The 121,896-nt window shown below is 38.9% G+C and overlaps 1 long non-coding RNA gene across 2 annotated transcripts; it reads left to right on the top strand.

The window, feature by feature from the left end:
* Positions 1-2,249: 2,249 nt before the first annotated feature.
* Positions 2,250-77,131, top strand: LOC122699836. Of its 2 annotated transcripts, XR_006342688.1 has the most exons (8): positions 2,250-2,839; positions 3,914-4,025; positions 10,382-10,508; positions 29,853-29,989; positions 58,804-60,975; positions 63,801-63,850; positions 68,275-68,317; positions 76,463-77,131. It is a non-coding gene; the product is annotated as an uncharacterized LOC122699836 (long non-coding RNA). The 2 variants fall into 2 exon arrangements; XR_006342689.1 differs by lacking the exon at positions 29,853-29,989.
* Positions 77,132-121,896: the final 44,765 nt, after the last annotated feature.

Raw genomic sequence — 121,896 nt, 5'->3', positions numbered from 1 at the left:
TATCAGTATTTTTTAATTTCTTCACTTGGACTCAAGTACTCCCCTGTGTCTTTTCATTTAACTTAACTTTTAACTTAACTTGTAGGGCAGATCTGATATTGATGAATTATTTCAGTTTTTGTTTATTTGGGAATATCTTAATTTCTCCTTCATTTTTAAAGGATAATTTTTCTGAATACAGAATTCTTGGTTAAATCTTTTTATTAGCATTGTTACTTATGTCAACCCATTGTCTTGAGGTCTTTCTGATGGAAATCAACTGTTAATCTCAATTGGAATATTCATTTTCTTATAGTTGAATTTTAAATATTCTTTGTATATTTTAAATATATTCCTTTATCAGATATGTATTTCCTTTATCAGATATGTTTTATGTGACTATTTTCTCCTAGTCTTCGGTTTGTATTCTTATTCTCTTGACCATTCTTTATACAGGGATTACAGTGTTTTAAACATACTTATAATGATTAATGATAATAAAAATGAAAGGTTTCATAAAGTAAGTCCAGCATTTGGTCCTCTTCAGATTAGTTTCTGATGACTGCTATTTTTCCTATGTATGGGCCATACTTTTCTGCTTCTCTGCTTGTCTTGCTATTTTTGTTTTTGTTGTTAAAACCTGGATGTTTTAGATAGCATAATGTTATAACTCTGGAAATCACATCTGCATCCCCACCTCCTGCCACCCAAGGGTTTTTCTTGCTGTATTTTTGTTGTTGTTGTTTTTGCTTATATGTTTGTTTTGCGACTTTCTTAAACTAATTCTGTAAAGTATGTATTCCCTGTTTTATGCGACTGCTGAAGTCTTTGCTTGGTTAACTTAGTGGTCAGGTAATGATTGCTTAGAGATTTCCTTAAATGACTTGGAGCAATAAGTCTTCCACTCTTTGTTGAGGAGTTGTGTATGTGTTGGACCACACCGTCAACCCTTATTCAACCATAGCTCTTACCTTAGCCTTCATTTCCTGCTTGGAGAGGGTCTCAAGGTCAGCCAGAGGTAAGAGATAGGTGCATGAATAGGTCTTTTCTGGGCACGTGCATAGCCCTGCACATGACTTTGGTCTTTTAAATCCTCAGAAATATGTCAGAGTTTGTTGTGCCTACCTCCTGCCACCATCAGACATCTCATTCCTAAGATCTTTTTAAAATTTTGGCCGAGTTCTTGTTTGTTCAAAGGGGTATCATGGCCTCAGGAAGTTATAATGGTAAATAATTGTCACTGATTGTTTTTGACAGACACTATAAGGATAGGTCTTTTTCTATGGAATGAGCTACTAATTAGGTCAAATAATAAAAACACACTGCAAATTGGCACTTTTTCAATTTGCTGTGAGGTCAAATAGTGTCAGTACTCTGGGTATGTGGCTTTTTGAGGCTCTTCAAACCTAGCGTGCTTTATTTCTGTAAGGCTATTGTTGATGTTGATTGAAAGATTGTGGGTTTTCAAGGCTCCCATGGAGCTCGGGGGGCTTCCCAGGTGGTGTGCTGGTAAAGAATCTGCCTGCCAGTGCAGGAGACACTAAAGACACGAATTCGATGCTTGGGTTGGGAAGATCCCCTGGAGTAGGAAATGGCAACCCACTCCATTATTCTTGCCTGGAAAATTCCATGGACAGAAGAGTCTGGCAGGCTACAGTCCACAGGGTCACAAACAGACAATACCGAGCATGCATGCTTGGGAAGGAGGTTGGGGTGTAGGTCAAGTTAAAATTCCCAAAGTCCTCTGTTCTTACTGAGATTTTGAATTATTTCTTTAATAGAGGTTTCCAAGATTGTTGAAACCTTTGGTTAAATTTTAGAGTTCTGAATTTATTATTATTTTAAATTATTGAATTAATTCAAGTAAATTTTGCTAGGTTTTCACTGCTATTATGTAGAAGTAGATTTATAGAGGTATTCACTTGATCATTCCCTCCACCTGTTTTTGAGCCTCTGTAGGATCTGGTTCTGTGACTGGGATTTTAAATATTTGATTATGATTATGATAATAATGAAATAAAAATAATAGATTATCTACTTTTAAAAGTAGAACATTCAAGAACTTTAAATGTATGTGTATTCGTTTCTCCAAAGAGTAAACAGTATAATGAATTTTGTTGTATTCCTCTTTTGCTTGCTTTTCATGATCCGTCTATGATAAATATATGTACATATATACATATCCCTTAAGCAACGTATTGTTTAGTTTTGCTTGTTTTTACAAAAACAATATTATAGTGAAGGTATTTGTTTATAAAATGCCTTCCCCTTCCCTAAACCTTATTTCTAAGGGTCATTGACAAGTATAGCCACAGTTCTTTTATTCTCATTGTTCAAATGTTTTTAATAGCAAGAATGCATGACATTCCGTTGGATAAATGTCAGTTACATAAAGTTGGTTAACAGTATTCAAATCATTATATCCTTATTATCTTACTATCTTTCTATCAGTATTGAAAGTGGGATTTTATTCTCTGACTATAATTGATGAAATAAATAGGTACAGAGAATAAAGGCGATGATTCAACATAAGGAAAATAAGAATTCCCAATAAATAAATATAAAAATATAGGGCAAATGTCATACAGAAATGAAGAAAAGTTTTTTCATAAGCTTGAAAAACTTAAGTTTCAATTAAAAGTGTTCACTTTTTTAAAACCAAATTGAATATAAATACAAATTCATCTAGTTTTTTTTTTTTTTCGTGGTGAAAATTTGAACTTACATGATATTGAAAATCTCTTGCAAGCTTCCTAGCAGGAAAAAACTGCTGCTGTATTTCCAGGGACTCAAATAAGGTACGCCTCAGAACTCCCTGAAGCACCAAGTGCTGGAAGATAATAGAGCATCTATCAAAGAGGTTTGTGATAAAAGTCTGTGCTTCAAGTATTCTCTTCCTAGTGAAAATGTTATTCATATGTATAGACAATAGAAAAACGTTCTCAAATATGCTAAGACACAGAAAACATACTACCGACACATCGTTGAAAAATTTACTTGGGCTCCTTGCTGATCAAAGGCAGTGTATCAGTATCACCTGGGAGCTTGTTAGTAATGCAGAATCACAAGCCCCTCCCCAGACCTCTGGAAATTAGAACCTGCATTCTAACAAGATCCCTAGGTGATTGATATGCATATTAAAGTTTGGAAAACGTGGCTCTTACTGATCAAAAGTCAAAAATAAGAAGTAAAGGAAGAGGAAGTCATTATAGAAAGACTATATTATCCATTAATACACTTTAAACATATAGAGATGTCTAGATAATCCTTGAGCAAATTAAAAATCATCTTTGAAAGATATGATCTGTAATGTAAAAGTGTAATAAAACAATTTATGTTTAAAACCTTAGGTTATATTGGCCAAGATCAGTGTAATGTGGGAAATAAGATTGTACTAAATTCTTCACCTTTAAAGGTAAAGATGATGTCATTTCATCTTTTCACCATCTTTTTCACCATCATGAGTATGATGTCGTTTCACAAAGGAAGCAGTGTGAAGTGCCTAAAACAAGTTGACACATGAATTTATTAACTATGGAAGTTACAGTTGAATAAATTAGATCATTGTTTTAAAAAAACCTTTAAGATAGGGTTAAGAACTTTCCTGCGAGGAAAAAGTTGGGGGAATAATGATTTAATATTATTACTATGTATTTCTAGTCTATGGTGGCTCAGTGGTAAGGAATCTTCCTGCCAATGCAGGAGACATGGGTTCGATCCCTGGGTTGGGAAGACCCCCTACAGAAGGAAATGGCAACCCACTCCAGTATTCTTGCCTGGAGATTCCTATGGACAGAGGAAACTGGTGGGCTACCGTCTGTGGGGTCGCAAAGAGTCGGATATGACTTAGCGACTAAACAACAGCAACAAAAGTTAGTGATATATTCCCTCTGGACAAAACCACACTTTGATTCTTTTTTTTTTTAATTACCAGGTGGAAACTAAGATATCAAAAGATGGAAAATGATCAGTGAATTTTATTAGTTTATTCCCTATTGACTGCAAAACTGAGTATTTTCTGTCCTGCTTCCAGACTCTTCGTGAAGGTGGGCTTCTCCATGGTTTCAAACAATCCTAGGTGGTGGGGGCAATAGCAAAAGGATTTTGTATGTAATTGGCAGCCAGCAGTTAACCACTGCAGTGACATCCAGGTGAATGTGTCACCTTGGGAGTGGGGGTGGGGGGAAGTGGAAAGTGGCAAGAGTGTGGCTCCATTCTTTAAATTCTTTTTTTAGAGACAATAATGTGAGGCCACCATCTCAAATTCTTTTTGTCTTATATTAGGTATAAAGGAACAAATTTCATCTAATTTTATTTTTTTCTCTGCTTTAAAAATCAATAATGCTTTTATAAAATACTTTACATTTGTAGATAATTATAGAGTTTAGTATGAACACTTAGATATCTGTGATCATGTTTATTAAATTATAAGATTTTTGCCATCTTTACTGGAGATTCTAAAAAAAATTACAGTTAAGAGTTAAGAATACTCCCTAGCTCTATTCTCTTGCCCCATTCCAGAAATACCTACTATCATGAATTTAATGTCTTTCATGTTGATAGTTTGTAAAATATTTTTGTACAGATCTAAACCTCCGTGTGTGTGTGTGTGTGCGTGTGTGTTCAGTTGCTCAGTTGTGTCCGACTCTTTGCGACCTCATGGACTGTAGCCCATCAGGCTCCTCTGTCAATAGGATCCTCTAGGCAAGAATACTGGAGTGGATTGCCATTTCTTACTCCAAAACCTCCATGACTGTTTAACAAATACTTGTGGATTTTAAAACTGTGTTATACTGTGGGTTTCCTTCTGCAACTTTTTTTTTCAACACTGTTTCTGAGAACTCTCCATGTTAATTATATGTAGACCCCATGTATTCATTTTAACAGCTGCAGTTTTCCATTGTTGCATATGCTACAATCTATCTAGTCCCCTGTAACAGAGCACTGAATTGTTTCTGAGCCTTTGCTTTTGCACACAGTAATATGAGGGTCATTCTCATACAGGTCTCCTTGTGCACACATGTTATCTAAGTTTCCTAGATATTACCAAGTCGCTCTATAATGCATGAATACCAAGCTCCTCTCTCCTAAGCAATGAATGAGAAGTTCTAGTGCTACACTGCTTCATCAACCCCTGATATTGTCTGACTTTTAAATATTAATATTTGCTACTTTAATGGGCATAAAATTGTATCTCAGTATTTTAATTTACATTTTCCTTGTAACTTTGGGGGCTGACCACCTTTTCATTAATTGGCTATCCGGGTTTTCTCTTCTATGAATTGCTGCTCATATTCTTTACCGATTTTTAAAACTAGATTTTTCAGTCTTTGTTTTCCATCAATTTGTTGGAATGCCCTGTGAATCCTGGATACAAATTGTTTCTTGATTGTATGCCTTCTCCCAAACTGTGGCTCCATTTTTATTGTTGTTTGCCAAAGCTTTTACTTATTATATAATCAAATATAATAATGTGGATTTTACTCTATGTCCTTTTTATGAAATTATTTTCTAAGTTCCTACAGATGTTCTTCTGTCTTTTATTCTAAAAAATTTCTACCTACCTATTACTGATTTTTATGTCCAGTGTGAGGTAGAGATCTAATTTTATTTTATTGCAAATGGACAAACAGTGACCCCAATGCTACTAACAGGTGTATCCTTTTTTCTCTTTGTAATATCACTTTTATCCTAAACCTGGTATCATTCTGTAAGAATGTAAGATTTTTCTTTTCCTTTGGTCATGTCGTGTGTCATGCAGGATCTTAGTTCTTTGGCCAGGGATGGAACCCATGCCCCCTGCATTGGGAGTGCAAAGTCTTAACCACTGGACCACCAGGGAAGTCCCTAGAATGTATGATCTATGATGCCAAAGACCTTGCCTTTTTTGTTCACGGATGTATGCTAAACATCTAGGACAGTGCCTGGCACATAGTAGCTATTTAAATTTATAGGTAAATGAATGAATATTCAAAAGGCGTTTCTGGTGTAGAACATAAGCAAGCATGATTTCTCAATAAAGAGACTTTAATTGGGGGTTTTAAAGCTGCTTTAGTGTTTTCCTCTCTTCTTTCTGAGAGGTAACCCATGTCTCTGAAGAGTCAGAGAGACCTTATAATACCTCATTTGAGAACAATAACTACATGAATGGAATCTTTTCTAGTTAAAAGAAAAAATTGTTTCACTTCAGTAATAGATACCAGAGGAACCATTACATAAACTTTTAAATATAGATATTATGTGATAACATTTAAGTGTGAATGGGAGAGGAGAAAGAAAAGATAAAACTTGATTGATTGGGTATCAAGTGACTTTTACTCCTACTTCCTGTTTCTTTTTTTTGAGGATGTAACCATAATGCTGTCGGGGTTGTCTTGGAAGGGAGTGATTGGCACGTGGGGAGGGGAGTTTAGGGTGGCGGGTGTGCTCTATGGCGGTCACAATCCTGTAGAAAACTGTCATGGACATTGTCCTTCAGGATTTCATTCAGGTCTGGAATGGAAGGGTTTTTTGAGTTTATACTCTGCTTCTCATGATTTGATAATGGCTCTTTGATGTAAAATCATGGGGAGAAACAAAAAGCACTGAGGGGTTCAGATAATACCATTTATCAAGGAGAGTTAAAAAGAGAGTTTGGGCACAAATACCTTGAACAATAACTTCAGTTGGAAAGAGTTGCTTTCATTGAATTTCTCGACCCTGTAAGATTATTGCCATGATGTTTGAGAAATGAGCATCTCACGAGGAGTCTAATGCCTGCAGCATCACAGTCTGGGTGGCCATTGGTGTTGGCCAATGGAATCCCTCTATTTCCCTGAGTGCACATAGATGTCCACCCTCCATGTCCATCGTGGCATAAGTGTGCTGTAACCGCGCATGGTGACGATGCCCCTGTTTGACGGGCCACGTAGTCTGGAGGGGGCTTCTCCAGTGGCTCGGTGGTAAAGAATCTACCTGCAGCACAGGAGCCGCAGGAGACTTGGGTTCGATCCCTAGGTGGACAAGATCCTTTGGGGAAGGACCTGGCAATCCACTCCTGTATTCTTGCCTGGAGAATCCCATGGACAGAGGAGCCTGGTGGGCTACAGTCCACAGGGTTGCAGAGTTGGACATGACTGAAACAACTTAGCAAGCACACACACTCTAGTATAGAGGATGGATTGGGATGGATTATCCTGTTCACAGGGTTGGACACAACTGAGCACCTACACACACACACACACACACACACACACACACACACACACACACACACACATCCTGTTCTCAGGAAATCTGACCATGTTATAGGTTTTTAAAAATGTTCACAAATTTTAAATCAATCAGTAATTTATTTATCTGTTGAAACAAATGACATCATTTGATCCCCTTATCAATTTTCTGGGGCCAGAACCTTCACTTATCACATGACATGAGATGTGTGAATTCCTCTGTGCTTGAGATGTCTTTAAATCTTTACACCAGTCCAAGGTCGTCTGGAGGGAGAATCAGGTTTCCTGTCTCTCTCCATCCCCTACTACTCATATACTCCTCACTTAGTACCCTTATTATGAGTTATGTAAAGGTTTGTGTTTTATCTCTGTTTAATTGAAAGTTAGTAAACAGAGAGGTCTTTGAGAGCAAGGAGTTGGTGTTATTCACTCTTGTAGCTGTGGGCCTAGCACAGTGTCTGGAGCTTCAAGGAAGCAGAGTGTGTGAGGTGAAATGAGAGAGAAGCTTGCCTAAATTAGCTGGGCTACACTAGCTTTCTCATGACCCAGGCTAGTGTTCTATGATTAATCAACGTCCTCTCACTTCAGTTTGTATGTGTAAGTTTTTTATGTTTCATTTTTTATTGAAGTTTAGTTGATTTACAATGTTGTATTAGTTTCATGTGAAAAACAAAATGATTCACAAATACAGATATATATATATTTTCATATTCTTTTCCATTATAGGTTATTACAAGATATTGAATATAGTTTCCTGTGCTATATAGTCCTTGTTGTTCATCTATTTTATATATAGTAGTGTGTATCTATTAATCTCAAACTTCTAATTTATCTCCCACTCCCCTTTTCCGCTTACATAACCATAAGCTTATTTTCTATGTTTATTAGTCTTCTGTTTTGTAAATAATTTCATTTATATTCTTTTTTAGATTCCATGTATAAATGATAACATATGATGTTTGTTTTTGTCTGTCTGATTTACTTTGCTTGGTGTGTGTAATCTTTGATTTTTGTTTATTTGCTTCAGAATTTTAAATTTTTATAGAAATTGGTAGAGTTAGGTGTATATATCTGTTTCAAAGAGTGACAGTTTGTTTAAGGCTCCTTCTAGCTCTGGCCTCGTCTGAATCATTGGCTAAAAGTTTCAGGACAATTTATAGCATTAAAACAAGTGTTAAATTACAAGTGGTAATATCAAGTGATAATATCATGGTGAAAATTGTAAATTTACCAATATATCAGAACTTTTAACCAGAGCTAAAAACCCATCTGAACAACTTGAATTTTTATATCCATCTCTCTTAGTTCATGTGTGTGTTTTTTTTAAATCAGTTTTCTAAAATCAGAATGTCCAGGGATGAACTCTATTGTGAAGCTGGTCATGAGAACTGGTAGGGTTTGAGACCTCAACTGAGCAATATTTTACTGAGGTGTTCACTGGGTCAGGCAAGAATAGTCTGGCTGAGTAATCAGTTTTTTTTAGACAGGCTGCTGGCTATTAGACATATATCTGTGTATGGGATGCTGAAAAGGAAACAGTAAATAAGAAGACATCTAATTCTCCTATTTTTTTTTTTTTTTTTTGCTGATGTCATATATTTGTTGATGGATTATATTTCTGGGAGAAAGGAGGTTTCTAGATAAGTAGTACCATTCTTTCAAATTGAAAAATATGAAATGTGTTAAGAGTTCCTGGGGACTAGACTGAATAATCAGTTCTAGGAGCTTTGCCCGTCTATAAGACCCAAATTTGCTTCCCTGCAAGAGTGTATTAGTCCTTGGGGCCCACGGGAGGCAAATGTTGACAGCAGCAGTTAAATCAGCATGCTGTTCTTTACTGCAGGCGTTTTCCCCTTGTAGAGACATCATAGTCATGCTGTTGTACACTTTTCCCCTCATTGTAGATTACATTTTCCAGGTGAATAGAACTTGAAGCCCTCAGATGATATAGCATCCCTGGGAGAAATTATGTAGCTAGTATAGAGACCTATTCCCAAACAATTACCAAATAAAGCAGCCTTCAGAGCCTGCCATTATACCAGTGTTAGACCCAGTCAGGTCCTGCCATCCATATCATTTCCTGGGCAGGAAGCACATCGTTTTAAGTGGCATACTGTAACCCTCTGTGTCAGATAGGCTTTGGATGTTGGGCCCCAAAAGGTCTTATTTGCTCTTTTAGCAGAGACTCATCTTTCCTCTGCCAAACTGTTTTTAATGAGAGGGCTGTAGTTATTACACGCGTTCCCCCCTTTCTTTTAGTATTTATAAAGCCAAGAACCCTGTAAAAGTTTGCTTTTGTGTGCATACATAGGATACATACTTTGGTTAAGTGCTGACACCTTTTATTTTTTTCTTCCAGAGGAATCAGTTGTTTCCTTTTTGCTTACCTTGCTACACTTTCACTTTTAATACTCCGGTCACTCTTTCAAATGCCTCAGGGAAGTAAGTTAATGGTTCGGTGGGAATGGGAAGAGGAAGAAATTTTCAGAAATGTCTTCTGGGTTCTATTATTTATACATTTGTTGGTGGTATTTATTGTCTTCCTAATATATGAAGAGTTTCAGTATTTTAACTGTCATTCTGGTATTTTGTTCTAAGCAACAAGCTTAAATCAGTCAGAGTTTTTTAAGGAAGGAACATTTGAAAAAAAAAAATCTCTCCAAAATAGAACATTAAGGAAGCTAGCACTGAAACACTGACATGTGTATTTCTGTATACATCATAATAAAGTAAAAATCAGGGAAGCTTAGTTCATTTGATCAAAATGATATGTCTTTAATAGCAGTTTCTTTTCTTTCAACATTTTACCCAATTTACCCAATTAGTTACTTATTTAATAATAGAAGAGATAAATATTAATTTGGACTCAGAAACTTGAGTCCTCACTAAGTGAATGATTTTGGTCATCATTTTGGTAACTCAGAGTTATAATTCATTAATGTAGTAATATGAGATGCTTCTTTGTACCTGTGAAGATTTCCCAGTATGGTAGAGACTGCTGATGCCCTTGTTATGAATAAAGTATGCTCCACTGTGTAAAGACACAATCATACAAAATGAAAACAATAGGAAGAAGTAAGCCTTCTGAGCAACCTCATGTACAGGGTCAACGTATTATGTGCTTTGCTGTACAGACATCTCATTTGATCCTCAAATGTTGTAAGTAAAGTGTTACTGTCCCTATTTTACAGATGAGGAAACTGAGGCTCAACAAAAGTGACTAACTGGCTGAAAAATAGGAAGATGAAAAGAAAAGAAATATGTTTTTCTGAAGCCAAAGCCCTTACTTATTCTCATCATGCTTCCAGAATGATTTTGGTAAGTGGAGGGGGAGAACTGCTGTTCAAGAAACATACGACTTTGCATTTAGAATTCACTTCTGATGTTATGATGGAGCCATTCGTTACTCTTTTGGATTTAAGTTAAGGGTTCTGTAGGAAGGGAGGGAGGAAGAAGTTTTCTCACCTGTATCATTATTTATGTGTCTGTTTACTGGCCTTATTATCTTCCCAGTGGGTGGAAACCTTCAACATCTTGGTTGTTATTTTAAATTTTCTAGGGGAACAGATACTTGAAACAGTCCTCAGTCTTAAACTAGGACCTCTAGCCTTGAGTAACTGACTATTCTCCTGTAAAACAGATTCATCCAAAATGTGTCCTTTGTGTTTGATGATATGAATGTCTCCAGTTTGTTAATTAATATTGTGCTTATTTTTGGTATGATTCGTGTGTCTTTCCAGTCTGATTGTGCCCTGAATCTTATTAAAATGAATCAGTATTTCTCTGAGCGGACATTAGGTCTAAAATGTCCCAAGCAGAATTGGGTGTTGGTTATTTAAATAGTATGTTAAATGTTGTTTGGTTTCTTTGTGCTTTTTATGTGTGTATTGACTTATCATATGCACTTTCAGCTCCCTTCAGGGAAAAAATATAAAATACACAAATAAATTTTGGTGATCTGAGAAATCGTAACTCAGGTTACTCAGTCACTTGCCTGGTGGCTCAGTCAGTAAAGAATCTGGCTGCAATGCGGGAGACCTGGGCTCGATCCCTGGTTTGGAAAGATCCCCTGGAGGAGGGCATGGCAACCTTCTCCAGCATCCTTGCCTGGAGAATCCCCATGGACAGAGGAGCTTTATGGGCTACATCCATGGGGTTGTAAAGAGTGACATGCAAATGAGCGACTAAGCACAGCACAGCACAACTGAAGTACTGACAGATGGGTAATGAACAAATGGTAAGTGCCAAGTGATGATTTTTATTTTTAAAAAGAATAGTTTGAAGCATACTTATTTCACTGTAAACCAGAAAACTCTGACTGTTTCTTGTCTCCTGTGTGCATGCGTGCTAAGTCACTCATTCGTGTCTGACTCTGCGACCCTATGGACTGTAGCCGATCAGGCTCCTCTGTCCACAATCTTCTCCAGGCAAGGATACTGGAGTGGGTTGCTATACCCTCCTCCAGGGGATCTTTCTGACCCAGGGCTCGAACCTGTGTCTTTTACGTCTCCTGCACTGGCAGGTGGGTTCTTTACCACTAGTGCTACTTGGGAAGCTCCTTTTTGTCTTCTGGGTATTGGTTAATCTTAACATGTTTGCAGTTACATCACATTTATTTTTAATAGGAGCATTAAATGAAGATGACTAGTTTTAGCTGGAAGTTAAGAAGAGCTTTTAAAATTTATCCGTTTCAGATGTCAGATTCCCAAACCTCCCCCATATCCACTTACTTTTTCTAAATGCACTTGTCCTCCCCATCCTACTATCCAAATTTTAGAATCCAAATAGTTTTGCAATCTAGATAAGAAAACTAGATTCTATATCTGAATGCGAGCATGAGAACAGTGAAATTTTAAGTGCAGTTGATCACTAAATTCAGTGCTGTGTCAGCAGGTAATACTACAGTAAGACTGACATATTGAATCTTTCTACATTCGGAGATTTAAACTCATGTCAGCACATACTCTATTTATTTCAGGGTGTGCACGAGCATAAGTCAACTTTGAATATGTTGTAATGTAATCCAGTGTAGATAGAAGCTGCAGGAAATTTATAAAGAGAAACATAATGGTAAACCTCCACGGACCCGGTTCTTTGAAGGTTATTTGAGGACTTTGTCTCCTCCAGATCTTCAGTCATGCCTATTGGCATCACTTATCCACTCCCCATGGGAATTTCAGGATCCCAAGGAACATGTTGAATGTTCTCTAGAGTCAGGAATTAGATGAAGAAAGATTAAATCCTTGTACCAGACACCTCACTTTGAAATCTGTTGTTAGTTATTGTTGTCTCTTTAATCTGACTCAATACTTTAGGGAACATTTTACAGGTAATAGAAATTGCTTGACAACATGTTAGATTGAATGTTGTGTCAGAGGCATTCCTCTTAGAGCTTGGCATTAAGTCATATCCTTTGATATTGTATTACTTTTAGCATAAGTAGTATTGGTACATAGAAACTGCTATGGGAATGTAGCCTGCAGAATGTCTAAGTATGGCTCCTAACTGTTTTTATGATTTTGGTTCACCTGCCTACACACTCTAGTTTCTTGCATGTATATAAAGGGAAATCCCATAGTAATTGATGTGTGTGCCATATACAAATACAGTGAACAAGACCCACATGGCCTCACATTTTTGAGGTAGTCAGATACAACTCTGGATAGAATACTGTTGAGATAATTTATTGGAAAGACATCAGAAACAGAAGTATAAGCTTCATCCTCAAAGGAGTTTTCAATCTGGTGGATGAGATAGAATATACATAGATGTGAGTTACTTGAACTTTACAATTCACCCTGAAAATAAGTGGGGGCCCAGTGCAGCAGGCCAAGGAGGCTCACAGTTAGGTGGTATTCAACAGTATTCCCTCAAGGTGGGCTTCAGGAGGTGGTAAATTTTTTGAATTTTTTTCTAAAAAGCTTAAAAAAATATATATCATTACAAGTTATCTGAAAGTGCAAATAATTCAGAATTACTTACAGTATTGGGTATAAATTTTCCCTCATAACTTTCCCCCAACTTACTATTCCACTCACTTATCCAAAGATAACTTCTGTTAGCATTTACTATGTAATGCACTATTTCTCTATTCAGGCATCTCTTTGTCTATCATCTATGTTTTATGATACACCATATACATTATTCTGAATACGACTTTTAACTTGTCAATATGTATTAGAACTTTTCTCATGTTAGCATATGTATACATGTGTTTTATCCTTTTGAAAAATTTTACATAGCATGAATGTATCATAATTAAAACTTTCATTTACTGGTATATTTTTCTATCACAACTAGCATTGTGATGGAAATCCTTGCAGTTAATTCATTAATTTATTTATCTAATATTTTGGGGGATTATTACATGTCAGATATTGTCTTATGTATGCCAAAAATGAACACAAAACACAAAATAAACAATAATAAAAATATATGGTTCCTGCCAGATTTGGAACCAGGCGAGGTGAGTGAGCCATTTGTCTTAGGCCCCAAATTTAAGCTCAGTAATCAAGACAAGGGACTTTCCAGGTATCTGAGTGGTAAGAATCCATCTGCCAATGCAGGAGATACATGAGAGGTGGGTTCGATTCCTGAGTTGGAAAGATCTCCTGAAAGGGGAGATGGCAACCCACTCCAGTATTCTTGCCTGAAAAATCCCTTAGACAGAGAAGCCTGTTGGGCTACAGTCCATGGAGTCACAAAGAGTTGGACATGACTGAGTGACTGAGCATTCATGCAATCAAGATAAATAATATTTTATACACTTTAAAAAAATAAAATTTAAAAATTCTATGATAAACAAAATATGACATTTTGAACAAAAGCAGATTCTGTGCTTAGCTTGCACCAAGGAGATATTAAATAATCACAAAATTGCTATTTTATTTTTCTTAATATTATTCACAAATTGTGATTAAAAAACACTAGAACAGTAAAAAAGGATTTTGTGCTAAATTATATTTAGGTTTCAGAGACTGTCACAGATTAGGTTCCTTGAAAAGCCATTTCAAAGATTAGCATTTAGGGCATTTATTAAGGCATGTTCTTGGGATGAACTCCTGAGAGGGAAGGAAGAGAAGTGGGATTTGGCAGGATAAGATTTGGCAGCATTTGCAATGCTGTGTTAGTGGACACATCAGGTGATCCTCTAGGGAATTCTGAAGATAGGATGACTTCTCAAAGCCCTACTAAGTTGGGACGGTGGGTCTGGGCTTTCAGTCCTCATGTCAACAAGTCACTTGATGTGGACTGCCCTGGAACTCGGGTGTGTCCCTGGACCAGTTGGCTCTCTTCATTTAAGACAGTTCCTGAAAGGGTTGACAGTGGACCACCGGCTGCACTCCCAATATCTCGGTAATAAGTGTTTCATCCTTGAAGGGTGGGGGGCTGAGAGGCACATCAGAGAGATGACAGGGTCCGTCACAGAGCTTTCCCAGAGGAACTGAGGCCTGCTGGTGAAGTAACAATGTGAAATTCATTCAACAAGTATTTTGGAATCTCCTGTGATACGATGGGCCTGTTTTAAGTTCTGGGAACCACAGCAGAGTACAAAGACAAATTTTTTAATTGAAAGCTTATGTTGTGCCATACAATGTGTTAAACCTTTCACATGAATTATTTGATTCTTTCTTTCTGATGAACTTGTAAAATAGCTCCTATTATTACCTCTATTTAATAGATGAGGAAACTGAGGTTCAGAGATTTTGCATCTTACCCAGAGTCCCAGAGTTAACAGAGTTGGAAGTAGGATTTGAACCTAAAGTTTGCATACTGCAGATCCTTGGGTGTAGTTGACCTCAATAATTCCTCTTATTGTGTGCATGTTAGACTATTTCTATATTTTGATATCTAGAAGTATAATAGTTGGGTCACAGTGCGTACGCATTTTAAAATGTTGGTCAGTTCAGTTAGTTCAGTCGCTCAGTCGTGTCCGACTCTTTGGGACCCCATGAATTGCAGCATCCCAGGCCTGCCTGTCCATCACCATCTCCTGGAGTCCACCCAAACCCATGTCCATCGAGTCGGTGATGCCATCCAGCCATCTCATCCTCTGTCGTCCCCTTCTCCTCCTGCCCCCAATCCCTCCCAGCATCAGGGTCTTTTCCAATGAGTCAGCTCTTCGCATGAGGTGGCCAAAGTATTGGAGCTTCAGCTTCAGCATCAGTCCTTCCAATGAATACCCAGGATTTATCTTCTTCAGGATGGACTGGTTAGATCTCCTTGCAGTCCAAGGGACTCTCAAGAGTCCTCCAACACCACAGTTCAAAAACATCAATTTTTCAGTGCTCAGCTTTCTTCACAGTCCAACTCTCACATCCATACATGACCACTGGAAAAACCATAGCCTTGACTAGACGGACCTTTGTTGGCAAAGTAATGTCTCTGCTTTTTAATATGCTATCTAGGTTGGTCATAACTTTCCTTCCAAGGAGTAAGCGTCTTTTAATTTCATGGCTGCAATCACCATCTGCAGTGATTTTGGAGCCCCAAAAAATAAAGTCTGACACTGTTTCCAGTTTTCCACTGTTTTCAGTTAATTTATTCATTTTTATCTAGGTTGTCAAATTTAGTGACATAAAATTATTTATAATATTCCTTTATTACGTTTTTAATGTTAGTAGGTATGTCCCTTCTTTCTCCCTGCTACAGGTAGCTTTTTTTTTTTTTTTCTGTTTTTCCTGACCAGCCTGGCTAAAGTTTTATTAATTTTATTGATTTTCTCAAAGAAACAGTGCTTTGTTTCATTCATTTTTCTCTATTAGTTTTTCTGTTTTCTAATTCATTGATTTTTGCTTTTATCTTTGTAATTTCCTTCTACTTATATTGAGTTTGATTTATTCTTATTTTCTTAAAGTAGAAACTTAGCTTACTTTATTTCTAATAAAAGTTTATGTCTATAAATTACTTTTTAAGCACTGCTTTAGTTGCAGTATATAAATTTTGATATGTTGTGTTTTCATTCAGTTCAAGATATCAATAGTTTTCAGTTTCCCCTGTGATTTCTTCTTTGACACACGAATTATTTAGCAATGTGGCTATTACATTTCCAAGTATTGGGGGATTTCTTCCTGTCAGTTTCTAATATAATTCCATATGCCAGAAAACATAATTTGTATGACTTGAATTCTTTTAAATGTATTGAGACTCATTTTGTAGTCTAGATTATGATCTATCTTAGGAAGTATTCTGTGTGAAATTGGATACAATGTATATTCTGCTGTTATTAGGAGAATCTTCCTTAAATATCAGTTAGCTTGAGTTTATTGATAGTAGTCTTCAGATATCCTATATTGTTACTGATTTTCTATCTACTTACTCTTTCAATCATTAAGAAAAAGGTGTTGAGATCTCTGTATATAGTTGTGGATTTTTCTATTTCTTTTTCCATTTCTGTGTATGCTTGCTTTATGTATTTTTAATCTCTGCTATTGATGACATAAAAATTTAGGATTGTTATCCTCTCAAATCCTCAACTTTATCTTTTGAAATGATCTTTTTTATTCCTGGTAATATCCTTTGCTTGGAAATTTATTGTGTCTAATATTACTACTCTAGCATTATTTTAAATTAAATTTTCATGTATTTATTTCCATTGTTTCACCTTTAATCATTCCATAACTTTATTTAAAGTCATAGATTTTTTTTTTAATAGATGGTGTATAATTAGTTCTGACTTTTCATCTGTGTTTCAGTTTGGATAATTAGCAACTCTATGTTTTCAAGTTTCCTGATGTTTTTCTTTTTATTTAGCTGATTTGGCTCTGCTATTCAAACAACCCTTTGGAGATCTTTCCTTAGTACGCTGGGCTATCAGTGAGGTCTCTTCATTATGACTTAGCAGAACATATATATCTCTCAGCTCTGTGTGAACTTGGAGATTGCTTAGATTAAAAATTCCCTATATTTCTTTGCTTCCTGGCTTTGTAACATGTGTGCCTGTGCTCAGTCGTGTCCAATTCTTTGCAACCCCATGAACTGTAGCCTGGAGGCTTCTCTGTCCATGGGATTTTCCCAGCAAGGGTATTGGAGTGAGTTGCCATTTCTCTGGGGATCTTCCCCACCCAGGAGTTGAACCCATATGTCCTGCATTGTAGGCAGATTCTTTTTTTTTATTTTATTTATTTATTTTACTTTACAGGATTGTGTTGGTTTTGCCATACATTGACTTGAATCTGTGTAGGCAGATTCTTTGCTGCTGAGCCACTTGGTGTGATTTGCTTGGAGTCCCACTCTATGAACTATGATTTTTTTTTTCTAAAAAGGTCTACAGCCAGAAAGACAGTATGACTGTAAGACTTGCCTCAGTAATTTCCTTCTCTTCAGGGATCACAGTCATGTGCTGCCTGGTGCTTAATGTCTGAAAAGAGATGCTTCTTGTAAATTATCCCATTTTCTATTTACTTATAGTGGGGGCAGCAAGTCTGCTACCATTTACTCCATTGCAGAAGTGGAAATTCTCTTTCTAGTTTTTAATTCTGTTGATGTACTGAATTTCATTACTAATAGTGACATTGATATTTAAAATCCTACTTTATATTATTCATTTAATACATTTTTGGATAATTCCACTAATATTTTAATTAGGAATTTTATATTTGCATGCATAAGTGAGGCTTGCATATAATGTTTTAATCCTTTTTTTCTTTGACTTAATATCAGTTCTGGTAATTTGCAAATTTATTTAGGACATTAAAAATTTTTTTACATGTTATTGAAAAATTTTTTTAATTTTGAATTTATACATTGTGTCTTAAGTCTCCCAAGAAGATATCTGTATCAAATGCTTTTTTTAGGAGGTGGAGGAGGTTTGATATCATGGATTGTCTTAAAAATTTTTTTAACTGAAGTTTAGTTTATATACAATATTGTGTTGGTTTCTGTATAGAACAAATTGACTCCATATATATATATATGTATGTACATATATATCTGTATATTGGACTGATATATTTGGATTTTTTAGCTTTTCTAAGTTTTCATTTTGCTAAATATTTTTCATTTCATCTAGGTTTTAAAATGTACTCATATATTTATATCTGTAATTATTTTGTTATTTGGAAAATTTCCCCATTTATTTATGATCCTTTCTCACTTCTAATGTTTTAAAATTTGTTTAACATTTTGGGGTGTATTTGCCAAATTTGTGCCTATTTTTTCTTTCACATAATACATTTTATTATTTTTAAAGTAGGTGGAAATTTTTAGTGAAGGTTAGGAAAATAAAAGGGCTGAGGAAAGAAGACAGCATTATATGCAGAGAGAGACAACACATGCAAAACATGCTATTGAGAAGGGAAAATTATGCGGGATAACGAGATAGAGAGGGAAGGAGTGAAGAACTTTGACAAACATCCTCAAAATTAGGCAGGAAACTTCTGAGTTGAAACAGTGGATGATGAAAAACATTACAATGTTTATAAGCTTCAGAGGCTTGTAGTGTAACCATATACTAAAGAAAATATCTTCAGCAGCTTTGGGTATGTTGACATGTGCAGATACTGAAGACAGAAATATCTTCTTGGGGTGTTGTTGCAGAAGGTCAGGTGATAACACAGGTTAATTTAGATGAGTTATTTTGAAAATGGAATAACAAACCCAGAATGACTATTGAGGACCATATGACTGAACAGACACAAATGTGAGAATATATGTATGTGGTTTCAGTGGTGGGGAAGAGAAAGAACACTGCAAAGTGGTAAAGATTTTGAGAACTGGAAAGTGGTATAATTAATAATGATAAAGAATTGGGTAGAGATGCCTAGTGGAGGATGTGAGGATCGTCTACATGGAGTCAGCTCCGGATGCGTAGTTAGTGTGAGATATTTAAGTGTAGAAGTTCTACAGACATCCTAGAGACATGGATAAAATATTGGACCATTATCAAGGTCACCAGTGACCTCAGGGGTCTTGCTACCCTACGCCTCTGGAAGTACTTTTATGTGATTGATAGCTGTCTTGGCTCCTTTGAATCCTGAAATTAGAATGAGTCCTGAGTTTTCCAGGAGACTCGTACCATGTGAGTGGGAGAAAGGTCAGGTAAATTAAAAAATTTTTAATGTGCTGGGAGATTAATATGGTTCACTTGGGGGTATTTGAAAATTAAAGATATCTTTATCAGGGAAAACTTAGGGACAAGAGAATAATGACATAGTTTTTTAATTCCTTTTTATTTTTTGATAATCAACAGAAGCACTCAATTCTGAAGGGAGGGCCCTGTGCTCTGATGGTCCTTTCTTGTATTCCCTACCCTTGCTCTCACTGGGAAGGCCAGACCCTGTCACTGTAGCAACTGTAAATATAACATTAAGGTCCAGACCGACAAGGTGCCATTGTAACACTCTGACCTCGCTGTTTTAAGTCTAGTAATAGCTGTTGTTTTAAAACACAGCGTTTAACAGCAGTTGTTTTCCAAATAATGTAGCATGTTTCCCCTTACTCTAATAGCTTATTTAAAGAGCTATTTTCCCAAGTTACCCAGGGATGTTGGAAATAATTTCTGCATTTCCCCTGGCTTTATATTCTAGTTGTCAAAAAGTCAAAACACAAACACTAGCTGAACAGACTCAGTTGCATCTCAACATGGTAATTGTTAAATCACTCAGTAGGAAGAAAACCAAAAAAAAAAAAAAAAGAAGTCACACAAGGAGTTATTATTATGCATATGCATTTTTAATGTCTGATTCTCTGTGTAACCTTAAATTACAATGCAGGTTAAATTTCCCTGGCTGATTTATAAGCATAATGTAAACTCTAGACACAGTTAATGATATTGCCATGTAAAACTGTTCTGTTGCAATCTAAAGACCTTGCTTAGCACTGCAAAGCTCTGGGCTCATTTCAATGTGATCATTGAGGCACTATGCAGAGATTATGCATTTATTGTATTTTTTTCATGAATACATGAATGAATAATAAGTTCAACAAACAAGAGTTTCCTACTGGGAATGTCAAACAAATCATTCTGCAAAGTGCTCTGAATTTCAATCAATCACTCCCCATAACACTTGTCCCGCTGAGGTCTTCAGCTTCAGCAGAGTCAGCACTTAGAAACCCTACAGACAGCCATCCATGGTAGGAGACACAGGGTGTAAGAGTGTAAGAGTGCAGAGGACATATGCCATTGAGCTGTCCTCTTCTCTTTACGGGGCATCCTTGCTAAAGTCCCTATTGGTTGCTTCTGTACTGGTAGACACCTAGTGTACTGGTGAATCATATACCTATAATCTTGCTTCCACCTTACCCCTGCTGTTACCTATAAGCTGAAATCTAGAAGCATTAATGGTTAGCTCAGTAGAGGGAAAGTGTCCACTTCAGGTAAATGGAAAAGACAGAGCAGCATTACTTATATGTGAAATCTAAAATATGATCCAAAGGCTCTTATATACAAAATAGAAACAGACTCACAGACGTAGAAAAAAAATTTATGATTACCAAAGGGGAAAGGGGAGGAGGAGGAGGGATAAATTAGGAACTGCGGATTAGCAAACACAGACTACTACATATAACATTGATAAACAAGAAGGACCTACTGTATAGCACAGGGAACTATTTTCAGTATCTTATGATGGAAAAGAATATGAATATATATATATATTCAGATATATATATATATCTGAATCACTTTGCTATGTACCAGAAACTAATACAATGTTGTAAGTCAACTATACCTCAAAAATTTTTTTTAAAAATGAAAAAAAAAGAGTGGTATTACAACATTGTGATGCTTTTATGACCCAGATGAATGGTGAGATTGGACTATTGAGTATGAAGACACCAGCAAAGACTTGTTCAGAGAGCATGGAATCTTCATCTTAGCAGGTATCACTTGATGATCTGAAATTGAAGTTTGGTGCCTTTATCTTGGGGAATCCTTATTTTCATCTTAGAGGGTTCGCACTGCTCTTCTGGGGTCTTGATTTATACTGACACAGAAGAAGGAGAGGCTTAAAGCAGAGAACAATCCTTTATTTGGTGTTGTTTGTCCAAAGGTAGTTTTAGGACATGCAATTCTTTCTATGAATCTGTTTCCTCTTTCTGACCTTTTGCCTACATTGTGACCTGCAGCAACTTCTCCCAGGAAGGGGATGCCAGTTTGAGGTAGAGTTCCTGGGGCTTGAGGTTGCGTGTTCCATATGAAGAAACTTGCCCATATACCTAGGAAGCTTGCTCTTCATCACCTACCAAATCAACAAATACCAACAAATTGAGTGAATTCCAAAGGCTGTGAGAGTCAGATTTCCACTTCAACATCAGTACAAATGCTTGTTTTATTTATAGCTTCTAAAATAAGAATCATATTCTTACTAGCTCTTATTAGACCCTTCTGACCACAGGACCTGTTCCGTATCTGTGGGATCAGATGTTGTCGGTTTTCATGGTTCATGGCGTGCCAAGCATAGTGATTACTTAATACAAGTTGATTCTGTTCTTCTCTTCCTATTCTTTTACATTCATCACACAAACAAATATCAACAGTTACAAATTTATCAAGTTTTGTTACAAAGATGCCTTCCCCACTATGAATCTGATATGAATAAATAATGTTATTCATTGCATTTTCTATAGAGGAAAGTAACTGGATGAAATGTAACAAGCATTTCAACCTCCAGGGCAGGCCCTGGATTATTCATTTGGTGTTGAAGAGTGTTTCCTATGGAAACAGGCCCTCAGAATTCTATAATGGGCTGATTGCCTGACTGGCTGTGTAGCATAGAACAAATGATATGACCTTTGTGAGACTCAGTTTTCTCATCTATAAAATGCAACAGCTGAACAGATTTTTTCCAAGGACACTTTGGTAATATAGCATAATTTTAAGAGCAAAGATTCTGGATCTAGCTGCTTGAGGTTCAAGTTCTTAGAGCTGTGATTATACTTAACTGCGCTGTGCTTCAGCATTCTCATCTGTGGAAAAGTCAGTCTAAGGATCAAATGAGTTGGTCATTCTAAGGATCTGTCCTTTTCACAGATCTGTAAATGTAAGCTATTTTGGATTCTGACTTCAATGGTTTTAATAATAATTAGCAATATTTAATAATAATATCTGCTGTTGATTGGGTAGCTAAAATGGACTGAATATCATTTATATTATCTTGTGAAAATGTCACAATAAATCGACAGTGAATGTACCGTGATCATCTCCATTTTACAAGTGAGGAAATGAGGCTGAGGGCTGAGCTAGTTCCCCCGGGGTCTGGCAATTAGTAAGGAACTAATGCTGAATGCTAGTTAGGAACTGGCTCTGCATGCCCGCCCTCCTTCCACTGTCCATTCTCACCCCACCCGCTCTGTCTCCAGGGCTCTGTTGAAATCATATCAGCCTGCAGGGTTTGCTGGAAGACAAAGGCAGGCAGAGTGAGGAGGGAGGCTCCTTTGCTTAGCTTCGTGTCAGACTGAAAAATACTCTGCTGAATTGATTTCCACCGGTGTCGTTGCTGACTTTGGTTTCACACTTCATCACTGTTTGTCTCAATGGGTCCCACCTCCTTTCTTCCCCTACACCAAGCTGACCCTGCTTCTGAATCGGGCCCCAGTTCAGGGTGTTAGCCTTGCTGCACTCCTCCTTTGCTCCCGGTTGCTTTCACGGCACTGTTTGTTACCCTTTCAATCTTCTTTTCTTCTCTCTCCCCTCACTGTGTCTGCTCCTTCTCAGTAACAAAAGGTTAAAGCAGCTAACTCTGACTTACATTGTACACTCATCATTTCCTCTGGTTTCCCTCTTTATTGTGTGCGTGTGTGTGAGAGAGAGAGAGAGAGAAAGTGAGTGAGAGAGAAAGACCCTAGGGGAAAGAGGAGGAGAAGGAGAGAGAAAGGGAAAGAGAGATAGAAGCACTGCACTCTTTTCTGTAGCTTACCCATCAGAAATAACACTCAATGCTCTCTGGTGAGTGACAACATATCTGTTTCTTAATTGAGAGCCCAAGCATTCCCCACATGATGGTAAGCAAGAGATAAAACCGTGGCGTGTTTCTCAAAGTCCATTTAAGTCATTTATTTCTGCCAAGTCTTTAAAGTCAGGATTTGTTGTCCTAGGAGAGCGCATTACACTCTCAAAGGAGTGGGGAGTCCAGTGCTGCTTCAAGCAGAGGCAAGCATATCTAGATAGTTGTCTTACAAAGGCAAGCACACTCTCTGTTACTGATGATAGTGCTTATTTTAAATAAAAATGTACAGCTCTAGTCTCTGCCATACTTTTAATTGTCCATCAGAAGATTGTGACTAAGGAGGCAGTGAGCAGCTAGAAAGAACATCAGGTTATCTAAGGTGGGTTTACCTTTGAGTTTCTGAATCGAATAGGTAAAGGATTCTACTATTTGGCTCTCCTATTGTGACTGCACAGTGAGGCAGAGAGGGGAGAGATTCCTGTCTCACTTTGCAGTACTCTCTCATTTCTCCTTAGTTACTGATATGCACTGAAGTGCATATGTGTTTACTATTCATAGGGACAAATGTCAATCAATACAGTGAGAGCTAACACACAGGACACTTGATTGGGGAATGAGAGTTTGGGGCATTCCAAGCATATTTCATCACTAATAAAAAGTTTGAAGGGTGAGACACATTGCAATCATTACCCCTTAAACGTAGAAATTACAAAAACACAGGTCTCTGACAAGCTGATTATAGATATACAAAAACCTTCCATAAACCCCTCTTTTTGTCCATGAAACATATTTTTTTTTTCTTTTGCAGTTTGTGGAGTAGTAACTTACTGCTGTCAAAATGGTCTCTCTACTTCTGACTTTTCTCCTCTGTCTCCTCTGCTTTGAAGATTAAAGTTATTTTAGAATTAAAATAATCCATGCTAACTACACTTCCAAATGTTCTTTCTGAAGTGTTTGTGCACATATACTATCATCAGAAGTCTTTTCTTGGATGTCTATGACCTTCAAAACGTTAGCAAAATCCATTTTGATACTAGAGGTTTACTAGTTTGTCCTTAATCTGTCATCTTGTCCAAAGAATAGATCCTCATTCCTTCCTATCAACCAGGGTCTCCACAAAATATCCTCAGACCTCTAAACCAAACATACTCAGTAAAACTCATCATCTCTTTTCTTTCCTTGTTCCAAACTCACTCCTTCCACTATGATATTGTTCCCAGTTAACAGCTTCATCACTCTTTACAACTGCCCTACTAGACACTTTGTATATTGTACATGAGGCAGGGATCAAGACCATCCCCAAGGAAAAGAAATTCAAAAAGACAAAATGATTGTCTGAGGAGGCCTTAAAAATAGTGGTGGATAGAAGAGAAGCACAAGACAAAGGAGAAAAGGAAAGGTATACCCATTTGAATGCAGAGTTCCAAAGAAGAGCGAGAAGAGATGAGAAAGCCTTCCTCAGTGATCAATGCAAAGAAATAGAGGAAAACAATACAATGGGAAAAACTAGAGCTCTCTTCAAGAAAATTAGGGATACCAACGGAATATTTCATGCAAAGATGGGCACAATAAAAGACAGAAATGGTATGGACCAAACAGAAGCAGAAGATACTAAGAAGCGGTGGCAAGAATATACAGAAAAACTACACCAAAAAGATCTTCATGACCCAGATAATCACAGTGGTGTGATCACTCACCTAGAGCCAGACATCCCAGAATGCAAAGTCAAGTGGGCCTTAGGAAGCATCACTATGAACTAAACTAGTGGAGGTGATGGAATTCCAGTTGAGCTATTTCAGATTCTAAAAGATGATGCTGTGAAAGTGCTACACTCAATATACCAGCAAATGTGGAAAACTCAGCAGTGGCCACAGGACTGGAAAAGGTCAGTTTTCATTCCAATCCCAGAGAAAGCCAATGCCAAAGAATTCTCAGACTACTGCACAATTGCACTCATCTCACAAGCTAGTAAAGTAATGCTGAAAATTCTCCAAGCCAGGCTTCAGCAATACGTGAACTGTGAACTTCCAGATGTTCAAGCTGGTTTTAGAAAAGGCAGAGGAACCAGAGATCAAATTGCCAACATCTGCTGGATCATCGAAAAAGCAAGAGAGTTCCAGGAAAGCATCTACTTCTGCTTTACTGACTATGCCAAAGCCTTTGACTGTGTGGACCACAACAAACCCTGGAAAATTCTGAAAGAGATGGGAATACCAGACCACCTGACCTGCCTCTTGAGAAACCTATATGCAGGTCAGGAAGCAACAGTTAGAACTGGACATGGAACAAAAAAATGGTTCCAAATCAGGAAAGTAGTATATCAGGCCGTATATTGTCACCCTGCTTATTTAACTTCTATGCAGAGTACATCATGAGAAATGCTGGGCTGAATGAAGCACAAGCTGGAATCAAGATTGCTGGGAGAAATATCAATAACCTCAGATATGCAGATGATACCACCCTTATGGCAGAAAGTGAAGAAGAACTAAAGGGCCTCTTGATGAAAGTGAAAGAGGAGAGGGGAAAAGTTGACATAAAGCTCAACATTCAGAAAACTAAGATCATAGCATCCGGTCCCATCACTTCATGGCAAAGAGATGGGGAAACAGTGTCAGACTTTATTTTTCTGGGCTCCAAAATCACTGCAGATGGTGACTGCAGCCATGAAATTAAAAGACTCTTGCTCCTTGAAAGAAAAGTTATGACCAACCTAGATAGCATATTAAAAAGCAGAGACATTACTTTACCAGCAAAGGTCCATCTAGTCAAAGCTATATTTTTTCCAGTACTCATGTATGGATTTGAGAGTTGGACTATAAAGAAAGCTGAGCACCGAAGAACTGATGCTTTTGAACTGTGGTGTTGGAGAAGATTCTTGAGAGTCCCTTGGACTGCAAGGAGATCCAACTAGTCCATCCTAAAGGAAATCCGTCCTGAATATTCATTGGAAAGACTGATGCTGAAGCTGAAACTCCAATACTTTGGCCACCTGATGTGAGGAGCTGACTCACTGGAAAAGACCCTGATGCTGGGAGGGATCGGGGGCAGGAGGAGAAGGGGATGACAGAGGATGAGATGGTTGAATGGCATCACCGACTCAATGGACATGAGTTTGAGTAAACTCTGGGAGTTGGTGATGGACAGGGAGGCCTGGTGTGCTGCAGTCCATGGGGTTGCAAAGAGTCAGACATGACTGAGCAACTGAACTGAACTGAACTAGGCACTTTGGAATTAGTTGAAGCTTTGTCTATTTCTCCCCATTCTGCCTCCCCACCGCTGGGGCATACACTCCTTATCCTTGGTTTAGACATTGTACCTTTTCTGTCTTGCCTTTCCTACCACTTCAGGTTCTTACCATCTCATCATTAGATGACTTCAATGCCCTTTTAACAGAAACCCCTGTGTTCAGCCTTTTTTTTTTCTTAAATCCATTCTTCCAATCGAGGCCAGGGAAGTAGTTCTAAAATCCGGGCTCATGAGTTCCCTTTCCCAACATTTGTGATGGCTGATCTTTGCATGAGACCAAATGCTAAAGAATGCATACTTGTGTCTCGTTCTCTTCCCAGTGTATTCACCGTATATCCTGCCCTATACTGAACAGACTGCTCACTTTCACTGTTCTTTCAAATCACCATGAAATTTTATATATCTACTTTTTTGACTAAAATGCCCTTCCATTTATCCATAGTAAACTGAAGTTAAGAGAACCATGTCTGTTTTGTCCAGTGTTAAATCCCAACCACCCACCACAGTGTGGAGCACAGAATGAATACAGAGATGAAAACTTATTTACCTCAGGAAACAAATACAGGCAAGAAAGAGCTAGAAATTGGATGTGTTGATTCTTACCTTCTAATTTTTTTTTCAAAATATTTGATGATTCAAAGATTTGAGAAAACATGTTTCCCAAGTTGTGTCAAGGAGATTCATTGGCCTTTAGTTGTTTAGCCCTGAGACTTCATACAATATGTATCAAACGCAAGTTGACATTTTCTGTGGGCTATAGGAAAGACATACATGGAATACACTGGGTTGCATTCTCTCTATGGTTCTAACGTCATAAACATAGCTATATTAGTGCTTCTCAAAATTTAATGTCCACGTAACCATCCCCCACAGGGATCTTGTTAAAATATGGATGCTGCTCCAAGAGGCCCAGTGACATCAGAGGTTCTGCGTTTCTAGCATGTTCCCAGTGGCGGCCATCATGCTGATCCCTGAACACACACTTCATGTAGCAAGGAGCTGAATAATTAGATACAGCCCAACCAGGTTCCCTGGAGGAGGGCATGGCAACCCACTCCAGTACTCTTGCCTGGAGAATCCCATGGTCAGAGGAGCCTGGTGGGCTACAGTCCATGGGGTCACAGAGAGTCAGACAAGACCAGAGTGACTTAGCATGCATGCACCCAGGTTAACTAGCGTTTTATTCTCTTTTGCTAAGAAATTTGTTGAATTTTAAAGATTTCTCTTCTCTATATCCCATGATAGTCTATAGAAATAAAAGTTCAGTTATTATAAAAATATGCAGAATGAATTATCTCGAGGCAATATGATGTCAATCAAACGGTAGTACAGACTGATGATAAACATGATGGGTGGGAAACGTTGTTGGTCTACAGCAGTTCTCTTCTCGGGTCTTATTTCAGAGGAGTTTTCTAAACTGCTGATTCTCCATGCCGATGCAGTAATCATAGGTCCATATTTCTTCAAGGAAATCCTTAGTATCATTAATCTGAAGGGGCATCAGAACTAATCTGGAGAATGCACTATGAAGATATTTGTAGCTATACTTTAATGAAAGTATGATTCCCTCCCTTTACCCAGGTGTCTATCTAGACATAGTAACTCCATCAGGGGTGATGTCATCTATCACTGCTTGACCAGCTGTATTCAGAGTGGTGAAAGGCAAACCTTTAATCTCACTGTTACCTGATGGACTTTGAAGAATTCAGAATATGACTAACCATATACAATATCAAAAAGAGATATAACAGCCGTCAGTAGTCAGTGAAACCTCTGGGCCTAGACTGCAATGCCTTTCAGCAGTGCCATTGTTGTTTAAGCTGATCCGTGTCTCATTACTGATGAGTAATGTTAAATTTGGTTTATGTAGCTATTGCACTGTATTAGTAAGGTGGGTACATATTTAAGTTGTATAATCTCTACACCCCCAGCTTTATTGATTATTGATTTTTTTTAAGGAAACTGACAATAAAAGACAACATGGATAGTAAATAGTTTGGTTCATAGAGACATTTCTATGTACTGCATAGACTCTATTTAAACATAAGTCTTCAGTTCAGTTCAGTCGCTCAATCATGTCTGACTCTTTGCGATCCCATGAATCGCAGCACGCCAGGCCTCCCTGTCCATCACAAACTCCCGGAGTTTACTCAAACTCATGCCTATTGAGTCGGTGATGCCATCCAGCCATCTCATCCCCTGTCGTACCCTTCTCCTCCTGCTAGATAAGTCTTACTGAAAGTTAGAATAACACAGAGTAATTCCCACTATAATTTGATCGATATAAGAGTGGGGGTTTACTGAGTCTGGGAAGGAAGTAGAGTGATTAATATGGGTGAAGATTTGTTTTATCTGTCTGGTTAATGGCAGTGCTCAGAACTTTATGAACAATGCTGGATACTGAATTATTAAATTTGATGGTTGTAGAATGATTTTAAAACTTAGTAACAAGTCCTCTTAAGTCTTAGGTGTGTCTGCTAAGTCACTTTAGTCATGTCCATCTCTTTGTGACCCTATGGACTATAGCCCCCCAGGCTCCTCTGTCCATGGGGATTTTCCAGGCAAGAATATTGAAGTGGGTTGCTGTGCCCTCCTTCAGAGGATTTTCCCAGCCCAGGGATCGGACCAATGTCTCTTACATCTCCTGCATTGGCAGGCAGATTCTTTACCACTAGTACTCCCTGGGAATCCCCTTAAATCTTATAAGGGAACTCCTATTTCTGCAACTCACAGAAGATGACATACTTGGTGGTTGACATAAAAATGGTCTGTTTTGGTAATGTTTTGAAAATTAACTTTCCCCCAGACACCGACCCTCCCCCTCCTCACCATTTCTAGACTGTTGGCTTTCTGGCATGATTGTTCAAGTGTGTTCCATTGGATCACACCAAATTCCCATTATAATCCTGGTTTTCAGGGAATGGTGTAGGCTGGAGCTGTTCACCTGGAAGTGGAAAAGATGATGTTCAGGAAGAGATCGTTATTGCACTGTTTTTTGGTTTTTTGCCCTGTTACTAAGAATCTGTCTGGGTATTTGACATTTCAGTGTTAAGACAGTTCCCAAGGTTCTGTTGGGGAAAAAAGTGGATGCTGAGTGACCACGTCTCCTTACAGCTGGTAGTTTATATCCAGGTGTTTATCCTGGAGTTTGCTTGAGTGATTTGACTTAACACTTTTAATGGGTGGTAGGCTCTGGGGGAGGTTCTTCTCTGCTATTCCTAGAGGAGATGGGCTGTAGAGGAAGGTGGGGTGGAAAGTACATATTGCCGAAGTGTGCAGTTGGGAGCCACATATTCTTCTTTAATTTTCAGGCTTTTTCTCTGCTTAACAGCTCTGACTGATGGCAGTGAGGGAGGAGGTTTGGTACACGTTTGGTGTTTCCTAAAGCACTCTGGAGGAAGAACAAAACATCCCCTTGATGGCGTTCTCTGCAGAACCCATTTCAGAATTAAACAGTTTGAGGTTCCGTTATGACTTTCATGGAGCCATGTCTGTTTTCCTATTGAGGTCATCATCTCCTGTTCCCCAGGGAATCCAAGGGACGTGTGAGTCATTGTCAATGAAAAATCACACTGAGAGTATATGATGTTGCCCTGTCAGATCCCAGAGTTGGGTGTTCCTGTATAAGATACACTGGACAACCTGATGAACCTATAAAGGTTTAAAGTAAGTATATGTGTGTTTTGAGTAAATATGAGTGAATTAGGATAGCTTTCATTTTGAGCCTGGCCTGAGAACCAGGAGACCTGGAACTCTGCTATTAATGGGCTTTGTAAATTTGGGTGAGCAGTTTGATGTTTTGATTTTTCCATTTTTCCATTTAAAAATAAGATTACATGATCTCTAAGGTCCCTTTTGGCAAACTGGTCCTATAATTCTCCTTTCATTTACCACAAAGGGTGCTCAGGCAGAGAATTCTTTGAGAACTTGTTTTTAACTTAAGATCAATCTGATGAATATTGCCAATGTAAAAAATAAATCATTATCAGGTGCATATGGTATTTGTAGTGTTGTTTGTTTCTTAAAGGCTAATCTTCAGTAAATTGCTTGATCATTTGGTATGCAACATGCTCTTGTGTATTACATACTGTATTTGTATTTTATATTTGGAAATGCCATTGAACATTGCATATGGTGGTTCTGAATTTGTCAATAATGTTCAATGTGCATTCCATACGTGAACAGCCATGCAGTCCTTATATGGTGATACCCTTTTGCACTTTTAATAGAGTAATAGAGTAATTTTGTGCTTTGAATAGAATAATTAATGTTTTGTACAATCAATGCACACATATTTCCTAGTCTTGTACATTCCCAAGTTATACTTTTAAGATGGAAATGATGATTAGAACAGTTCTGTATAGTAAAAGGGTTAACTTTATTTACTTATGTAGCTAACTGACCCTAAGGAGTAGTATTTTTCAGGGAAAAATTTGTAATAATGTTATTAACTTTTTAGGAATATTTTTGAGTAGCAAACTCATATGTATTTAACTTGTATATTATTAAATCTTAGTTAAATATGACTTTTCAAATCTTATTTCAATTCTTCAAAGCTCATATCTTGATAAGGGTAAATTTCTCTAATTGTGAACACAATTATTTACACAATCTGCATATTAATACTATTTTATTATGAAAGCTTAAGAAGATTAAAGATTAGTGATAATTCATATTCTTTTGACTTCAGTGTGTATATTTTAATTTTTAAAGCATATACTAGGAAAAGCTTTATTTTGTGTGAGAAAGCATCAAATTTTATGGTTATGAATTAGCTATGAAGCCTCATTTTCAAGGAGCCATTCAGGACATATGCTGGCACATTCTGTTACCAGCTAGTGATCCAAATGGAGAAAAAATTTCCATGAGAAAGGCAAACTGTCTAATGAAAAGGACCCTAATAATCCAGAGGAGCCTATTGAAAACATTTCAGATCGTCCAGGTTGATGATATGCATTTTGAAATATTTAAAATCAGAAGTCTTTGTTGTTGATCGCTGTGTTTTGTTAATGACCTCACGATTTCACTCTCTTAAATAAAAGCATGCCCTGTTCTGTACAAGATGTTTATTTAAGACAAAGGGGTCCTTCTCCCTTGCTGCAGCTAAAGCACATACCCTGTCTGCTCTGCTCCACCACTCATTTTTCTGACTCATCTTCAGGTTCAAAAAATTATGTATTTGTTTGGCTGTTTGCAAAAACCTTGCAGTATTGTTTTTCTCATGTCTGAATTTGTTCATATTAAAGCTTTCATAATACCCTTCAGTTTCTGTGTTAAACCGATGTTTAAATTGGAAAGAAAGTGGGAACTTTGGCAGTTGAGATAATTCACTTCATCTGGTGGCCAGCTCTGTTAACAATCACATCATATGCCAGCACTTAGACAAGATGAAAAGAGCCCTCGGGGCACTAAAGCTACACGTTCGGAGTGGAGGGAAAATACAGTTAGAGTTCTTTGTTTCATCATTTTATTCTCTAAAATGGGAAATTATTTTGACCGGAATCTTAAAGTGTTCAAAGAACGATTTAAAGGTTATGTGGTGGCTTCGCTGTGGAAGCTGAATGCAGATTTTTGATCAGTATGCTGGACGGAAAGTGTTGCACCCCATGTCAGCAAATGATGTCTTTTATTCCCTGTGTATTGAGTGCTGTGAGGAAATGGTGATATTGTTAGCATATGAATAGCATCAAAGCCCTCCATTGGAAGATAAACCTCCATCTTCTGAAATAGATGCGGGGCCTGCCCTCCTGCATGAAAGCGCCTCTCTTGCCAACAGTGTGCTCCCTCTAACCCCTGAGCGGTTTCTTCCAGAACAGGCACGTTGATATTCTGCACCGAGTTCGCTGGTGCATGACTGCGCATTCCATCACTTAGGAGAGAACATTTTCACATCAGATTGGCTTTGTACAGGAGGCAAGGGAGGAAGGCTATTAGCTAAAATAAATTTTATATTTTAAAGTTTTGTGGCGGGGTGGAATTGGCATTTTCTTTATGGTTTTTATTATTATTTGTCCTAAAAATGAGAGACTGATCTAAGCCGTTGACAAGAAATAGAGTGGGTAACTGCCTGTTCATGTCTGAATGCAGACATGACTCTCTTTCTCTTGCTGGATTCTTCAATCAATCCTGACGTGCCAGCCAGACATAATATGAAAATAATGCATTGGTCCCCTTTTTCTTTGTGTGCATGTTACTGGAGGTTGGTAAGTCCTCCTCATCAAGCTCCTTCTCTTTCCACCTGTCCTGATGATCAACAAATCCTGCGGCTACTCAAGATGGAATTTTAGTTCCACAGCAGAATTACTGAGGCTTTTAAGAGCACCAGTCACATCAAATAGGTCCTAAGATGATAAACTGACAGCTCATAACAGGGCAAGTAATTCCAGATGCCTTGGATGTTTAGTCTATTAGCTCATTGGGACATGTAAGGAATAGTCAGTTTCCATTAATGTTCAATTTATTATTGGCCAAGATGCTTAGGGTATGATGCTGCTAGTCATTTCCTATAACAACTTTATTTATAGAGGAAGTCTTTTCTGAAAGGTACATGGCTAGAACTTCGTTTCTGAGCTCATATGTTATGCTGACCAAAAATGTCTGTCAAAACTTAAATCAGTGTCATAGGTTATATTTTCATTTTCATTACTCTTGGAGTCCTTTTTTTTTTTTTTTAAATCATGTTGCTAGTGGTTATATTGACATTGAGCAAGGTTTAGGTCAGCTCAGTTCCAGCCTATGGTTTAGACATAAGCAGAGCATAATGTTGACATGATTGATTTCCAGTTACTTTTTCAGTGTGGTTTCTCTTGCATGTTTAAAGACACATCTGTGTACAAAAGCAAAGAAACAACACCTTTGTTTTATAAAGAGCTGAATATACTCTTGATGGAAAACTGTTTTATATCTCATTGTAATAGAGACCTTTTCTTACTTTCTATCTCTCACTCATACACTAAGTAATTGTTCCCATGGTCTCCCTGAGTGATACACATTGACAAAGTGAATCTTGGTGAGTCAAGTTTGTCTGATTGTGAGATTCTGGATTGCTTCCAAATGGGAGATTGGAATAGAAAGAATGAACACAAAGGCTTCTGGGACATGTTAGGAATGTCAAGTACTATCTCCAGATTTTCTAATTAGTGTTCAAGACAAATGTTCAGGAAATTACAAGAGTGTACCTGATTTAACTCAAACTTTAAACATAGTGGATTTTAATAAGAATTAGTATTCTGACTTTTAGGTGATACCATTTTAGGCTTCAGCTTATTTAGTTATATTTTAAGGCTCAAGTTCTTTCTTTCTTATTTTTTTTTTTAACACACATATTGATGAGCAAATGTCATTGTCTGAACTAGATTTTCCTCTCTGATGAAGAGACTGTTCCATATAAATCTAATCAATGAAGGTGAAAAGATTTAATACTTAATTCAAAAATGGGTAAGTCATGGGAATGGTAAGGCATAAGAGCCTGCTTGTTTTTCTAATTATTTGATCATAATAGCCCATGTAAATATAATAATTTATACATTTTAAACAATGCTTTATGCAGAACTTGGAAGGGCAGAGCTTGGAAAGAACCAAGTGATTTTACTGATAAAAAGAATAGTCCTACTTAATGATGTCAGAGTTGGATGAGCTGATGGTTTCATAAGTCAGAGGTTTCAAGGGATCTCAATTACTGTGAAGTTACTGCCAGCTATCCTGATTGTTTGGGATAGCTGTTAAACATCACACACAGTCATTAATCCCCAGGCTGGCAAAAAAGATGATTAAAGTGGCCTGTAAAAATAAGAACTATCATACTAGCAGATTTAAAAAAAAATCACTTGGCCAAGTATTGTTTTGAGACTAAATAGAGTATGGAAAAATGTTCCACCAGTGCATTTCAGAGCATATACCCCACCCTTTTCTGTAAATAATGATTGAATAAGGTCATATTTCTGTCCTAGAATCAGGACTTTAGTGATTTGGTAATTTGCCAGCAAGTCTAGGGACTAATTTTAGAGCCTGATAAAGCTTTGAAAGCATCTCTATATGTTTCATTCTATAATATTACTAATAATCTCAACTCCCCAAACCCACCCTTCTCCTGGTTAGGCAAGAATTCCTTTTTAAGGTCACAGAGAAATTTGAAGTTTCTAATTATGAACCTCAAAAAATTACAGAGAGAACAAAAGTGAGAGAGAGATAAAGAGAGATATTCCCTGTGTGATCATGTGTCTGTGGGGAGGGGCAAGAGATCGCTGAATAATTTCTAAGCCACCTTCAAAGTGTATTTTTATTCAGAAGTTTACTGAGTTATTTCTAGTTCTCTTTTAAACTATTTCCTTTCTATTCTTATAAAGCATCATTATTTAGCAAGGACTTCAGAACACTTTTATTTCAAAATAAGATAGCAGCCTAAATGTGCTGTGCTGTGCTTAGTCGCTCAGTTAAGTCCTACTCTTTGCGACCCCATGGACTGTAGCCCACCAGGCTCCTCTGTCCATGGGGATTCTTCAGGCAAGAATACTGGAGTGAGTTGCCATGCCCTCCTCCAGGGGAATCTTTCCAAGTCAGGGATCAAACCCAGGTCTCACTCACTGCAGGCAGATTCTTTACCATCTGAACCATCAGGGAAGCCCAAGAATACTGGAGTAGGTAGCCTATCCCTTCTCCAGGGGAACTTCCTGACCCAGAAATTGAACCAGGGTCTCCTGCATGGAAGGTGGATTCTTACCCTGCTGAGTTACCAGGGAAGCCCAACAGCCTATATAAACTACCTACAATTCTTCAGGAACAGCTTTTTTATCTAACATTTAAAAAATTAGATCACTATATTCTTTTGCTTTATTCAAATTGTATATTAATTGGTCAAATGAACTATTTGGGGGAGCTAATAATTAGGAAAAGCATGCAGAAACATCTAGGTACTTAATGGGGAAACAATGGAAACAGTGACAGATTTTATTTTGGGGGGCTCCAAAATCACTGCAGATGATGACTGCAGCCATGAAATTAAAAGACTCTTGCTCCTTGGAAGAAAAGTTATGACCAACCTAGACAGAATATTAAAAAGCAGAGACATTACTTTGCTAGCAAAGGTCCATTTAGTCAAAGCTATGGTTTTTCCAATAGTCATGTATGGATGTGAGAGTTGGACTATAAAGAAAGCTGAGTGCCGAAGAACTGATGCTTTTGAACTATGGTGTTGGAGAAGACTCTTGAGAGTCCATTGGACTGCAAGGAGATCCAACCAGTCCATCCTAAAGGAAATCAGTCCTGAATATTCACTGGAAGGACTGATGCTGAAGCTGAAACTCCAATATTTTGGCCATCTGATGCGAAGAACTGACTCACTAGAAAAGACCCTGATGCTGGGAAATTTTGAAGGCCGGAGGAGAAGGGGACAACAGAGGATAAGATGGCTGGATGGCATCACCGCCTCAATGGACATGAGTTTGAGCAAGCTCTGGGAGTTGGTGAGAGACAGGGAGGCCTGGCATGCTGCAGTCCATGGGGTTGCAAAGAGTTGGACATTACTGAGTGACTGAACTGACTGACTGACTTGAGGAAATATTTTAATGTCATGTGTATGGCTCAAAAATATACTAACATGATTTAAAATATGCTACTTTATGAATCAAGTAGAAATTTCACTTTGTAATAGGGAAACATTTTGAGTACCAAATAAATAATTATAAATTATTTTTCTTCATTGAATAACTAGGAATTATTGAATCAGTTCAGTTCTGTTCAGTTCAGTCACTCAGTCGTGTTTAACCCTTTGTGACGCCATGGACTGCAACACAGCATGCCTCCCTGTCCATCACCAACTCCCAGAGCTTACTCAAACTTATGCCCATTGAGTCAGTGATGCCATCCAACCAGCTCATCCTCTGTCATTCCCTTCTCTTCCCACCTTCAATCTTTCCCAGTATCAGGGTCTTTTCAAATGAGTCAGTTCTTCGCATCAGGTGGCCAAAATATTGGAGTTTCAGCTTCAGCATCAGTCCTTCCAATGAACACCCAGGACTGATTTCCTTTAGGATGGACTGGTTGGATCTCCTTGCAGTCCAAGGGACTCTCAAGAGTCTTCTCCAACACCACAGTTCAAAAGCATCAGTTCTTTGGCGCTCAGCTTTCTTTATAGTCCAACTCTCACATCCATACGTGACTACTGGAAAAACCATAACCTTGACTAGGTGGAGCTTTGTTGGCAATGTAATGTCTCTGCTTTTTAATATGTTGTCTAATTTGGTCATAAGTTTCCTTCTAAGGAGCAAGCGTGTTTTTATTTCATGGCTGCAGTCACCATCTGCAGTGATTTTGGAGCCCCCCAAAATAAAGTCTGTCACTGTTTCCCCATCTATTTGCCATGAGATGATGGGACTGGATGCCATGATCTTTGTTTTCTGAATGTTGAGTTTTAAGCCAACTTTTTCCCTTTCCTCTTTCACTTTCATCAAGAGGCTCTTTAGTTTTTCTTTGCTTTCTGCCATAAGGGTTCTGTCATCTGCATATCTGAGGTTATTGATATTTCTCCCAGCAATCTTGATTCCAGCTTGTCCTTCTTCCAGCCCAGCGTTTCTCATGATGTACTGTGCATATAAGTTAAATAAACATGGTGACAGTATACAGGCTTGACGTACTCCTTTTCCTATTTGGAACCAGTCTGTTGTTCCATGTCCAGTTCTAACTGTTGCTTCCTGACCTGCATGCAGGTTTCTCAAGAGGCAGGTTAGGTGGTCTGGTATTCCCATCTCCTTCAGAATTTTCCACAGTTTATTGTGATCCACACAGTCAAAGGCTTTGGCATACTCAATAAAGCAGAAATAGATGTTCTTCTGGAACTCTGTTGCTGTTTTGATGATCCAATGGATGATGGCAATTTGATCTCTGGTTCCTCTGCCTTTTCTAAAACCAGCTTGAACATCTGGAAGTTCATGGTTTGCATATTATTGAAGCCTGGCTTGGAGAATTTTGAGCATTACTTTGCTAGCGTGTGAGATGAGTGCAATTGTGCAATAGTTTGAGCATTTTTTTGGCATTGTCTTTCTTAGGGATTGGAATGAATCCATTCCAATCCTGTGGCCACTGCTGAGTTTTCCAAATTTGCTGGCATATTGAATTGTAGCACTTTCACAACATTGTCTTTTAGGATTTGAAATAGCTCAACTGGAATTCCATCACCTCTACTAGCTTTGTTTGTAGTGATGCCTTCTAAAGCCCACTTGAGTTCACATTCCAGGATGTCTGGCCCTATGTATGGGTTGGCAGTGGTTTGCCACAGGGACAGTAGCTCTGGGTGTGGGTATGGCATAAGTCCTCTTGGAGGAGGTTGCCATTACCTCACCATAGAGCTGTCAGAACTTACATAGGACTGGGAAATAGACTCTTGGAGGACACAACAGAAACTCGTGCACCAGGACCCAGGATAAAGGGACAGTGATGCCACAGGAGACTTGCCTGTGGGTGTCCAGGAGTCTCCAGTGAAGGTGTGGTTCGGTGGTGGCCTGCTGCAGGGTTGGGGGCATGGACTGTGGCAGTACATGCATGGGATCTTTTGAGGGAGGTCACCATTATCTTCATTACCTCCCCCATAGTTTGGCCCAGGTAAATAGCAGGGAGGGAATGCAGCTCCACCCATCAACAGAAAATTGGATTGAAGATTTACTGAGCATGGCCCTGTCCATCAGAACAAGACCCAGTATCCCCCTCAGTCAGTCTATCCCATCAGGAAGTGTTCATAAGCCTCTTATCCTTCTTCAATCAGTCTGTCCAACTCTTTGCGACCCATGGACTGTAGCCTGCCAGGCTCCTCTGTCCATGCCTGCCAGGCTCCTCTGTCCATGGAATTTTCCAGGCAAGAATACTGGAGTGGGTTGCCATTTCCTTCTCCAGGGTATCTTCCCGACCCAGGGACCGAACCCTGGTCTCCTGCACTGCAGGCAGATTCTTTACTGTCTGAGCCACCAGGGAAGTGGGTGGGAGTCCATCAGAGGGCAGACAGACTGAAAACCACAGTCACAGAAAACTAACCAACCTAATCACGTGGATCACAGTCTGTCTAACTCAATGAAACTATGAGTTATTGAATAATTTATAATAAAGAGCATGGAGGATGCCAACTGTATTTCAGTGACTCAAAATCAGGCAGGCATCCATTTATTCATTCACTGTCATAAACATTTATTGAGGGTAGCAGGTATAGAGCAGAAGACAACGTTCAGTTCAGTTCAGTTGCTCAGTCATGTCCAACTCTTTGCGACCCCATGGACTGCAGCACACCAGGCCTCCCTGTCCATCACCAACTCCCAGAGTTTACTCAAACTCATGCCCATTGAGTCGGTGATGCCATCCAACCATCTCATCCTCTGTTGTCCCCTTCTCCTCCTACCTTCAATCTTTCCCACTATCAGGGTCTTTTCCAATGAGTCAGTTCTTCACATCAGGTGGCCAAAGTGTTGGAGTTTCAGCCTCAACATCAGTCCTTCCAATGAACATTCAGGATTGATTTCCTTTAGGATGGACTGGTTGGATCTTCTTGCAATCCAAGGGACTCTCAAGAGTCTTCTCCAACACCACAGTTCAGAAGCATCAATTCTTTGGTGCTCAGCTTTCTTTATATTCCAGTTCTCACATCCATACATGACTAGAGGACAGGGTATGAAATGGAAAAAGCCCATTGATTAGGGTAAGTAATGATAAAAGCTTGGATGATAAGGGCAGGAAAGAGGAGAGGGGAAGTAGGGGGCTTTAAGAGATGTCGAGGAGGAACAGTGGGATGTAAGTGAAACTACAGAAGCACCAGTACTGATCAGCTTGAATGTTAGAACACTTATGGGAGGTTTGTCCTTTATCTATGAGGTCAGAATATTACACTCTATGAGCTCAAGAAGAGGCTCTGTGGGGTTAGCCTGTTCAACATGCTATCACTTTGCCTTCCCTGTGATTGATATCTCTTGGGAAACCACTATTCCACTAAGCACAGAGGTTGTTTGTCAGTCTCTACTGCTATGAATATCTTTCTGGTATGAAAGAGGTGATGCTGTTGGGCAAGGAGATATTATTCCTTACCCAAAGTATGGGCAAGAATATTGTTCTAATTCCCCATGGTTCAAAAGTGTTCATTAAAATACTAAAATGATGCATTTTATGAGACACAGGAAAAACTCCAAGTATACAGTCCCCATTACTTCCTACTCCCACAGCCATACTCCCAGAAGTAGCCACTAAAGCTCAAGAAGATATGTTAAATTCTCAAGACAGTATGTTAACACAAGAGAGTATATTACAATATATTAATATTCTCTGTTTTTTTTTTTTTTGCTATTCTTTGTACATGGACTTTTCTGTGTTTAACCTGAAGCATCACTTTGCCTTAAGGAATAGGGTTAGAATTTTTAGAGTAGCGCTGCAAAGAGTCTTGGAGAAGGCAACGGAAACCTGCTCCAGTACTCTTGCCTGGAAAATCCCATGGACGGAGGAGCGTGGTAGGCTGCAGTCCATGGGGTCGTGAAGAGTTGGACACGACTGAAGCGACTTAGCAGCAGCAGCAGCAGCAGAGTCTATACTCAGCTTTTGATACTTACCAGAGATACTTGAGGTCAAAGCAAAGTGATAGACTTGAAGTCTTGCAATATCTGAGAGAGACAGAAGCTCCCCAAATTCCTTTACCTACCCCTCTAACACATTGAAAGGGGCAGACTTGGTGGATAAGACCATAGAAAATAATATACGTTAAGTAGGGCAAAGGAGGACCAGAGTAGAGAGAGCACACGCTCTAGAAATGCTCCTCCTGTTCGTATGGGGTGGTTGCTGAATACAGGAGACTGAAGGGGGAAATGTGACCAGATCTATATTCCCTGGGCTTTTCACTGTAGTGCAGACATGGTGCTCAATTGACTGAGAGGAATGTTTGTTCCTTGGTTGGGGCGGTAGAGGAAGGTATTCTGCAAGCCTTACGAACCAGTCTGGGGGTTGGCGACACGAAGGTAAATTCAGTGGCCCAACCTAGCTAGGTGGAAGGAGTCAGAGTTTATTTTCTGAGCACTCCTGAGTTCCCAGAAAAGAAACAGAAGCTGGTTAAGCTGATCATCAGTGGTCTCTGGCCTTTTGTGGCAAGGGGTGAGGTGCCCTGGCAGCAGAAGCCACAGTGTTCAGAAGCTATGACGACAGAGATCCAGGTGGGGAGCAGAGAAGATGCTCAGAGTTCCTCATTGCCTTTCAGAACCGGGCTGATGCATACTAGCCAGGTAGCATCAGCGGGGCTGGCTGGTACTCATTAGTTGAGATGAACAAGAGGAGACTGCTGGCAGATCTAAGGACGCTATTTTGCCTTCAGTCTCGTTGCTTTAAAGTACAGATGACACAATTTTCTTTCCCCTAACTACTTGTCATCTGGGAGGAGCAGAGGAAATGCATGGAAATCAAAAGGGTGAAATTTTACTAAAAAAACTTTAAAATTATTGAATTGGGTTGAATTTACTGGTTTGGACTAAAATATAGGTTTCTGCGACTGACCAGGTGGGGAACGCATGGGGTTCATGAAATTGCCTATCTATAAGAAATAAAGTAGCTGCTTTGAGCATCTGAATGCAGTTTGAGTGAACTAACTGGATGTCGGACCTTGTGAATTGATCTTGTGTCTCGTAACTGCTTTTTATCATATACTCTATTTGTGTGCCTTTTTATTCTGCCTCTTGGGAAATTTACTCAAATTTTTCTTCCCAAATTCCTATCAAAATTTTAATTTTGATACTAATATTTTTAATTTTGAGGAAAATTTTCTTGATTTCTGATAGTTCCTATCACAGAAGGTTCTACTTTTACTTGTTATGGATTTAATATTCTGTCACATCCCTGCTGTTATCATGAGAGTTTTTAAACAATTCTCTGTACAATCGTACAATCTGTACAGTTCTTTAAACAATTCTCTTTCAAACAGTTCTCTTTTGTGGATTGTCTTTGTTTCTTCTGAGGTCACCTGTTCTGTTTGTTCTTCCTGGCCCTTCTCTCTTTTAATGTTTACAGATTTATGTAGAAGACATCAAAAAGCCTAGATTGAGTGTCTGAAGCTCCAAATGGGTCTCTGTAATTCATTCCTCACCAGGCATCAGAGCACTCAGTCCAACTGTTTGTTCAGCCCATGGTTATGTTCTTACAGTTTGATGTGAAGATGGTAAATACAGGAGAGGAGGAACTCAATGGTCAAACTCACCTCTCCAATGGTTTTTTATACTCTCATGATTTCCAAAATTATATTTCAGTCTAAATTTCTCTGCTGAAATTCAGATGCAAGTATCCAGTTACACACTGGACATTTTCACGTGGGTGTAGGGCCCTTACATGTATCAGCCCACCTCTCGGAGTCTCCTTTTCTTCCTCCTCCCATATATGTTATCTCAGTGCATGGCCTGACCATCCACTTGGTATTCCAAGCCAAAAACCTGGCGGCCATTATCAACTCTTTTCTCATCTTTCAATCAACCATCCAGTTCTATCAGTTCTGCTTCCAGAATATCTCTTGAATTTTTCCACTTCTTTTATCTCCTTTACCCATAGAACATGTGTACGTCCTGACCACTATAATTACACATTTGAATGATCACAGCATCTCTTTATCTGGTCTTCCTTCTTCCAGTCTCTGTATATACTCAGTTCTTTCTCCAGAATGAACTTCTAAGATGAAAAATCTGACTATAAGATTCCAAATTGATCATCACCCATTTCAATGATTGTCCATTGATCTGAAGGTAAATCTTGAGCATCTTACTCTGGCTTACAAAACCCTTTATGATCTGACCCCTGGTCACTCATCTGATTGATCTTTCAGATGAGTTGTTGTTCTACCTCACCTTCTGTAACCTAGTCATACCAAGCCTCTTGTAGAATTCAGAATGCATTTTGCTCTCTCTTACTCTGATACTGTTATTTACAAGCTGCACAGTGAAAGTGGGGCTTATGAAATTGAAAAGGCCAAAGTTATAAGAGGAAGTTGAAGAGAAAGTTCTGAAATAGGATAAAGGGATCATGAGCACCAAATGAAGCAAAGAGAGCAAGTAAGATACAGAAGAAAAAGTGCCTGTTAATTTTTACAATAGTGAAATATGAAATTGTGTTTACTTGTTAAATTGGAAGGGATTCTCAGGTGGCTCAGTGGTAAAGAACTGGCCCGCCAATGCAGAAGATGCGTGTTCAATTCCTAGGTCAGGAAGATCCTCTGGAGAAGGAAATGGCAGCCCTGTCCAGTATTCTTGTCTGGAAAATCCCATGGACAGAGGACCCTGGCCAGCTACAGTCCATGAGGTTCCAAAGAGTTGAACATCACTGAGCACGCACACACTGATCAGTAAGTTTTTTCATTTTCAAAATTAATTGTTAGAGCCTCTGTCTTTATTTGAAAATAGACAATGACTAAATAGTATTCACAAACTGTAGAATTTAAAAGATGGTCATTTTGTGAACTTATTGAAATCAGTGATCATTAGTGGAGGCAGATTGGTATGGATTAAAAAGAGGATGTGAGGTGAGGAAGTGAACATAGTGTTTGTGACAACTCTTCTAATATATAGGACTATGGTGTGAAGGAGTGAAATATGGTGATTAAAGTCCAGATAGAGTGTTTATTATGTATCTCTGTATTGAGGTGGTATAGATGTGAGCATACTTATATGCTGACAAGAAGTCAAAGCCACATTAGGTTCTCAGATTGATTTCTTTATGCCTGCATTCCCAGTTTTCAGACATCACCCCCCCCCCCCCCACCCCTCACCCCTGCTGATACTGCCAACTCCAGGGAAAAGCATAGTATAGGTTCTTGTTGGGACCTTCTTCTCCCCTAACATCACTTACATGCCTGTTGACTTAACGGACCCTAGCTCTAGATGGCAAGATGTAGCTTCCCCATCCCCTTCATGCACCCCCTGTAGGAGTCAACTTCCTGTTGTCCCTGTGGGATGTGGGGGATTGTCTTCCATCCGGTCATCAGTTGCTTTACACCATTGCCTTTCCCACTCTCCTTGGGTTCATCACGTGGGTCTCAGTTCACTTTGCCAGTGTTCCTACTTAAAGTAGGTTTTAGCTAAAGGTTTAGGGGATAGTAGAGAGGCCATACCACATAAAGAGGAAACATCTATTAACACATTCTTTTTTTTTTTTTTTAATTTTTTTATTAGTTGGAGGCTAATTACTTCACAACATTTCAGTGGGTTTTGTCATACATTGATATGAATCAGCCATAGATTTACACTTATTCCCCATCCCGATCCCCCCTCCCACCTCCCTCTCCACCCGATTCCTCTGGGTCTTCCCAGTGTACCAGGCCCGAGCACTTGTCTCATGCATCCCACCTGGGCTGGTGATCTGTTTCACCATAGATAGTATACATGCTGTTCTTTTGAAACATCCCACCCTCACCTTCTCCCACACAGTTCAAAAGTCTGTTCTGTATTTCTGTGTCTCTTTTTCTGTTTTGCATATAGGGTTATCGTTACCATCTTTCTAAATTCCATATATATGTGTTAGTATGCTGTAATGTTCTTTATCTTTCTGGCTTACTTCACTCTGTATAAGGGGCTCCAGTTTCATCCATCTCATTAGGACTGGTTCAAATGAATTCTTTTTGACGGCTGAGTAATATTCCATGGTGTATATGTACCACAGCTTCCTTATCCATTCATCTGCTGATGGGCATCTAGGTTGCTTCCATGTCCTGGCTATTATAAACAGTGCTGCGATGAACATTGGGGTGCACGTGTCTCTTTCAGATCTGGTTTCCTCAGTGTGTATGCCCAGAAGTGGTATTGCTGGGTCATATGGCAGTTCTATTTCCAGTTTTTTAAGGAATCTCCACACTGTTTTCCATAGTGGCTGTACTAGTTTGCATTCCCACCAACAGTGTAAGAGGGTTCCCTTTTCTCCACACCCTCTCCAGCATTTATTGCTTGTAGACTTTTGGATAGCAGCCATCCTGACTGGTGTGTAATGGTACCTCATTGTGGTTTTGATTTGCATTTCTCTAATAATGAGTGATGTTGAGCACCTTTTCATGTGTTTGTTAGCCATCTGTATGTCTTCTTTGGAGAAATGTCTGTTTAGTTCTTTGGCCCATTTTTTGATTGGGTCATTTATTTTTCTGGAATTGAGCTGCAGGAGTTGCTTGTATATATTTTTTTTTTTTTTAAATTTTTTTATTAGTTGGAGGCTAATTACTTCACAACATTTCAGTGGGTTTTGTCATACATTGATATGAATCAGCCATAGATTTACACTTATTCCCCATCCCGATCCCCCCTCCCACCTCCCTCTCCACCCGATTCCTCTGGGTCTTCCCAGTGTACCAGGCCCGAGCACTTGTCTCATGCATCCCACCTGGGCTGGTGATCTGTTTCACCATAGATAGTATACATGCTGTTCTTTTGAAACATCCCACCCTCACCTTCTCCCACACAGTTCAAAAGTCTGTTCTGTATTTCTGTGTCTCTTTTTCTGTTTTGCATATAGGGTTATCGTTACCATCTTTCTAAATTCCATATATATGTGTTAGTATGCTGTAATGTTCTTTATCTTTCTGGCTTACTTCACTCTGTATAAGGGGCTCCAGTTTCATCCATCTCATTAGGACTGGTTCAAATGAATTCTTTTTGACGGCTGAGTAATATTCCATGGTGTATATGTACCACAGCTTCCTTATCCATTCATCTGCTGATGGGCATCTAGGTTGCTTCCATGTCCTGGCTATTATAAACAGTGCTGCGATGAACATTGGGGTGCACGTGTCTCTTTCAGATCTGGTTTCCTCAGTGTGTATGCCCAGAAGTGGTATTGCTGGGTCATATGGCAGTTCTATTTCCAGTTTTTTAAGGAATCTCCACACTGTTTTCCATAGTGGCTGTACTAGTTTGCATTCCCACCAACAGTGTAAGAGGGTTCCCTTTTCTCCACACCCTCTCCAGCATTTATTGCTTGTAGACTTTTGGATAGCAGCCATCCTGACTGGTGTGTAATGGTACCTCATTGTGGTTTTGATTTGCATTTCTCTAATAATGAGTGATGTTGAGCACCTTTTCATGTGTTTGTTAGCCATCTGTATGTCTTCTTTGGAGAAATGTCTGTTTAGTTCTTTGGCCCATTTTTTGATTGGGTCATTTATTTTTCTGGAATTGAGCTGCAGGAGTTGCTTGTATATTTTTGAGATTAATCCTTTGTCTGTTTCTTCATTTGCTATTATTTTCTCCCAATCTGACGGCTGTCTTTTCACCTTACTTATAGTTTCCTTTGTAGTGCAAAAGCTTTTAAGTTTCATTAGATCCCATTTGTTTAGTTTTGCTTTTATTTCCAATATTCTGGGAGGTGGGTCATAGAGGATCTTGCTGTGATTTATGTCGGAGAGTGTTTTGCCTATGTTCTCCTCTAGGAGTTTTAGAGTTTCTGGTCTTACATTTAGATCTTTAGTCCATTTTGAGTTTATTTTTGTGTATGGTGTTAGAAAGTGTTCTAGTTTCATTCTTTTGCAAGTGGTTGACCAGTTTTCCCAGCACCACTTGTTAAAGAGGTTGTCTTTTTTCCATTGTATATCCTTGCCTCCTTTGTCAAAGATAAGGTGTCCATAGGTTCGTGGATTTATCTCTGGGCTTTCTATTCTGTTCCATTGGTCTATATTTCTGTCTTTGTGCCAGTACCACACTGTCTTGATGACTGTGGCTTTGTAGTAGAGTCTGAAGTCAGGCAGGTTGATTCCTCCAGTTCCATTCTTCTTTCTCAAGATTACTTTGGCTAGTCGAGGTTTTTTGTATTTCCATACAAATTGTGAAATTCTTTGGTCTAGTTCTGTGAAAAATACCGTTGGTAGCTTGATAGGGATTGCATTGAATCTATAGATTGCTTTGGGTAGAATAGCCATTTTGACAATATTGATTCTTCCAATCCATGAACACGGTATGTTTCTCCATCTGTTTGTGTCCTCTTTGACTTCTTTCATCAGTGTTTTATAGTTTTCTATGTATAGGTCTTTTGTTTCTTTAGGTAGATATACTCCTAAGTATTTTATTCTTTATGTTGCAATGGTGAATGGTATTGTTTCCTTAATTTCTCTTTCTGTTTTTTCATTGTTAGTATATAGGAATGCAAGGGATTTCTGTGTGTTAATTTTATATTCTGCAACTTTACTATATTCATTGATTAGTTCTAGTAATTTTCTGGTAGAGTCTTTAGGGTTTTCCATGTAGAGGATCATGTCATCTGCAAACAGTGAGAGTTTCACTTCTTCTTTTACTATCTGGATGCCTTTTACTTCTTTTTCTGCTCTTATTGCTGTGGCCAAAACTTCCAACACTATGTTGAACAGTAGTGGTGAGAGTGGGCACCCTTGTCTTGTTCCTGATTTCAGGGGAAATGCTTTCAATTTTTCACCATTGAGGGTGATGCTTGCTGTGGGTTTGTCATATATAGCTTTTATTATGTTGAGGTATGTTCCTTCTATTCCTGCTTTTTGGAGAGTTTTAATCATAAATGAGTGTTGAATTTTGTCAAAGGCTTTCTCTGCATCTATTGAGATAATCATATGGTTTTTTTTTTTTTTTAATTTTTTTATTAGTTGGAGGCTAATTACTTCACAACATTTCAGTGGGTTTTGTCATACATTGATATGAATCAGCCATAGATTTACACTTATTCCCCATCCCGATCCCCCCTCCCACCTCCCTCTCCACCCGATTCCTCTGGGTCTTCCCAGTGCACCAGGCCCAAGCACTTGTCTCATGCATCCCACCTGGGCTGGTGATCTGTTTCACCATAGATAGTATACATGCTGTTCTTTTGAAACATCCCACCCTCACCTTCTCCCACAGAATTCAAAAGTCTGTTCTGTATTTCTGTGTCTCTTTTTCTGTTTTGCATATAGGGTTATCGTTACCATCTTTCTAAATTCCATATATATGTGTTAGTATGCTGTAATGTTCTTTATCTTTCTGGCTTACTTCACTCTGTATAAGGGGCTCCAGTTTCATCCATCTCATTAGGACTGGTTCAAATGAATTCTTTTTGACGGCTGAGTAATATTCCATGGTGTATATGTACCACAGCTTCCTTATCCATTCATCTGCTGATGGGCATCTAGGTTGCTTCCATGTCCTGGCTATTATAAACAGTGCTGCGATGAACATTGGGGTGCACGTGTCTCTTTCAGATCTGGTTTCCTCAGTGTGTATGCCCAGAAGTGGTATTGCTGGGTCATATGGCAGTTCTATTTCCAGTTTTTTAAGGAATCTCCACACTGTTTTCCATAGTGGCTGTACTAGTTTGCATTCCCACCAACAGTGTAAGAGGGTTCCCTTTTCTCCACACCCTCTCCAGCATTTGTTGCTTGTAGACTTTTGGATATCATATGGTTTTTATCTTTCAATTTGTTAATGTGGTGTATTACATTGATTGATTTGCGGATATTGAAGAATCCTTGCATTCCTGGGATAAAGCCCACTTGGTCATGGTGTATGATTTTTTTAATATGTTGTTGGATTCTGTTTGCTAGAATTTTGTTAAGGATTTTTGCATCTATGTTCATCAGTGATATTGGCCTGTAGTTTTCTTTTTTTGTGGCATCTTTGTCAGGTTTTGGAATTAGGGTGATGGTGGCCTCATAGAATGAGTTTGGAAGTTTACCTTCTTCTGCAATTTTCTGGAAGAGTTTGAGTAAGGTAGGTGTTAGCTCTTCTCTAAATTTTTGGTAGAATTCAGCTGTGAAGCCATCTGGTCCTGGGCTTTTGTTTGCTGGAAGATTTTTGATTACAGTTTCGATTTCCTTGCCTGTGATGGGTCTGTTAAGATCTTCTATTTCTTCCTGGTTCAGTTTTGGAAAGTTATACTTTTCTAAGAATTTGTCCATTTCATCCAAGTTGTCCATTTTATTGGCATAGAGCTGCTGGTAGTAGTCTCTTATGATCCTTTGTATGTCAGTGTTGTCTGTTGTGATCTCTCCATTTTCATTTCTAATTTTGTTAATTTGGTTCTTCTTTGTTTCTTAATGAGTCTTGCTAATGGTTTGTCAATTTTGTTTATTTTTTCAAAAAACCAGCTTTTAGCTTTGTTGATTTTTGCTATGGTCTCTTTAGTTTCTATTGCATTTATTTCTGCCTTAATTTTTAAGATTTCTTTCCTTCTGCTAACCCTGGGGTTCTTCATTTCTTCCTTCTCTAATTGCTTTAGGTGTAGAGTTAGGTTATTTATTTGGCTTTTTTCTTGTTTCTTGATGTAAGCCTGTAATGCTATGAACCTTCCCCTTAGCACTGCTTTTACAGTGTCCCATAGGTTTTGGGTTGTTGTGTTTTCATTTTCATTCATTTCTATACATATTTTGAATTCTTTTTTGATTTCTTCTATGATTTGTTGGTTATTCAGAAGCGTGTTATTTAGCCTCCAGGTGTTTGAATTTTTAACAATTTTTTTCCTGTAATTGAGATCTAATCTTACTGCACTGTGGTCAGAAAAGATGACTGGAATGATTTCAATTTTTTTGAATTTTCCAAGACTAGATTTATGGCCCAGGATGTGATCTATTCTGGAGAAGGTTCCGTGTGCACTTGAGAAAAAGGTGAAGTTGATTGTTTTGGGGTGAAATGTCCTATAGATATCAATTAGGTCTAGCTGGTCCATTGTGTCATTTAAAGTTTGTGTTTCCTTGTTAATTTTCTGTTTAGTTGATCTATCCATAGTTGTGAGTGGGGTATTAAAGTCTCCCACTATTATTGTGTTACTATTAATTTCCTCTTTCATACTCGTTAGTGTTTGCCGTACATATTGCGGTGCTCCTATGTTGGGTGCATATATATTTATAATTGTTATATGTTCTTCTTGGATTGATCCTTTGATCATTATGTAGTGTCCTTCTTTGTCTCTTTTCACAGCTTTTATTTGAAAGTCTATTTTATCTGATATTAGTATTACGACTCCTGCTTTCTTTTGGTCTCCATTTGCATGAAATATTTTTTTCCAGCCCTTCACTTTTAGTCTGTATGTGTCTCTTGTTTTGAGGTGGGTCTCTTGTAGACAGCATATATGGGGGTCTTGTTTTTGTATCCATTCAGCCAATCTTTGTCTTTTGGTTGGGGCATTCAACCCATTTACATTTAAGGTAATTATTGATAGGTGTGGTCCCGTTGCCATTTACTTTGTTGTTTTGGGTTCACGTTTATACAACCTTTTTGCATTTCCTGTCTAGAGAAGATCCTTTAGCATTTGTTGAAGAGCTGGTTTGGTGGTGCTGAATTCTCTCAGCTTTTGCTTATCTGTAAAGCTTTTGAGTTCTCCTTCATATCTGAATGAGATCCTTGCTGGATACAGTAATCTAGGTTGTAGGTTATTCTCTTTCATTACTTTCAGGACGTCCTGCCATTCCCTTCTGGCCTGGAGGATTTCTATTGATAGGTCAGCTGTTATCCTTATGGGAATCCCTTTGTGTGTTATTTGTTGTTTTTCCCTTGCTGCTTTTAATATTTGTTCTTTGTGTTTGATCTTTGTTAGTTTGATTAATATGTGTCTTGGGGTGTTTCGCCTTGGGTTTATCCTGTTTGGGACTCTCTGGGTTTCTTGGACTTGAGTGGCTATTTCCTTCCCCATTTTAGGGAAGTTTTCAGCTATTATCTCCTCGAGTATTTTCTCATGGCCTTTCTTTTTGTCTTCTTCTTCTGGAACTCCTATGATTCGAATGTTGGGGCGTTTCACATTGTCCCAGAGGTCCCTGAGGTTGTCCTCATTTCTTTTGATCCTTTTTTCTTTTTTCCTCTCTGCTTCATTTATTTCCACCATTTTATCTTCTACCTCACTTATCCTATCTTCTGCCTCTGTTATTCTACTCTTGGTTCCCTCCAAAGTGTTTTTGATGTCATTCATTGCATTGTTCATTTTTAATTGACTCTTTTTTATTTCTTCTAGGTCTTTATTAAACAATTCTTGTATCTTTTCAATCTTTGTCTCCAGGCTATTTATCTGTAACTCCATTTTGTTTTCAAGATTTTGGATCATTTTTATTATCATTATTCTAAATTCTTTTTCAGGTAGATTCCCTATCTCCTCCTCTTTTGTTTGACTTGGTGGGCATTTTTCATGTTCCTTTACCTGTTGGGTATTTCTTTGCCTTTTCATCTTGTTTAGATTGCTGTGTCTGGAGTGGACTTTCTGTATTCTGGAGGTCTGTGGTTCCTTTTTATTGTGGAGGATTTACCCAGTGGGTGGGGTTAGACGATTCGCTTGTCAAGGTTTCCTGGTTAGGGAAGCTTGCGTCAGTGTACTGGTGCGTGGAACTTGATTTCTTCTTTTTGGAGAGCAATGGAGTGCCCAGTAATGAGTTTTGAGATGGGTCTATGTGTTAGGTGTGACCTTGGGCAGCCTGTATGTTGACATTCGGGGCTATGTTCCTGTGTTGCTGGAGAATTTGCGTGGTATGTCTTGCTCTAAAACTTATTGGCTCTTGGGTGGTGGTTGGTTTCAGTGTAGGTATGGAGGCTTTTGGATGGTCACTTATTACTTAAAGTTCCATGTAGTCAGGAGTTTTCTGGTGTTCTCAGGTTTTGGGCTTAAGTTTCCTGCCTCTGGATTTCAGTTTTATTCTTCCTGTAGTCTCAGGACTTCTCCAACTATACAGCACTGATAATAAAACTTCTAGATTAATGGCGAAAAGATTCTCCCCCATTAGGGACACCCAGAGAGGTTCACAGAGTTACATGAAGAGGAGAAAAGGGAGGAGGGAGATAGAGATGAGCAGGAGGAGAAAAAGGGGGACTCAAGAGGAGAGAGACAGATCTACGCAGCTGTCTGTTCCCAGAGTGTTCTCCGTATCTCAGACACCTACAAGGATTCACAGAATTGGATTGGGAAGAGAAGGGGAAAGGAGGAAATAGAGGTGTTCTGAGGTAGAAAACAGAGAGTCAAGATTGGGAGAGAATAATCTTCGGTTTAAAGATAGGGCTTCTCTCTTTTTTTTTTTTTTGTAAGGTTATAGTGTAGTGAAAATGAAAATGAAGAGTAGTAGAGGAGTACTAGAGGACTTTAAAAGAAATAAGAGAAAAAGAAAAATAGAAAATAAAAGAGAAAATGGAAAAAAAAAAAGAAAAAAAAAGAAAAAGAAAAAAAAGAAAAAAAACAAAAAAAAAAAGAAAGAAAGAAAAAAATTTTTTTTCCCCCTAATTAAAAAAATCGTAAAAATCTATGAAAATGAAAGTTAAGGAGTAATGGGGGAGTAATAGGGAATTTTAAAGGAAAATAAAAGAGAAAAAATAAAAAAAAAAATATAAAAAGAAAAAAAAATTTTTTTTTTTTCCTTACTTAGAAAAAAAAAAGTATCTAGGAGTTTCTCTGGAGCTGTTGCGGTCAGTGTGGGTTCGGCTCAGTTTCAGATAGCTCCTCGTTCCAGCTTACACTTCTCGATATCTACAGGGCCCTTCCAGTGAAGTCGGTGTTTTCTTCAGGGATTTTAATCTGTTGCACCAGTCCCTTCTGAAGCGGTTCCCTTTGTTTATTTGGCTTCTGTTTGCCGGTCTCTTCTGAGCCTCATTTCCGCCCTGACACAGGCGGGCGGAGGTGGACTCTTATTCAGGTAGCTAGTTCCGTTGCGCTGCTGGGAGGGGCTGACGCTGCGGGGATGGGCTGGCGCTGCGGGGCGGGGCTGACGCTGCGGGGAGGGGCTGGCCCTGCGGGGGCGGGCTGGCGCTGCCGGGAGGGGCTGACGCTGCTTTCTCCGTCTGCGCTGCTCAGGCTCCCGGCTGTTCTATATGGAGCGCGCCCCGCGCTGCGCTAGGTTCCAGCCCTCTGGTGTTACACAAAAGCGCGGAAGGAAAAGCTGCGCCTGCTCTCTGTGCCTTCCCCGTCAGAGCGGTCCAGGCAGCGAGGGGCTTGATGGGCGCACTATCCCCAGGTGTGGCGCACTCACTCCCTTCCGCGGACCCAGTCTCAGTTTCCGCTGGCGCCAGTCGGGCGCGCGCGCCTTCCGCCCTCTGCGTCCCCAGCCCCAGTCCCCGCCCGCGCCGGTCGGGTGCCTGCGCCCTGTGTCTCGCCTCGACCCTCCCCTCCCCCCTGCCTCCTGCCTCCGGCGGGGCTGGGCCGGTCCGCAGCTTGCGAGCTCTTCTCGGGACTTTCTCCGTCCCTTTGTTCTGCGAACGGCCGGCAGTGTGTTCTGGCCGGTTAATTTTCTCTCTCTCTTTTGGTCTCCCACAGTTCAAGTTGGCACCTCACAGAAGCTCCCTCCGATTGTCCTCAGGGCACTCAGGCCCGGACCCTAGCCCAAGCAAGGCCGCCTAAGACTCCCTTCCCAGGACGGGTCTCTGTCATTAGCTCTTTTGTCTCACTTTTTATCTTTTATATTTTGTCCTACCTCCTTTCGAAGACAATGGTCTGCTTTTCTGGGTGCCTGATGACCTCAGCTAGCGATCAGAAGTTGTTTTGTGAAGTTTGCTCTGCATTCAGTTATTCTTTTGATGAATTTGTAGGAGAGAAAGTGGTCTCCCCGTCCTACTCCTCCGCCATCTTGGCTCCTCCCTATTAACACATTCTTGATTGGAAACCTATTGCAGCCACAGGCATTAGTTTTTGCCCCACCCCCCCCCCCCATCAATAATATGTTAACTGTAACATTATTCTTGGAGATGTGTCTAAAGTCCCGCGTGCTCCCCTGTACTGTATAACCTGGCTCTGCCATGTTGTAAGGGTTCTTCTTTCTTGACACTTCTTCCAGTTTCCCTCTCAGCGTCCCAGTTCCTTTCCTAAAGCACCGGTGAAAAGTGAAAGTGAAGGTCATGTCTGACTCTCTGTGACTCCATGGACTGCAGCCCGCCAGGCTCCTCTGTCCATGGGATTCTCCAGGCAAGAATACTGTAATGGGTTGCCATGCCCTTCTCCAGGGGATCTTCCCGATCCAGGGATCGAACAGCAGTCTTCCTCATCACAGGCAGACTCTTCACCATCTGAGCCACCAGGAAAGCCCAAAGCACTGGTGGATACCTCCGAATGCTTCACTCCCCACACTACTCACAGTGGGCAGATGCTTCAGATGCTAATAGACTGTTAGGATAGTTTCCTAAAAAAAAGAAAAAAAAAAAGTAGTTATCTCTTTTAGAGGAATATTATACTCTTTCTCAACCAGTTGATTCAAATGACAACCATTACTTAATAATAATACTTTTATATCCATATCTATCCATCTGTCTTAGAAATATTAGATAAGGATACCAAAGAACAAAGTAATTCTTATTGCATAATTGCAGTTAAAATTTACCTCAATTAGTACAGATCAGGGACAACATTATAATTATAATTTTTAAAAGCACAGGCATATAATATCACTATTTAATTTTAGAATTATTACATAATTTCCTGACATCTTCAAATTAAAAATACTATAGATGTGGCTATTCATTATTTTCTTATCTATATTTTTAAAACAAAATGATAAGTTAACCCTTCTCCCATTCCTAATAACTCCACATTAAAGAAATAAGAGACTGTATATGATCAAAGTCAGAAATTTTATTTCAGAGGACAGGCATGTTGAAAGTTCTCTAAACTGGAAAACTCTCTATTGTCAAAAAGTGTCCAAACACAATTTGGAAGCTGTAGGATTATTTTAGGAAATCTGAATATAGAAACTACCTGTCAAGGAACGGGGTGTTAATTTCAGAAAAGTTGTTATAACTCAAGTCAGGTCACAGTTACTCTTGTTATATGGCAAAGTACTGGCCTTATTGCAGGGTTTTCCAACCACAGAAGAGGGTTAGAATTCTAGCTTCTCTGATCTTCAGTCATCTCATTGTTCCATACCTTCCACTTGGCAAAGAAAATGAAAAATAAGTGCAGGGGAATTTGTTCAAACAACCGGCCATTTTTTATAGAAGAAAAGTTCTGATTGATCATACTCCTGTTTGAATGATGTGGTACATATACACCATGGAATATTACTCAGCCATTAAAAAGAATTCATTTGAATCAGTCCTAATGAGATGGATGATACTGGAGCCCATTATACAGAGTGAAGTAAGCCAGAAAGATAAAGAACATTACAGCATACCAACACATATATATGGAATTTAGAAAGATGGTAACGATAACCCTATATGCAAAACAGAAAAAGAGACACAGAAATACAGAACAGACTTTTGAACTCTGGGAGAAGGTGAGGGTGGGATGTTTCAAAAGAACAGCATGTATACTGTCTATGGTGAAACAGATCACCAGCCCAGGTGGGATGCATGAGACAAGTGCTCGGGCCTGGTGCACTGGGAAGACCCAGAGGAATCGGGTGGAGAGGGAGGTGGGAGGGGGGGTCGGGATGGGGAATACGTGTAAATCTATGGCTGATTCATATCAATGTATGACAAAACCCACTGAAATGTTGTGAAGTAATTAGCCTCCAACTAATAAAAAAATCAGAAAACACAATCTTATAAACAAAGAAAATAATATTGTGTATAAGTTAATAATCTCTATGTTTTACTGATTTGGCTAAAAAGAAACAAACCATTTTGTGTGTCTTTTATTTATTTAAAAAATGGAGGCTTCCCTCTCAATCCAATTCCTTGGCATTTGGAATTGAATGAAACATGATAAATTTCAGTGAAGCAGACCAATTTTGACTAAATAATAAAAGTGATTTTGTTGAAAGAGTATCAGAGTACACTCTGGCTTCAGACCTAGCCTTTTAAAACAACTTTATATTGACATATTTTTATTTTTTTAATTAAAAAATGTAATTGAACTATAGTTGATTTCCAATGTTGTTTTAGTTTCAGGTGAATCGCAAAATGATTCAGTTACACACATACATGTATCTATTCTTTTTAAGATTCTTTTCCTTTCTCAGTTCAGTTAGTTGCTCTGTCCTGTCAAACTCTTTGTGACCCCATGAACTGCAGCACTCCAGGCTTCCCCGTCCTTCACCAACTCCTGGAGCCTGCTCAGACTAAAGTCCATTGAGTTGGTGATGCCATCCAACCATCTTATCCTTCTTCATCCCCTTCTCCTCCTTCCTTCAATCTTTCCCAGCATCAGGGTTTTTTCCATTGAGTCAGTTCTTCCCATTAGGTGGCCAAAGTATTGGAGTTTCAGCTTCAGCATCAGTCCTTCCAATGAATATTCAGGACTGATTCCCTTTAGGATGGACTGATTTGATCTCTTTGCAGTTCAAGGGACTCTCAAGAGTCTTCTCCAACACCCCATTTCAAAAGCATCAATTCTTCAGCACTCAGCTTTCCTTATGGTCCAACTCTCACATCCACACCTGGCTACTGGAAAAACCATAGCTTTGTCTAGACGAACCTTTGTTGGCAAAGTAATGTCTCTGCTTTTTAATATGCTGTCTTCATTGGTCATAGCTTTTTTTACAAGGAGCAAGCATCTTTTAATTTCATGGCTGCAGTCACCATCTGCAGTGATTTTGGAGCCCCCAAAAATAAAATCTGTCACTGTTTCCATTGTTTCCCCATCTATTTGCCATGAAGTGATGGGACTGGATGCCATGATCTTCATTTTTTGAATGTTGAGTTTTAAGCCAGCTTTTTCCCTCTCCTCTTCACTTTCATCAAGATGTTCTTTAGTTCTTCGTTTTCTGCCATAAAGGGTGGCGTCATCTGCATAGCTGAGGTTATTGATACTTCTCCTGGCAATCTTTATTTCAACCTGTGCTTCATCCAGCCCAGCATTTCTCACGATGTGCTCTGAATGTAAGTTAAATAAGCAGGGTGACAATATACAGCCTTGACATACTCCTTTCCAAATTTGGAACTAGTCCATTGTTGCATGTCTGGTTCTAACTGTTGCTTCTTGATCTGCATACAGATTTCTCAGGGGCAGGTCAGGTGGTCTGGTATTCCAGTCTCTTTAAGAATTTTCCACAGTCGTTGTATACACACAGTCAAAGGGTTTAGCATAGTCAATGAAGCAGAAGTAAATATCTTTCTGGAACTCTCTTGTTTTTTTGAATATCCAACGGATGTTGCGAATTTGATCTCTGTTTCCCCTGCCTTTTATAAATCCAGATTAACATGTGGAATTTCTTAGTTCACGTAGTGCTGAAGCCTGGCCTGGAGAATTTTGAGTATCACTTTGCTAGCGTGTGAAATGAGTGCAATTGTGTGGTAGTTTGAACATTCTTTGGAATTGCCTTTCTTTAGGACTTAAAGGAAAACTGACCTTTTCCAACCCTGTCTCCCCGGCTGAGTTTTCCAAATTTGCTAACATATTGAGTGCAGCACTTTCACAGCATCATTTTTTAGGATTTGAAATAGCTCAGCTGGAATTCCTCACCTCCACTAGCTTTGTTCATAGTGATGCTTCCTAAGGCCCACTTAATTTCACATTCCAGGATGTCTAGCTGTAGGTGAGTGGTCACACCATTGTGGTTATCTGGGTTATTAAGGTCTTTTTTGTGTAGTTCTCCTGTGTATTCTTACCACCTCTTCTTAATATCTTCTGCTTCTGTTAGGTCCATACCATTTCTGTCCTTAATTGTGCCTATCTTTGCATGAAATGTTCCCTTGATATCTCTAATTTTCTTGAAGAGATCTCTAGTCTTTCCCATTCTTTCGTTTTCCTCTATTTCTTTGCATTTATCACTTAGGAAGGCTTTCTTATCTCTCCTTGCTATTCTCTGGAACTCTGTATTCAGATGGGTATATCTTTCCTTTTCTCCTTTGCCTTTTGCTTCTCTTCTTTTCTCAGCTATTTGTAAGGCCTCCTCAGACAACCATTTTGCCTTTTTGCATTTCTTCTTCTTGGAGATGGTTTTGATCACTGCCTCCTGTACAGTGTTACAAACCTCCATCCATCATTCTTCATTCTGTCTATCAGATTTAATCCCTTGAATCTATTTGTCATTTCTACTATATAATTGTAGGGAATTTGGTTTATAGGTCATATCTGAATGGTCTAGTAGATTTCCCTGCTTTCTTCAATTTAGGTCCTTATTTGGCAATAAGGAGTTCATGATCTGAGCCAGCTCAGATCCTGGTCTTGTTTTTGCTGACTCTATAGAGCTTTTCTTCAGTTACAGCTGTAAAGAATATAATCAATCTGATTTTGGTATTGACCACCTGGTGATGTCCATGTGTAGAGTCTTCTCTTGTGTTGTTGGAAGAGGGTGTTTGCTATGACCAGTGCGTTCCCTTGGCAAAACCCTGTTAGCCTGTGCCCTGCTTCATTTTGTACACCAAGGCCAAACTGCCTGTTACTCCAGAAATCTCTTGACTTCCTACTTTTGCATTCCTGTCCTCTGTGATGTAAAGAACATCATTTTTGATGTTAGTTCTGGAAGGTCTTGTAGGTCTTCATAGAATTACTTCAGCTTCTTCAAAATTTGTGGTTGGGGCATAGAGTTAGATTACTCTGATATTGAATAGTTTGTCTTGAAAATGAACAGAGATCATTCTGTCATTTTTGAGATCCATTTACTGCATTTTGGACCCTTTTGTTTACTATGAGGGCTACTCCATTTCTTCTAAGGGTTTTTGCCCATAGTAGTAGATATAATGGTTATCTGGATTAAATGCGCTTAGACCAGTCCATTTTAGTTCACTGATTCCTGAAATGTCCGTATTCACTCTTGCCATCTCCTATTTGACCACTTGCAATTTATGTTGATTTATGGACCTAAGATTCCAGGTTCCTATGCAGTATTGTTCTTTACAGCATCAGACTTCACTTCCATCACCAGTCACATCCACAACTGGGTGTTGCTTTTGCTTTGGCCTCATCCTTCATTCTTTCTGGAACTATTTCTCCAATATTCTCTAGTAGCATATTGGACACCTACCAACCTGGGGAGTTCATCTCTCAGGGTCATATCTTTTTGCCTTTCATACTGTGTGGGGTTCTCAAGGCAAGAATACTGAAGTGAATAAAATGAAATTTTCCTTTCTAGGTTATCATAAAATATTGAGTATAGTTCCCTGCGCTATATAGGATGGAGAAGGAAATGGCAACCCACTCCAGTATTCTTGCCTGGAGAATCCCATGGACAGAGGAGCCTGGTGGGCTGCTGTCCATAGGGTCGCACAGAGTTGGACATGACTGAAGTGACTTAGCATGCCTGCATGCATTGGAGAAGGAAATGGCAACCCACTCCAGTATTCTTGCCTGGAGCATCCCAGGGACAGAGGAGCCTGGTGGGCTGCCATCTATGGGGTCACACAGAGTCGGACATGGCTAAAGTGACTTAGCAGCAGCAGCTATATAGGAGGTCCTTGTTGGACATACATCTTATGTAAAGTAGTGTGTATATGTTAATCCCAAACTTCTAATTTATCTCCCCATCCCATATCTATTTTTAAAGGGACATGTCTTTGCTAATGTTCTTTGATTGTAACAAAATTATTCACATGTGTAGAAGTTACATTAAATATGTCAATCAAATCAGATGGGTTCTAAGGTTCCCTGAACTGTTACTGGATAAGTTTTTAAGTTTTTGATAATGTGTTGTCATTTTCTTCTTGACATGCTTCTAACACAATTTTGTTTCCTAGGTGTGACTCATTTTGTTACCAGATCCTGGAAACAGAGAGGAAAGCCAAGGAGTTAATAATGTAGTATAAGCCATGAGTTTATTCATACACTGCCTGACTCATCCTCCAAGAATTCCTCTCAAGAGCGATTTATTGCTATTACAGTCAGTGCTAAAGATAAGTTGGGATTTCAGATGCTTTGGTATCCACATAATTTGCTTCTAGCTTTCTCTAATGTTACTTAGTTTTATAGCCAATGGTATTTCTATTTGATTCCACAGTAAATATCAGTTTCACTAAATCATTAGGATTGGGTCCTACAGTTATAAGAATATTGATTTTTATGTAAACCAGCAGAAAATGTTAACAAATCATATAATACGTTTGATAGTTTATTGGGGTTTTTCTGATAGCCACTTTACTTTCTGGCGGGCAGCATAAAGATTGGAGATACTGGGTTAGGGGTGAGTTGAGAGAGCAACTGGGAGGGAAAGAGTGATGATAAATGCCTTGACATTCTTTCACACTAAATAAGAAGTTATATCATATTCACAGTGTTAAAGGATGACAGAAATATTGTGTAGCTTAAATGATTAGTCGGGGGCTTGTGTTCCTAGATTATATGATTTAGTAGCTATGCATTGGGTTTTATTACAAACAATGTTCTTTGAAAAGTCAACCAATAAAGACAGAACACAGAAAAACTGACACTTTTGGCTACAGCTTCTATTTCCTTATGCCTAGTAACTTTAAAAATACAGAAGCACAAGTGTTAAAATGAAGAATTTAATATATATGGGGAGTCCTGAAATAGCCCTACTGTTTTAGAAAATTAAGTTCAGAGTATCTACTATGGGAATTCAATAAAACTATTGGCCTTCGATATAAGATAGACCATAAATCAATGAAGTTTAAATAGTTCTGCTCTCTTGAACACCTGCTTATCTGTCTTGAGAAAATTCTGTAGTGTTTTAACCATCATTTTATGACATTAAAAAGTAATGCTCACTATTGCTGTACTTGGAAAGGCTATTAACGTTAAGGGTATGTCAGCCATTCTATTATAAACCCTGATTTCCAGGAGTTTAATATAACCCAGACATTGCATGTAATAAAACCTAATGCAGGAATCTGAAACTTGGATCATTATTTTCTCTATTTAAAGGCCAACTACCTCACAAGGACTGTCTCTAGCCATGGCAAATATCTTTAAGATAAGTTATAATTTAAAAAATTTACCAAATGCTATTTTTTTCCTTGCTGTGATATTTTCCCTCTAATTTAAGATAAGGGCTCCGAAAGGAAGGCTGTGTGTAAAATAGCTCTTGAATGAAGTTAATCTATGTATTTGCATAAGAGCCCTCATCTCCCCATCCCCAATAGAATTTTATGCCTCTTTCCACAGAGAAGAACCTTTCAGTCCATGAATATGGTTCATCTTCTACACTTGTTATAACAAATACCACAAACTTAGCTGCTTACAACACTGTAAATGTGTTCTCTTAAGGTTCTGGAAGTCGGAAGTCTGAACTCAGCTTCACTGGACTAATGTCAAAAGTGTCAGCAGGGCTGGTTCCTTAGGCGGTTCCGAGGGGAGAACAGGTTTCCTTGCCTTTTTCAGCTCCTAGTTGCTGCCTCTATCCCTTGGCTCATGTTTGACTCTTTTGAGACCCCCATGGACTGTAGCTGGCTAGGCCCCTCTGTCCATTGGATTTCCCAGGACAGAATATTGGAGTGGGTTGCCATTTTCATCTTCAGAGGATCTTCCTGACCCAGGGATCGAACCTGAGTCTCCTGCATTGGCAGGTAGTTTCTTTACTGCAGAACCACCAGGAAGCCCTCAAATATCTGACTTAACACATAAGAATGACTAACCTAGGCCCAGCCTAACCTGGGGAGGAAGGAATATGTTTTGGAGGCATGAAGAAGAAAGATGTGGAGAGACAATTCTATTTCTTGCTCACTGATCACCTTTGATGTTGGGCAGGCTAAGATGTGGTGATCAGCAGCCTTATTTTTATTTTGTTCAGTTGCTAAGTTGTGTCCGACTCTCTGCAACCCCACGGACTGCAGCATGCCAGGTATCTCTGTCCTTCACCATCAAAGTCCTCCTCCAAAAGTGAGAGAGTTCCTTTATGATGGGTGCTGAGTGGCCAGAAGTTATTAAATTTGCAGTGGAAGGAGTATGTGGAGGTAAGTGTTCCTTTACCTTTTGTATTCCTTTCTGCCTCTCTGTTATAGGATCTATTTTCCCAAAGAAATTATGTTGTAAAGAAGATTTAAAAAAAGAAGCTTAGGGTTCCAGACAAACTTGCTGACGTTACCTTGTTAATCCTTGGTGTAGCCAATATACATACATACATATATATATATATATATATATATATATATATGTATATATACACACACATACACACACACACATTTAGAGAACAAAGTGTGTAAGGAGTGTAACAACGTAAGTGTGAAAGGCAAGTGGATCAATTTAGAAAAGTAAGTGTGTACTGGCTTTATTTCTACTTCACGATGATTTAAGTGAGGGTGGTTTTGTTTGTTTTTAAGCAACTGAAAAACCAACCACCCTTTATTGTTGTTTTTTTGACTCAAGTATTTTCTGAAGAATGAATAAGCAATTAAAGAACAAACTTTTGGAGAGCCATCTGGTTGAATGAGGAGATATCTTTGTGGCCCTCTCCATCAGTGGTCTCAGGATCAGCCTCAGGCTTGATGGCTCACCAGTACTCATAAAGGTACTTATACTTACAGTTGTGATGTATTACAGAGAAAAGATTCAGATCAAAATCAGCAAAAGAAAAAAGCTCAGGGGTGAAATCCGGGAGAAACAAGCTTCCAGGTATCCCCTTCCAGTGGAGTTGAACACGGGCATGCTTGATTCTCCCAGCAATGATTTGTGACACATGTGAAGTGTTGCTAAACAGGGAAGCTCACCTTTGTGTCCAGGTATTTTATTGGGGGTCACTCACATAGGCATGTAGCACCTATGTGGTCAGGAAACTAAGATTCCACATCCTGTGTGGCGTGGCCAAAAAAACCCAAAAAACAAAAACAGATATAATCAGGTCTAAGACCTAAGGCAGTCTTCTTTTAGATAAGCTATTTTTGGAGTCATTTTTCTTTTAAAAGCATCTGTATTAATAATTGGCTTTTCCAATGACTCGGCAGTAAAGAAACTGCCTGAAGTGCAGGATATGCAGGAGACATGGGTGGGTTTGATCCTCAGGTCCAGACGATCCCCTGGAGGAGGGCATGTCAACTCACTCCAATATTCTTGCTTGGAGAATCCCATGGACAGAGGAGCCTGGCAGGCTACAGTCCATAGGATCACAAGGAGTCAGACGCAGCTGAGCATGCACACACTTATACCAATCAAAGAATGCATTCCAGTGTCTCCAAGGGGGTTTAAGATTTTCTCTTTTAAAGGGTGCCCCTTCATCAGTAGTTTCTAAGTCCAAGTTCCCCCAAAGCGGCCACTGCAATTCCGAATGATCCAAAAGTTTACCCATTTTCCAAAAAGACACAATATCCTGATCTTCAGTGGTTATACCTATAGGAAGCAGTTTTTGAGAGAGGCAGAGTTTTTTACCAGGTGGAACCCATGTTGCCTTTAGTATCCCTAAACCATCTTAACTATGAGGGGCCCTTTTTCCAACAGCTGTTACCAACCACAGGCAATCACGTTTCTTCTCTTTGGAACAGAGTAAGAAGACTTACTAAGAAGTATCACCAAACAAAATACAGGTATGCACAATAAAGTCAGACAGCGCAGAGCACAGAGAGTGGAGCTCAGATCCAAGAGAGACCCTCGAACTCCCGGATCTGAGAGAAAGCAGTGAATCAGTGGGCTCTGTGAATATTGACACCTAGTTACTCACTGTCCTCAGAATCTTTGGGAGTTTTCCTTGGGTCCTTCTTCTGATACCAGAAACTGTAAAAATCCAGGAATAGCGAAATTAAAACCACTAATCAATAGATAGTACTTAGTAAGAGTTTATTGTCCATATAAGAAGAGTTTGTAAACTGGGAGCTTTCAAAGTCAAAGACTGATCTGAAGCTCAGGGGCTGAAGTAACAGGATGGTTTATAAAGTGAAAATGAGGAAGCTGTTACTCTTTCCAGTGATTGGTTATTACAACCAGGGTTTCCAGATCAGAGGAGATAGGTTAAAAGTGATTTATTGTTTTGTTGTTGTTTTGGTCCCAAAGTCCTGTCCAACTCTTTTGCGACTCCATGGACTCTAGCCTATGGACTGTAGTCTGCCTGGTTCCTTCTGATTGTTCCAGGCAAGAATACCGGAGTGGGTTGCTATTTCCTTCTCCATGCGATCTTCCCCACCTAGGGATCGAACCCATGTATCCTGCATTGGCAGATGCAGGTTCTTTACCACTGAGCCAGCAGGGAGGCCCTAAAAGTGATTACCTCATTTCATTTTTAGGAAGATGACTTAAATTTTTTTTATGATTGTCATTTACGGCATTTATTGTCTTATGTGGCATTTATAAGAAATAACATGTTCATGTAATAAGAGGTTTCACTTAATGGTCATGTAATAAGATATGTTCAGTTTTGTTTACATGGCTTAAATGGTTCTGTCTGCTCAAGGAATTTTCAAGTGCAATCTCCATTTTATGTTTAATTGTAAGAGAAGGTATATGGTCCCTGTTACTCCACGTTAGCCAAAAGAAGAAATGCCTCAATGTTTTAAAGCATGAAAATGCTTCCATTTCAGAAAGTACCACATACGATTCAATGGCATATTTAGCAATCATTCTTTTTCATAATTTACATTCTTTTAACCAATCTAACAATTCCATCTGAGACACGCATTATGTGGAAAGATTTTCTCTCCCTTTAATTAGGAATACAATCCCCTGGAAGATTCAAAGGAGACGTAGAATCAACATTTCTCCCTGTTTAAAAAAAAAGAAAGGGGAAGACAATTTAGGTGATGTAAAATGTTTTACTTAACACTTCACGTCGCGGACAACCTTCTTTTTTCAGAGAATTGCAAGATGAAGAGGAAAGCGGGAAGCTTTAACAGGGTTCTCCAGGTGAGAATATTGGAGTGGGTTGCTATTTCCTTCTCCAGGTTTAACAGGGTAAGGAATACAAAACAGCTAGGAGACAAATAGAAACTATCTGATTGGCTGGGGCCACGCGGTCACGTAGTTGCTTGAAGTGAGAAGGCGCGAAGTTGGCTTGGCGTTGGGGGGTGGCTCACGCCGTAGGCTGCGTGCGTTTTTGGTCACGTGATGCATTTACACGTGTTGCGAAGTGTTTGGTGACGTGGGCCCCGGGGCAGAAGCAGCTCCATCTTGGGCTTAAGACGGTTAGTTCAACAACTGAAGTAGAATTTGCTTATGCTGACCCTCACCTCTTCTCCTCATCCCACCTGGTGCTTTATTGACTTGGACAGCAAAGCTAGAGCAAGCCAGTTGAGCCCTGTCTGTGTGAACGGTGGAAGGACTTGTCTCTGCTCTCTCAACGGAACATGGAAAAAAGTACGTGAAATCTTAAGAATATATTTATCAGGCATGTGAATTGTAATGTTTCGGTTTGGTAAAGGAAGTAAGTGGATTAAACTGTGTTGCTCCTAAAGTAGGCTCTTGGATGGAAGACCCTCTGCTTTGAACTTAGAATTGGCTTGGTTTGGTGGGTAATTCAATCCCTCTGGCTTGTGTTATTATTACAGGATTGGGTTAGTGTGTTACAGTGTAAGCCTAAGGGGTTATGTCTGTGATTGTACCCTAATGTCGAGTTTAGAGTTGTTTGAAGTTCATGGCTTATTTTATTAGAAAAATACCTGGGCTTTGGGAGAGAGCCAGCGGTTCTCAAGTTTCATATATTGTGGTAATGGCCGCGTTTTCTCCCTTGTAAATATCAGCGGCATAGATTTTATTGGTATTCAACAACTTTTCAATCCAGCGAGCCATAGATTCAGCACAGATGTCTGGTTCTTATGACTGTCACGGGAATGTACCTAGTGACATTGCCTCAGCCGGTTACCACGAGCCTTTAATATCACCCCCAAAGGAAACTTAGAACTGCAGTCTGAAGGTCTCCCAGCTACTACTGCATCTGGCTTTCCTTAAGTCCTCTGGGCTTTTCCTTCTCCTCTTGAGGGAATTTGGCACTGGAATAGCTTCCATTCCACACGAGACAGGAAAACACATCGTTTGGATCAAAATAACTTCTTTCTTTTTTCAAGGATTATGATATATTTTTAAAATCACAAACATCTGTCAGCAGCATGAAGCCCGCATGATTTATAAAAGGCATTTCCTTAAGGGCTTTTGTGTATGATGACTTCTTACTGGTCTGACATAATTTAATGTAGGCATCTTTCTGCGTTTATTTACTTTTAAGTTTCAATGTACCGTGTGAAGGCTATTTTTGGCGCCACTGTGAGGAAACTACTCACATGGAATGCATTTCCCAGGAAGACCATGTGTTTTCAGTGATGAATCAAACAAAGCCTTGCCCCTTATGCTAATAGAGAAGAATGCGTCTCCTTCTGTCTCTCTCTTCCTGTCTCTCCACTCCTTGTATCCTGAGCCAGGGAGACAGCTGTTTTCTCCCGCTCGCGGGAGGAGAGGATGAATGCTAAACTGAGGTATCTGGCTGTCTGTCAGAACAATAGGAAACTGCCCACCTGTGGGCTCTTGGCAAGCAGGGCTGGTGAAATGAGTAAGGTTGCTTTCCTACCTCTCCTGACAAGCACACCACTGGCGACGTTTCTCTCTCTCTCGGTTCACAAAGGCTTAGATTTCTCCCCTGAGGCCTGGGGGGGTATTAAGCAGTTTTACTACTGCTTCTAATAAACAGCTTCCTTTAGACAAGGTGGATTTTCTTTGCAGGAGGTGGTTTATGGCCACTTCTCTGCCCCCTTTCCCACACTGGTCCCCTCACCCTCCCTGGAGCACTGGTAACCAGGGTTCTTTCTCCCTGGGTAGTCGCTGCTTTGCATCTGTAAGCGTTTTTCTTGTGCAGCCTCACTTGGCTTCCTAGAGGCAATCTGAAAGCCCCTTCAGCTAATGGCTCATTTAGCAATCAATTTGTCAAATAATGTTCACAGATGTTTTTCTGATGGAGCAGCATGCAGTGCAGGTAATGACTGAGTGAGTGATCATTTATGATAGGTGACAGGATCAAGGCATTGCTTTGCCAGGCGGCTCGGGAGTTAGGGGTTACTGGTCACCTTGAGAGAGAACATACTCCTTTTAAACACATTAAACCAGCCCTGCGATTCCGTTACCACTGAATCATGGGCTTGCAGCTGAAGTATTTCCTTCTATCCACAGCTGGAAGAGTCACACCAATGTGAGACCTAAAGGAATAGAAAAGCAGTGTCTCTCTTAACTTGGTGCTTCCTGGTTTTTGAGCTTTGACCATAATGCTGGGGCTGGGAACATAAAAAGAGCAGAAAAATATTACACACATAATAATATCATAGTGGTTTGCAACTGTCTTCATACCTGTGGACATTTTCCAGCCTCAAACACAATTCAGAGTCAGTCAAGAGAAACACTTATTTTACCAGAAATGTGGAAAACTTTGTAGCTATTAATGTGGAATGATCTGTCAAAGTTCTAGAATATTGGAATCCAACTACTAAAGCCAGGACAGAACTGCTGAGCTGAGCAGTCTTAAGATTCCCACAGCTGCGCTGGCTATGCTTTCTTTCATGGTCCTGAATTGTTTCCATTACCCTGAAAAGGGTTATAAAACCTACAATCAATTTAGTTTCTGGGGCATTGTGTTTTGAATACCGTTTAATAGGGTGTGACAAAAACACATAATTTCTCCACATGTTCTTACGTTGCAAGCAGATCTTCCGTGGTGCTCGGCAGTGCACCAAATCATGTGAAGAGCACCGGAAGCTTTGGGATTAGAAATAAAGGAAGAGCAGCAGATAGCCAGAATGTTAACTGTGTGAGGAGAATTTTAAATTTACTAGTTGACCACAACACCATCAGCAAAATCTTTATCCTCTACTTTCAACTGAGCTCGGTGCTAGCCGGGAGATAAACAAATTTAATTATTTCATACATGAAAAAGAGAATCATGTTTCAGAATGCACAAGATGAGCTTGAACACAGATGGACAGAATACATTTAATAAGAACATTAATAAGGAGAGATTGGTTGAATCTGATCTGTAGCTGTGGATGTTGGAGGATAAGGATTTCTATTCCTTTTGATGAGCAGGAACTGAACTGCTCTTCCAACTTGATGCCCCAAACGTTTGTTTTTTCCTTCCTTCTCAAATGAGCAGGCTCATTTATTTTAATGAGAGTTTTTGACTAAGGAGAGAGACCAGTGTGTAGCTCTGTCACTGCTCCTAATCCGTTTCGGCACTGAGTGTCTAGATGTCTCTCTTTTATGGTTGTGCTGTCTTCTTACACTGCATCAGGTTACTGAGGAACAGGATCTGTTGGTGCTTATTAAAATTGCTAAATTTACATACTCCGGAAATTGCATTATTGGGCATATGTGTGATGTGGATATTTTAGGTAACTTAACAGCATACAGGAACACACGTTGTTCAGCTGTAATAGACAACTTACGGGAACAGATGAGCCAAAAAATTGTCAGAGTGTTCCTCAGTGGCACCAGCCCCACATTACTCTGTTTCAGAGCAGGTATAGGTTTGTATATTTTGAGCTGCCTATGGAGATCTTTCTCCTACAGGGCAAGAAATACTCTGTTGTTCTAGCTTTACTTGACCTCTGTGTCTGGGAATCTGGGTTGGTGGAAGTTTTTAATAGCCTTAGCTGTTCAAGTTTTGTTTGGAAATTCAGCTAGGTTGTGTGAAAAGCTTTTCTAGGCAAATTGATTTACCATTTACAGAACATTGTATTAGCACTTTATAGATACAATTTATGCCTCAAAAGAGGTATATGTGTTAGATGTTACTGTCTTGTTTATAAGTGAAGAATCTGAATGTTAAGAGAGATTTTTAAAAATTGCCAGCACAAGCTGTGATATGAACTGAACTCTTAATCCAAAATTCATGCTGTCATAGGCTTTCATTAAAAATATGTTGCCAAAATTTCAAGCAATCCAAAAATGTCAAAGAGAGTTAAACTTGGTTCATGCTAATGCAAGTTGTGAATGTTTTCGATCATTTCACCATACATATATACACCTATACTGTGGGTCTGAAATTTCATATAAATAAGATCATAGTAAACTTTGTAACTTGTTTTTAAGAAGTAATATGGATATATTTTCAGTAAATTTCTATGCCATTATTTAAAAGGCTATGTAATATTAATGGATATATCAACCAAATTGATATAACCAGTTCCATATTGATGGGTATGTAAGTTTCACTATTAAATATAATGTTATAATTTTTGTGCATACCTCTTCCCTTTTTCAGTTATGTTTTAACATCTCTCTCTCTCTCTTTTTAAAATTTCTTTTTTTTTTTCTTTCTTTATTAAATGAGAGAATTTTTTTTTTCTTTTTAGAATTTCTGTTTGGGTTGAAGATGACGTGCATTTAACTGTTGAGGTAGGTTATAAATATATACTTAATGAAGATCATAGGCTCTGGAATCAGTTTGCCTGGGTCTGAATTTCAGTTCCTCTACTTAATCTTAATTTTTAAAATCAGGAGGATAATAAAAAAGAAACTACTATTTGAAGTTTGTTGTGAAAATGAAATGACATGAGTGGGTAATGTAGTGTCCAGTGTGTGAATACATAGTATGAAGTGGTTCATTACTGATAGCTCTGTTGTTGTTGTTATTACTGGATATATTTTGGAAAGCTATTTCCTAGAAAAGATTTATCAATTTGTATTCCCACCAACAGTCTAAGACTGCCCATATCACCTCTTTCCTCCTTCCTGAAAAAAAAAAAAAATGAAACAAACTCTGGCAAATTGCATTCCTGGGATAAACTTTCCTAGCTCAGGCTTATTACAGTGCTGAATCTAATTTGCTAATACTAAGGCTTTTAATGTCTTTGTTCGTGAGGCAGTTTGGTTTGTAGTTTCCTTTCCTCGAAATGTCTTTGATTTTGGTATCAAGCTAGTACTGGCACATTCTTGTGTGATTTTCTGGAAGATTGGTATGTCACTTGTAATGTTTCTTCCGTAAATGTTTGGTAGAACTCACCACACCAGTGAAGCCAACTTAGGGAGTTTTCTTTGTGAAAAGGCTTAAATTTAATAGATATAGAAATACTCATATTTTCAATTACTTCAGGGTCAGTTTTGATAAGTTGCTTTTTCAAGGACTTACTCAAATTAGCACTTACTATAATTTTTTCCTTTTAAAATATGCTGGATCTTATGATACATTTTTCAGTCCAGACATTGATATTTTGTGTCTTCTTTTAGTTTCTTCATCAGTTTTTCTAGAGGACTATCATTTTATTAATCATTTTAAAGAACCAATTTTATCTTTGTTGATTTTTCTCTATTTCAGTGATTTCTGCTCTTTATCTTTGTTCTTCTGCTTACATTAGGTTTAATTTGCTATGTTTCTGTGTTAAGGTAGCATAGTATTTTAAATTTTTATTCTTTTTAAAATGATAGATTTTACTCAATGCTCTATTTCATTGTATCCCACAAATTGATGTATAATATTTTCGTTACTTATTTCAAGATATATGCTAATTTCCTTTGTGATTTCTTTACTGACCCATTGGTTATTTAGAGATATGTTCCTTAATTTCTAAATATTTGGAACTTTTCTAGAAATCGTATTGCTACTGTTACTTTCTAACTTACCTCCATTGTTGTTGATCATATTTGATAAGCCTTCAAATGATGTTTATTGGACTTGTTATGCACAGCATATGGTTTGATCTAGTGAATCCATAGTTTGCACTTGAAAAGAATGTTGGGTATAGTGTTACCTCAGTGTCAGTTAAGTAAATGGTTGGTAGTGTTGTTCACATCTTTTATATCTTCTGTACTCTTGTTAAAAATTTTTATTTTGGGCTGCAGTTGGTCTTTGCTGCTGTGCGGGGGCTTTCTTTAGTTGTGGCGCGTGGAGCTACTGGCTAGTTGTGCGTTGGCTTCTCATTGCAGTGGCTTCTCTTGTTGCAGAGCACGGGCTGTAGGGCACGTGGGGTCAGTAGTTGTGGCACATGGGCCTAGTTGCCTCTTGGCATGTGGGATCGTCCTGGACCTTGGGTTGAACCTGTGTACCCTGCATTGGCAGGTGGATTCGTAACACCAGCGAAGACCTTTAGAGCAGTTTTAGAATCACAAAAAAATTGAGAGACTTTCCATGAAGTACATGCCCCATATAGTAACAGCGTCCCCAGCTATGAATATTCTGCATAAAAATAGCACGTTTGTTGCAGGTAATAAGCCTATAGTGGCACATCACTATCTCCCAGAGTTTATAGTGTACATTACGGTTCATTTCTGGTGTTGTAAATTCTTTGGGCTTCTGCAAATGTATAATGCCATGTGTCCACCATTATAGTATCATGCAGAATAGTTTCACTGCCTTCAAAATCCTCTATACCTATTCATCCTTTCCCTAACCCCCAGGCCCCAGCAACCACTGAACATTCTACTGTTGCATAGTTTTGCCTTTTCCAGAATGTCATATCATTGGAATCATACAGTATGTAGCCTTTTTGAATTGCCTTTTTAAAATGATACCATTCGTTTAAGGCTTCCCTGTTGGTTCAGATGGTTAAGAATCTGTCTGCAGTGTAGGAGATGTGGCATTGATCTCGGGGTTGGGAAGATGCCCTGGAGAAGGGAATGGCTACCTATTCCAGTATTCTTGCCTGGATACTTCATTTAAGATTCTTCCAGGTGTTTTCCTGGCTTGATAGTTCATTTTTTAAAAAAGAGATGAGTAATTCTCTATTATCTGGATGTACTGCAGTTTGTTTATCTATCTACCAAAGAGAATCTTGATCTCTTCCAAATTTAGGAAATTATAACTAAAGCTGATGTAAACATTCATGGACAGGCTATGGTATGGACATAAGTTTCCATGTCATTTGCATAAATATCAAGAAGTATGGTTGCTGGATCATATAGCATAAATATGACAATATTTAGTTTTGTAAGAAACCACCAAACTCTCTTCCACACTGTCCATTTTGCATTTCCACCAGCAATGAATGAGAATTCCTGTAGTTCCATATCCTTCTGAGTATTTGATGGTGTCAGTGTTTTCAATTTTGGCAATTCTAATAGGCAGAAAGTGATATATCATTGTTCTTTTAATATCCACTTACCTCGTGGCATATGATGTGGAACGTCTTTTCATATGCTTATTTGTCATCTGTATGTCTTCTTTGATGAGAGATCTGTTAAGGTTTTGGTTGATTTTTAAATTTCTTTTTTATTGTTTTAAGGGTTCTTTGTATATTTTGAATGACAGTCCTGTATCAGTTCGTGTCCTTCGCAAAATACTTTCCTCTAATATATGTCTTGACTTTTCATTCTCTTGACATTTTCTTTTTCTTTTTTTTTTGGCTGCACAGCTTAGTCTTTTACTTCCCTTACCAGGGATTGAACCTGGGCCCTCAGCTGTGAGAGTGCAGAGTCCTAATCACTGGATTGCCGGGGAATTGCCTTGACATTGTCTTTTGCAAAGCTTATTAACTTTCTTTCATGGATCATGTTTTTGGTGTTGTATATAAAGTGTCATCACCATACCCAAGGTCATCTAGATTTTCTCTCTCATGTTATCTTCTAGAAACTTTGTAGGTTTACTTGTTACATGTAGACCTCTGATCCAGTTTGTGTTCATTTTTGTGATATGTTTAAGATCTGTGTCTACACTGATTGTTTTTTTTTTGACACATATATGTTCCGTTGGTCCAGCGTTGTTTGTTAAGGTTATCTTTCCTGCATTGTAGTGCCTTTGATCCTTGGTCAAGGAATAGTTGACTATATTTTCGTGGGGTTTCTGTCCTATTCCATTGGTCTGTTTGTCTGTTCTTTTGCCAGTACCACGTTGTCTCGAATACTGCAGCTTTATAGTAAGTGTTGGGTATTGTGGATCTTTTGCCTCTCCATGTAAACTTCAGAAATTGTTGCTATCCATAAAATAACTTGATAGAATTTTGATTTAGATTGCATTGAATCTATATATCATGGGCTTACCTGGTGGCTCAGATGGTAAAGAATCTGCTTGCAATGTGGGAGACCTGGGTTTGATCCCTGGGTTGGGCAGATCTCCTGGAGGAGGGAATGGCAACCTGCTCTAGTATTCTTGCCTGAAGAATTTCATGGACAGAAGAGCCGGGTGAGCTACAGTCCTTGGGATTGCAAAGAGTTGGACATGCTGAGTGACTCTTTATTTCTGTATATCAAGTTATGAAGAATTGACATCTTCACAATTTTGAATCTTCCTATTTTGGGGATCTCATGATATTCCTTTTCATAAAATGGAATATCTCTCTACCTACTCAATTCTATTTCTCATGTGAGGATTGTGTAATTTTTTTCATATAAATTTTATACATATATTGTTAGATTTATACCTAAAGCTTTCATTTTGGGGGGGAGCTGCAAATGGAAACAGTATTACATTTTTAATTTTAAATTCTACTTGGTCATTACTGGTATGCAGGAAAATTAATATTTGTATATTAGCTTTTTATCCCCAGACTTTACTGTAATCACTTATCAGTTCCAAAAGGGTTTTGTTTTGATTTTTGGTTGTTTCTTTGGGATTTTCTACATTTATGACTATGTAATCTGTAAATACAGTTTTGTTTCTTCCTTCTTTATATATATAATGTATTTATATATACTATATACACGCCTTTTAGTTGCTTTTCTTGTCTTTTATTTATTTTTGGTTGTGCTGGATCTTCATTGCTGTGCAGGCTCTTCTCTAGTTGCGATGCATGGGATTCTCACTGCAGCGGCTTCTCCTGTTGCAGGGCAGTCTCTCGAGAGTGCATCGACTTCCGTGGTTTGGCTCATGGGCCCACTATTGTGGCTCCTAGGCTCTAGAGCACAGGCTCGATAGTCGTGGCACATGGGCGTAGTTGCTCCATGGCACGTGGCATCTTCTTAGATCAGAGATCAAACCCCTGTCGGCTGCATCGGTAGGTGGATTCTTTACCACTGCACCACCAGGGAAACCTTTTCTTGTCATATTTCATTACGTAAGACCTCTAGTAAAATGTTGAAAAGGAGTAATAAGATGGATATCCTTGCCTTTGTCCTAATAAAAATGGAAAAACTCCTGTTTTTCTTAACTTTAGGTATGATATTAGCTATAGGTTTTTTGTAGATATTCTTGATCAGGTTGAGGAAGTCATTTCCTATTGCTAGCTTGCTGAGGATTTTTATGAGTGTGTGTGGATTTTGTGAAACGCTTTTTCTGCATCTATTATCATGTAATTTTTCTTCTTTAACCTATTGATGTGAGGATTATATTGATATATTTTTAAAATTTTGAACCAGGTTTGGATACATGGGATAAAACTCACTTGGTTATGGGTATATGATTCTTTTTACACCTTGTTGGATTCAGTTTAGTAAAATTTTTTGAGGATCTTTAAGGGTATGGTCATGAGAGTTACTGGTCTGCAGTTTTTTTTTTTTTTTTCTTAATTGTCTTTGTTTGGTCTGGTGTTAGAATAATTTTGGCCTCATAGAATAAGTTAGGACGTATTCTCTCTGACATTCTGAAAGAAATTGTAGAGAAGTGATATTATTTTTTCCTTAATTATTTGGTAGAATTCATCTGGGCCTCATGCTTTCTGTTTTGGAAGGTTATTATTCAGTCTCTGTAACAGATGTAAGCCTATTCACATTATTTATTTATCCTTGTGTCCATTTGGGAAGATTGCATCTTTCAAGGAATAAGTCCATTTCATCTAGGTTATCAAATTTGTAGACACAGTTGTTCATATTCCTTTGTCTTTTAATGTCAGTGGGATCTATAGTGATGTCACTTCTTTCATTTCTATTAGAATTTGTGTCATCTCTCTTTTTTCTTAATTAACTTGGCTGAAGGCTTATCAATTCTATTGATCTTTTCAAAGAAAATTATTTCTTCTGCTTACCTTGAATTTAATTTTCTCTTCTTTTGCTAGTTTCCTAAAATAAAAGCTTAGATTATTGATTTTAGACATATCTTCTTTTCAAATATATGCACTCAATGCTATAAAATTGCCACTAAGCACTACTTTTGCCACATCTCACAAATTTTGATAATTAAAAACTTTTCATATTTAGTGTTTAAAACTTAAGATTTCATCATTGACCAGTTGTGTTATTTAGAAATATGTCGCTTAATCTCTAGGTATTTGGGGATTTTCCTGATGTCTTTTATTGATTTATAGTTTAATTCCATTGTGCTCTGAGAAAAGGCATAGAATAATTTATATTCTTTTAAAGTTGTTGTGATGTGTTTTATGGCCTAGAATGTGATCTCTGTTAGTGAGTATTCCATGTGAGCTTGAGAAAAAGGCATATTATGCTGATTCTAGAAGGAGTGGTGTTATATAGATGTCAGTCATATCCAGTTGATTGATATCTTCTTTAAGTTCAACTATGTTCTTATTAATTTTCTACCTGCTGTAGCTGTCCATTTCTGAGTGATGTTTAAGTCTCCAACTATCATAGTGAGCTAATTTATTTTTCCTTGCAGGTCTGTCAGTTTTTGCCTTATATAGTTTGATGCTGTTGCCAGACACATACACATCAAGAACTGTATATTCTTAGAGAATTGACCCTTTTATCATTATGGAATGCCCTCTTTATCCCTGATAAGTTTCCTTACTCTGAAGTCTGCTGTGTCTGAAATTAATATAGCTATTCCTACTTTCTCTCAATTAGTATTAACATAGTTTTTGTGGTTTAGTTGCTAAGTCATTCCACAAAAAGAGTCGAACTCTTTTGTGACCCTGTGGACTGTAGTCTGCCAGACTGCTTTGTCCGTAGGATATCCCAGGCAAGAATACTGGAGTGGGTTGCCATTTCCTTCTCCAGGGACTCTTCCCAACCCAGGGGGTTGAATCTCTGTCTCCTGCATTGGCACACAGACTCTTTACTGCTGAGGACCAGGGGAGCCGTATTAACATGGTGTGTATAAGTATAGATTTTTGTTGTTGCTGTTCCCTACCCCTTTACTTTTAACCTATATATGTGTTTTTAAATGGATTCCTTGTAGATAACGTATAATTAGGTCTTATTTTTTATCCACTCTGACAGTCCCAATACAATTGTAATACCAATACAGTTAATTGGTGTTTGTACCGTTGATATTTAAGTGATTATGAATATTATTCTGTGATGTGCGAACTGAAAGGAACACTTGTTAATAGGTTTTTAGTAATGTGGTGGTAAGGTGTGGAGGTAAGAGAAGCATTTGTTCATCTTAAGATTATATCTCAGGTTTTTAGTGAGCCAGTGGCCCTGGGATGTGAACTTCCTAAGTGCTTATCAGTTTTTTTCCCCAGCCTTAAGTGGGCCCAAATGACCGAGGGGCTCTGAAATCCAGGATTTCCCTTCCCTCCTGTGGAAAAGCTAGGGCTGGCTGAACTGGAATATTTCCTTCCTCCACGTTGGTTAGGCACTGCTAAGGTAGTTTATGGTGAGGAGGGCTAGTGTGGTTAAAAATTAGAGAATGCTCTGGCATATTTCAAAATGACTGCTTTCTCCCTTCCCATGCCAGGAGCCTAAGAGGACTTTCTCTTCAATATTTACTGTGGAAACCTGGTGGAATTACAGGAAGTAATTAAAGTAAGAGTGTGAGAGCTTCCCTTCCTCATTTCTTCTCTGGAGTTTTTACTCTTCAGCCTTGTCTGCACTGAGCGTTTGGCAGTTCCTGTGTTAAAGTTCAGTTTTGACTGTCCTGGCACTGGACCTCATGGAGGTTTCTGTTTGTGGGTTTCAGCTTTAGTAAGTTAATGCTTCTCTGTAACCACCTGTTTGTCTCTCCAGTGTTGGGGACAGCAGTCTGCCCTGTGACTTGACCTCCCAAGGAGATCTGAGAAGAGTTGTTGATTTTTCAGTTTGTTCAGTTTTTAACTTGTTAGGATGCAGTAGAGATTTGTAAGTTCCTTATATGCTAGCCTGGAAAATGGAAGTCCTCTAATTGGCTATTTTATTTAGCAATTTTTAGTCATATTTTCCTTTCTCTTAATGCTTATTTTTTTTAATTATATGCTGGAAATTATAATTGTACGTTGTAGGGGGAATGTTGAATTTTGTTCATGAAGGCAGTGATATTCCAGCATATCCTCTTGATCTTGTCAGGGTTTGTTTTTTTGAGTCACTTGTGTGGGAATGTTTTGGTTTTGTTCTTAATCCTAGGTCATGGTCCTACTCTAGTCTGTCAGCATTATTACTAATGTATGATCTTTTGTGGTCTCTTATGAATGCCTGAAGTGGTCAAGAAGATAATTCTCTTATGGATTGGCTGAAATTTAAACATGATCTTGTAGTCATCTCAGTTAGACTGTTCTGCTTGGGTTCCACTTCTTGTTTCACAGTCCCGAGAAGGATTCAAAACAGGAAGGAAAGGTAACAGGGGGCTCACCTCACATGTTTTTCTTTTGTCCATGATCTGTTTTGTGTTGCCTGTTGTTGAATACCTAAAAACAGTGACTTCATAAGTTTTGTCTGGTTTTAGAGTTCACAGTGGGAGAGCATGGTTGATACTTTTCACTTTTGTCTTTCTTTCTTTTTTTTTTCATTTATTTTTATTAGTTGGAGGCTAGAAACTGGAGCCCATTATACAGAGTGAAGTAAGCCAGAAAGATAAGCACCAATCACTTTTGTCTTTCCTGGATGAAGTCCAACACCCTCTTTTACTGATGTTAAGCTTTACTATGTTTTAATATCTTATGAAGACACTCTGTCTCTTTTCTCAGAACATTATCTTTAACTTTGCTTTAATTGTTTGTAGATATTCTCTCATAAGTACATAGGTAACTTTGCCAAGAAATAATTTTGTTGAGATTTTGATTGTGATTGCATTACATTTGGCTTTAATGTAGGGAGAATTTACATTTTTTTCAACATATGTTTCTTCAGTAGCAAGAGTTTATATCTTTACATTAAATCAGTTTCCCTTAATATTTCTCACTTTTAGTAATTATGCAAACATTAATAGCTTTTATACATTTAAGAAAAATACATTGTTGCTGTTGTGATTTTCTTGTTTTATATTATAAATCTCCATTATTTATATGAAATAAGCTGATTAAAAAATTATTAACTTTAACCAGTCTTTGAAGTCTCATTCTCTTCTAGTTTTCTAGTTGATCATTTTGTGTTTTCTATCTATGCCATCTAGATACAAGCAATTATATTTTTTACTCTACCTTTCAGATGTATAATCTTAATTATTTATGTTGTCATTATAGTACTTCCAGAATATTGTAATCTAAAAGCATTTTTCTTATCATCAAATTTAATGGTGTTTCAAAATTTAGTGTCATGTCCCAGAAATAAACCCATGTACCTATGGTCATTTAACCTATGACAAAGCAGGTAAGAATGTATAATGGAGAGAAGACCGTCTCTTCAATAAATGTTGCTGGGGAAACTGGATAGCTACATGTAAAAGACTGAGATTAGAATATTTCCTCATACCATATACAAAAATAAAGTAAAAATAGTTTAAAGACCTAAATATAAGACCTAAAACCACAAAACTTCTAGAAGATTATGTAAGGAATTCATTCTGATATAGAATGTAGCAATAGGTTTTTGGGTCTTTCTCCTGAGGAAAAAGAAAAGCAAAAATAAACAGGTGGGACCTAATTGAACTTAAATGCTTTTACACAGCAAAAGAAACCATCAATGAAATGAAGAACCTAATGAATGGGAGAAAATATTTGCAAATGATATGATAAGATAATGGGTTAATATCCAAAACATACAAACAACCATATACTCAGTGTCAAAAAACCTACAAACAGCCTAGTCAAAAAATGGGCACAAGACATGAACAGACATTTTTCCAAAGAAGACACGTGTATGGTGAACAGGTACGTGGAAAGATGCTCAACATCACTAACCATCAGAGAAATGCAAATCAAAACCACAATGACATATCACCTCACACCTCTCAGAATGGGTATCATTGTAAAGTTTACTAATAACAAATATTGGTGAGGGAGTGGAGGAAAGGGAACCCTTGTACACTGTTGGTGGGAATGTAACAACACAGTGTGGAGGGTTCTCCAAAAACTAGAAATAGGACTACCATATGATCCAGCAGTTCCACCCCTGAGTATATATCTGAAGAAAGCAAAAACTCTTAATTCAAAAAGATACATGCACCCAAGTATTCCAAGTAGCATTATTTATAACAGGCAAGATATAGAAGCAACCCAATGTTCATCAATGGATAAAGGGATACAGGAGATGCCGTGTGTATACACACACACACACACACACACAGAGAATGGAATATTATTCAACTAGTAGTTGAATAATAAGAATGAATGAATGAATAAAAAGAATGAAATTCTGCTGTTTGCAACAATGCAGATGGACCTAGGAGAAGGAAATGGCAACCCACTCCAGTGTTCTTGCCTGGAGAATCCCAGGGACGGGGGAGCCTGGTGGGCTGCCGTCTATGGGGTTGCAGTCATACACGACTGAAGTGACTTAGCAGCAGCAGCAGGAGCAGATGGACCTAGGGAGTCATATGCTTTATTAAATATTAAATAGACACAGACACAGAAAGACAGATACTGTATGTTATCACTTATATATGAAGTCTGTAAAACAAATGTATATTAAAAAAAACAGACTCACAGATAAAAATAGTGGTACCAGTGGTGAGAGGGAATGGGGAAGGACAAGATAAGGGTATGGGATTAAGGGGTACAAACCACTATGTATAAAAAAGATAAGCAACAAGGATATATTATAAAGTTCACAGAAATATAACCATTATTTTTTTAGTAACTTTAAATGGAGCATCATCTATAAAAATATTGAGTTACTCTGCTGTACAACCTCAGATTTACAGATGACACCACCCTTATGGCAGAAAGTGAAGAGGAACTAAAAAGCCTCTTGATGAAAGTGAAAGAGGAGAGTGAAAAAGTTGGCTTAAAGCTCAGCATTCAAAAAACTAAGATCACGGCATCTGGTCCCATCACTTCATGGGAAATAGATGGGGAAACAGTGGCTGACCTTATGTTTTTGGGCTCCAAAATCACTGTAGATGGTGATTGCAGCCATGAAATTAAAAGACACTTACTCCTTGGAAGGAAAGTTATGACTAACCTAGATGACATATTAAAAAGCAGAGACATTACTTTGCCAACAAAGGTCTGTCTGGTCAAGGCTGTGGTTTTTCCAGTGGTCATGTATGGATGTGAGAGTTGGACTATAAAGAAAGCTGAGTGCTGAAGAATTGATGCTTTTGAACTGTGGTGTTGGAGAAGACTCTTGAGATTCCCTTGGACTGCAAGGAGATCCAACCAGTCCATCTTGAAGGAGATCAGTCCTGGGTGTTCATTGGAAGGACTGATGCTAAAGCTGAAACTCCAATACTTTGGCCACTTCATGCGAAGAGTTGACTCATTGGAAAAGACCCTGATGCTGGGAGGGATTGGGGGCAGGAGGAGAAGGGGACGAGAGAGGATGAGATGGCTGGATGGCATCACCGACTCGATGGACATGAATTTGAGTAAACTCCGGAAGTTGGTGATGGACAGGGAGGCCTGGCGTGTGACTGAGTAACTGGACTGAACTGAACACCTGAAATGAAAAGAATATTGTAAATAAGCTACATTCCAATAAAGAACTTGAATTTAAGAAAAAAATTTAAGTATCATGTCTTGGATTATGAAGTTACATACATCTTTTATTGTAGTTTTTAAAATTTTCAAAAATTTTACAATATTATTTAACATCTCATACTTCTTTGGGCTCCATAAATATTGCCCTATTATTTTTCTTCATTGGCTTATTAATTTGGTGATTAATATACTTGGATATTTAAAATATTTAATCTTGAATTTTTAGTGAAACTCACTAGATTATGCTGGTTTATAATAAATATTTTGCTGGCTCTATTTGATTAGTGTTTTTTGCTAAGTAACATTTTGGCCAGCATTATACAAGTAAGTTTAATTTGTTTTATTTTTGTTTGTTTACATTTTCAAATCAGTGTTATGCTGATTTACTGTCTGAAAAATTTAAAATGGGTATGGGAAGTTTTTACATTTTTGGTATATTGACAGAAATCAACTCCAAAGTCATTTGAGCCTGATATTTATTGTTGGTGTTGGTGGCCGTAAGGAATGGGCTAAGTAACTCTTAGACAGCTCACAATTTCTTCCTTGTTTGTGATTGTTTCGGCTCTCTAACCCATTGTGAATCAGTTTCGTTAAACACAGTTTCCTAAAAGTCATTCATTTTATCCAAGATTTGGATACATTAGCATGTGATTGTACAATGCATTATTTTATGGTGCTGAGTTTAACAGCTTGTTTTTTTGAAGGAAGAAATAAATGATGCTCATTGTAGGAAAAGAATCGGCAAATACAGAGTATACAGAGTCATGTAAACACTAGTTAGTTTCATGACCCATCAGTAACCTCTGTTACTATTTTAGGTGTATTGCCTTCCAGAGTTTATCCTGTAAAACCTGAAGTATTTATCTCTGTAGTTTGTGCTGTCTCCAGGAAAGAGGCTTTGACTTGGTTGGACAGAGAGCATTATATTTTCTCCCTCCTGGGTTTTTGATTGCTGGAGGTGGATGTGAAAGTGTGCAGATCCAGTCCACACTGGGAGGAACACCAGAAAAGAATCAGTTCCTGGTGAAAAGGGAGACCATACTCTGCACAAAAACTGGAGAAATGGATGGACAGTGGGAAGTTAGATATCTAATGCAGTGAGCTTAGAAATAAGTTCTTGTGCAGAATAAAGACACTGCAAGTGTAGAAAAAATATGACTAATTCAAGTGGCAGAACCAATGTGTTACACAGAGCGAGAGGTACTCTTGAATGATATATGAATTCTGATAAAGAGTGGGTAAGTGTTCAGCGTTGATTCAGATGAAAAAGTCAGATTCTTTGACTTTATCACAGTGGTGTTTAAGGTTTTATACATTCAGATGCTCTTCCACACAATGAGAGAAGCTGTACTTATTCAGGTATTCCAAGTATATACATTTAAGTGAACTCAGATTGAGGCAGATTTGGGACTTTGAGTCAGTTGTCTATTTTTAGCTCTGTGATTTATATAGTGTCTTTATATCTCTTAAGTATAAGGTCCAGTGCCTTCATATGCCATTTGCTGATTTAACGACTTCAGTTAGATTTCCACTTCCCGAATTGAAATATTTTCTTTAACATATTGAGAGACTGTGAGATGGAATATTGAGGGCAGACAAACAAATGTGTGATCCTTACCAATAAGTAACTATACTAGTTAAAGCTAAGAGAAAACAGGATTGGAAAAAAAAAGTGTTTTTCAGAGTATGTGAAAAAGGAGAAATAGATAGTTTAACTATACTGAAATGAGTGAAGCACAGGCTTTTGGAGTAAAGAAAACCGCAGAAGTGGAGAACTTAAATGGAAAACAGGTTTGTGTTTCTATTCTGATATGAACTAGCTGTGTAATCTTTTTACAATCCGTTAGTTTCTGAACCCCAGTTCTTCCTCAGTAATTGAGGATAGTAGTCATTAATTTGTCAAAGGATTTGAGTTTCAGCTTAGATAAAGAATATGAACTAAATGGTTTTTACTTGTAACTTTTACTTACTGAGTAAGTGAGTATGTTCTATGTTTGGGCCACACGTGTGCTAGCAGTTGTTGCTAGAACAATAAATGAGACAAAAATCTCAGTGTTTAAGAGTCCACTGGAAGGTGGGGCTTATGATTTATAAGTTACTGATTCTTTAGGACAGGAAAAGGTAGCCTTCCATTTCAGCAAATATCAAAATAATGTATCTTCTTCAGAAGAAAAGGAACTATAGAAAAGAATAAAGGAGAAAGGTGAAAAAAACCCTAAAAATCTACCACTCTGGAATAAATATATTATCATGAGGTAAGCATCACTCCAGGTTTTCCTGGTGGCTCAGTGGTAAAAAAAAAATCTGCTGCCAGCGCAGGGCATGTGGATTCGATCCCTGGGTTGGGAAGATCCCCTAGAAGAGGGAGTGGCAGTACACTCCAGTATTCTTGCTTGGGAAAGAGGAAGATAGAGGAGCCTGGCGGATTACAGTCCACGGGGTTGCAAAAGAGAATCTGACACGGCTTTCTGACAAACCAACAATAATCACCCTGTGAATCTTTGTGAATACACAAAATCGAAAGTCTGATAGATATAGGCAAAAAGATAACAGGTCCCACTGTTTATGTGAAAATGGAGTCATATATTTAAAAATGAAATTGTTGAACTTAATTTTATTTGTATCTAAATGAAAAATATGTAACTACAGTGATAGAAAAGGAATTGCTAAAACTTGCAAAAATTTTTCCTTCACTGCAAATGATGTGAAACTCTAAAAGATCTTGCTAGGGCTCAGGTGAAACATTATGTATACTCAGAAATTCAAGTCATTTTTTTTCAATGTTTATATTTCAAATTTAGTGAATAATAGATTTTTTAATTATGAAAGTTGAGAAAATAAGCACTTTCTTGACCTTGTTATACCTTCTATCCCCAATTCCCAACTTTTGTTTTACTTTATAATTATACTGCTAAGATTATCCTCTTGGCTACAATCATTTCCACAGTCATTTAGTCTTAGTTCTATTTTGATTGCTCATTGAGTTCTGTATTGATGCTCATTATCAGTCCTTTAATAATTTCCAGTTTGTTTTGATTGACCTCTTGGCTGAATGGAAAATCCGGCCAAAAATTGCAGAATCAGGAGCCTGGAGAGAATGAGGGGCAGGAAAGGATGACCTGCACTCAGGAGTTTTCCTTATGAGGCATTTGCTAAGTGTATTAAGCTGCAGAGGTGCATGGCTAAGATGAATGGAGTTTTTGGTGTTTTCACTGTATCACGGTAAAGAAGGTAAAGAAGAAACAGGAGATCGTTCCGTGACAAGGAGGAGGGACCGCAGTAAACACTCTAGATCATCATCTGAGATGTCTGAAGAACCAAATGCTAGAAGTGAAGGCAGACCAGAGGCTAAAACCTCATGAAAACTATGATGCAGCCTAGGGCAGCTCAGCCACTGATTACATTAAAATATCCCCATTTGATCTGCTCACTGGAGATTAGCGTGAGTTCAGTCTGGAGGAAGATAGTCTTTTCCAGAGCTTCTATTACTTTTCATTTGTATTTCATGTATCTTTCATATATGTTAATCTCTTTAAAAAACACCTGCCACCTGCACCAGAAAGCAAGACCAAAAAACAAATGATAAAAATAGACTCATAGACGTCCCCGCACATTATCAAGCACAGACGATGTCATAACTGTGATTAATATGTTCAGAAAAATATATGACAAGATGGAGAATTTCTCCAGAGAAACGAGCCTATTTTAAAAATCAAATGGAAATATTCGAACACTAGAAATGTCTCAAAGGAATAATCTATAATCTCTATTACAGTTTGAGATCTGAATCAGTTCTTCCCCTCTTTCATGGAAATCCTTCTTGTTTTGTTTTAACCTATATTCTATATTTTTTTCAGAGTGGTCATTCCTGTCATTTTCTGTGACAGTATAAATATTTTTCAGTATGTTTCAAGACAGTCACAGTTCATTACCAAGCATAGTAGACTTGTGAAACTTCATTCTGTTATGAAAGAAAATTAAAAATCTCACATGATGTGACTGAACATATGGTAGAGAGATATTTTTTTTAAAAATCATCTTTAACATTCCAGAAATAAATGCTAACATTTGGAAGTTTTTATTTCTCAAAAAAAGGCCATCTTTCATTTTTGAAATTATATATTTTATTTTTTAAAGCCCAACTTTGAATAGAAACATTTTTATGGTGACATAGCATATTTAGAAGTTCTGTAAAGTAATACTAATTACAGATTCTAAATTTATTGAAAATTGTATATACTATCTTCTCATGCCTGATTTTTCTATGTAAACACTGAAAAAAAAGGGGGAGGGGATAACAGTGTAACATCTGACTGTTGATAACACTAATACCTATAGTCAGCATCCAGACATATCTTTGACTAATTATTTGTAATTCAGTCATCCAGCCAAGTATCTGCCGAGTATCTGCCATGAGACTGTCCTTGCTTTTGAGAAATTTGAAATCTCGTGGTAGAGGCAGACATTTTTAACTTGAAAAAGTACCACAAAAGTGGCAAGTGAGTTTGAGCAGGAATGCTTCATCTTACTGAGTGCGGATGTGGGGAAGGGGTTTTCGCAGAGGTCCTCACAGTGGAGGGAGTGTTGAATGTATCTGGAAGGTTTTAATAGGAGCACACCTGCTAGAAAAGGGAAAGGAGCAAAGAGCAGAGCTTTGGTGGGGCTTTGTTTTGGTGTTTGTAGAGAGTGCTCAGTCGTGTCAGACTCTTTGTGACCCCACAGACTGTAGCTCGCTGGGCTCCTCTGCCATGGAATTCTCCAGGCCAGAATACTGGAGTGGGTAGCCACTCCCTTCTCAAGGGGATCTTCCCTACCCAGGGATCACACTTTGGTGTTTTGCATTGCGGGCAGATTCTTCACCATCTGAGCCAGCAGATGAGTGTATGGCGTGTTGCAGTACATGGGGTCACAAAGAGTTAAACACCACTTAATGACGAACAACAGAGTCACTCCTGCCTTCCAGGAAATGATAATTTAACGGCCTCACAGAATCCCCAGAAAAGCACCCCCCTCACCCCCAGCTTGGCTGGCACTTGTTTTATCAAGGTGGGAGTCGGGTTTCCATCCATGGACCAGCTGTACTCTATGATCCTCTCCAGCTCCTCCTCTTGTCATCTGGTCTTCGGATCTGTGCTAAGATCCCATTGTTTCCAGAAGCAGCTTCCTCATGGAGCTCAATTTAGGGATGAAGAAGCTAGGAGGGCAGACTCTTTCTTCCCAGCCCCAAGACTCCTAGCACTGAATCAGGCAGTGAAAGTTAAAGTCACTTAGTCCTGTCCTACTCTTTGTGACCCCATGGACTATACAGTCCTTGGAATTCTCCAGGCCAGAATACTGGAGTGGGTAGCCTTTCCCTTCTCCAGGGGATCTTCCCAACCCAGGGATTGAACCCAGGTCTCCTGCGTTGCAGGTGAATTCTTTACCAGCTGAGCTATCAGGGAAGCCCAAATCAGGCATTCCTAATAGCTAAAAAGACCCAGTGAAAAACTGCCAAAGGTAAAGAGAGTGGGGTAGTACAAGCATGTGAATGGATGTCTCAAGCTTCAGTGTATATCAAAGTACCTGGAAGGCCTACTAAAGCACAGATTTCTAGGCCCCAGAATCTCCTGTGTGGTTGGTCTGGAGCTATTCTGAGGATGTTCCCAGATGAAGCTTGGTCCAGTAATAAGCACACTCAGAACTGCTGCTTAGAGAAAGTGAATTTTCTTGTCTGTAAAAGGAAGGGGCTGAATTAACAACAACAAAAACAGTACTTTGATATTTCACCTAGGCTAATACTCACAGATTTGATAATTCTTCAAAATTATGTCATATCATTAATAGCTTAATTTGGTAAAGTAATGTGTTAGAGAATGGTAATCCTTGAGCTGTGTTCATAGATGAGATATAGAATGACTCCAAATTTAGAAACTTGAAAATTATAAACCTTAAAAGGGAAGGAGAACACAGATTACCTTATGAAGAAAAAACGTGAAATAGCCTTTAAAATTTAACTTTTTCCTGTTTTGTTTTCCTCATTGCATCAGTCCGTTCTTGATAAATTTAGAAATAGAAACTCTAATAATGTCAGCAGTAGCTGTCGTTCTTTTTGGATGTGTAACCTAACTCAGGTTCATACTAAATAACAAAAAATGCATTGGTATATTGGATAGGGCTGTCATTTTCAGCTCTGTCTGAATACCAGAAATACCTGAGAAAATCTGGGTTTAGTGAATCTGTGGTCTAGGCATTGGCGTTCTCTTTAAAACTCACCATGTACTTATAAGTTAAGTCAAGGGTTGAGAATCACTGGTGCAGTCATTGAGCACAGGGTAACCTATATTTCATGGGTTGAGATTTTACTAATTACTTTTCTGCTAAAGCCCACATCAACTAATATTTCTATGAAAGTTTTATTTTACGTATGCCTTCATAAACCAAAACTCCCCAATTTTGGTGAAAAAAACTTGGAAATAATGCTGTGTTCGATTTATTGCCAACTGGTAGGGAAATTGTATCTTTTCTTTCTAATGAGTTTCATTATACATGCAGATTAAGAATAAATGTTATAGTAAGTCATGACAGTGGGGAAACCAGGCAGAGTCTGTTCCAGCAACATGACAAAAATGATGGAAGTTTTCAGAAATGTCCTGGCAGCAAATTCACTGCCAAAGAGCCACAGATCATGTTGACGCCTTGTTGGTTGTCATCCTGTTAGTTAAATTGAAGGGAGTTTTTGATTAAGAGTGAAGTTCAACCTAGATCAGAGTGGAAACGACTCTTGACACTTGGGTTCTTTTTAAGAAAGAGGAATTTGATTAGTCACTCATAAGCTCGAATGACCACATAGAAGCATATAAATTATTTGATGAAATAGCTTTCTATTTAGAATCATAGGGATTACAGGAGAAATCTTACCAATTAATCTTTTGTTCTAGTTGCTTAATTCAGCTTTATTTTCCCCAGGTCCCCAGATTTAATAAATGCAAATAAAGGATGTTCAGTTAAAAATGAGCTTCACATGAAAACATATAATTTTTAATATAATTTAATCCTAAATATGTATTCTAATAATTACTCATTTTTTAATTTTAAATGCACATTTAACAGGGCATTCTGTATTTTATCTAGCAAGTTTAAATCTTACTCTGTCTTCCAAAGGGGTTTTGGCAGGATTGTGTAATAAAAAAAGGACTATCTTGAAACTACTATCTCAGAAACATTAGATCTCACTATTATTCCCCTTGTAAATGATCATAACAGCAAAGTACACTCCTCTGCTTTATTATTGTGAAGTTAGGAAGATAAAGTACAGGAAAGATAGATACACCCAATATATCCAATGAACAGAGGTAGCTAAATCTCTTCCTATTATTCCATTGTTTGCCCTCCATGTTTATCAAGATCTCCCCAAAACTTGACCTTCTCTTAGTCTCTGAGTTTAGCACCCTTTATGATCTCATTGTCTCCTTTCTCATCCTGGATTCTATGATTCTGTCTTTGATACCTCATTCTTACCAACAGTCTCAAATTATTTGTTTTTCTGGTCCATCTACTCAAGCAGATCCTTATTGCCAAGGGGAAGGAGTTGTAATATTAGAATGACCTGGGGAGCTCTTTCTAGCTGGACATTCCTGGTCTCCCTTTCTGCATCCCTGATAGAGAAGCTTGGTTTAGTGTGAATGAGTGGGAGAAAAGTGAAGCTACTCCTCTCAAGTCTTCATTGGTAGAAAAAACCCCATTGTCTGTGTCTAGTTTGCCTTTTTGGAAGGTGTTTCCAAGAAGAAGGTACAAACAGTCCTAGAAGTAAATATGTGGTTCTTCAGTGGTGCCTCCCTAGTTATCATTACTTCTATTAAAGGAATTAAAAGGTAGTGTAGACTTGAAATGAGTATAATTTTATATGTCAAAGATATCCTAATTTAAAAAGGGGAAATGAGTTTTTCCTTCTATTATCTCAGTGGCCACACTTCCCCGCATTAAGAGCACTTGCCACAGAGATCATGTGAGGCTTCCAGGCATCATGGGGGTAGCAGAGTGCCTTCTGTAGCATGGGTTGCTGATGCCCCGGCATGTAATCACTGCAAACCCAGAAGTGATAGGAGACAGGTGTAAAGTACCTTTACTGCTTGCCAACCGGTTCAAAATCATGGCGACAAAATGAAAGTGGGAGAATCTCCAGCTTCACACCCACACTCCAGAACAAACCCACGTTATCATGTGTTTAGCTTTGGGCACATATTTACAATGGAAAGTGAAAGTGAAACTTGCTCAGTCTTGCCTGACTCTTTGCGACCGCATAGACTATACAGTCCATGGAATTCTCCAGGCCAGAATACTGGAGTGGGTAGCCTTTCCCTTCTCCAGGGGATATTCCCAACCCAGGTCTCCCACATTGCAGGCAGATTCTTTACCAGCTGAGCCTTAAGGGAAGCCGAAGAATACTCGAATGGGTAGCCTATCCCTTCTCTAGAGGATCTTCCTGACTCAGGAATTGAACCAGCGTCTCCTGCATTGCAGGCGGATTCTTTACCAACTGAATTATGAAGGAAGCCCTTTACAATGGAAAAATATATTGCAAATTGCTGCTTATTTTTCATGGATTTCTTTTTTTTTTCTTTTACCCTTTTAACAGTGGATATTTTTTGTGAATATTGAAAAGGTAAAACATTCTTAAAAAAAAAGCTAACCTTTAAAACCATGTATTTTCTTGGCTGCTTTATTTACTTGTATTTATTGAATGTAACTGTTCCTGCCTGCATGACATGTGAAAACTCATTTACTCTCAGTTGAGCTAAAGCAGTTTGAAGCTCAAGAGAATGACATTTGGCTCTGCTTGTCAGACAAGCTAGTTGATTATGTAAAAACACTTAGTTTGAATGCAGAGTTTTCTCCGGGGAGGAGCAAAAGCAATGATTGAAATCACCATCACATTTCAGTCATGAAGTTGGTCATTTGGAGGCAGATGAACTTATCAGCAATTCCTGAGCAGTACTTTGCACAGGCCCAGTGGACTCGTCCTTGGAAATGGGAAAGGTGAGCAGAGCGGTTCAGCAAGTGCCCCCAGCACCTTGGACTCTCCCTCTTTGGAAAGTGGGCTTATGTCTGTGGTGGAGCTGACACCACGCCAAAAACACCTCATTACTGTGGTGTGATTGAGGTCATGCCCTCGAGTCACTTCATCCAAGTCTCCAGTGTTCACTGGAAAGTAAAACACCTTCAGTGAGTCTTCGTGAGGAGGAAAAACCCGGCTTCGACTTTTCTTCCATAAAGTCCTTGCCTGCCAGGCCTGAGTGCCAAGGTAATTGTCTGTCTGTCTGCAGCTGCTTGCAGCCACCCAGATGGTAATAATGCTGACACCTCGGGGTCAGAACTCCCCCTCCAGATGTATTACAGAATCTCTGACAGAAATGGCAGCCGAGTACAAGAGGGAGGTCCTTGCAGGTGGGTCTGGGTGGGGTGGGGCAGGGCGGGCATTTCTCAGGCGGAAGAGAAAGTTGAGCAGTGAGTGGAAGAGACGTGGAGGAAGAAAGGTGAAACCCGGGCTCTGGGCTTCCAGAGCAGATTTGCAGAGCTGTCGGAATGGAAGAAAGTGCTGCTCTAGCTCAGTGGTTCTTATGCCCAACAGGATACAAACAAGTGCTGTTAAATAGCCTCAGAAGATTTGTTGTTGGTGCTGAGGGTCGTGATGAGGGCAAACGACACATGGGGTTGCTGGGACCACAAACAAGGTCTAAGCTAGAGAGCTGCATGTGTGTGTTTCAAAAATGAGGGATAAATTAAGAGTTTGGGATTGACAGATACACAGTCCTCTATGTAAAAAAGACAAGAAGGACCTTCTGTGTAGCACAGGGAACTATATTCAGTGTCTTGTAATAACCAGTTGTTGCTTAGTCGCTCAGTCCTGTCCGACTCTGCAACCCCATGGGCTGCAGCACTCCAGGCTTGCCTGTCCTTCACCATCTCCCGGAGCTTGCTCAAGCTCATGTCCATTGAATTGGTGATGTCATCCGACCATCTCGTCCTCTGTCATCTGCTTCTCCTCCTGCCTTTAGTCTTGCCGAGAATCAGGGTCATTTCTAATGAGTCAGATCATTGTATCAGGTGGCCAAAGTTTTGGAGCTTCCGCTTCAATATCAGTCCTTCCAATGAATGTTCAGGATTGATTTCCTTTAAGATTGACTGGTTTGATCTCCTTGCAGAACAAGGGGCCTTCAAAAGTCTTCTCCAACACCAATAATAACCAATAATGAAACATAATCTGAAAAAGAATATCTATTTAGTATATATATCATCTGTATAACGGAATCACTTTGCTATATACCTGAAACTCTTTGCAACTCCATGGACTGTAGTCCACCAGCCTCCTCTGTCCATGGGATTTTCCAGGCAAGAATGCTGGAGTGGGTAGCCATTTCCTACTCCAAGAGATCTTCCTGATCCAGAGATTGAACCCGAGTCTCCTGCATTGCAAGCGAATTCTTTACTGCTGAGCCAGAGAAACACATATACCTGAAACTAACACACTGTAAATCAACTATACTTCAATAAAAGAATGAATTAGAAAAATGAATCTTTGAGACATAATCTTAGAAAAAAATTCTAATGTGGGAAGACATTTGAGTCTTAACCCCTTTAGTTTTTGGAGGTTGGTAAGGTCAATAATACAGGGAAAGTTAATGGAAGAAGTGTCACTTAAATACTTATTAATCAGGGAGTGGTTCCAAAATTTCAAATCTAGTGATATTGGGGTTATGAATATGAATTGGGACTACATCTCCTGAGAAGAGTTTTCTCTTTATTTCTCATGTGTATGTATACATACACAAACATATGGTAAATGTATATATTTGCCATTATATGTATAAACAACATCGGAAGCTAAGGGACTGAGAATTTGTGTTGCAGGGTAAGTGTTGTAAGAAATTGATTTGATGAGAGCCAAGTGTGTCGGTTTACTATAAGAAGCCAAGAAAGAGGGTGAACTATGTAACTTCTGGTTTAGCACAGCATTCTTTAGTATGCATTATATGATCTTCTGTCTCTCAGTGAAGGTTTGCAACATACACTCACAAATTTGTGTCCTAAAATGCCTAGAGAGAGTGTATATATATATACACACACACACGGCAGTATTTACAGTGGAGTTGTGGCTTATGTTGGGATCAAGTTCTAAAGTCAACAAGTGAAATAGAAACCATGAATTATAAACTTACCCCTGGAACGCTTTGAAGTTGCTTATAAAAACAGTATGTACAATTTTGTTTTTAATAGTAACACTTGTACATGCTAAAGTGTAAGTGCGCATAGAATGAGCTAGACTGAAGAAAGAACAAATACAAAGTTTTCATGCTGATATTTGGATGTTAAAACCATTCCACTTGGTATAGACAGCAGGCCTCAAAAACAGCTTTCAAGTCCCTACTGGGATGGGAGACTGCATGATTTTAAGGGACTCCTGCTTTCTGGCATTTTATCTTAATAGTAGGGTACTGTATTCCTAATAAATACTTATTTTAGTCTGTAGTGATGAAGATTTAGAGAAGGTACTGGAATCTCAGCTCCTGGAGATTGAGTTCTAAAGCCTGTGCAGAAAATAATATGCAGTTCCACTTCGCTGTGAGGAAATAAACTTCAAGTTGAGTTGATTTCACTTCTGGAAGTCATTTTCTTTACACTTTGTCTACCTGCACTCATTTTTATTTTGGTGGAAAGTGGATTTCATCTCCTGAAGTCAGTACCAATTAATTGGTTTTCTGTATCTGGTAAATTATATTTACCATAAAACATACATTGTCAGTCTCTCTCTCTTATTTTTACAATTCAGTTTGCTTATGTGGTGTGTGTTGGGATGTGTTTGTATGTCTGTGTGTGGTGAGTGCCTGAGTGTATCAGGACATCTTGTACAAACCTCTGTCAGTGCTTGAGTGTGAGGGAGATGCAGACATGTCTGGAATTTCCTAAACCCTGTGGGAGTGAGTCCAGCAGAAGCCTTCTGATTGGAAGACAAAGGAAGTTTGTGTGAAAATTCAATCTGAGGGAGGAAGGAGTCTGGCACGGGGAACTGGGCCCAGTAAGAAAGACTTAGCTGTCAGTGCTTGTGAGGACGTATCTGAGGACAGCATGGCATTTTTCACTCAGGTCTCTCCCCTAACCCAACGCTCCATGTACTCTTTTCTGACTCCTCTAGAGAGGAGCAGGGTGGACTGTTTTTCTAGAGACTCTATAAGAGATGTGGCCCAAAGAGCATTGCCTTGGTAACCCTCTGATAAGGGCGGCTCAAAAGACAGAATGGGACAGAAGCTGTGACTGTTTGGCGCCTTGACACCTGATACAACAGCCGAAGTACCAGTAGAATGAGATTTATGAACGTGTGAGTCTCTCTCGGGGGACTTCCAGAAATTGGTGAAAGTGCAAAGCAGAGAAATTTGAATTCTTACTGTTAATGTGACCACATCTGTACCTACAGGCCAGTGAGGCTGAGACACAATTTGTTTTTAATCTCTATGATTAAACATCCTGGTGAATAGTAATTATTTACATAACCACTCCCCTCCTAGGCTCTTAGGCCTGCCGGTCAGGGCTATATTTTATTCATCGTTACTTTTCTAGAGTCTAGCTTTTGCCCCACTAACCAGTAGGTGCTCAGCAATTGGTGCTGGTATTTTTTAAGTTGAAAGAGTGATTTCTGTGTGTGTTGATTATGGAAGTAACTGTCTGAAATATGAAATTATTGGACTGAGAGGAAGAAGGGAAGGCTGGGTTCTGACTTTGTCTCCATCTTTGTAGCATCTTCCTTTACATGCTGTTGCCGTGGGCATGAATAAAGTAGCAGATAGAGCATCCTGCCCGAGAAGAAAATGCCATATTAGAAATTGGGAGAAGACCCTCAGAATACCCCATTAGATCAGAGCAGTTGTGTTTTTATACAGAGGTTGGATAAAGGAGAAAAGAGTATTTCAGCTAGAGGCTTTGAAGGGCGGACAATGAGTGCAGCATAATATAGGGCTCAGTTTATTGTGTCTGAATGAATGCGTTGGCATTTCTAGACTGTAACCTATACATCTGTTTTATGGCGGGGAGGGGATGAGTGAGGCAACCCGGGAGAGGAGGGATTAGGGTTGTGAAAATAGAACCAGTGTGAGGGGCTGAAGAAAGGGATGTTAGCAGTGACCCGGCTCAGCCACTTAGGCAGCTCTGCCACATTCCTCAGAACAAACAACCATTAAAATCCAAGTGCACAAAGCCTGTGGCAGGCTTGGTAATGACAAGCTCTGTCAGCACACTGTAATTAACATGAGGTGGTATAATTTATAAGGAATGTACTGTGCAGTTTAATGCCAGCACAGAGCAGGGAATATCTGTAGCCCATCCCTCGATGCAAGCATCTTTCTCTCCATATGGGCTTTATTTATTTATTTTTTTAGACTCACAAAAGCCTTTGTCACACTGAGTGAGTTTTGCACAAGGCACAAGTGAGCCTTGCAGGTGACCCTTCACCTTCCCTCCCCCTCCCATATTAATCAGGAAGGACAGTCTCAGCAGACTGTCTTTACTGTACATAATTAAGCAGTTCTGAATGCTCAGTGAAACTCAAATGGGATGGCACGGAGCCTGGTAATATGACAGTTAATGGGATGAGACTAGCACTTATTCTGCCTCTATAATAAGCAGATGCTTTTTGCTTTCCACCAGAGGACAGGAAGAGAAGGAAGCAGTCACAAAAGATAACAACAGTGACAACATGGTGTTGTTGGGCACCTCTCTACCTTTTGTGATTGTCGCCAAAAAGGAAAGTGCACCTGAACTGGAAGAGATCACTGCTTAATTATCCCTGCTTGGTGACTGTAATAAGCACAGGCTTTTACTTCTGCATAGCTGTGGATTGGTGTGAGAAGCATTCCCAGAAAATAATTCTAATGGAAGGTTTATAACCTCTCTACTCCTCTTATGCCTCCTACAAGCCTTTAAGCTATTTGGAATATTGCCTTAATCCTGCTTCTTTGGTGATGTGGATGTTTAAGAAAATGATGTGTTATTTTGCCTTTCGAGGATGGTCAACATAAGTATGTGTCATAAAGGACCTTTTGCCAGGACCTTGTGGCTTTCCTCTGCTGACCTGCACACACAAAAATAGCATCTCTTTCCTTCCCCCTAAAGAAAGAAGCTGGGTAAAATTACCCTTGAGGCAAGAAAAAATACGGTAACAGGAACCAGGCATCATTTTTAGCCACATAATCTTGGTATCACAAATTAAAAAGGCTTGTTGGCTTTGTCCATTGAACAACTTGGTAAAAAAAAAAAAAGAAAAATCTGTTTGTGCTTTGTGAGCTGTGGGAATAACTGGCGTAAGGCAGTCATTAAATGATCCCGCCAAAGAGAAAACATATCAGACATTCATCTGAGAGGCAACCACGCAGCACCAGGATTCTGTACTCTTGTGTTAGGAGACATCCCTGGGAGGCAGAAATCCAAAGGATCAGAAACCGGCACTGTATTGAGAAATCAGTCCAAGTGACTACTCTGAATCACTTAAAATGTAATTGTCTATAGAGAGATCCTGAAAAAGGATCACTTACTATTACCGTTTCCAGGGAGGAAGGAGGGGCTGGTGGCCTGACAGTCATAAGATTTGTGGAAAGCTGAGGTTTGGAGCTAGGAGTTTGTATTTTAGGCTCTGCTGCTGACCTTCTGCGTTTCCTTCAGAAAGAGTCTTGATTTCCTGAAGGATAAAGGAGAAAAACGTCACTCAGTGATTTGAGGCTTTCAAGTGAGAGGGAGTCATCTGAAGCCTGCCTGATCAGCATTCCAAATTCTCTTCCTTTAGGACTGTTTTCTAAGATTAGAGATGGCATTTGGCTCCTGAGAGTGTTTTCTCTGGTTTTAGCTGAGAATGCAGGTGTTTTGCTTGAGAAACTGCTGCTGGAAACAGTGAGAAAACACTCTGTTTCGGAAAGGTAACAATTTGGAGAACTGAAAACCTTCACTTCCTTTCCATAAGGAGGAACAGAAGTCCTTTCATTCACATCCATCATATTTTATTTCAGATTCAGAAACCTTTTCATTTCAGCAGAAATCTCAGCATATGTTATCTTGCTAAACAGCAAACGGTGGCTTAAAATACACTTCATGCATTTCAAATGCTTGCTCTCAAAACTATATAGATGTATATATACATTTCTACTCACATGGCTCCCATTTCAGCAATTTTGTAGGGTTTTTTCCCCCCTTCTTCCCTTTTCCGTAAACCGTGCAAGCATGAAGCACATGTAAAGAGATTTCAGGAGCATTTTGTAATTCTTGAAAGGTTAATTGCACTATTTACAGACCAGACTGTAAAGCAGAAACCCTCTGCATGACCTTTTGGGGTCACCGTAGTAATAGCAACCTCAGTGGAGCCCTGACCAGTCATGAATTACTGTCTGTGATACCGAGAATGCTGACAGTTCAATCACAGCACTGTTTCAATAGAGAACTCCGTATATTTAAAGCGCTGATACTGTTTTCCCTCTAAATGACAGCCTTGACAGATGGGCCAAAAGCACCGCAGATGTTTGAACAAGGAAATGGAGAGGGAGCCGGCTGGAAGCTGGGCTTCACGCAGCCAGCCGAGAATGATGAATAGAGTGTGATTGTGTCTGACAGGTAGTAATATAACTATTCATTCACCACAGCACACCTGCAGCACACTATATTAAATGGTACAAGATGGAGAGATTCTGGGGACAGAATAGGAAGTGTGAATCCAAGGCTGAGTTAGGTACAGCAAGAGAAGAGGTCAGGGGTCAGGCAGTACCGACTACCTCTGAGAGGGCTGTAATTAAATTATTTGCTTACCAAAGTGTTTCTAATGTTTTGCTAACATGTTGCCAGGATCATTACTTCAGCACATCTGAACACTTCAAATAAAAGCAGATTTCCACCCCGCCCCCCCCGCCCCCGCTCCCTGACAAGTCCACTTCTTTCTTTTCTCAGCTGAAGTCGCTTTCTCTCTTGCTGCTGGTGTTGCTGCTGCTCCAGATCATTGTCCTAGAACAGTCGAGAGAAAGGTTGATCAGCTAGAGGGTCATCACCCTGAGTAAAAGCAGGCCCTCCTGGCCCCAGCACAGTTCTGCTTGGACCAGGGCGTGGAGACCAGTCATTGTGAGTCACAGAACTGGTGGACATCCACCCAGGTGTGGAGCAGGAGCCAGGGACCTGATGGGGGAGAGGGTTGTCGGCAAGTATTTGCCTTTTGCCTGGAAAGTCAGCAGAGACCCTGAAATGCCGCTGACCAGTCAAAGAATTGTTTGCAAATCAAAGCGCGAGAATGGGGGTGCAAGGCTCCCCCCAGAAAGAGTGTAGGACTGTTTTTTCAGAACCTGTGACCTCTTTTCCAGCCTTCCACTGCACCCATGGCTAAATATTTTTCAACCTGCCTTAGCATTAATTTCTAATTACCAGGTCTGACTGTCACATTCTGAAAGCTTTATTCCTAGAAAGTATTGTCTCATCATAAAATAAGATTGAATGGGCTCTCAAATCTGCATTTTAACTTTACTTACACATGTCTTATGTAGTAACACCTACAGAAGGAACTTAAAATGTCAGCACTCAGATAGTGCTATTTTATAGTGTGTGTGTATGTATAAAAGAGAGAGAATATATACTACATTCTGTGCTCAGTCTCTCCCAGATAAACAGGGAGCCTGTTCTGGACCCTAGCTTATTTCTAAGATCCTTGGGAAAGGAAACACTTGGTGGTGGGTTTTACATGGTGAGTGTTCATCAACTGCCTCCTCAGATTAGTTGTGCTTGTCACTTCCTTTATTCCCAGATCCTGTGCTGGCCAGGGAGGTTACGCTGCTGCCATGGCTGTGCTGTTTGGAGGGTCCCTCTGGGAGCCGGGATCCTGGTCACTGTTGCCTCCCTGCATTGCATTTTCTCTTCTTGTCTCCGTGGCTGATTGGGCTAGTATGAAGTTGACTGACAGCAGGGTCGCTGCCTATGTAGAAAGCTCTCTGCACCCGACTTCACCATTTCAGCTTTTCCTTTCTCATGAAAATTTTTTTTTTTTTTTTCATGAAAATTTTTAATCGATGGGAGTTCTCTTTCCCCAGCTTACTGCGGGGTGAAACCATGGGCGTAACACTTAGAGAAGATTTTGCATGTGACCTCTCTGATTAGCTATGGAAAACCAAATCCAGTTAGAAGTGCCCCCGCCCCACCCTGGCCCTGACAATCCAGGTTTTTTGCCTCCTTCACATCCTTCTTCTCTAGCTGGTATTCATCCTGTTGGTTACCGGGTAATGGATATATCTTTTTCTGTGTCTTCATCTATGTCTATAAATCTGTATATAGATTTATCTGTCTGATCTCAAGAAAGAATATTTAACAGCTGTTGGTTCTAATCTGACCTCAAAACGTGCATTTCAGAGAATTGGGCAAAGTGCAAAATCCTATTTGATAGGTTTCTTAAGAGAACTCAAATGAAAACTTACAATAAAACTTCATATTTTTTGAAACCTCTCAGTAAGATACCCCCCTCCCCCATTCATCTTTGCTATAGGCATTATACATATGCTTTTAAAAGCACAAACCAATGTTTCTCCAAATGCCTCTCTCTGCCTTCTTTTTAAGTGGACTCTGGTGTGTATGTACTGAATTGAGTTGAGCGCCGTCATTGTGTAGCCTTGTATCTAATGCGTATCCTTTTTCACTCTAGTTGAGAGGCTGCACAATGCTTAGTGCTGTCAATAAGGGGAAAGGGACTGTTTTGCAAAATAAGCAAATTGGATTATCCAGTGTATAAATAGGCACTCAGTCTTTTTTTCCCATGTAAATCAGGAAAAGCAATTTGCTTGTGTAGAAAAAAAACAGCACTGCTACCCACACTCCCCCGTCTTGACTGGATTGGGAGTTCATTATAGGTGAGGAGAAGGAATTTGTTAGCACCCTCACTGGTTGGGGACAGTAATTAATTTGCTTTCATTTTTCTGCAGTTTAAACATAGGTATTATGAAAAATATTCTTTTGAATAACCCAAAATCCTTCAGGTTGCATTCATATTAAGACAGTAAAATGAACAACTGGGTTTTTAGGTTCTTTAGCCTTGGCCAAAGAAAAAAACTACATGCAAATTTGCCCAGTAACTTACAATTTGTGGTTAGTGAGACTCAGACTTGGGCATCAAAAAGATAAATTGAACTTGGTTTCTTTTAAGAAACAGTAGGTCAAGGTTGCCATGGTGTAAATTGGGCATTATTTGAAATGAGACACCACATCACTTCATTTGTGCATTGAAGAAAAATTGCTGATTTTTAACAACTATTTTCATCTTACTAAAATGAACCTGAAATGTAGTCAGAATTAATATTAACAATTTAATGGTCTTGGACACCATGCTGGTTAGGGCTTCTTTAATCATGGCTAAAAAGGTAGAATTATAGTAGAGTGAAAAGAAACTTAGCCATCATTTTGTCCTCTTCTTACTCTAAATGTGAAGTGGCAAAGCCTAAAGCTATAGCGCCTTGTGGTGGCTGGTGGTTGGACTGAGCACCCATGCCTGCAACATCTCTGTTGATTGAACAAAAGAGATGAGCCGTAAATTATTGACCTATCCAGAGAAATGCTACACAGAATGGCTGTAGATGGCAGTTTATTATGTTTAGTTAGGAGTTTATGTAAGATGTATAATGAGTGTACATATGATTTATACTTATTCTCACTTGCTTTCTCTTCTAATCATGTCACAGGTGGGCATTTGCTTTTTATTCAAAGAACATTTCATTGAAATATAGTTGATTTACAATTTCATGTTTCATGATTTACATTTCATGTTTCTGGTGTACACCAAAGTGATTCAACATATATATGTATATGTATGTATGTGTGTTTGTCAGTATATATATAAATTCTTTGTTTACATTCTCTTCCATTGTAACTTACTGCAAGATATTGAGTAGAGTTCCCTATGCTCTACAGTAGGCTCTTGTTGGTTATCTATTTCATATATAGTAATGTGTATATTTTAATCCCCAATACGTAAGTTATCCCTCCCCCCACTCCAACCCCTATTTTTTATTCTTTCTACTCTTGCATCCCATTAGTCTGATTGTCAGTCCTGGGTAGATAATCACAGAAAAATAAGGGGAAAAAATTGGAACTTTCTATATAAGTGATCTTCAGGGAAAAAAAAGAAGAAAAGAAAGTGGGTCTGGGGGGCATAGGTCAGATGTATAAATTATTAATCTTTGTATCCTTGTTTACGGACCATGGCTACCTTGGGTAGGTTTTCTAATCTCCATCGCAGAGTTTAACATAGGTGCAACTCATGGTAGCTCTATCTAAGTATCCCGTATGTCAGCGCCAATTAGGGATGCTTCCTGGTCACCTTTCTCATTGTTCTGCTCCTTATGTTTGATGTCTTGGGCAGAGCAGTGTTTGTAACCAAAGATTATGATCGGTGCACACAGTTCTGAGGAAGTGGAGTTTATAGCATTCCTCACATCAAGGGCAGCAGCCTCTGAAGCAAACCACAGTGTCCCTAGGCAGAATGAAGCCAGGACTGTAAAAACAAACTGAGCAGACAGCCAATAAACAGACAAAATCACATCTTCCATAGTTTTAATTTATGGGGGCAAATTATAGAGGATAAACAGAAAAAAGAGCCAGATTTAATGAGGCATTTTGACTAATATTGTATTTTAAAGTGCAAATGGCATGCTTGTAATGGGGGAGAGAGAATCGGGAGTAAACTGGTAAAAGAGCATTTCACGAAAGCCTGCAGGTAAATATTAGGCTTGAAGATGAAAAGCGGCATTTTGGAAAAGTGTTATTGATTGGAATTTTCTCTGCAAGTACTATTTTAGGACACATCTATAGGATTTATTCCATACAATAGAGGATTGCAGTCACCGTGTCAGGATCCGCCTTGCTCGGGCATCAGACTTCAATTAGATAATGACCATGGCAGGGAGTGAATAGCCAGAGAGTCATTCATCTTTCTCTCTACACAACACAGTGTAACTGGTGTTTCTGACGATCCGTGCACATTGAATTAGGTCATTGCTGAGTCTGTTGGCCTTTGAGAGCCTGTGCATTTACATGCGATGATTTCACCAGCCCCTTTCTCTTTCCTCTCCCTCCTTGCAAACAGCGTCTATTTTTCAGGAGCCCATATTGTAGTGGAGATCTGAATTTATGTCCACAGATTATAAGCAAGGGATATCACCACAGTCCATAATCAGCTCATGAGCATTCGGCTCACATGAGCCACTGTGAGTACAATTTTCAATGGCCTAATGTGACAGGTAATCATAAATTAGTATTTGCTTTAAAACAGTGGCAGAGTACACAGCCTGCATACTTAAGGAGAATGACTCAGTAAGTAGTCGAGCTCTGTAATGAAGTGGGAGCTCATTAAACAGATGCTATCTACTTCACCGGGCTGCACCAGCAGCAAACAAACCAAATGGAAATGTTTCAACAGAACACTGCAGTCAACCAGGACAAGTTCAGGTTCATTAGCTGTGGCACCATCTACAGGAATTAGTCACAGTAATAATTAAATGGTTGCTTGCTAATTTATCATTTTACATTTGCTACTACATTTGCATAATGTGTCATGTCTCCCCCTCCCCATCTCTGGTTACATTAAAATGCCACTCGTCTGCATGTAAAAACTGATAACTCTGTGATTTAAAAAAAAGACATCAGAAGCACCCATATTTGGCAGTTGGTTGGTGATAACCTTGTTGTTTACTTCAAGTATTTAAGCTGCGTCTCAATTATAATACTGGCATCCTGTCACTTTAACAAGCTGCACTTAGACCATCCCGGGAGGAGCGAAAGACCCTGACTTGTCTTTAAGCAGCTAGTTGGTGAGTTGGGTGAAATAGGGACTCAGCAGCCAATATTGTTAAATTCACCTGCTGTTAGGAAGAGCTTGGTATGCAACTCTGTAATTTCAATGTCCAAAGATAACAAAGCCGTGGAGTGAGACTTAATGCCATACAGAGATCAGGACCAGTTACTCTGCGGGTTCCTTGGGGCCCTGTTGAGCTAATCTGTCCTAATTGAGAAGCAAAGTTACACCATCTTTTTCCTGTGAAGCATAGTCTCTTAAAGCTTATGGAAAGTATCAAAGTTCAGTAGTTACAGAAGGATTTAGGTTCTTAGAGGGAACTACTCAAAACCTTAGTGATCAGCACTCAAATGTTCATGAAGTCACAGGATTCAGATAGCGGGGTGGGCTGGTGGGGGAGTGGGAAGATTGTCAGGCATTCAGGATGGGAGGGGCAGAGTTAAAGGACTAGAGAGAGAGAGAGATGCTGCTCCTTATATATTGTGTCTGTGTTTGGGTTGGTTGATGAGGTGGTAATAAATTACTCAGTGGAACAACACAGAACAGGGACAATTTTTCAGGGTTTTCATTAATTATCCCTCATTGTTATTGATATAAGGTCCCTTTATAATGTAAAATAAATCACTGAATGCTTTCTTTCTGTTCTTAATTCTCTTCTTTCTCAGGGTTTCTCTAGCAGTCTAGACAGTGTGTTTTGGGTTGGAATAGTGACCTGCAAAGCTAGGGGTCCTTGAGAGAGAGAAACCAAGAGTGAGGCAGACACCAGAAGCACATTTTACTTCTTGTTTGGTCAAAGTTGGAGCACAGACAGAGAACATAGCATGCTCTTTTTCTCCCCTCTTCACCTTTGTTGTGACCATTTGGAGACATTATCTCTTTAGCAGTGTAAACTAATTAGGTATTCTGAAATGTTAAAACCTTTGTGAGTGTGTGGGTAAATTCTACCTCAGTGGTGCGCTGCAAGAGAAGATGAAGACATTCAGAGAACATTAGTGGCCAATTAAAAATAAAGATGTGTAAACTGAGGAGCAGGGAGAAGCCCATTATGTTTATGACAAATAAACAGGCAGTGGAAACTGCCGTTAGTGTGTTGGCAAGGGCCATTAGAGCTTTCTTAGGAAATCAAAACAGACGCCTCATTGTAAAGTCTCAGAGTATGCATATCGCCTCTGTTTTGTCAGTAAATTTAGGGTAGTAGAACATGAATTTTTTTAAAGGTTAAAAAATTCATAGAGTGGTCATTCAAAGATATTATCTGTTCAGCAGCATCTTTTCCTTTCAGGGATTATCCATCCTTTGCATGCAGAGACTGGAAAGCACAGATGTCATATCCCAGTCCCCATGGGTGGGCACACTCGCTGGGCTGGTCACCAGGGTACTGCATGCCCGGCCCCAGTGATTGGCTGGCTCTGGGATGGTCACATGACCCCACAAGCTAATTAGAACCTTTCCTGAGAGTTTTCCTGGGGTAAGGAAGGAACTCTCCATTTCCATGAGGAGTGCTGCCTATAAAGTTTTGAACTGCTATGGCTATCCTACATGGAAAGGACTTTTCTAAACATGAGTCCAATGTGAAGAAAAACCAAAAGGAGAGAGAGAAATAGGAGTAAGCCATTATTATTATTTTTTTTCTTGCTTAAGCCATTTTGTGGCTGTTTGAACTTGTAACTGATAGAGTCTTGAATAACATACTTACCCACACTTCCATTTTATGATGGACACTGAGGTATAGTTGGTAGAAATGCATAGACTGTTAACTTCCAGCCCAGTCCCCTTTTCTCTTGTGCCCGTATCAGCATAGTTTAGATTAATTCTGTGGTCTGAATGAGTCCTTGTAAGTAATTCAGTGACTCCTTACAACATGAAATGGTATTTTTTGTGTTAGAGTAATCAGTGAAAATATCTATAATAATAATAAACAAAGATGTAATATTTGAAGAAACATCTTTTTGGGGGTCATTTTCAGAAACCAGATCTTCACTGTACTTAGCTCAAACCCATCTTCATTTACAAATTGGTTTCTTCCCTTTTCATGCCATCTTCATCTCCACTTCTCAGCCTGACTCAGAACTGTCTTTCTCAGGAAGACTTCTCTATCTCCACAGCCTTGGGAAGCCAATCTGCCTTGATATGGTTCATCATTTCCTTCTGAGTCTTATCACATTTGCTTTTCATTCCCACCTCCATCCCCTATGTTTATTTGCTTAATATCAGTTCCTTCTGCCACTAGACTTAACACCTTTTGAAGGCAATAATTGTTTTTCTCCACCACACTGTATCCTCAGGATAATACAGTATTTAGAGCAATCAGGAGATTTTTTCTGTACACAGTTATATGGATATATCTACATCTGTTTATAACGAATAACTTTGTTATAATAAGAGACATTTTTGGTCTTTGTCCTTGGTTCCTGGGACAGTGATGCTAAAACCCATGGAATTTCCTTAGTGATAAGAGTGTCTTTTATTATTCATGAGGATCGAGTTTCCATGAATGAGAGGACATAGGGTGGGGCCCTTCTATAATCTCAGGATGGAAGTATGGTGATCAGAAATCCAAGTGCTTAGAGGGTGGGAATTTTCAGACCCATTCACCCAGCTTGAGGAAGGGGGAGAAGATCCTGAAAATTAAGCTCTGTAAGAACTCTGTAACAGGGAGATTTTATGAGCTTCCACATTGACAAACATGTCCCTGTGCTGAGAGGACTGTTGTTTACTCGCTTAGTGGTGTCCGACTCTGTGACTATGGACTGCAGCATGCCAGGCTTCCACGGCTCTCACTATCTCCCAGAATTTGCTCAAACTCAGGTTCATTGAATTGATGACGTCATCCAGCCATCTCATCCTCTGTCACCTCCTTCTCCTCTTGCCCTCAGTTGTTCCCAGCATGAAGGTCTTTTCCAATGAGTCGGCTCTTTGCATCAGATGGCCAAACTATTGGAGCGTCAACATTAGCCCTTCCAATGAATACCCAGGGTTGATTTCCTTTAGAATTGACTGGTTTGATCTTCTTGCTGTCCAAGGGACTTTCAAGAATCTTCTCCAGCACTACAGTTTGAAAACATCAATTCTTTAGCACTTAGCCTTCCTTATGTTGCAAGTCTCAGAGCCATACATGACTCCTGGAAAAACCATAACTTTGACTATACAGACCTTTGTCGGCAAGCAATGTCTCTGATTTTTAATATGCTGTCTGGGTTTGTCATAGCTTAAGGAGCAAGCATCTTTTAATTTCATGGCTGCAGTCACCGTCTGCAGTGATTTGGGAGCCTAAAAAAATAAGGTGTGTCACTGTCTCCATTTTTCTCCATCAATTTGTCATGAAGTGATGGGACCGGATGCCATGATCTTAGTTTTGTGAATACTGAGTTTTAAGCCAGCCTTTTCACTCTCCTCTTTACCCCTCATCAAGAGACTCTCTAATTCTTCTTTACTTTCTGAAATTAGGGTGGTGTCATCTGCATATCTGAGGTTGTTGGTATTTCTTCCAGCAGTCTTGATTCCAGTTTGTGAGTCATCCAGCCCAGCATTTCTCATGATGTACTTTGCATATAAGTTAAATAAGCAGGGTGACAACATACAAGGAGCCTTGATGTACTCCTTTCTCAATTTGGAACCAGTCTGTTGTTTCGTGTCCGTTTCTAACTGTTGCTTCTTGACCTGCATACAGATTTCTCAGGAGGCATGTAAGGTGGTCTGGTATTCCTATCTCTTTAAGAATTTTCCACAGTTTGTTATGATCCACACAGTGAAAAGCTTTACTGTAGTCAGTGAAACAGAAATAGATGTTTTACTGGAATTCCCTTGCTTTTTCTATGATCCAACAGATGTTGGTGATTTGATCTCTGGTTCCTCTGCCTTTTCTAAATCCAGCTTGAACATCTGGAAGTTCTTGAAGCCTGGCTTCAAGGATTTTAAGCATTATCTTGCTAGCATGTGAAATGACTGCAGTTGTGTGGTAGTTTGAACATTCTCTGGCATTACTGTTCTTTGAGATTGAAGTGAGAACTGAACTTTTCCAGTCCTGTAACCACTGCTGAATTTTCCAAATTTGCTGTTATATTGAGTGCAGCACTTTAAAAGGATCATCCTTTAGGATTTGAAATAGCTCAGCTGGAATTCCATCCTCCACTAGCTTTGTTCTTAGTAATGCTTTCTAAAGCCCACTTTCTTTGCACTCCAGGATGTCTTGCTGTAGGTGAGAGACCACACCATTGTGATTATGTGGGTCATTAGAGCTTTTTTTTTTATACAGTTCTTCGTGTATTCCTGCCACCTCTTTCTTAATCTCCTCTGATTCTGTTAGGTCCTTACTGTTTATGTCCTTTATTGTGCCCATATTTGCATAAAATGTTCCCTTGCTGTATCTAATTTTCTTGAAGAGATCTCTAGTCTTTCCCATTCTATTGCTTTCCTCTGTTCCTTTGTATTGTTCACTTAAGAAGGCTTTCTTCTCTCTCCTTGCTGTTCTCTGGAACTGTGCGTTCAGCTGGGTACATCTTTCCCTTTCTCCTTTGCCTTTCGCTTCTCTGCTTTTCTCAGATATTTGTAAGTCCTCCTCTGACAATCACTTTGCCTTGTTGAATTTCTTTTTCTTGGGGATGGGGTTGGTCATGCCTTCTGTACAGTGTTACAAAACTCTGTCCCTAGTTCTTCGGGTTCTCTATCAGATTTAATACCTTGAAGCTATTTCTCACTTCCGCTGTATAATCATAAGGGATTTGATTCAGGTCATACCTGAATGGCCTAGTGGTTTTCCCTACTTTCTTCAATTTGTCTGAATTTTGCAATAAGGGGCTCATGATCTGAGCCCCAGTCAGCTCCATGTCTTGTTTTTGCTGAGTGTATAGAGCTTCTCCATCTTTGGCTGAAAGGAATATAATCTGTCTGAGTTTGGTGTTGACCATCTGGTGAGGTCTTGTGTGTAGGGTTGTCTTTTGTGTTGCTGGAAGAGGGTGTTTCCTATGACCAGTGTGTTCTCTTGGCAAAACTCCGTTAGCCTTTGCCCTGCTTCATTTTGTACTCCAGGACCAAACTTGCCTGTCACACCAGGTATCTCTTGACTTCCTACTTTTGCATTCCAGTCCCCTGTGATGAAGAGGACATCTTTTTTTGGTGTTCATTCAAAAGGTCTTGTAGCTCTTCATAGAACCTTTCAACTTCAGTTTCTTCAATATTAGTGGTTGGGGCATAGACTTGGATTGCTGTGATGTTGAATGGTTTGTCTTGGAAATGAACCAAGATTATTCTGTTGTTTTTGAGCTTGCACCAAAGAATATGAAGGCTACTCCATTTCTTCTAAGGAATTCTTGCCCACAGTAGTAGATATAATGGTCATCTGAATTAAATTGGCCCATTCTGGTCCATTTTGGTTCACTGATTCCTAAAATGTCGTCGTTCACTCTTGCCATCTCCTGTTTGACCACTTCCAATTTACCTTGATTCATGGACCTAAGCTTCCAGGTGCCTATGCAATATTGCTCTTGACAGCATTGGACTTTACTTTCGCCACCAAAGACATCCACAACTGGACGTCGTTTCTGCTTTGGCTCAGCCTCTTCATTCTTTCTGGAGCTATTTCTCCTTTCTTCCCCAGTAGCATATTGGACACCTACCTTCCTGGGGTGCTTCTCTTTTGGGGTGCACCCCAACTCCACAGACACAGAAGCTTATGTGCTCAGGGCCTATCCAGGCCTCATCCTGTGTACCTCTTCATCTAGCTATTTATTTATATCCTTTATAATAAGCTGTTACACATAAATAAAATATCTTCCTGCATTCTGTGAGCTGTTTTAGTAAATTACTGAAGCTGAGTATGGGGTCCTGGGAACTTCTGGTTTATAACCAGTTGGTCAGAAGGGGCCTTGGAACTTGTGACCAGTATCTGAAGTGGGTATATTCTTGTGGGCCTCCATTCTTAACCCTGCAGGGTTTGTGCTGATTCTGGGTAATATCAGAATTTAATTGAATTCTTGGGTAAACAGTCGGTAACAGAGAATTGGAGTAATGGTTGGCGTCAGAGAAAAATCCCCCCAACATCTTGATCACATAGAATTTCTAGATAACATCAATAAGCTAAAATTGATATTTTATAAAATGTGTTTTATATTTGTCAGATATGGTTAATAACTGCACTGTGACAATGTTGATGTTATTAATGCCAAAGTCCAGTTAATGTGCACCTTGGGAGATACTGAGGGGCAGTGTCAGTGATATTTTATCATAGTTTCTTTAAGATATCAGATGTCATCTCAGAGCAAGAAAGCTTGAAGAATACTACTAACTCAACCTGAGGCTGGGTGAAGATTTTAGGAAATTCAATTGGTATTGATTTGAGTGTTTTATTACTGAATTTTTTAAAAGTTCAGTTCAAATAACTCACCTTTGTTTCCTAAGAAAATACATAAGGTTACTTGATTAGAGTTAGAGAATAACTTATTTTGACTGTTTGATTGAAAGGATAGGCAAGCGGTTTGAAAGTCCTGAAGTGTGTTTAAGCTTGGGCTTATTTCTGGAAGTGCTATAATTCTGTTTCCCATTCATAAAATCTGGATTAATATTGCCTTACTATCACTTCCTATAACTTCATGGATGTTAGGAAAATAAGTTGGCCTTTAGCAATAATTTTAACTTCAAATGGAAGATAATCAGTAAATACAGAATGTTTTTTTCTCATTGTGTCTGTCTCTGCCGCCACACTACAGCTGTGCACTGGAAGAACAAAAATGCCATCCTGTTTAGATTCTAAAAATGTGAGTAGGGCATGCAATTTCTTCTCTCTCTTCCTTGGAAATGTTCCTTCTGGGGAGAGTCCAATGACTGTCATGTCATACTGAGTCAACACCCTGGTTAAGTCCCTTGTCATTCTCTAGTTTGGGACTCTAACCATAAGAGGGGATAGGACCACATTAAGGGGAATTTCCATGCAGTGTGTGTTGCATTGGGAGTAGTGACTTAGCATTTGATAAATGAATTAATAAGTAAAAAATTGATAAAAATGATGATAGACTGTGAAGCACAGCACCACTTGTACTGGATAGAATCAAATATTATTTTATCTTAAGGGCCAGGGTCTTCCAGCTCCGGCCAGATTTCTTTAGCACTAATTTAGGGTCTATTTGAAAGAGTAAGAGAAAGCACTAAAGTAAGTAAGATCATGATTAATATATTGAACAGTTGTATATGACTTGAAGGATGGAAATACCTTCATCATTCTTGGTCTGGTTATATGTTTTCATTTTTAATCATCTCCAAAGGCTTCTTTTTGAGAAAGAAACTACATTTATTGGTCTCATAAAAGGTATATAACATGGTGATAACCACCACTTTTGACAGATCTAAATTCTCTAAATAGCTGACATTTAATCTATAGGCTGTGAATTCAGTCATCATTGGAAAAGAGAAATCAGAAAATTGAAGGAAGGCAGAGCATCTTTAACTGGTCAGTTAGTTTAACTGTATCTATGGACATCATTTAATCTTTTGTTGGGGGAAAATATTTCCATTGACGAATTTCCATGAGTACTTTATAAACATTTCTATACCAGGAATTTTGGGAGAAGACAACCTGACTTGACATCATTAATTAATTAACTGGTCAAGTATTTTAACCTCTGAAGGTAACTTCCTACTCAGAAACCTGGTTCTGCTTTTATGAAATAAATTCATGCAAGAAAGAATCTGCACACATAGTGTGTGGGTTCATGTCTACTAGTGCATTTCAAAACATGAAAAAACCCATGTACAAGATAAGCCATTATTGATTACAATTTCTTATCTGCAATCTGTATTATTTTCTGGATGCTTCCAGACAGCAAATATCTTTACCTGCAATTTGCCTAACACCTAATATATTTTTGTAAGTGCAAAGTTTGTATAGTAACCCAGTGATTTAGTTTTTTATTTTTCCATTTACTGAACTTGTTTAAGGGCTTTGAAAAGTTTTTAGTGATGATTACTTGGATATGATCAGTTTTACATTAATCAGATGTGATGCCTACACAGTTTGAATTCCTAATTCTCTTAATTGTATTCATTATATATAATGAAATTGCCTCATTTGATAATTTTACTTGGAGACCATGTGGAAAATTAACTAGGATAATCTATTCTACTTAATACCTACCCTAATGTAAAATTATTAGAATAAAATTATAATCAATAATAACTCAGAAAATAACTAAGATTTTGTTTATTGAAGTCATGTGTTTGTTCTTAGGGAAAAAACTCAGTTGTTCAGGATTGATATTTCACTCCATTTGATTGCTTGATTGATAAAAATGGGTGAACGGATAGATATTGGCAACAGAGTTTTTGAGCTACCCAGCAATGTTGAACTTCTTTGCTCTGATAGCCTATTCCTGCTCTCCCTATTTACCTTTAGAGGATGACTTATATGTGACTATATTCCGGAGGAAAATCAATGTCTCCATCTCTTTGACCAAGTATTATAATGTCATTTTTTGTTGCTAAAAAAAAAGCCAACAAATTACCTCACGTCCTAAGAAAGCTGATGGAGCTTTTGGTCTTCAGATGTCATCTGCAAGACTCTAGCCAATCAATTCTGTGCTACCCAATTTATGAGCCTTCAAAGGGTGAAGGACTTAGTTGAAGCTTTTGAGATCGGAATCTCTAGTTCCCGGGAAACTTGAGTATTTTGACCCTGGGGTCTCTACCACTAAGCCAGTCCTCTGGCATCTGATAGTTCATATTTGTTGAATTCCATAACCTTGATCCTGGTCCTGTTCCCCTGTGAAATGTGTCATCATTTTCGTTTGCTCCTGAAATGTGTAGCATATGAGGCAGAATATATCTGCTTCTCAGTAGCAGTCAAGCCACAGGAATTCTGAAACTTGTGTCACTGAAATGGCATTTTCAAGGAACTGGATGTGTCTGCATTAATAGCTTTCACATGGCAAGCCGGTCACAGTACAAGGCCTCTGTAGCAATTCTTGGCAGCTTTTCTATACATATAGATGATTTTCCCAAATACATTGGTCTTTCAGTTCTTTAATTTCCTTTTTTTCCAATTATCTTGACCACTACCCTAATTCAGTTCAAGGAGGGACACAAGAGAACTTGTCATCATCAAAACGTCAACCACTTTTCCATATTCACAGTTCAGTCTCTCCCTCTCCAGCTATAGCCTACTATCTTTCAACTTCACTCCTTCTGATACCATCACTGCAAAAAGTGTTTTCTGACCTCTCCAGGACCCACTGTTCCTGCCACCTTTTCATGATTCTTGTCTTTCCCTCTTACATCCTTATTTGCATCCTCATTTAATTTAGCTTCTGTGGTCCACCCTGAGAATCCTCCTTTGCATACGTGCTTAACTCCCTTCAGCTTCTTACTTTGCATAATCATCTTGCAAAGCCCCATCCCCGGTTACATCCTACTCTGACTAATCCAGGCCTGCACCTGTTCATTTAAATGTGCCTAGGGGGAAAACAAATGACCATGCTTCCTTTTGTCACTTTAAATTCATGCCATCTCAAGTTGTTTCTGAGTGCTACTTGGCAATCCTACTGCATTTCATTCTTCCACTTCATGGATGGCTGTTTCACACCTATTTTTCCTCAAAGCTACAAACCTCAGTTTCCCATTATCACTGTCAGCTATCAATTGTGTTTTCTATGTATCTCAGAAAGCAGAAGCAGAGTGTTTCTTTGATCCCTATGACTATGTCATTCTACCTACCAGCGTTTGTGCCCATATACTCTGCCTTCCATGCTGTTACTGTGAATGAATTGTCCATTCTCGTCTTTTCCATTTGTCGATTAGATCCCATTGCTTGCTGTTTCTCCCATTATTTCTCCTGCATCACCAGTCTTTAGTCTCTACCTTTGGTCACTTATATCAGCACATACTATTTTTAAAATTTTTGTTTTCTATTATGGTTGATTTACAATGTGTTATTTTCAGGCATACAGCAAGGTGATTCACCTATACACATATCCATTCTTATTCTTTCCTCATATAGGTTATTACAGGTGGAGCTCTAGGTCCTTGTTGGTTATCTATTTTATGTGTAGTTAGTGTGTGTAGGTTAATCCCAAACTCCTGAAATATCCCGCCCCTCTCCCTTTCTCCATTGGTAACTGTAAGTTTGTCATCGAAGTCTGTGAGTCTGTTTCTGTTTTGTGAATAAGTTCATTTGTATCATTTTTTTAGATTCCACATATAAGTGATATCATATAATTTTTGTCTCTGACTTACTTCACTTAGTATAGTAATCTCTAGGCCCATCCATGTTGCTGCAGATGTCGTTATTTCACTCTCTTTTTTTCATTGTATATATGTACCAAAACTTGTTTATCCATTCTTCTGTCAGAGGACATTTACACTGCTTCTACGTCTTGGTTTTATAAATAGTGCTGCAATGAATATCGGGGTTGTTGTTGTTAGTTGCTAAGTTGTGCCTGACTCTTCTGTGGTCCCATGGACTGTAACCCACCAGGTTACTTTGTCCATGGGATTCCCCAGGCAAGAATACTGGAGTGGGTTCCCATTTCCTTCTCTAGAGAATCTTCCCAACCCACGGACTGACTACACGGCTTCTGCATTGGCAGGCAGACTGTTTCCCACTGAGCCAGTAGGGAAGCCCGAATATTGTGTTGCATGTATCCTTTTGAACTATGATTTTCTCTAGATAGATGCCCCACAGTGAGATTGCTGGATCATATGGTAGTTCTATATTTAATTTTTGAAGGAACCCACATACTGGTCTCCATAATGGTTTTACCAATTTACATTGCCGCCAACAATTTCTCCACACCCTCTCCAGCATTTATTGTTTGTAGACTTTTTATGATGGCCATTCTAACTGATGTAAGGTAGTAGTTTTGATTTGCATTTCTCTAAAAATGAGTGAAGTTGAGCATCTTTTCATGTGCTTTTTGGCTATCTGTATATCTTCTTTGGAAAAATGTCTATTTAGGTCTTCTACCCATTTTTTAAAAAAATATTTTTTATTGAAGGATAATTGCTTTACAAAAATTGTTTTCTGTCAAACCTCAGCATGAATCCGCCATAGGTGTACATATATCCCCTCCTTTTCCAACCTCCCTCCCATCTCCCTCCCCCTCTAGGTTGATACAGAGCCCCTGTTTGAGTTTCCTGAGCCAGACAGCAGATTCTGGTTGTTTGTCTATTTTACGTATGTTCTACCCATTTTTTAATTGGATTGTTTGTTTTTTTAATAGTGAGCTACATGAACTATTTGTATATCTTGGAGATTATTTCCTTGTCTATCATTTCATATGCAAATATTTTTCTCCCGTTATGTGGGTTGTCTTTTCATTTGTGGTTTTGTTTGCTGTGCGAAAGCTCTCAACTTTAATTAGGTCCCATTTGTTTATTTTTACATGTATTTTCATTACTCTGGAAGGTGGATCAAAAAAGATACTACCGTAATTTGTGTCAGAGTGTTCTGCCTATGTTTTCCTCTAAGAGTTTTATAATATCAGTCTTACATTTTGGTCTTTAATCCATTTTATTTTTGTGTATAGTACTAGAGAATGTTCTAACTTCACTCTTCTACATGTAGCTATCGAGTTTTCCCAGCACTACTTATTGAAGAGATTGTCCTCGCTCCATTGTATATTCTTGCCTCCTTTGTTGTAGATTAATAGAATATAGGTGAGAGGGTTTATCTCTGGACTTTCTTTCCTGTTCCATTGATCTATATTTCTGTTTTTGTGCCAGTACCATACTGGTTTGATGGCTGTAGCTTTGTAGTATAGTAAGTCAGGGAGTGTGATTCCTCTAGCTCTGTTGTCTTTAAGATTGCGTTGGCTATTCGAGTTTTTTGTGTTTCTGTACAAATTCATTTTTTTTTTTTTTTGGTTACAGTTCTGTGAAAAATGCTACTGGTGATTTGATAGAATAACATTGAATTTGTAGATTGCTTTGGGTAGTACAGTCATTTTCACAATACTGATTCTTTCAACCCAAGAACATGGTGTACCTTTCCATATGTTTTCTGTCATCTTCAGTTTCTTTCATCAAGGTTAATAGTTTTCCAAGTATGTAACTTTTGCCTCATTAAATAGGTTTATTCTTTTGTACTTTATTCTTTTTGATGCAGTAGTAAATGGGAGTGTCCTCAATTTTTCTTTTTGATATTTTGTTAGTGTATAGAACTGCAAAAGATTTCTGTGTTTTAATTTTGTATCCTGCAACTTTACTATAGTAGTTCTCTGGTAGTGTCTTTAGGATTTTCTATGTATATTATCGTTTCATCTATAAACAGTGACAGTTTTACTTCTGTTGCAATTTGGATTCCTTTTATTTCTTTTTCTTCTCTTATAGTCATGGGTAGGACTTCCAAAACTATTTAGAATATGAGTGGTGAGAGTGGACATGCTTGTCTTGTTTATGATCTTAGAGGGAATGCTTTAAACTTTCTGTGGTTTTCTGTTATGTAGTTTTTATTATGCTGATGTGCCCTCTGCGCCCACCCTCTGGAAAGGTTTTTTTTTTTTAATCATAAATGGGTGTTGAATTTTGTCAAAGGCTTTTTCTGTGTCTATTGAGATGATTGGACTTCCCTAGTGGCTCAGACGGTTAAGCATCTGCCTACAATGAGGGAGAACCTGGGTTCGATCCCTGGGTCGGGAAGATTCCCTGGAGAAGGAAATGGCAACCCACTCCAGTACTCTTGCCTAGAAAATCCCATGGACAGAGTAGCCTGGTGTGTGGTTTTTATTCTTCAGTTTGTTAATACGGTATATATATCACACTGATTGATTTGTGGGTATTGAAAAATCCTTCTGTCCCTGGGGTTAAATCCCACTTGATCATAGTGTATGATCCTTTTGATGTATTGTTGAATTTGGTTTGCTAGTATTTTGTTGAGGAGTTTTGTGTCTATGTTTATCAGTGATATTGGCCCGTTAACTTTCTTTTCCTGTTTGTCTGGTTTGGTATCAGGATGATGGTGCCTTCACTTGATGAGTTTGGGACTTTTCCTTCCTCTGCAGTTTTTTGGAAGAGTTTCAGAAGAATCAGTGTATTATTGCTGTTGTTCAGTCACCAAGTCATGTCTGACTCTTTGTGACCCCACAGACTGCAGCCCACCAGGCTTCTCTGTCCCTCACCATCTCTTGGAGTTTGCCCAAGCTCACGTCTGTTGAATCAGTGATGCCTTCCAACCATCTCATCCTCTGTTGCTCTCTTCTCCTGCTTTCAATCTGTCCCAGCATCAAGGTCTTTTCTAGTGAGTCAGCTGTTTATATCAGGTGGCCAAAGTATTGGAGCTTCAGCTTCAGCATCAGTCCTTCCAATGAGTATTCAGGGTTGATTTCCATTAAGATTGGCTGGTTTGATCTCCTTTCTCTCCAGGGGACTCTCAAGAGTCTTCGCCAGGATCACTGTTCGAAAGCATCAATTCTTCAGGACTCTGTGTTCTTCATGGTCCAGCTCTCACATCCACACATGACTACTGGAAAGACCGTAGCCTTGACTATAAGGACCTTTGTTGCCTAAGTGATGTCTTTGCTTTTTAGCACATTTTCTAGGTTTGTCATAGCTTTCCTGCCAAGAAGCAATTGTCTTCTAATTTCATGGCTACAGTCACCAGCTACAGTGATTTTAGAGCCTAAGAAGAGGAAATCTGTCACTCCTTTCACCTTTTCCCCTTCCACCTACCATGAGGTGGGGGGACTGGATTGGATGATCTTAGCTTTTCTGGTATTGAATTTTAAGTGGGCTTTTTACTCTCCTCCTTGACCCTTATCAAGAATTTCTTTAGTTCTTCTCTTTCTGCCATTAGAGTGGTATCATCTGCATATTTGAGGCTGTTGATATTTCTCCCAGCAATCTTGATTCCAGTTTGTAATTCATCCAGCCTGGCATCCTGCATGATGTGCTCTGTGTATAAGTTAAGGTGACAGTAAACAGCCTTGTCGTACTCCTTTATCAATCCTGAACCATCAGTTGTTCCATACAAGGTTCTAACTGTTGCTTCTTGACGTGCATGCAGGTTTTTTAGGAGACGGGTAAGATGGTCTAGTATTCCCATCTCTTTAAGAATTTTGCACACTTTGTTGTATCCACACAGTCAAAAGCTTTAGCATAGTCAATGAAACAGTAGTTGATGTTTTTCTGGAATTACCTTGCTTTCTCTGTGATCCAGCAAATGTTGACCATTTGATCTCTGGTTTTTCTGCCTTTTCTAAACCCAGCTTGAACATCTGGAAGTTCTCAGTTCACATAATGAAGAAGCATAGCTTGAAGGATTTTGAGCATAACCTTACTAGCATGGGAGATGAGTGCAATTGTCCAGAGGTTTCAACATTCTTTAGTACTGCCCTTCTTGGGAATTGGGATGAGGGCTGACCTTTTCCAGTCCTGTGGCCACTGGGTCTTCCAAATTTGCTGACATATTTTGTGCAGCACTTTAATAGCATCATCTTTTAGGATTTTAAATAGCTCTGCTGAAATCCCATCACCTTCACTAGCTTTATTGGCAGCAGTGCTTCCTAAGACCCACTTGAGTCCACAATCCAGAGTGTTTGGCCCTGGGTGAGTAACCACACCATCCTGGTTATCTGGGTCATTAAGATCTTTTTTGGACAGTTCTTGTGTGTATTCTGAACATCTCTTCTTGATCTCATCTGCTTCTGTTAGGTCTTTACTATTTCTGTCCTTTGTTGTGCCCATCTTTGGATGAAATGTTGTTTTGACATTTCCAATTTTCTTGAAGACAGCTCTAGTCTTTCCTCTTCTGTTGTTTTCCTCTATTTCTTTGCACTGTTCTTTGAAGGAGGCATTCTTGTCTTTCCTTGGTAGTCTCTGGAACTCTTCATTTAAGTGGTTGTACTTTTCCCTTTCTCCCTTGCTTTTTTCTTCTCTACTTTTCTCAGCTATTTGTAAAGCCTCTTCAGACAACGACTTTGCCTTCTTGTTTTTCTTTTTTTGGGAGGATGGGTTTTTATACTACCTCCTATGCAGTATTACTAATGTCTGTCCATAGTTCTTCAGGCAATCTGTTTACTATATATAACCCCTTTAATCTATTCATCACCTCTACTGTATATTCATAGGGGATTTGATTTTAAGTCATACCTGACTGGCTTAGTAGTTTCCCCCACTTTCTTTAGTTTAATCACAAATTTTTCTATGAGGAGTTGATGATCTGAGCCACAGTCAACTCCAGGACTTGTTTCTGCTGACTGTATACAGCGTCTCCATCTTTGGCTACAAAGAATGTGGTCAATCTGATTTCAGTATTGACTGCTTATTGATGGCCGTGTGTAAAGTCGTCTCCTGTGTTGTTGAAAAAGGGTGTTTGCTATGACAAGGGTGTTCTCTTGGCAGAATTATATTAGCCTTTGCCCTGCTTCATTTTGTACTCCAAGGCCAAACTTGCCTGTTACTCCAGGTATCTCTTGACTTCCTACTTTTACATTCCAATCCCCTATGATGAATAGGGTGTGTGTGTGTGTGTGTGTGTATTTATTTATTTTTTGGTGTTAGTTCTAGGAAATCTTCTAGGTCTTCATAGAACTGATCAACTTCAGCTTCTTCAGCATTGGTGGTTGGGGCATAGATGTGGATTACTGTGATGTTGAATGGTTTGCCTTGGGAATGAACTGCGATCATTCTGTCGTTTTTGAGGTTGCACTCAAGTACTGCATTTCAGAGTTTTTTGTTGATTATGAGAGCTACTCCATTTCTTTTGTGGGATTCTTGCCCACAATAGAAAATATAATGGTCATCTGAATTAAATTCAGCCATTCCTGTCCATTTTAGTTCACCACTTCTTAAGATGTGGATGTTTACTCTTGCCATTTTCTGCCTGACGATGTCCAGTTTACCTTAATTCATGGACCTAACATTCCAGGTTCCTATGCAATACTGTTCTTTATAGCATTGGATTTTATTTTCATCATCAGACACATCCACAACTGAGTGTTGTTTCTGCTTTCTTTGAGAAAGCCACTTCTTTCTTTCTGGAGCTATTAGGCGTTGTCCTCCCCTCTTTCCCAGTAGCATATTGGACGCCTTCTGAGCTGGGGGGCTCATCTTTTGGTGTCACATCTTTTTGCTTTTTTATGCAGCTCCTGGGGTTCTCACAGCAAGAATACTGGAGTGGTTTGCCATTCCCTCCTCCAGTGGATCACATTTTGTCAGAACTCTCCACTGTGACCTGTCCATCTTGGGTGGCCCTGCTTATCAGGGTTCATAGCTTCCATGAGTTATGCAAGCCCCTTCACCATAATACAGTGATCCATGAAGGGGATAGCTATGTTAACGCCTCTCTAAATGTTTGATAGAATTTGCCTGTGAGGCCATCTGGTCCTGAACTTTGGTTTGTTGGAAGACTTTTAATCACACTTTCAGCTTTAGTGCTTGTGATTGGTTTATTCATGTATATTTTTTAAAATTTCTTCTTGGTTCAGTCTTGGAAAGATGTGATTTTGTAAGGATTTGTGTTTTTTTCTAGGTTACCCATTTTCTTGGCATATAGTTGCTTGTAGTAGTCTCTTATCCTTTGTATTTCTGTGATGTCCATTGTACCTCCTTTTTCATTTCTGATTTTATTGATTTGAGCTCTCTTCCTTTTTTTCTTGATGAGTCTGACTTAAAAGTTTATAAATTTTATCTTTCCATGCAGCCAGTATATTTAGAGAAATTGATATTTTCTATTCTTTAGTCTCATTTTATTAATTTTTGCTCTGATGTTTATTATGTCTTCTGTTAACCTTGGGTTTTGTTTGTTATTTAATGTTTAAGATTGAGACTTCTTTTGGTGGGGAAACCATGCCACACGCATGTGAGATCTTAGTTCCTTGACCAGAGATTGAACCCATGTTCCCTGCACTGGAAGCATGAAGTCTTAACCACTGGGCCACTAGGGAAGTCCTCTTCTTTCTTTAGTTGTTTTTGCTGCAGGGTTAGGTTGTTTGAGATTTTTCGTGTTTCTTGAGTTAAGATTGTAGTGCTATAAACCTCCTTCTTAGAACTGTTTTTGCTGCATCTCATAAGTTTTGGATCATTGTGTCTTTGTTGTCAATTGTCTCTAGGTAACTTTTTATATCCTCTTTGATTTCTTCAGTAATCTATTGGTTGTTCAGTAACACATATTTTACACATGTGTTATTATGTGTTTTACAGCTTTATTTTCTTATAGTTGATTGCTGATCTCACAGCATTGTGGTTGGAGAAGATGCTTGATATGATTTCAATTTTATTAAATTTACCAGAGTTTGCATGTGATGTATCCTGGAGAATGTTCCATGTGTCCTTGAGAAGACTGTGTAGTCTGCTTTTGGATGAAATGTTTTGTAAATATGAATTAAGTCTTTCTCGTCTAATGTATCATTTAAGGCTGTATTTCTTTATTGATTTTTCCATTGGGATGATCTGTCCATTGATGTAAGTGGGTGTATTAAAGTCCTCCAGTATTATTGTTATATAGTTGATTTCTCCTTTTATGACTGTTAACATCAGCTTCATATATTGAGGTGCTCTTATGTTGGATGCATGTATATTTACAATTGTTATATTTTCTTCTTGGATTGATCTCTTGATCACTGTGTAGTGTCCTTCTTTGTCTCTTGTAACAGTCTTTATTTTAAAGTCCATTTTTTCTGATATGGGTTTTGCTACTCCAGCTTTTTTTTTTTTTTTTTTTTGCATTTCCATTTGGATGGAACACCTTTTCCCATCCCTCAATTTCAGTCTGTATGTGTACCTAGATCTGAAGTGGATCTCTTGTAGATAGCATATACCTGAGTTGTATAAATTGTATAAATAAAATTGAATTTTATTGTATAAAGTTCAATACACCCAACCCCAACCTCCTCAGGTACAGTTTCCTTCATTATTACTATCTTACCTTGGTGGAATATATTTGTTATAGTTAATGAACTGATACATTATTATTAATTGTAATCCATAGGTTACATTAAGATTCACTTTTTCTGTTGCATAGTTCTATGAGTTTTGACAAATGTATAATGACATGGATTCACAATTACAGTTCTGTATGCAACAGTTTAACTGCCTTGAAAATCCCCTGTGCTCCACCTAGTCATCCCTCCTGAAACAACTGATATTTTTATCTCCTTCACAGTTTTTCTTTTTCCAGAATGTCATATAATTAGTCATAGAGTCTATTCAGGTTAGCCTTTTTCTCTTAGTAATATGTGTATAAGCCATGTCTTTTCACAGCTTGATAGCTCATTTTTTTTTTTTTTAAGTAGGGAATAACATTGCTTTCTGTAGCTACATCACAGTTCATCCTTTTATCTATTGAAGGACATCTGGATTGCTTCTTGTTTTTGGTGACTTTGAGTAAAGCTGCTGAAAAAGATTTGTGTGCAGGCTTTTGTGTGGAGGTTAGTTTTCAAATCAGGTGGGGAAAATTCCTAGAAACTTGACTGCTGGATCACATGAATGACAATGTTTAGCTATGTCATAAACTGCTGAACCATATTCCATGGTGTACCATTTTGCATGCCCACCAGCAATAAATGAGTGTTTTTATTGCTCTGTAATCCTGGCAGCATTTTGCATTATTAGTTTAATAGATTTTAGCCATTCTAACATGTATGAAATGATATCACTGTGTTGTTTTAATTTGCAATTATCTAATGATGTAAGATGTTGAACATATTTTTTAATAATTATTTGCCATCTGTGTATCTTTTCTGGTGAGATATCTGTTCAGATATTTTACTCATTTTGTAATTGGATCCCCCTTCATGGATCATAGTCTTGTCACAGCAAAGGAACTTGTGTAACTCAATGAAACTTGAACCATGCTCTTCAGGGCCAACTAGGATGGACTGATCATAGTGAAAAGCTCTGACAAAACGTGTTCCACTGGAGAATGAAATGGCAACCCACCCCAGTATCCTTGTCTAGAGAACCCCGTGGAAATTATGAAGAGGCAAAAGATATGATGCTGAAAAGTAAGTTCCCCAGGTTGTAAAGTGTCCAGTGTACTACTGGGGAAGAGAGGAGGGCAATTACTGATACCTTCAGTAAGAGTGAAGCAGCTGGGCTAAAGCAGAAACAATCCTCAGTTGTGGATGTGTCTGGTGTGGAAAGTAAAGTCCAATGGTATAAAGAGAAATACTGCATAGGAACCTGGATTATTAGGTCTGTGAATCAAAGTTAATTGGACATGGTCAGGCAGGAGATGGCAAGATTGAACATCAACATGTTAGGAATCAGTGAACCAAAATGGACATGAGTGGGCAACTTTAGTTCAGATGACCGTTATATCTACTGCTGTGGGCAATAATCCCTTAGAAGAAATGGAGTAGCCCTCATAGTCAATAAGAGATTCTGAAATGCAGTACTTGGGTACAATCTCAAAAACGACAGAATGGTTTCAGTTTGTTTCCAAGGCAGACCATTCAATATCACAGGAATCCAAGTCTCTGCACCAACCACTGATGCTGCAGAAGCTGAAATTGACCAATTCTATGAAGACCTGCAAGACTTTCTAGAACTGACACCAAAAAAAGCTGTCCTCTTCATTATAGGGAAATGGAATGCAAAAGTAGGAAGTCAAGAGATACCTGGAATAACAGGCAAGTTTGGCCTTGGAGTATGAAATGAAGCAGGGCAAAGGCTACAGAGTTTTGTCAAGAGAACACACTGGTCATAGCAAATAACATCCCAAGAGATGACTGTACTGGTGGCCATCTCCAGATGGTCAATACTGAAATGAGATTGATTATTCATTTGCAGCCAAGATGGAGAGCTCTATCCAGTCCATAAAAATAAGACCTGGAGCTGACTGTGGCTCAGATCATGAGCTGCTTATTGCAAAATTCAGGCTGAAATTGAAGAAAGTAGGGAAAACCATTAGGCGATAGGCCATTCAGATATGACCTAAATCAAATCCTTTATGATTATATGGTGGAGGTGATGAATAGATTCAAGGGATTGGATCTTGTAGACAGCATGTCTGAAGAACTGTGGAAGGATGTTTATAACTTTGTACAGGAGGCAGTGACCAAAACCATCCCAAAGAAAGAGAAATGTGAGATGACAAAGTGGTTGTCTGAGGAGGCTTTACAAATAACTGAAGAAAGACGAGAAGCAGAAAGGCAAGGGAGAAAGGAAAGGATATACCCACCTGAATGCAGAGTCCCAGAAAATAGCAAAGATAGATAAGAAGGCCTTCTTAAGTGAACAGTGCAAAGAAGTAGAGGAAAACAATAGAACTAGAAGTCTCTTCAAAAAAATTGGAGATACCAGAGGAACATTTCATGCAGAGATGGGCATAATAAAGGACAGAAACAATAAGGACCTAACAGAAGCAGAAGAAGTGGCAAGAATACACAGGAGAACTATACAGGAAAAGTCTTAAGGACCTGGATAACCATGATGGTCACTAACCTAGAGCCAGACATCCTGGAGTGTGATGTCCAGTGGGCCTTAGGAAGCATTGGTATGAACAGAACTAGTGGAGGTGATGGAATTCTGGTTGAGCTATTTTTAATCCTAAAAGATGATGCTGTTAAAGTGCTGCACTCAAAATGCCAGCAAATGTGGAAAACTCAGCAGTGGCTACTGGACTAGAAAAGGTCAGTTTTCCTTCCAACTCAAAGAAGAGCAATGCCAAGGAATATTCAGACTACCTCACAATTACACTCATTTCACATGCTTGCAAGGTAATGCTCAGGATCCTTCAGACTAGCCTTCAGCAGTACGTGAACTGAGCATTTTCAGATGTACAAACTGGCTTTTGGAGAGGCAAAAGAACCAGTGAGTAAATTACCAACATTTACTGGATCATGGAGAAAGCAAGAGAATTCCAAAAAAGGCCTCTACTTCTACTTCATTGACTACACTAAAACCTTTGAGTGTGTGGACCTCAACAAACTTGTGAAAAATTGTGAAAGTCATGGGAATACCAGACCACCTTACCTGTCTCTTGGGAAACCTGTATGCAGATCAAGAAGCAGTAGTTAGAACCAGCCATGGAACAACTGACTGGTTTACAATTGGGAAAAGAGTATGACAGCACTGTGTATTGTCATGCTGCTTATTTAACTTATACACAGAGTACATCACGTGAAATGTTGGGCTGGATGAATCACAAGCTGGAATCAAGAATGCTGGGAGAAATATTAACAACCTTAGATATGTAGAATGATACCACTCAAATGGAAGAAAGTGAAGAGGAACTAAAGAGGCTCTTGATTAAAGTGAAAAAGCTGACTTTAAACTCAACATGAAAAAAGACTAAGATCTTGGCATGTGGTCCCATCACTTCATGGCAAGTTGAAGGGTTGAAAAATGGAAGAAGTGATAGATTTAATTTCCTTGGTCTCCAAAATCCCTGTGGATGATGACTGCAGCCATGATATTAAAATATGCTTGCTCCTTGGAAGGAAAGCCAAGACAAACCTAGACAACTTATTATAAAAGCAGAGGTATCACTTTGCTGACAAAAATCTGTATAGTCAAAGCTATTATTTTTCTAGTAGTCATGTACAGATATGAGAGTTTGACCATAAAGAAGGCTGAATGCTAAAGAATTGATGCTTTTGAACTGTGGTGTTGGAGAAGACTCTTGAGAGTCC

This window comes from Cervus elaphus, chromosome 9, assembly GCF_910594005.1.
Source record: "Cervus elaphus chromosome 9, mCerEla1.1, whole genome shotgun sequence".
Taxonomy (NCBI): domain Eukaryota; kingdom Metazoa; phylum Chordata; class Mammalia; order Artiodactyla; family Cervidae; genus Cervus; species Cervus elaphus.
This window is presented reverse-complemented; position numbering and strand designations above follow the sequence as displayed.